This window comes from Ostrea edulis, chromosome 3, assembly GCF_947568905.1.
Source record: "Ostrea edulis chromosome 3, xbOstEdul1.1, whole genome shotgun sequence".
Lineage (NCBI taxonomy): Eukaryota > Metazoa > Mollusca > Bivalvia > Ostreida > Ostreidae > Ostrea > Ostrea edulis.
In genome coordinates this window covers 37,193,720-37,337,898 of record NC_079166.1, presented here as the reverse complement: position 1 = coordinate 37,337,898, position 144,179 = coordinate 37,193,720, and the positions used below count along the sequence as shown (strand labels likewise).

The following is a 144,179-nucleotide window of genomic DNA, read 5'->3' as shown; positions in this document are numbered from 1 at the left end:
ATTTTTCGGGGGGGGGGGGGGGGGGGGGGGGGGGGGGGGGGGGGGCAGCTACCGGATTTTAAAATTACCAATTCTGCTGGAAATTTATCAATTTCTTATATCGTATAGTGTGCGTTTAATAGGGAGAGAGAGGGGGGACTTGTCATATAATACATGGGGCCAATAGTCAAAACCTCTACCTTACAATCGTCCCACTCACTACTTTAAAAAAAATAATAATAGGTGGGGGGGGGGGGGGGGGGGGGGGGGGTCATTCATTATATTGGGTTTTTTTCCCACTACGCTGGCATGCACCGTCATTTTTAAAAAATAAAGTAAAGCCGTCGTATTTCAACATTTTTGACGATTAATATTAACTTGGATTTTTTTTACTTTAAAGTTTCACATTTTTTTAAAAATATTTTAATCGAAAAAGGGGGGGGGGGTGTAGTCATTTCATACACCACAGTGTCAATACTCAAAACTTCAAGCATGGGGGTATACCACAACATATTGCTGCATATTAAATACAAATGTGCATATATATAAAAAGTGTATGCTACACAGAAATTTCTGTGGTTGCCAGACCCGTGGCGACTTTGATTGCCTCAATACCTGGTAGGCTTTAAGAGTTCTCGAACTGAAGGCAGTCTCTGATTATGTCCAGTCTGAAGGACAACAGGCCTATTAATATGTAAACAGAAATGTTGTTATAATGAATTAGATGGGTTAGATTGCAATATGTAGGTTCGTCATTGAAGATGGTTTTCTGTTGGTTTGAAGTATTTCTAAATTTAGTTCTAAGTTTCTCTGACTTGCCTCCATGGTAAAAGTAAAGAAACTCTTCTTTTTTGTGCTGATTATTATGGCTATATATTGTACAACACAATATAATGGAACTTCTAACTGTTGAATCTCTCCAATTTGTATCAATAGCCTCCATTTTGTATCAATAGCCTGCTGTATGTGCTGTTCACAACTTGTTTATTATGTTTTCATGCTTTCTCGCTTCACCACAATTGACACGTATGACGTCACATACTAATGGCGCGAAAATCTCTAGCGAGAATATGCATATCTGTCTTTTTGCACTTTCAATACAAAATAATCACTAAAGCACGCTTTATATCGAAAAAATAACACTAGCACAATTCAAAACACCACATTTTCATATGAATTTACAAGCAATAAAAATCGTGGTAAAAACCCTTTAACGCACCAAATGTAGCAAAGGAAAGGAGAAAATTTGGGCTGGACCAGAAATTGAACATGGGACCCCTGTATTACATGTACTTAGTAAGATGCTCTCACCATTGAGCTATCCAGACCATATCCAGTTGTAATAGCCCTAACATCTACTGTTACAGTAACAGAAGTAATTCCCGTATTATAGCACTTGTTAGGGCCCAACCATATGTCAGGTGCCCTGTAGGAATCACTGTGTCTCTGTCCATCTGTCAGCACTTTCTCCGTCTTAAAAATAAAACATTCAAAAGAATTATGAGACCTTAATTTTTAACATCAATGAGGTAATACACTTTGTATGTCATGCTTACCTTCAAAGTATTCATTGCGAGGTCCTTTGTGACTTGTTAGTTTGGTATCGACACCAATTCTTATTGCAAATCATGCATTTGCCAAATTATATGCATTTGAACATTTTTAAACTTCTTTTTGATAACTACAATTTGGTAAAGAGCATCGTTAGGACATGGGTGACCTAAATTTTAGATTGAAGGACTCCTGTACCCCTGAGGCCTGAGGGGTGAGTCAAAAACTGCCAAAAATTTATAAATTTCAAAAATCTTTAAAAGAAAAACTAATATTTTAATGCATAGGGATGTAGAACAGCTAGGAATGCCTCTACCAAAATTGTAAATTTCATGATCCCGTAGATAGAGGTTCTGACTTTAGGGCAGAGCCAAACTTGCTATACAGAGTGTACGTATATGCGTAAACTTAAAAACAGTTATAAAAAATCTTTTTATTGCTATACTAAATTGAAACTAAATAGGAGTAGGTACTAGTCCTTTACCAAAATGGTGAATTTCATGATCCCAAGGGGTATCGGGAATTTATATCGAGATGGTGTCAAAATTACTATAATTGTGATTATTGTCTTTATCATTTGAAAGAGTATTTTAAATTTGCTGATATGCTATAAAAACTAAAAATGCATATTTAGGAAAAGCAGGAAAGAATGTACTAAAATTGTGAATTTCATAACCCCAGGGTTTTGTCTTTACTGACAGGTCCAACAAATTAGTTATATCATGTTAATGTTACCTATATTACGTAAGTCTTTCATCAACATTGCACTTTCAGGGGGCATTTTAAAAGATTTAACAATACATTTTATATACGAGCAGCTGAATATATTAATTTATCATAGCAGCTGAATATATTAGAATTTAACTTGGCTTTTTTTTTAGCCCTTGGGGTGTGCGATACTTTATACTAATACTCCTCGGGTGACCGAAGTTTAAAATTCGTTATGCGAGAATATACAATTTTACAGTGTGGAATAAACTTTGTGGGAGAGATATTACAGCAATTTGTTTACGAATTTCCAGGAACCGCCTAAATAGCCATCATTTTCTGTATGGCGCAATCTGACTGGCTGATAGTTCTCATGAATATTCCAAGCAAAAGGTCCTGTGGACATGACTCCCTATGGGGTTATGTCAGATCCTATTGTAGCGATTGTGAGCGTATTCTAGGATCTGATTTTAATTAGATTGGACAGATCACGGACAATGGGTGATAGAAAAAGCTCACTTGAGCTTTCAGCTCAGGTGAGCTAAAAACTAAGGTCTTATAATTCTTTTAAAAGCTTAAGATCGAGAAAGTCCTGACGGATGGACAGAGAGACAGTGATTCCTACAGGGCACCTGCCAAATGTTTGGACCCTAACAAGTGATATATTATGGGGATTACTTCTGTAGAAGTTAGGGCTATAACGATTGGATATTTGCTTGGATAGCTCAGTGGTAAAATCACCTGACTAGTAATACAGGGTTCCCAAGTTCAATTTCCAGTCTACCCCAAATTGTTCTTTCCTGTTACGGCCATTTATTGTTGTACATACCCTTCACTTTTCATCCATTTCAAATTTTTTTGGTGTAGCATACCTCCTTATAATAGCAAAACACTGTAAACAGAATACAGACCAAACTATTGGAGTTAGGATCTTACAACCAACTTGGTACAGATGAAATGAGAGGAAGATGCATATTGTTTCTCAAGGTCAAAGGTCAAGGTTGTAGTACCACTTAATAGTAAAACTTTGTAGGCTAAATCCAGACCAAACTATTGGGGCTAGGACCATCAAACTTGGTTCACATACTCCTTATTCTAAGTGGAGGATGCCGTTTGTTATTCAAAGTCGTAGGTCAAAGGTCAAGGTTGTAGTATTACTTAGTAGGAAAACCTTGTAGGCAGGATACAGATAAATGAACTGTTAGGGCTAGGACCATCAAACTTAGTTTTACACACACCTTATGCCAAGCAGAGGATGCCTAGTGTTTCTGGAGGTCAAAGGTCAAGATTGTTAGTATCACTTAGTAGAAAAACTTGGTTTAGTTTTCCAGATTTTTTCTGCTATGCATATAAGTATTGCCCTAAGATTTTATCATAACCTCCCTCTCGGAGAAATGCATCATCTTTTCACATTTCAACTTAATTCACCATGACCTACTTTAGGGCTAAATGTAGGTCAAATAGTTTTCTGGACTTTTTCTCACCATGGATACAGACTTTGCACTGAAGGTCTAACTGGTGTATGTTGTACCATTTGTGGTTCTCTTGTTTAGCTTGTTAGGAATTTCACACCAATCAATTTCTTCCAATTTTCCTCTAGCTGCCCCATTTTAAAAATAATGTTACTTGCCCGCAGGTGTTTCTACTGTCACTTAGATTCATCTGATCTTGCATCTGTCATAAATCATTGTACATCGGAGCATCTACTAAAACACCTAAATACAGAGTATGTCTTGTAAATGATACTACAGGGAAAGTATATGGTACCAAACAAAGACACCTATTGGTGTCATGCCAAATATAAATGATAACTTGCCATGATTAGTCATATTAAGATACAAACATCCACAAGTAGAGCAGATTCAAGTTTGTTCAAATCATGGACTGTCATATTAAGATACAAACATCCACAAGTAGAGCAGATTCAAGTTTGTTCAAATCATGGACTCAGATTGTAGGATGGGGCCTTAATAGGGGATCATAGTTTTACTTAGTCATATATGTAGGAAATTGTCTTCTCAAGAGCAGCAGTTCGATGATTAGTCAATTGATATGCAAGCATCATCATGTAGTGTAGATTCCAATTTATTCAAATCATGGCCCTAGAGGGCAAGATGAGACCACAATAGAGAATTAATTTTGCAATATGTGAGGAAATTAATCTGCATCATTGATTCTTGTAGTTGTGCAAAATTAACATTTTGTATGGTCATTTATTTGTGGCCATTCTTTGACACTAGTACATCAATATGTTTCTTGTTTTTACATGTATATATTTGAGTATCATTTTCTATTAAACCAATAGTTGTAAAACTCACCGCCATACAATCTTGCGTTTCTGTTTCATGATACATGTAACATTGGCATAAAACAGGACACAGGTGTGCAAGTTGACACTTGCAGGGGTATCTCAATGTCAGGTCATTTTTTCTATTTAGTGGGTGGTAGTAAATGATGAAAATTTAAAAAAAAAAAGCATATAGTCTATTATTGTTTTATATTGTTTCCCATTTAAACAAACATTACCCAGAAATATACTTATGTATTCATTTTACTTGAGTTAATTTGTTTCCTTTATCAATACATGTACATGTAATTTATATACGGTTTTACCAGGAAATCACAATTATTAATATACAAATGCAATTGTAATCCGTCATGCCAAATAGTTGACCAAAGACAAAATGAATGGTCGTTCATAATTTCAAAATTTGATACTCAGTCTTACGAATGTGTTTATAATGGTAGTTTTTGTTCAGTTCAACAATTTACGGGCAAAATTTTGAATACACATGCACATCATTTCTTCTCATCAAACGCAATAATCATTTGAAAGGTAATGCACTATATGAATGACAAACAGAAAAACTGCTATATTGTAAACAGTGGCCTGATTTCTTGGCCATTGTCAGGTAGTGTACAACCTCATTTCAATAAAATGTTATAATTTTAAAGTTATAAGGTTCAAACTTCGCAGAACAGCCCCGGATCATTCCATATCTCATTCTGATATATTAGACAGTTTTCAACTTATTACTTTCTTTCAAGATCTGTGTCATCACAAAACATGTTCAACCAAAATATAAAAGCTTTTTTGTGTTTATCCACATGTTTGTACAACATATCAGTAACTGTTGATAAATTATTATGAAAAGTCATAACGTGACTTCTATAATCACAGAAAAAAATTAAGAACATCAAAAACATATTTTTCATCGAAGTTCTTCATGAAATGATTAATATGGGCCTAGTATTATAAGTATGAATATCATACACTGAACACCTAGTACATATGCTGATCATGTTGTAAATTACCAATCAACTTCTTGGCTTGCCGGAAAGGTCCGAGAATGAGCGATTAGGTTGTAGACAGGTCTAAGCGTCTATTATAGTATTGTAATGTCTCGTTCTGGGTGCTTCGTTCTAGAACTTTCCATAAGGCTGATTCAAGACTAAAATCACGAATTTAAGAAACGAACAGGCATACTTTATTTATTAAAAAATAATTGAAACTTATTTCTTCTATAATATCAAAATCAAGCATCAATAAACAATGGATTTACTTCATATTGTATTATATAAGTTGTCATCAAACAGAGAGAAAAAAGAAACTGGCTTAGATCCGCCAAAGTGTGTCTGCCACTGTACTCTCCTTTTTGCTATTTCAGGGTAGTTTATCGAAAATGAAAGTAGGTTTTTAATTAGATTTACAACATTAACTAATGAAGTAAGTAAGATTCTATTATAGATTGCAGACTTCACCTCACATATGGAACAATATTAAAGGTGCAAGCAGTAACTCTGGAGCAGGCGTTTCAGGGTTTATTGGAAAAAAATTGTGAATTCAATTTTATAAATATAGATACATGTATTGAGAAATAAAAGCCATTCAAACAAAATGTATGTAAATATTAAGTTTCAAGAGGAATGCTGCTGTCTAAATCCACCACTGATGTTTAATTTCACTGCTGATATTTGATTTTCTTTACTTGTTTGTTAATACATTGAGCAACAAACAGATTGTTGGTTGTATCTTTACACAGTCCCCAGGGTTCACTCAGTCCACAGACTATGTAACGGAGGAACTGTCCATCCTGGTCTATGATGTGGACACAGTCATTGTTACCATCAGCTGTAAGGATGTGACTCTGACTGTCTGTGGTGATTCCTCGTGGACAGAATAATTGATTCTTTGGAACAGGAGTATGTCCAGTGTACCTGAATCTCAGTCTCCCTGCCTGATTGACCACCACTACTGCTTTAGCTCCCCAGTCAGCCACACAGATATCCAGGTTCCTGTTCTCACTGATGTATTTAATGCTAAAACGACCAGATGAATAGAGAGGTTTACTTTGATCATTAAACTGAATGGTTTGTTTCTTTGTTGAGCCAGAGTAACGAACAACTTTTGATTGTTTACAATCATCACTGTCCATGATAACCAGGAGACCATCAGAGGAGGTACTGCAGACACAACGAGGATTCCATTTCTTTAATCTGATCACGGTCTGTATCTCTTCATTCTTCACAATGTTCACAGTTCTATCTCTGTAATCAGCATAAACCAGATCCCCACTGTTTGTCACAGCTATGTCTGTTGGAGTGTTTCCTGACTTGGTTCTCATTGACTTGAGTAGTGATCCCTGATTGATGCTGAAGAGTTTCATGGTGCTGTCTTCTCCACTTGTCCAGATTTCTTCATCACTCAGACAGGCCACATTGTCAAGACAATATTCATAACCAGTGTGTATGGTGGTGACAGTCTGTGGTTCATCAAGCAGCTGTTTGATGACAGGAGAGGATGCAGCTTCTGGGGATTTCTGTGTTGTCTTTACACTGTAACCATGTTCTTCTGATCGGACAGAAATCGGTGATAAAGTTCCAAACAGCTTACATAATTTTCCTTGAATTCTTCCTGGGGTGAATTTAGGTAAAGAGGGCAGAATTTTCTGTGGAAGATTTTTGTATTCATCTACATTAGACATAAAGCTAAATACTGTTGACGTGTCATTAGAATCCAAAGCAACATCCATTGAATTAATTTCATCGTTGATTTCAGAGATTTTCTTGTTGACTTCATCCAGATGTTTCTGTAGAGTGTGTAACTGTGTGGTTTTCATCTCCTCCACTTCAGCTTTCAGTTTCTGGACGAGTTTGTCAATTTCTCTGTGGCAGTCCTCTCCATGTTTTGTTATGGCTGTTGAGAGATCTCCACATTTCTTTTCTAACTGACTCATTCTGTTTTGTACATCAGATACAATGTCCTGGTAGGTTGGATTTATTGTTTCATTTAACTCATTTTTCTCCTTGGCGATCTTTTCTTTCTTCTCCTCCAATACTTGCATTGTTTTCAATAATTTATGACCTAAATGTTGATTGGATGCCAGACAGGTACTGCAGACAGGAATGTGACACTGATTACAGTACATTTCACATCGTTCTTTGTCATGAGAGGTACATCCAGGGTAGAGGGGGTTGGATTTTCGAAATTGAAACGTGACAAGTTCATGTTTTCTGGATACATCTGATATCATGTGTTCTCCCACGCAGGCCTTACACAGGTTGATGAGGCACGTATCACAGTACATCTGTACCAGGGCAGTCTCACACAGGTCACATCGCATCACGTCCTGGGCACTGGTACGGGGGTCCATCATCAGATCTGCTTGTGGCCCTTTGTATGAATAAACAACAATGTTTACATACAACATCAGTATTTAAACAAAAGAAAACAAAGGGGCCTCTAGTACACAAGAAATCATGATCAGGACATTCTTCAGCTTCATTTTCTTTCACAGAGAACATTACTAGTTGTATAGTTAATCGATATGTATAAGCTTTTTATCATTGATTTCCAGTGATTCTGTTTTTAAGGTATCTTAGGATAAGGATTGATTTTATAAAACTGTACTTCACTTATCTTGCAACATATACAACAGAGGCTATATTTACATATTTCTCTGCATATAACATGAAACAAGAAAAATCAGATTATTACCGTAATGGCGGCTGTCCTCCCTGGCAACTTTGTGCTTTAATTGATCACGTCACATAGTTGCCTGTATATTCTATACATGTCAGGTTCTGTCAGGTGTTTATTCTTCCTGGTCAATATTTAACTGGGGATTTAAATTGTATATGGAAAGTTTGAGTTGCTTTGCTTTAGACATAAGATTATACAATTTTTATAGTTTATTAACAAAGTCCAACAGTAAATTCAAGAAATATATGAAGTTCAGATTTTTGGACTGAATGGGGTGCATGTTCCTAAAAATGTATACAGGATTTATATACATGTATTAGCTAGCAAAGAGGAGACTACTCTGTTTACTTTGCTGCAATATTTGATTGGCAGAGAAGCTGCAAGTACTGCTGTCCTTGAATTCAAACACCCACTCCTAAAAAAAGAATGATTGTCAAAGTTGACAGTTGCCTGATTTGATGGTGATCAGAATTAGAAATTTTAATGAAAACATATACTTATTAGACAGTCTGTATTTGAAAATAGACACTTGTCCGGTTTTACAAGAAAATGAATTGACCTTGAGGATAAGTTAACTGTAGAATAAAAGTAGTAAAACTGCTCTTAATTTAAGGACATAACTCTTTAGATTAAACATGTGGGGTGGGGGAGCCTAGCTGTTATGTTTCATGGAAGTGTAATATAGGAAAAGAGAAAATTGATGATTTGACTGGAAATTGAACCTGGGACCCCTGCATTACTAGTCAGGTACTCTAACCACTGAGCTTTGCAGGGCAATATCCATATGGCCTTAACTACTACATTTCCTCTCTCCTTAAATTTTCCTCACCCTTGAAGACACACGACCTAGATTCTTTTTGCCCCTTGCAGGATTTTCATCTGAAGTCCAAGGGTGGTCAATGGCACGAAGTGTAATGTAGGAAAGGAGCAAACTTTGGTCTGGATCTGAAATTGAACATGGACCCCTTTATAATAAAGTCAGCTAGGTGCTCTCACCAATGAGCTATCCAGGCCGATATCCAGTCGTTGTAGCTCTAACTTCTACAGAAGCAATCCCCATAATATAGCACTTGTTAGGGCCCAACCATATGGCAGATGCCCTGTAGGAATCACTGTCTCTCTGTCCATCCATCAGCACTTTCTCAGTCTTAAAGAAAAAACATTTTAAAGAATAATGAGACCTTAGTTTTTAGCTCACCTGAACCGAAGGTTCAAGTGAGCTATTCTGATCACATTTTGTCCGGCGTCCGTCTGTCTGTCTGTCCGTCTGTCTGTAAACTTTTCACATTTTCGACTTCTTCTCCAGAACCACTGGGCCAATTTCAACCTAACTTGGCCAAAAGCATCCTTGGGTGAAGGGCTTTCAAGTTTGTTCAAATGAAGGGCCATGTCCCTTTCAAAGGGGAGATAATCACAAAAATGCAAAAATAGGGTGGGGTCATTTAAAAATCTTCTTCTCAAGAACCACTGGGCCAAAAGAGCTGAAATTTACCTGAAAGCTTCCTGACATATTGCAGATTCAAGTTTGTTCAAATCATGGCCCCCAGTGGTAGGATGGGGCCACAAGGGGGGATCAAAGTTTTACATACAAATATATAGGGAAAAACTTTAAAAATCTTCTTCTCAAGAACCACTAAGCCAGAAAAGCTGAGATTTACATGAAAGCTTCCTGACATAATGCAGATTCAAGTTTGTTCAAATCATGGGCCCCTGGGGTTGGATGGGGCCACAATAGGGGATCAAAGTTTTACATACAAATATATAGGAAAAATCTTCTTCTCAAGAACCACTGAGCCAGAAAAGCTGATTTTTACATGAAAACTTTCTGACATAGTGCAGATTCAAGTTTGTTCAAATCAAGGCCCCCGGTGGTAGGATGGGGCCACAAGGGGGGATCAAAGTTTTACATACAAATATATAGGGAAAAACTTTAAAAATCTTCTTCTCAAGAACCACTTAGCCAGAAAAGCCGAGATTTACATGAAATCTTCCTGACATAATGCAGATTCAAGTTTGTTCAAATCATGGCCCCCGGGGATAAGATGGGGCCCCAAGGGGGGTATCAAAGTTTTACATACAAATATATAGGGAAAAACTTTAAAAATCTTCTTCTCAAGAACCACTAAGCCAGAAAAGCTGAGATTTACATGAAAGCTTCCTGACATAATGCAGATTCAAGTTTGTTCAAATCATGGGCTCCGGGGGTTGGATGGGGCCACAATAGGGGATCAAAGTTTCACATACAAATATATAGGAAAAATCTTCTTCTCAAGAACCACTGAGCCAGAAAAGCTGATTTTGACATGAAAACTTTCTGACATAGTGCAGATTCAAGTTTCTTCAAATCATGGGCTCCGGGGGTAGGATGGGGCCACAAGGGGGATCAAAGTTTTACATACAAATATATAGTTAAAATCTTTTTCTCAATAACCACTGAGTCAGAAAAGCTGATATTTACAAGAAAACTTTCTGACATAGTGCAGATTCAAGTTTGTTCAAATCATGGTCCCCGGGGGGTAGGATGGGGCCACAAGTGGGGGGGGGGGGTCAAAGTTTTACATACAAATATAGAAAAAAGCTTTAAAAGAACCATTGGACCAAAGAAGTTGACATTTACATGAAAGCTTTCTGACATAGTGTAGATTCAAGTTTGCAAAGGGTAGTTTGGGCCATAATAGGGACCAAGGTTTTACATGCAAATATATATGGAAAGTCTTCAGATATGGGACAAGGTGACTCAGGTGAGCGATGTGGTCCATGGGCCTCTTGTTAACATTATTGAGACAATAGCTCTTTGTATGTCATGCTTGCTTCCAAAGTAATCCTCGTGGGGTCCTTTGTAACTCGTTAGTTTTGTATCGACACCAATTCTTATTGCAATAGGTCAACGTCAATCGTCCGCCATGCAACACGGAAGAGTTCCGATAGTATATTTCATGTTAGTTTGTACTACGATTGGAGATACAGAATTTACTGAATGACAATTACTTTATATAAAGCATTTAAGCATAAGAATTAAAAGCAATAAAAAGAAAACTGTGTAATATTGAACCAGTGTATTTGAAGGCATTGTGAACTATCGGAACTCTTCTGTGTTGAAAAGGTAATATGAAATGGTGGTCATTTGCAATGGCTTCAAAAATAACTGACTTTATTTACTGTGGGATTTGCACTATGTAAAGGTGAGAAATGCATGTTTCATTGTGATAGGGAGTTAATAGGATGTCTAGGGCGAAAAGTTGAAGCAAACAAGAAATTCAGTTTAACCTATTATAATCACATCTAGTGGCTAAAGTTCAGGCAAGATTTCCCGAATCACTTTGTGTGACACTGGTCTGAGATTCGGAAGAGGCGTCACTCCAAATATCCAGCCTTGACGAATCTCGCTGAGATTACTCTGTCATATGAGTACTTATTTCAGGGGGATCCACTATTTAATATGAATACTTATTTCAGAGGGATTCACTATTTCATATGAAGACAGATCCCTGGATATTTCACCTGACTTGTGTGATTCACCCTTACACAGTACATATGAAAATTGAAGAACCCTGAAATATCTTACCTATGATTAAAGATACAATGGATATTTATCTGAGGGTAATTCACCCTATAGCATTAGAAATGACACGTACCTCTTTCATATGAACATCCCAGGGTAAATTTCTACCAGGTACATTATATGAACATCACAATGTAATTTTCACTACCCTGTGAACATCCTAGGGTACTCTCTATTATATGGACATGATTGGGGTATTTTTCTGTTTTGATTCATATGAACATTCCAGGATGATTTTCTCTTCATATGAAATCTCAGTTTAATTATATCTCTTTCATATGAGTATCCAGGTCAATTGTTTTCTATCATATGAAATCTCAGTTTAATTATATCTTTCATATGAGTATCCAGGTCAATTGTTTTCTATCATATGAAATTTCATAGTATTTTCTTAATCATACGAATATTCCAGGGTAATTCTCTTTCTTATGAACATCCTATGATATTTTTCTTAAATCTATGAACATTGCAGGGTAATTTATATTATAAATATCTCAGTAAATCTCATTTTCAAATGAGCACCTTGGAATCTGTGTAATTTTTTCTATCATATAAGCACTCATAGTAAGGTAATTCACTCCTTGATCTGACCCCATTATAGAAAACTGCATGTCCAGTTTTACAATGGACAGGATCCGTGTCTTTTAACATTTTATTTTCTATTTTATCAATCGCTTTCTTTTCTGTTCTTTTGTTGATAAATTTTAAGGTTATTTAATTTTACTGTATTGCAGAGGAAAGAAAACAGATCTTATTTAATGTAAGTAGAGGATTCTTGATGGAAGTTTTGTTTGCTGACAATGTGAAAGTATAAAACTCTTAATCCAATCATTATAACGGATAGGAAGTACTTAATGGGTGATATATGATTATGTCTTGTTATTAGAAAAATTATTAAATTGTAAGATATTAATAGCAGTCTGTGTGTGAAATCATGGATAAAAAATGAAAAATCCTTCTAGAACTTGATGCAGTTGATCCACAGATTGATAACATGGATATTCTATCAAATGAACATCAGATACCCTATCCAGATGATAAGATTTAATAAGAAATAGAATATAAAGCTGATATTTATTTATGTTTGAGTGTCGCATATCTATTTCTAATTTCCCTTTGTGATATTGTGCTATTCTATGCCTGAACATATTTATATTGTTACAGACATGCGGTGTAATATCTGAACATACCAAAAAAATGTGTGCCAAGTAAGTTTTTTATTTCAGACACTTCAAATTTTTTTCTTTCAAAAATCTTAATGTCCATAAAGACCATTTTTCTGTGTAACATTGTAATGACAATATTTAAAAAAAAAAAATTATATCACATACGGTAGAGAACATCTGATTTCATGGGATCTTCCACTTTAAGTGTACAGTATATTGCAATAATTGTTATGCTGAAAAATAAAAACATTATTAAGAACTGTCTTGTGAAGGTTCATTAATGTCTAAGAGCAGTACCATGATGCAAAATGTTTGTCTTTTGAAAAACACAATAAAACTAATTTCAGATCTCAGAAATGCCATCAACATACTGACGATCAGAGAATGAAAGTCCGCCAGTACCTGTTGGGCCAATCGTAAGAGTCTTCTTATACCACGATTATTGTAAACCACAGGGACTAAGCCCGTTTTGGGCCCGAACTCTGTGATACCATAAATATAGATTTATGGTATCACAGAGTTTGGGCCCAAAATGGGCTTAGCCCCTGTGTTGTAAACTATATAAATATACAGCCAGTAATGACAGTACAGTACAGTAATGACAGTACAGTAAACAATGACAATACAATAAATAATGGCGGTACAGTGAGTAATGACAGTACAGTAAACAATGACAGTGCAGTAAATAATGACAGTACAGTAATGACAGTACAGTAATGACAGTACAGTAAATAATGACAGTACAGTAATGACAATACAGTAAGTAATGACAGTACAGTAAATAATGACAGTACAGTAAGTAATGACAATACAGTAATGACAGTACAGTAAATAATGACAGTACAGTAAGTAATGACAATACAGTAAATAATGACAGTACAGTAATGACAGTACAGTAAATAATGACAGTACAGTAAGTAATGACAGTACAGTAAGTAATGACAGTACAGTAAATAATGACAGTGCAGTAAATAATGACAGTACAGTAATGACAGTACAGTAAATAATGACAGTACAGTGAGTAATGACAGTACAGTAAATAATGACAGTACAGTAATGACAGTACAGTAAGTAATGACAGTACAGTAATGACAGTACAGTAATGACAGTACAGTAAATAATGACAGTACAGTAATGACAGTACAGTAAGTAATGACAGTACAGTAAGTAATGACAGTACAGTAAATAATGACAGTACAGTAAGTAATGACAGTACAGTAATGACAGTACAGTAAATAATGACAGTACAGTAAACAATGACAGTGCAGTAAATAATGACAGTACAGTAAATAATGACAGTACAGTAAATAATGACAGTACAGTAAGTAATGACAGTACAGTAATGACAGTACAGTAAGTAATGACAGTACAGTAAATAATGACAGTACAGTAAGTAATGACAGTACAGTAAATAATGATAGTACAGTAAACAATGACAGTGCAGTAAATAATGATAGTACAGTAAACAATGACAGTGCAGTAAATAATGACAGTACAGTAAATAATGACAGTGCAGTGAGTAATGACAGTACAGTAATGACAGTACAGTAATGACAGTACAGTAAGTAATGACAATACAGTAAATAATGACAGTACAGTAAGTAATGACAGTACAGTAAGTAATGACAGTACAGTAAATAATGACAGTACAGTAAGTAATGACAGTACAGTAAATAATGACAGTACAGTAATGACAGTACAGTAAGTAATGACAGTACAGTAAATAATGACAGTGCAGTGAGTAATGACAATACAGTAATGACAGTACAGTAATGACAGTACAGTAAGTAATGACAGTACAGTAAATAATGACAGTACAGTAAGTAATGACAGTACAGTAAGTAATGACAGTACAGTAAATAATGACAGTACAGTAAGTAATGACAGTACAGTAAATAATGACAGTACAGTAATGACAGTACAGTAAATAATGACAGTACAGTAAATAATGACAGTACAGTAATGACAGTACAGTAAATAATGACAGTACAGTAAACAATGACAGTACAGTAAGTAATGACAGTACAGTAAATAATGACAGTATAGTAATGACAGTACAGTAAGTAATGACAGTACAGTAAGTAATGACAGTACAGTAAATAATGACAGTACAGTAAACAATGACAGTATAGTAATGACAGTACAGTAAATAATGACAGTACAGTAATGACAGTACAGTAAATAATGACAGTACAGTAAATAATGACAGTACAGTAATGACAGTACAGTAATGACAGTACAGTAAACAATGACAGTGCAGTAAATAATGACAGTACAGTAAATAATGACAGTACAGTAATGACAGTACAGTAAGTAATGACAGTACAGTAAGTAATGACAATACAGTAAATAATGACAGTACAGTAATGACAGTACAGTAAGTAATGACTGTACAGTAAATAATGACAGTACAGTAAATAATGACAGTACAGTAATGACAGTATAGTAAATAATGACAGTACAGTAATGACAGTACAGTAAATAATTACAGTACAGTAATGACAGTACAGTAATGACAGTACAGTAATGACAGTACAGTAAATAATGACAGTACAGTAAGTAATGACAGTACAGTAAATAATGATAGTACAGTAAACAATGACAGTGCAGTAAATAATGATAGTACAGTAAACAATGACAGTGCAGTAAATAATGACAGTACAGTAAATAATGACAGTGCAGTGAGTAATGACAGTACAGTAATGACAGTACAGTAATGACAGTACAGTAAGTAATGACAATACAGTAAATAATGACAGTACAGTAAGTAATGACAGTACAGTAAGTAATGACAGTACAGTAAATAATGACAGTACAGTAAGTAATGACAGTACAGTAAATAATGACAGTACAGTAATGACAGTACAGTAAGTAATGACAGTACAGTAAATAATGACAGTGCAGTGAGTAATGACAATACAGTAATGACAGTACAGTAATGACAGTACAGTAAGTAATGACAGTACAGTAAATAATGACAGTACAGTAAGTAATGACAGTACAGTAAGTAATGACAGTACAGTAAATAATGACAGTACAGTAAGTAATGACAGTACAGTAAATAATGACAGTACAGTAATGACAGTACAGTAAATAATGACAGTACAGTAAATAATGACAGTACAGTAATGACAGTACAGTAAATAATGACAGTACAGTAAACAATGACAGTACAGTAAGTAATGACAGTACAGTAAATAATGACAGTATAGTAATGACAGTACAGTAAGTAATGACAGTACAGTAAGTAATGACAGTACAGTAAATAATGACAGTACAGTAAACAATGACAGTATAGTAATGACAGTACAGTAAATAATGACAGTACAGTAATGACAGTACAGTAAATAATGACAGTACAGTAAGTAATGACAGTACAGTAATGACAGTACAGTAATGACAGTACAGTAAACAATGACAGTGCAGTAAATAATGACAGTACAGTAAATAATGACAGTACAGTAATGACAGTACAGTAAGTAATGACAGTACAGTAAGTAATGACAATACAGTAAATAATGACAGTACAGTAATGACAGTACAGTAAGTAATGACTGTACAGTAAATAATGACAGTACAGTAAATAATGACAGTACAGTAATGACAGTATAGTAAATAATGACAGTACAGTAATGACAGTACAGTAAATAATTACAGTACAGTAATGACAGTACAGTAATGACAGTACAGTAATGACAGTACAGTAAATAATGACAGTACAGTAAATAATGACAGTACAGTAATGACAGTGCAGTAAGTAATGACAGTACAGTAAGTAATGACAGTACAGTAAATAATGACAGTACAGTAAGTAATGACAATACAGTAAATAATGACAGTACAGTAAATAATGACAGTACAGTAAATAATGACAATACAGTAAATAATGACAGTACAGTAATGACAGTACAGTAAATAATGACAGTACAGTAAATAATGACAATACAGTAAATAATGACAGTACAGTAATGACAGTACAGTAAATAATGACAGTACAGTAAATAATGACAATACAGTAAGTAATGACAGTACAGTAAGTAATGACAGTACAATAAATAATGACAGTGCAGTAAATAATGACAGTACAGTAAGTAATGACAATACAGTAAATAATGACAGTACAGTAATGACAGTACAGTAAGTAATGACAGTACAGTAATGACAGTACAGTAATGACAATACAGTAAATAATGACAGTACAGTAAGTAATGACAGTACAGTAATGACAGTACAGTAAATAATGACAGTATAGTAATGACAGTACAGTAAATAATGACAGTACAGTAAGTAATGACAGTACAGTAAATAATGACAGTACAGTAAATAATGACAGTGCAGTAAGTAATGACAGTACAGTAAGTAATGCTTTGTTTGTTTGATATTCGTAGGATTGGTTAACTATATATCGTTAACCGATTGGTGACTGTATTATCTGCCATAATACTATCCATCTCATTGCGATCCAGCCTCACCCTCCAACACCTCCCAAATGCACCAACATAGTGAAGTTGAAGTGTGTTGTAGTAACATACATATGCTCCGTATGGGACGTATGGGTTGTCCCATGGTTTTAAAAATAAATAAATATAAATAAATAAGGACCATCGTGTACCAACACGTCTGATGACTGCGGTACTGTCTTTTGATGGCCGGACACATACATGTGGTCGTATGTCATAAATCATAATGAAATAAAGAAGTAACTTATATTTCACAAAACTAAATAAAAAGTAAGAAATTAATTATATTTTTTATTTATATGATAAATTTAATAATAATTTTTATTTAATTTATTCAATAAATTAGAATTTTAAAAAAAAAAATTAAGTAAATTAAAATTAAATAATTAAAATATTTTTTATTCATAATAAATTATATTTTTTATTTATATATTTAATTTATTCAATAAGTAAATTAAAATTTAAAATTTTTGTATAAGTAAATATAAAATTAAATATTGAAAATATATTTTTTAATTTATTTGGATTCTAATAGAAGGTAATAATTAGTAATCGCACGAGTCTCCGTCCTTCGCCCAAATAAATCAAGATACACCGAAATAAATATACCAGAATTATTACATAATTAGTAATATTAGTAACAGGTAATAGTAATAGGGATGTAGGTATGTATATACATGTGAAATAACTAAAATATATACAGAAAAGAATTAGGGTAGGGTCGCCAAAGAAAATTTTGATAATAGAGTGCTACTAGTTATTAGTTATTAATTATAAATTTTGCCATACAACAATTTTGAGATCGTCATTAGGCAAGAATTTGAGGTCGTCATCAGGTGCTACACCTCATACCCTGTACCATGTTTCTGTAGCTAGATCCAGCTTATAGCACGACATGGCTCCATAATTCTTATTCGATAGTATGTATTATGTGTATAAAACTGAAGATGCATAATGTAATAATTGGTGAGTTAGTAATGTTAAAATTGTATGACAGATAAAATATTAACCATAAGAAGTGGTATACTTAATTACAAAACATATAGATTTAATTAATTAATGAAAATACAGAGTAGATGCAAAATCACAAATCGCATACATCCAACAAGCTTACATATATTAAATATAATAGTATGTAGCAGGCCTGCATACATACAAACTGCGACATTGCATCTAAATGTTTGTCATAAAAAGAGAAGTTTACAAAATACATACGTATAATAACATACCTGAATTTTATGTATATTTGCATATACATGTACTTATAATATACCTGGATTTGATGTATAGCTGCATTTATACTTTAACATACATGTTTATATAAACTAAAACGATAAAAACGCAAAGTTTATATTCCTAATATTAATATGCTACGATATTTATATATGTAATTGTTTACATACTGATAAACATATAGATATACACGATAGAAAGCCCGAATTATATGCTTAGTTGTTTATATAAGTATAACACATGTAGTTGTTTATATATTAGTAAGCATATAAAAATTCAACAGTAGAATAATGATGCTTAGTGGTTTCCATACTTATAAACATGCGAAATTGTTTACATATTTGTAAACATGCATATAAACATACGAAATTGTTTACATATTTGTAAACATGCATGATAAAACCTTAGTTATACATATAAGTAAAACTTTTTACTCACCAACCGGAAGGAAACTTACGAATGATATTGGAAGCTATAAATCATGCAAATTGAAGATGGCGAATGAATAGATTAGTTACGTGGCAGCCGCTGTGAAGACGCTCATACAACGTAATTAGTGACGTAATTTGTGACATTGTGACGTTTCATCCACTGAAACCGCTCATACAACGAAATTTGTGTTATTGTGACGTTTCACCCGCTGAAACCACGGTACGATGGCCTATTATATCAATAATAAGCAAAACAGAAGGTTAAGTTAATGAATGCATTGAATATTGAATAAGCATAAATTATCAATGGAATTATAAGGACATGTAAATAATTAAGATTTTAATAGTAAAGTAATTTAACATAATGATATTTAGATTGGAAAAAAAATATTTATATTTAATTTAATAATAATTTTAAGATGTAAATAATATGTATAAATAACAGTAACTCAACTCGTTCAAAAGTACTGTCAAGAGTGTAGAGTAACTGTCGCTATTCGATGGACCACCTTGGAAGTAATGCTTTGTTTGTTTGATATTCGTAGGATTGGTTAACTATATATCGTTAACCGATTGGTGACTGTATTATCTGCCATAATACTATCCATCTCATTGCGATCCAGCCTCACCCTCCAACACCTCCCAAATGTACCAACATAGTGAAGTTGAAGTGTGTTGTAGTAACATACATATGCTCCGTATGGGACGTATGGGTTGTCCCATGGTTTAAAAATAAATAAATAAGGACCATCGTGTACCAACACGTCTGATGACTGCGGTACTGTCTTTTGATGGCCGGACACATACATGTGGTCGTATGTCATAAATCATAATGACAGTACAGTAATGACAGTACAGTAAATAATGACAGTACAGTAAATAATGACAGTACAGTAATGACAGTGCAGTAAATAATGACAGTACAGTAAGTAATGACAGTACAGTAAATAATGACAGTACAGTAAGGACAGTACAGTAAATAATGACAGTACAGTAAATAATGACAGTACAGTAAATAATGACAGTACAGTAAGTAATGACAGTACAGTAATGACAGTGCAGTAAATAATGACAGTACAGTAAATAATGACAGTACAGTAATGACAGTACAGTAAATAATGACAGTACAGTAAATAATGACAATACAGTAAGTAATGACAGTACAATAAATAATGACAGTGCAGTAAATAATGACAGTACAGTAAGTAATGACAATACAGTAAATAATGACAGTACAGTAAGTAATGACAGTACAGTAATGACAGTACAGTAATGACAGTACAGTAATGACAGTACAGTAATGACAGTACAGTAAGTGATGACAGTACAGTAAATAATGACAGTACAGTAAATAATGACAATACAGTAAATAATGACAGTACAGTAATGACAGTGCATTAAGTAATGACAGTACAGTAAATAATGACAGTACAGTAATGACAGTACAGTAAATAATGACAGTACAGTAAATAATGACAATACAGTAAATAATGACAGTACAGTAATGACAGTACAGTAAATAATGACAGTACAGTAAATAATGACAATACAGTAAGTAATGACAGTACAATAAATAATGACAGTGCAGTAAATAATGACAGTACAGTAAGTAATGACAATACAGTAAATAATGACAGTACAGTAAATAATGACAGTACAGTAAGTAATGACAGTACAGTAAATAATGACAGTACAGTAAGTAATGACAGTACAGTAAGTAATGACAGTACAGTAAGTAATGCCAGTATAGTAATGACAGTACAGTAAATAATGACAGTACAGTAATGACAGTACAGTAAGTGATGACAGTACAGTAAATAATGACAGTACAGTAAATAATGACAATACAGTAAATAATGACAGTACAGTAATGACAGTGCAGTAAGTAATGACAGTACAGTAAATAATGACAGTACAGTAAATAATGACAGTACAGTAAGTAATGACAGTACAGTAATGACAGTACAGTAAGTAATGACAGTACAGTAAGTAATGACAGTACAGTAATGACAGTACAGTAATGACAGTACAGTAAATAATGACAGTACAGTAAATAATGAGCATACGGAGCATATGTATGTTACTACAACACACTTCAACTTCACTATGTTGGTGCATTTGGGAGGTGTTGGAGGGTGAGGCTGGATCGCAATGAGATGGATAGTATTATGGCAGATAATACAGTCACCAATCGGTTAACGATATATAGTTAACCAATCCTACGAATATCAAACAAACAAAGTACAGTAAATAATGACAGTACAGTAAATAATGACAATACAGTAAGTAATGACAGTACAATAAATAATGACAGTGCAGTAAATAATGACAGTACAGTAAGTAATGACAATACAGTAAATAATGACAGTACAGTAAATAATGACAGTACAGTAAGTAATGACAGTACAGTAAATAATGACAGTACAGTAAGTAATGACAGTACAGTAAGTAATGACAGTACAGTAAGTAATGCCAGTATAGTAATGACAGTACAGTAAATAATGACAGTACAGTAATGACAGTACAGTAAGTGATGACAGTACAGTAAATAATGACAGTACAGTAAATAATGACAATACAGTAAATAATGACAGTGCAGTAAGTAATGACAGTACAGTAAATAATGACAGTACAGTAATGACAGTACAGTAAATAATGACAGTACAGTAAATAATGACAATACAGTAAATAATGACAGTACAGTAATGACAGTACAGTAAATAATGACAGTACAGTAAATAATGACAATACAGTAAGTAATGACAGTACAATAAATAATGACAGTGCAGTAAATAATGACAGTACAGTAAGTAATGACAATACAGTAAATAATGACAGTACAGTAAATAATGACAGTACAGTAAGTAATGACAGTACAGTAAATAATGACAGTACAGTAAATAATGACAGTGCAGTAAATAATGACAATACAGTAAATAATGACAGTACAGTAATGACAGTACAGTAAATAATGACAGTACAGTAAGTAATGACAGTACAGTAATGACAGTACAGTAAGTAATGACAGTACAGTAAGTAATGACAGTACAGTAAGTAATGCCAGTATAGTAATGACAGTACAGTAAATAATGACAGTACAGTAATGACAGTACAGTAAGTGATGACAGTACAGTAAATAATGACAGTACAGTAAATAATGACAATACAGTAAATAATGACAGTACAGTAATGACAGTGCAGTAAGTAATGACAGTACAGTAAGTAATGACAATACAGTAAATAATGACAGTACAGTAATGACAGTACAGTAAATAATGACAGTACAGTAAATAATGACAGTACAGTAAGTAATGACAGTACAGTAATGACAGTACAGTAAGTAATGACAGTACAGTAAATAATGACAGTACAGTAAGTAATGACAGTACAGTAATGACAGTACAGTAATGACAGTACAGTAAATAATGACAGTACAGTAAATAATGACAGTACAGTAAACAATGACAGTACAGTAAATAATGACAGTACAGTAAGTAATGACAGTACAGTAATGACAGTGCAGTAAGTAATGACAGTACAGTAAGTAATGACAGTACAGTAAATAATGACAGTACAGTAATGACAGTACAGTAAGTAATGACAATACAGTAAATAATGACAGTACAGTAAGTAATGACAGTACAGTAAATAATGACAGTACAGTAATGACAGTACAGTAAATAATGACAGTACAGTAATGACAGTGCAGTAAGTAATGACAGTACAGTAAGTAATGACAGTACAGTAAATAATGACAGTACAGTAAATAATGACAGTACAGTAATGACAGTACAGTAAATAATGACAGTACAGTAATGACAGTACAGTAAATAATGACAGTACAGTAAATAATGACAGTACAGTAAATAATGACAGTACAGTAAGTAATGACAGTACAGTAATGACAGTACAGTAAATAATGACAGTACAGTAAGTAATGACAATACAGTAAATAATGACAGTACAGTAAGTAATGACAGTACAGTAAATAATGACAGTACAGTAAGTAATGACAGTACAGTAATGACAGTACAGTAAATAATGACAGTACAGTAAGTAATGACAGTACAGTAAATAATGACAGTACATTGAGTAATGACAGTACAGTAAATAATGACAGTACAGTAAATAATGACAGTACAGTAAATAATGACAGTGCAGTAAGTAATGACAGTACAGTAAATAATGACAGTACAGTAAACAATGACAGTATAGTAATGACAGTACAGTAAGTAATGACAGTACAGTAAGTAATGACAGTACAGTAAATAATGACAGTACAGTAAGTAATGACAGTACAGTAATGACAGTACAGTAAATAATGACAGTGCAGTAAATAATGACAGTACAGTAAATAATGACAGTACAGTAATGACAGTACAGTAAATAATGACAGTACAGTGAGTAATGACAGTACATTAAGTAATCACAGTAATGACAATTTTGTACAATGACAGTTTGGTACATTATGTAATGACAGTTTGGTCAGTAAATAATTACAGTTTTGTATAATAAATAATAACATTTTGGTAGAGTGAGTAATTCAGTTTTGTATGATAAATAATAAGATATTATTTTGTCCAGGGTCATTGTTGAGGAGGATGCCACGATAGACATCGACAGCCTGGATGATGTAGATAGCAGCCAGTCACTGAGAGACAATCTTTGGGATGCTGGATCCACTGCCTCATCACCAGCAGATTCCACATCCACCAACAATAGTAAGTTACATTCCACATCCACCGTCAACAGTAAGTCATGTTCCACATCCACAACAGTAAGTCATGTTCCACATCCACAACAGTAAATCATGTTCCACATCCACAACAGTAAGTCATGTTCCACATTTACCAACATAAAGTCATGTTCCACATCCACCAGCAATAGTAAGTCATGTTCCACATCCACAACAGTAAATTATGTTTCACATCCACCAACAATACTAAGTCATGTTCCACATCCACCAACAAGAATCCCGTGGGGATCTGGGTTAGAGTAGGTCCTCAGTACCCCTTGCTTGTCGTAAGAGACGACTAAATGGGGCGGTCCTTCGGATGAGACCGCAAAAACTGAGGTCCGTGTCACAGCAGGTGTGGCATGATAAAGATCCCTCCCTGCTCAATGACCATAAGCGCCGAGCAAAGGCCTAAATTTTGCAGCCCTTCACCGGCAATGGTGACGTCTCCATATGAGTGAAATATTCTTGAAAGGGACGTTAAACAATATACACTTTATCAATCAATCCACCAACAATAGTAAGTCCTGCATAATTTTGTAAATTTAAAGTGAACTAGTTCTTCTCCATAAGTAAGAAATACAATGTAGTACTCTTAGTTGTACAACACTTCACATATTTGTGTCTTATTTGGCATATTTGTATTGTATGGGGTGAGGCTCATATATGATATACTGTAACAGTAGAACATACATAACAAAGCATCAAGAACTGTTGATTTTGCTCTGTTAGAAGAGTACCGAAACGTTTATTAATAAGAGTGTTATTTTTTTTACTAGCTTGCTAGCCCTGCCCAATATACCGAATGAACTATCTATTAAAGGCCAAAATTTAACTTATCAAATCCTTAACAAGAGGTTCAAGAATAAAGTAAGGGAAAAGAAAGATAACTCTGATAAATTGCACCTTTTAGAAACAAACAGACTCTAGATTTCAGACTGATACAATCTATCATTTTAGATATTTTATATCATGAATAAATGAGATCATTGATATGTTATATACATATTATTCAAAACAAATGAAACACAACAAACTGTATAATTACAATCTTATACTTTCAATCAATTTTACTGGACTTGAGGGAAATAAAAACCAACATCACGGAAACAGTAAACAAAACCAGACTGTGCAATGCTTAAAGTTGGAAAAGCAAAGTGTCAAGAACAAAAGATGATTTCGTTTTATCTGCATATGGAATGGCCTGTATCGATGCTTTCCGCAACATACTAGATTTATACTGGTATAATTAACACTCGCAACGATACCCATGATGCCCTAGTGACCTCAATATAGCGCTAGATATAACTGGAAAAGTCTTCACCCTATCAGCTGAATGAAACAATCTAAGGATTTTTCTCCAAAATGGCTAAAAATGAGCCTTTCGCCGTATACTCCTATTTCCGAAAAATCAAAGTAATTCATTATATCCATCTAGATACATGTATTGGTTAATTTTTTAGCTTCTTGGGTTAAAATTCACTTTGTGATATGCGTGAATTTATCGTAGCCAATTTTTCTGTATGAAATTGCTGGTACTTTTTCCCCAACTGTACACTAGTAGGATATAAGCAACATCTGTACACTGGATGTAAACAACATCTGTACACTGGATGTAAGCAACATCTGTACACTGGATGTAAGCAACATCTGTACCAAAAAGTCCTTGAAAATTGGAGTTGCATTTTTGGCAGCTGCATGCAGAACTGTAACAGTTGGAATATCCCTATTTTTTCCTTGAGAGCTACAGTCCCATAGCTTTGTTTTTAAAACCTAGGTAAACATTTACCGGATCTCTTTGCAGGTACAGGGTCCAAGAAGCGAGCAGGAACAAAGAGCTCTAAATCAAAGAAAAAGAAAAATAAATATGGCGGTGATTCCAGATCAAGTCCATTTGAATTTGACTGAGGACTGGAATTATTGAGAATTGTGATTGTGAGTGCAGTCGTCCAGATGTAACGTACGCCGAACTTGTGATCACGACTGTCTTCATCAAAGCACTGCTAAATAAGTGAAAAATACTTCTCTCAAGTTAACTGGCTTCAGTCTGGCAGAGTGTTTTGCCCGGGACTGTCTCATCAGACACTTTGTTGTTTTTTTATTTGTTATATTTTGAAATAAAACACTTGTTGTCCTAGATTTGCCTTTAGTTTATGATGTACACAAAAGTCATTTAAGTTACCTGTGATGCATCATGCTCGTCACTGTGTTCTTTTATGTTATGAATTTTAAATTATTTGTTTGATGTGCAGAAAAAGGTTGGAATGGAAATCATTCATGAACATCTAGGAAGAGGATAACACATATCCTGCAAACGAAATGGGGAGAGGGATGGGGGGAGGGGGGGATAAGAGTCAAGCTGATATTTATCAGAGAAAAATTAGAGGTTAATAATGTAGCAGTCGGACAGGTTTGATCGCTCAGTAGAACACCTGACTAGAGATTCAAGGGGCCCCGGTTCGAATCTCAGCCTCTGGAACTGACAAGTGAAAATGCCTGTCAGTGTTAAAGATTCTGGGTTAATGTATTTAGTAAGTGTGAAGACAATTAAGGAAGGAGGAATGTAGCGGTCAGACAGGTTCGATCACTGGTGGTCAGTCAGCGCAGTTAGTAAAGCACCTGACTAGAGATTCAGGGGGCCTGGGTTCGAATTCCGGTCTAGTCCATTGCATTTTCTCCCTTCCAATGGCCTTCCTGTTACAATACATTGTACAAGGGTGGCTTTTGACCTTGATTGAGGATATGAGAGCAAAGTAGTACTGTATACAGGATTATTTTCGCCCTGTGTTATCTTCACCTTTCTACATTTAATTTGTTGACAGTTTTGTTCCATTTTAAATTTGCCAAGACACAGTTGTGTTAAAGAGAGATATGAGGGAAAAAACAATTTCACCCAGTCACTGACAAAAAGGGTGAAAATAAAACGGGGTGCGAATATTTCCCTGTATACAGTATTACAAGAAGGGAGAAAATAGAAGAATAAATACTCTCCACTGTTCCAAAGGATATATGATAATTATACTTCACGTCAAGGTCATCATGAGAGGTTATATGAGTGTTTTTTCACGATAGTAGCTAGTCCAAGGTTATGAGGTTGTAGGATCAGTGGAAGAAGTTTTCACCGCATAAAACTTTTAAATGTCAAAAGATAATGCTTAAAACAAGGCCACATGGTTATGACATTATTGTGTGTTATGAAGTTTAATCAAAGTTATTTAGACATGGTAAAGGTTGCCTAGAGAATGGATATTTGTGTGGACTTTTTGTAACAAGAAGAATGCTGTGTTGGAAGGCTTCAAAGTGTATCAACAACAGAATGCAAGATCCAAAAGGATAGTTCTTACTATTCTAGTAGAAGACGTATGTCATTCTAACCAAGCTATTCCTTATTCAAAACTACATGTATATTTAGGTTATCGAAGAAAGGGGACGCGAAACTTCGTACGAATTAGTCAATGTACGATTTCTTCATGTATGGAACTCTTCAGTTTAAAACTAAGCGATAAAGTTATTATTTAAACACAATTTACTCGTATAGTTTGCTGTAAAACACAATTATTCAGCCACTGTTGCATTTTTCACCTTGATTTCAAATAAAAAGTTTGGGGAAAGATTATGAATGTTTATTTGTTGGCAAGATTTGCGAATAGATTATAAACCATGTTTATTGTTCTCGCTTAGACTAGTCTGTCAATTGCTAAGGAAACGCCGCCATATTGAATGTAAACTTCGAACGAATCTATCGGTAGTTTGTGTGATTTTAAAGTCTTCGAATGAATTCATAAATTAAAGGTAGGTATATATCATTTGAAATTATTTTTAATGACGTTATAGTATTCGAGAAGCACAAATTGATATCTTACATCGGGAATTTTAATGATGTGCACGGTCCCGGTCGGTGCCCGTCTGTCTGGTTGTACTTTTCAGTTATAAAATGTCTTTCAAAAGGGTTGTATACATCTGTTTTGTATTCAACTATAAATGTAGTAGCATAGAATTGTGGGTTTGCATATCCTGTGTGCTATGAAATTTTGTTCAATCATATCCACGATACAATTGGAGTTTGACAGTTCTGTTTGACAACAACTTGTATATTTTTTTTAGAAGGGTAGTGAAATATGGCGTCAAGAATGAGCAGAAGTTCCCATGGTGGGAAACCTTTTTCTGCCAACAGAACTCGCACAGAAACTGCGGGTAAAACTACAGCCGATGGCCAGAAGTACCCAGAAATCAAACAGAGAGGTTTCTACTCGGATATTATTGGGGTAGAAGCAAATGTCACAGTAAGTTCTTTGTTAATGTTATATGCAATACTAAATTGTATATGTATATATAGGTTGACATCACATGTACATATCAAATATACATACACATGTTTAAATATATGTATATGAACTGTTAGTATTTAGTTTATTATCATTATATATATTTCATATTGTGTAACATGATTGTATTTGCCAACATGCTTGGTGAATCAATAAATAAATTGATATTGTATTCAAATATATCTTTATATAGACAAGTTTGTATTTTGTGCACGTGTGTATTTTATGAATATACCTATTGAGTATACCTTGTGCAATGTACATTAACAAATTATCCAATGTTGGCGATGTTCCAGGATGCATTAGAGGGGCCTTTGGCAGATCAAGACACGCTATGGAATATTGCCAAAGAAAAACACACACCAAAAGGTTTGTCACATTTAATAAGATTGGATGGTGAAATAATTACGATCACAGCCATTAATTTTCAAAACTTAAACGAAGATTGATAGCAAAGAGCATATTTTTTATCCAACATTTGAGTCAGTCTATATAATTCTTTGCAGTACATATTTTGAAATATTTTCATTTCCAATCTTTTTCCCTTTGGTATCTCTACAATTGTAATGGTAGCCATATATCCCCATGAATGTGTTGCAGTTGTGAATAATGTGGATATGAATCTTGGTAAATGTAGTCACAGTTTATATTAAATATAGAATTTCCACATCGTATATATTAACAGCTAGAAATTTCCACATTTAAATTGAAGAAGAGTGTAAATTATATAAGAAATAAATTTCATTTTAATAGACATATCACTCACCATGAAGTATGCCGGCATGAAGCCTCGCAGTTCATATCTTCATGTATTTTTAAACCTGAAATTATTTCTTTAATAAGCATCATTCATTTATTTTTGTTAGTGTTTTGCGTAATAAACCTATGCTGAACATTTCAATGTATTTCATTTCTTGATAAAAGCATTGACTCTACAACTTGACCAAAAAACTTAGAGCAACAACACAAACTTGTATTCCTATTCTGCAAATTATTCTTTCGCTTGTGATCAAATGTGATTATTTACAATTACTCTAATATTTTTTTCTTTTAATGTCAAAGAGACTCACAATAGCTTGTACTTTTCTTTCACAGTTACTACTTTTGAAGAGAAAACACCCATATTAGATACCTTAAAAGGTCATGTGTATGGCCCCAGCACAGAAATCACAGCTATATCAGTAAGTGGGGTAGAAATCATCACAGCTTATATATTTTAAATCCACATTTGGTAACTACGTGTAGTTTGTTTTTGTGCAGTCTGATAATTCTGTTCTCTTTAATGCACCTTTAGGATTTCCCCATTGAAGCATCAGAACCCAAAGTGCAGCTCCCATTCTACACAAGGCCAGGGGATTGTCCCAGGAAAATTGAAACTGAGAGGTAAGGCTAAAACATTCTGGTAAATTAGAAATAATATATCGTATTAAATTTTAGGAATAAGAAAGGAATCTTAGAAAAAGAAGTTTCAAGATGATGTGCAATAGAGGGATAGGGATATGGATTTTTGTATTTGTGTAATACAGATTTGTGTAATCAAGGTCTCTCCTCTCTCTCTCTCTCTCTCTCTCTCTCTCTCTCTCTCTCTCTCTCTCTCTGTATATGCATTATTGTACTTTGAAAAATTTCAATTTTCAGGAGGAGACGATTGTATGAAACACTAGACCAGAAGTCCCTACTGAAGTCTGAGGGAATCAAAACAGACCAGCTAATGCCCAAAGAGAGCCAGTTTCCTGTCAAGTTAAATGTAGATCCTAATGACCCCGCCCCCTTTCCTCCATACCTACCTCTCCATTTGTTTGATAATGAAGAACATGACATCCGCACATCCACAGAGTGGATCCAGATGGGGCAGGTTAATGGACACAGGAAGCCAGTTCCAGGGTTAGCCTTATTGCCCACTAAGGACTCAGACAAAGAGTGTAAGTACAAAAACAGAAAACTTCTAAACAGTGTTCCTTGTCAGTGAATTTTTCTTAAATATGCATCTGAGAACTCAAGTGCAGTAGTTTGGTTGGTGTTGCTGTTTTAGTATTGGGTATTTTATTAGTATGTATTAAGTTTAGATCAGAAAATCCGATCAATAACATTGTACAGGCTATATGTCAATATATGATATGGATATATTGTTAAAAATGTATTTAAGCATTGAACAGAGGTAACTAACCCATTGCAAAAGATGAACTGGTGGTAATATGTAGTTATTTTAAAGTGGACCCAACAGATCCTAAGATTGTGTATGACTGGTTCGAGGTGGGAGTGCTGGACTACAGTGCTAATGACAAGTGCTACCTCGTCCAAAAGGTCAACAATCACGGCCGCGTGGTGGACGGGTCAGGAAATCCAGTCATCAATGGAGGCGTGCAGGCTGATGGTGAGGAGGTGTTTCAGAATTTTAGTTAAGAAGATACTAATAAAGTCCTAATTTTTACATGTTTCACTGGTCATAAAATGAAATGTTTACAAATGAAGGTTCACGGATAGAGCTTCCAGGCCAGTACTGGATTCCCAGAGTGAGACTGATGTTTAAGGGAGAGGATCCAAGAGTATTTACCAAGAGAGTGGTAGATGCGTTCAAGTTAAGGAAGGAAACAGAGGCCTTGATTCGGTACAATCTGTACGTGGACTGCATGCCAATGGAGGGTGTGGGAGAGCTGGATCAAGCTTCACTAAAGAGGATGATTGAGGCCTCCAGAGATGTCAGGGGACTCAAGAGAGATAAGCGGTAACATTCCAAAGAAAATCCTTCATCTGTCCCCCCCCCCCCCCCCCCCGAATTTCTTCGTGCATTTTCTTCATCCAAAATTTCTTTTTTTTCTGCAAATTTTTCTTCTACATATAGTTTTAAATTGATGTGTCAGTGATTGTGATGCAATTTTAATGTACCTAGTATATATATTATGTGACAACAATCATTGCCTTAATGTTCACGTGAAACTGATTGATTTTATTTATAGGGAACATGTGAGGGAAATTAAATTTACTCCATTGTATCTGTAGACTTTAGTTTGTTGTACTCAGTCAGCATTCCATTAATTTTTATTTTCAGACTGGATGATTATGTGCAGGTGTTGGAGAAGGAGATTAACATTGACTTCTGCCGATCGATGAACAGGATCATTTTTGACAAGACCGTAGAGTGTGATCCTTTCACTTTTGGTTTTGTTACACAACCTGAGGATAAAGAAATTGAGGTCCCTGAAAAAGGTAGAAATTAAACAGAGTTTTATATCATTATTTAAGTTATGTATTGTAATGACTGCAAATATATACCAGACACTTTTCCCAATATGTCCTAAAGTGACTGATTGACAGTTGCAGACATTTAAGTATGAGACCACCAGTGTGGTTAATGTTAAGTCGTTTGTTTCCAGGGTGTAATGTGGACATTACTGAGTACCCTTTTGACAGCCAGTATGACGACTTCACATTTAACTCGCTGTTGACCCGGGAGGAGAGTATTTCGGCCATTGGGATGGTGAGAACTGAGTGCAACAAGGTGGTTATCATGTCTCTGTTCCACATCCCAACCACCAAACCCATGAGGCTCGAGGAGTTCGAACAGACTCAGTCGCAGGCCACCTCACAGGTATGTGTATTAATTTACCTCATAGGTACATGTATCATTCATCTCAAAGGTTCATGTATTAATTCACCTCAGTCCGCAAGTATGTGTATCAGTTCACTTCACGCTACCACACAGATACCAGGGCTTGAAGCTAATTTTTAATGTCACCAGTCCAATTGGACTGATGGGGTATAATTTCAACCAGTCCGCAGAAAAATTCACCAGTCCAACAGAGCTTCCAGAAATAATTAAACATATTTCGTTAATGTTATTTAAATAAAATTTAACTCAATATGCCTCATACAATATTGTAATACTTAAATGTGGGATTTATATTTACGAATCAGATTTGTCTGATATCTACAGATCGAAGCATGCAAAATGTGTGTATAAAATTTCATAAATATATTTTTCAAAATTATGCTTTAGAAAATTAACCAGTCCCATTGGACTGACTAAAACAAATTTCAGTCAGTCCGCCAGGCTTTTAACCAGTCACAGGATACATGTATTGGTTCACCTCACAAATCTGTGTATTAGTTCAACTCAGGTTACCTTACAAATCTGTTTATAGGTTCCCCTTTCAAGTATGTATATAAGTTTGCCTCAGACCACCTTCACAGATAGGTGTATTGGCTCACTTTACAAGTATTAGTTCACCTCAGACCACCTTTGTACCAGTTTGTTTGTTTGTACCAGTTTACTTGGGAAGAAATCAAATATGTCAAATAGATATACTAGTATAGGTACTGATCAGTAGAGTGTACTACAACATCTAATTCTGCTGTATTAAACTTATCTCAGTAAATAGTGCTCTGTAATTATCATTTAGTGTCAATATAAGGTGTCAATATACATGTGTGTGGGTAATTCATTGGGTTGGGTTTTTTTTCAAAGCAAATCTATACTTTCTCAGATAAAGGAAGCTAGCTTCTATCCCAATTAGATCTTGATTATCACTATTATTGCTGAAACACAGAATACATGTAATCAAATTATTGGCAGCATCCAAAGGCTATGTTAGGATACACCAGATTTTCAGAATAGGATACTTATAGATATGCGTTTTTTTGCTGTAGGTTTCCTTGTTCCTGAAGGACAGTTGGATTAGCACCCTGAGGAATGCCATCAGAACCTCACTCCGAGATGTCGGAAAGGGCTGGTTCAACATCCATGAAAAGAACTTCCAGGTGTATGAAATTTCCAAACTGAAGAAGCTCATGGAAATGGTGAAATTCATCATGCAGGTGAGGATTAGAACTCTTGTGCCATATTGATTACCGTATATTGATTATTTATTGGTGTGTGACTTGTATATTCTACCAGCTTGGTCTGAAGAGTACAATTATGTATTTTAAAACTTTTTTAATATAGCATGCTCTTTGACATGTACAATTTAAAATCATCTAATTCTTTTAGGGTGGATAAAATGTGTGATTTTAACTGATTGGTAGTAAAAGTTAGACTGATACACAAGTCTTCATAACTAGTAAGTGAAGGCTCATGGGTACATATTGTGTTTCCCTAGGATTCCATGCGATACCTGATCCAGGATTCACTGGTCCACTTCACTCAGATGGTGTTAGATGCGAGCCATTCTACTCTGAAGCTGCCAGAGGACTTCACTTGGGGGAAAGACCTTATCAACAGCACCTATAAGTATGTCAATGCTCCTACTAAATGATGCCCATAAGTCTGTTAAGGCCTTTACTAAATAATGCCAATAAGTATGTCAAGACCTTTACTTAATAACACTTATAATTATGTCAAGGCCTTTACTGAATAACACCTGTAAGTATATCAAGGCCCCTACTAAATAATGCCCATAAGTATGTCAAGTCCTTTACTAAGTAACACCTATAAGTCTGTCAAGGCCTTTACTAAATAATACCCTTAAGTCTGACAAGACCTTTACTAAATAAAACCCTTAAGTATGTCAAGTCCTTTACTAGATAACACCTATAATTATGTCAAGGCCTTTGCTAGATAAAACCTATAATTATGTCAAGGCCTTTACTAAATAAACCTAAATACAAAAATGGCATAGAATGAAACAGAAATTGATTTTCTTTTGATTGCAAATGAATATGTGGTAATCAGATTGTTGTCAGTTTCTATGAACTTGTGTCCAGGGTCTTTAAAACCACATTACTGTCTTGCAGGCCCAAGAGAAATGCCCTGTTTCTGGTTGACCTAATGCTGGACAACCAGGGTGCCCACTACAGTACCAACGTGAACAGCTTTGAGACCATGCTGGTGGGACTGTTCGACAAGGCCATCGGCTCCACACAGAACGTACCACAGCTGGAGAAGGTAAGGCCATTTTGATGATCTATTGCTTATGCACTTGATTCAGCATCTTAAGCAATTTGATAACATTTTGGAGTACTTGGCGTCATCATGATTTAGTACTGTCAATGATACATTATGCCTATGTAGAATCAGGTTGGGGGGAGGGGGGCGGTTTTAGAGAAAATAATCATGTTTTAGAGAACATAATTTCATAATTTGAGGAGTGATTAACCCAGAATTAATGATTTTACAGTATCTATCTTGCATTGAGAACTCATGTCTGCACTAAATAAAGGCATAAAGAGATATAAATGTATGCTTGGTAAAGAATTTATATAGAAAGTACAATTGAATTATTGTTGAATGTGTCCCATTACAGTACATATTGGAGGATATCTTCTGGTCTGGCACACCCCTTCTAGAGTCGGTGGGAGCCCATGAGCCTCCAGTGGAGAAACTCCGCAAACAGATCATCGACGCCATTAACCAGGCGTTGATCCCGATGAAAGCCTACGCACGGGAGTATGAGACACATTTGGAACTGATGAACCTAGACATCAACAAATACATTGCGTAGGAAATTTTATTTAATGTATTCGAAGATCATGCTTTAATAAAACAATTTTGTATTTCATGAATTTTAAATGTTAAATTTTAGATGCAAATGTTTAGACAGAAAAACAAAGTTTAGATTTGAATAAGGTTAGCCATGATGTCTCTGTAACAGATTAGAGATTGAATCAAAATACATTCTGATATGATGATAAGGATCCTACAATGCTCTTCCAATTTATTCTTTAAATATAATGTTATTTTTTTTTATTCAGTGACTACGAGAAGAAGGAAGGAACAACAGCTGTGGAGGTTAAACAGGAAGTGGAGATGCACCTCAAGGAAAAGGACATCATTGAGGCAACCATCCCAAGTAACATTGTCATCGGGCCATTCTGGGTCAACACTGAGTCTGTCAAACAGACCCTGTCCAAAAAGAGGAAGAATCTCAGTAACGCCATGTTGGAACTACTGGCCAGGAAACTCCGAACACAGGCTGATGATGTAAGCTTTGTTTTCATTGGCTGTTTTGTATTGTTAGCTTATAATACACAGACTTATGTTATGAGCTTTAATTGCATTGGTTATATTTGTGCTTGGGTAACTGTACACAAGCTGATAATGTAAGATTTTTTTCCATTGACAATTTTTATTATTGGACTCTCTGAATACAGACTGATGATGTGATTTAGGGTCTTTGTGCATTGTTGTACATGGTTTACAGTTTTGGAATATAAATGTATTGAACTACTAGAAGAACAATTAACTTGACTTCTTCCACTTCATGATAAGCATTTACAGCATCAAAGTGCAAAAATATGTCTATAGCACTTTGCAAAATGTGAAATAGAATATACAGATGCTGTTATGAAAGTTTAGCGAGATATCTCAGAAGCTTGCAGAAAACATGTTGTCATTTTACTGAGTAGGAGTGGAAACAAGATAATCAGTGTAGATGTTTCCTTATTCTGTGACAGGCTTGTGAAGAATTTAAGGAGATAAACCGTAAGCTGTACAACAAACCAAACTGTGTGGAGGAATTGTCCGACATGAGAGAATGGATGAAGGGAATCCCCGAAAGGCTACAGGAACACCAGGTAATGTTACATCAGGATTATATTTAGATTGAGTGATTGAAGGGAATATCCCGAGTCTCTGGGAACACTACGCCAAGTTACATCACTGTTATATGTGTATTTACAATGTTATATATAAGTAGCAAAAATAAAAGTCTAAATCTTAAGTAAATACTACGTAATCAGTTAGGGCTATTCCAGAAATAAATACATGGGGGGGTCGGGAGGCACCTTTTGTATATACCAAGCACCCATAAAAAAAAATAAAAAATTACCCCATGACCCATGAAATTAATAAACTCATTTTACAATGACCCATTTAATAAAGAAAAAAAACAACTAACCAGACCCACCACAAAAATATTTTTAAAAATGAAAACGGTACAAATCTCGCTAGGTTTTCGGGACAAACATTCTAGTCAATGACGCGGTAATGCCTGTGCGACATTGTATCACAGTAGTTCTGAAGAAACGATGTCACATCAACAATCAAAGGCATCTATGGCGGGAATGTTGGAAAGATTTGGGAGTCCAAACGATGCTATTATCATGAAATGGGTATGGATATGTTTTTCCACGAATCGTTCGTCTTCTAATGGAGCCCGCGCCCGGAGGCCTCTATATCACCATCACACCGACTGATAAATATAACGCATCGGTACCCTCGTATAAATCAACTAAGGTTTGCCTATTTTTATTAGAAAACGGAATACCTATTGGTTTCAAAATATTCCCAAAATCGATGCACTGTAAACTGTAATAATCTACAGAACGGAGTTAGCCGCCATCACGTCCAAAGGGACCCTATTAAACGCGCCTCTAATTTGAAGAGTGCCGTAATGGAAAGTTATGCGCTGCAAAGAGCGACAACTCGAATAGTTCTATGTTACTTTCGATTTCGAAAGCAGCATTTCGAAAGCACGTTTTCAATTTTCCCTCCGACGTTTTGTAACCAACACGACAAGAGCGACAATAAAAATATTCTGAAAACTCAACACCCACGTAGCACAAAATAAAACAATAGAAACTACCCACTACCCATAATAAATATTTTATTAACAATCCCACCACGGACCAATTAAAATATGAAAAAATACGACCACCCACACAAAAAAATATCATTTGCCGCCCGACCCCCCCATTTGATCATTTCTGGAACAGCCCTTATCTTCAGGGCACCAAATTTTGCAATTTGAGAAAATATATGTTAATGAGCACTTGATTATGTGTTTAAAAAAAAAATGTCATTCATCTTGGTAGCTCAATTTATCCTGATCGAATAGGATTTAAAGCTGTCTGTATATACAGGTCTTCCACAAAAACAGCTGAAAAATTATACTCCTACATGAAATAGACTGTGCAGGATTGTGGACTCTGAAATGTTGGATGTTTGTACATATTTGATAAGTGTTTGAGAAGAATTAATGAGCTTAATGTTATCATCTTTGAACAGGAAAAAATTGACAAAGCTATGGATGACTATGAACTGATTGAAGAGTTCTACTACAATTTGTCTACAGATGACTTTAATGCCAAGTAAGACATTGAGATAATTTAAAATTTGAATGGTCTACCATGTTTAATTATACCATGGTTTCATTTTTGCTTTTTTTTCCCCTCCTCCTTCCCCTCTGTTTTGCTCTTTCACTTTTTTCTACCAGTATAGCTAGCTGGTCTTTGGTGATGAAACAAGCGTGACCCCCACATTTCTTTTGCCTAATAAAGCTGAACCAGTATTAATTTGGATTGTGATATTGCCTGTTTACAGATGGACAGCTATTGGCTGGCCCCACAAGATTGAGCGTCAGATGGAACAAACTTATGATCAACTTGACCAGGATGAGGAGAGATTCCGTAAATTACAGTCTTCTGACCAGGCTAACTTCAATGACCGACTGGACACTCTACAGGTTAGGGGGCATAAGTATATTGTTGTGGAAAACATACTACTGTTGATTTGGCAATTTATTTTTTTTTGATTTTTTTTTTTGTAGTTTTGTGAAATTACTAACATGCAAAAATGTAATTCTTAACAATATTTTTTTCCGCTTATGATATTATGTAAGTGCAATATCAGTGGGATTCTATCTAAATAAAGACATAGTTTTTCAGAAGTAGAGAAGTAGTTGTGAACTGTGACATTAACTGTTGTAGATGGTGGTGGCAGGTATGGCTGCCTACACAGATATCAGCAAGGCCCATGAAATTGCTAACGAGGTCAGGAGGGTAAATAAGCAGTTAAAGGAGGCTCAGGGTCTGGCCAGCACTTACAACAACCGAGAGAGACTGTTTGGTATGCCGGTCACCAATGTAAGTACTCGTCTATGTGACTTCGGAGCACAGTGACACGTCTTAACCCAGGCTGAGTCTTGTTTTTCAGGTGTTGCAGCTCGATTTCATTTTGAACTCGGATTCCTTTCCAAGGGTGCCTGGTTTTCTCAGCTGTTATGGCAGATGTAGATAATTGTCGCTTCAGTTAGACCTTGTTTTTAATTGCACATTGCTTTGTAGTCATTGAAATGTTAATCAATAGACATATTATTTGACCACAACGATAATCTTTTTTATAATACGTACGACTCAATGTTATAGAAAAAATATGATTATCAGAAGTACTACTGATACAAAATTTTTCATCTAAGTGTTTGCCATTATGGTCAGTTGGTTTCGAATTTAAAGGTACATCTGATGGGTGTTGTGAAATTGACGATGTATAAGATACTACACCCTACAATGTTCCTTTGATTTTAAAGTTTGTTATCTCCCTTAGTTGTTGAATAAATGTCTTAGGACTTAGTTTTGTGTTTTATATGAGCTTTAATTTAGCTTGAATTTCAGATTGTAGCAGGACCTATATATAGCTGCAATATACCAACATCAGATTTAATCACTATTTAACGTTATTTTTGCATTGTAGTCTGTATCTACTTACGTGAAAACTTAGTTTATGATTGTTTGATTGTTGTGTAATGTATTTTACATATTGAGCACTATATGTCGTAATTTTATAATAGCATAGTTACCAACTCACCCCAATAGAAGAGCAACACCCCATTTTGTTTTTCAAATCTGGTTATCTCCACAAGATCTCCCTCAACCACCCCCCACCCCTCTACACACACACATACACAATAAGTTCAGTGCAGTTTCCTTATACATGCATGTGAATTCTTTTATAAAATTCAATATCACCCACTTTTATTAGCTAAATCTACCCCCACTTAGAGTTATGAAAAGTTGGCAACTGTGTAATGATCATTTAGTTTAATGAAACTTAGTTTTACTTCTATTATACAGCATAGCGGGTTTTTTTCTGCAGGGTGATAGATTTGGCTTATTTTAGCAATTAAATAACTTTCCGACAAAATTTCACTCGTCATATATGTACTCGATGTGACTTCAGTATTTGCAAGAGATAAAATTCCTAGTCCGCCAAACTTTATTCCAATAAAATTGTTAACATATCTTTGAGCCAGCAAATTGCCAAATTTTAGACCCACAGAAAAACCCGCTATACAGTATTTAACCAAAATTAGCTTCATCCATGTTTACAAATATAAGTAAATTGTTGTTGTAGCAAAACATCGACTGAGCACCTGAAAAATAAATCAGTCCATGGGGTAAAATTTCTTTTAAATGAAGCATACCCTTCGAAATGTTTTATTTTTCATGTGGTTGGTCATTGAAAACAAATACTCACAAGATATCAACTGATATCTGATGGATTTTGGGATATTACATAAATGTTGTACTTATCTTCATCAAAATTCAAACAGCTTATTTCCTTAGTGAAGTCAATGACGCATTTTTTTTAAATCAGAGTAATGTTAAACCTGATATGTATTTTCAAAAGCTGCCAACTTTATCTTGTGAGAATTTACCCTAGACATGAGTCAGTGCCTTGTAGTGTGATGCATGCTGCAGTGTTGCATGACATTTTTAGCATGTATTTTGATTGGCTGTCAGCCTAGCAGAATGCACCATGTTTTCTAGATGTGATAGTTGCAGCCCCGCATTTGTCATTATAGTATGAAAAACTGTCCAGACTTGTGAAGGAATTTGAGCCATTCCGAAACTTGTGGATCACAGTTTCGGATTGGTTACGATGGCATGAGAGCTGGATGAATGATCCGCTGAACGCAATCAATGCAGAAGAGGTGGAGAAAAATGTCAGTGAAGCCTTCAAAACGATGCACAAATCCGTCCGATTCTTCCAGGAAATGCCAAGTGAGTGCAGTTTACAGTTTGCTGATTTTTTCAGAGAATTGTACTTTACCAAAGATGTGAATTTGTTAAACTTTAACCATGACTCGATAGTTATTTAGCAGGAACAATATTGGAGTCAGAAATGATTCACCATCATGTGGTATCACAGTCATGTCACTGAAAGAAAACATTGCAGTAAACTGGTAAGGTTAGGGATTTGATATCAGTCATTCTAAATATTTGATATCAATATGTGGTTGTGTTGTAGATGTCCAGCTGGTTGCCACAGAGATTAAGGGTCTGATTGAGGATTTCAAACCATACATCCCACTTATACAGGGTCTGAGGAACCCTGGAATGAGGAGCAGGCATTGGGATCAGGTGAGATAAGACTGTCCCAATCAGATTTTTAGTTATTGTTCAAATCCAGCTAGCCAGGTTTATTACTCCAGTCCAGCTAATTACACTTGTGCAAGGTCAGCCAATGCTATTAATGTGAGCATTATTTCAGTTTATGTTGTAATGAAAGTTTGTAATATTAGTGTTACAGTTCTAAGAATTTATAAAGGTGTTGTGTTTTTTCTAACAATAGCTGTCCAATGACATTGGTTTCCCTGTGAGGCCGAAGGCTAACTTGACCTTCAGTAAGTGTCTGGAGATGAAGCTAAACGACCACATGTCTACCATCACCAAAGTAGCAGAAGTGGCTGGCAAAGAATACTCCATAGAACAAGCCCTGGACAAGATGGAAAAAGAATGGGAGAACATTAAACTGGAGATCAAGCCGTACAAAGACACCGGGACATACATGATCAGAACGTCTGAGGACACCTCGCAGCTGCTGGACGATCACATCGTGATGACCCAGTCCATGTCCTTCTCACCGTACAAGAAGCCATTCGAGGACCGCATCAGCAGCTGGGAGAACAAGTTGAAGACAACACAAGACGTGCTGGATGAATGGATCATATGTCAAAGGTCATGGCTGTACCTGGAGCCGATCTTCTCATCGGAAGACATCAACAGACAACTGCCAGTGGAGAGCAAGAGATACCAGACCATGGAGAGGATCTGGAGGAAAATGATGAAGACTGCCAAGGATAATCCTCAGGTATAGGGTTAAACTTGTGTGGACAGTTACCGATAAAAACTGTCTAGTATTTGTGTTATCAGAAGTGAATTAGACCCCATTCTAAAAATCCTGGTTTGTATGGATTATATGTATTGTAGTTATATTGAATGGAGTAAAGGTATTGCATATTGAGTTCTCTTAAACATTGATTAGATGATGATCTGTTGTCAAGACAATCAAACATTTCTTGAATCACTCCTGCGCTCTTTGAAATCGTTCCTGTATTTTTATGATTCGCTCGTTTAGGTGATTTCCCTGTGCCCTGACAACAGACTGCTGGATAACCTGCGTGAGTGTAACAAGCTCCTGGAACAGGTACAGAAAGGGCTGTCTGAGTACCTGGAGACCAAGAGAAATGCTTTCCCACGGTTTTACTTCCTGTCAGACGATGAACTGCTCCAGATTCTCTCTCAGACCAAGGATCCCACTGCCGTACAACCACATCTCAGGAAGTGCTTCGAAAATGTTGCTATGGTAATTTTATGATTTGGTTTTAGTGTAGTTTAAATTTTTTAGTCATTTTTGGTGTTTTCATCTGAAAGTTCCTTATCTGAGACTTTTAAATTTTAAATCTCTTGTGAAGATTTTTATGTCGCATGTTCATTCATTTATCTATTGTTTTCTTAAGCTGTTTTGGAGTAATTGCATAGTTTTCACTGTCAAAGACAATCATTTATTGTCTCGTTAATATGAAGACTAATCACTTTTACTGATTTTATGAATCCTTTGACTGCTTAGTCTAAATCTTGTGTTGTTTTGTGGTTGTAGTTGAAGTTTGAGGAAGATCTTAAAATCACCAGGATGTACTCCGCGGAGGGAGAGGACGTGGCCTTTATGGAGACCCTGTACCCTACAGGGAATGTGGAGGACTGGATGTTGGAAATCGAGAGGTGCATGAAAGAGAGTTTGAGGATTATCATCAGGGACTCCCTGAAAGACTATAAAGAGGTAAAAATGAGAATCATTCACTGGATAATGAAAAGTCACACCATTAACGACTTAGGATTTAAGGGGGGTGGGGGGGTTCTCACATAGATTAAACGGGGCCAGAATGTGAGTTTATACCAAGCCCGTAGACTATAATTGGGAATAGGATAATTGAGTTTTAATAAAAGTAAAGAGTGCTTAAAAATTGTTTTTCAGGTTAAAAGAACTGAGTGGGTACTGAAATGGCCTGGTCAGGTCGTAATTGCCGGGTGCCAGACATATTGGACCTCAGAGGTGACAGAAGCCCTGGAAAACAACCGTTTAAAGGAAGGCTACGAGGTACTTCTGAGTCAGCTGGATGATTTACGTAATCTCGTCAGACTGGACTTAAAGAAGATAGAGAGAATGACCCTGTCTGCCCTCATTGTCATTGAGGTGCATGCCCGTGATGTGGTGGCCAAGATGGTAGAGGAGAATGTTTCTAATGCTAACGACTTTGAATGGATCAGTCAGCTGAGGTAAGGAACAAGGGCTGCTGCTTCTGCTATACTGAGAGATTTATTCATGCCTTCTGTAAACATGGAAATTTTCCTGCATTGTCAATGACATCAACTGATATGATGGGTGTTACATATGCAATGCTAATATTTTTGAGCAAGAAATTCAATTCAAAAAGCAACTAAACTTCATCTAAGTTACCACCACATTGAAATTTCCAGTTTAGAGTAAATACATAATATGTGTAGTCATTAAAGTGATAAGAGAATTTCTTTATTAGAAAATGTTTCACTGTTTGTCATTTTACTTAATGAACATTGTTTAAGTCTCAGAGTCTGAAGGTTATGTTGATTATGACACAGTTGTTGTGCAGTGAGCTGTAAGACAATCATTTTACTTAATGAACATTGTTTAAGTCTCAGAGTCTGAAGGTTATGTTGATTATGACACAGTTGTTGTGCAGTGAGCTGTAAGACAATCATTTTACTTAATGAACATTGTTTAAGTCTCAGAGTCTGAAGGTTATGTTGATTATGACACAGTTGTTGTGCAGTGAGCTGTAAGACAATCATTTTACTTAATGAACATTGTTTAAGTCTCAGAGTCTGAAGGTTATGTTGATTATGACACAGTTGTTGTGCAGTGAAGTGTAAGACAATAAACTAGAATTGCTATTGTAGATACTATTGGAAGGAGGAGAACCTGTTTATCCGAGCAGTAAATGCTGAGTTTAGTTACGGATATGAGTACCTCGGGAACACACTACGTCTCGTCATCACCCCACTGACTGACAGGTGCGTGCAGTAGAACCTCGTTAATCAGTAAAATCTCGTTAATCAGTAAAATCTCGTTGATCAGTAGAACCTCATTAACCAGTAGAACCTCGTTAATTAGTAGAACCTCATTAACCAGTAGAACCTCGTTAACCAGTAGAACCTCATTAACCAGTAGAACCTCATTAATCAGTTGAACCTCTATAATCAGTTGAACCTCATTAATCAGTTGAACCTTATTAGACAGTTGAACCTCGTGAATTATTTAAACCTCATTAATTAGTTGAACCTCGTTAATTAATTGAACCTTGTTAATCTGCACACTTTTGTTCCAAGCAGAATTGGCTGTATAGAATAGGCCATCAGATGATTGAATCATATCTATTAGAGAAATAACAATTAATGTGTACCAAACAAATATGATAAATGGTGTACAAAAATATCACCTTGAAGCTGATCGAAGCATCCAGATTATTAGTCTTCATATCTCTCAACATACTATATTCATTGCATTAATAAAATGATTTTCATGCAAGCAACCATGTATTTAAAAAGATTGGAATGAGCAAGATATCAAGGGCGTACATTTCTTAGTTTCACTCTTATGTTCTGACTTTGCAGATGCTACCTAACCTTGACTGGTGCACTTCACTTGAAGTTTGGAGGTGCCCCTGCTGGGCCAGCAGGCACAGGGAAAACAGAGACCACAAAGGTAAGCAATAGCAGGTCATATCATAAGAAAAGGTCAAGGTCAATTCTCTAATCATACAAAACAGGTCAAGGTTAATTGTCTTATTGTAACATATCAACTAATGAGGTAAATCTTGAACTAAATTAACTGAATCAAGAGCCCAAAAAAATCCAAGTAGACTAAACTTCAAATTTTTTTTCTTTAAATTTATAAGAAATTGTGTTTACAAAGATGAAATAGATAAAGAAAAATATCAGCCGATAGAAACTTGATTACCGTTACATTTGACTGAATACAGTTTTTTACTCTGTAGGATTTGGCCAAAGCAATGGCTATTCAGTGTGTGGTGTTTAACTGCTCAGATCAGCTGGACTTCATGGCCATGGGAAAATTCTTCAAAGGTTTAGCCAGGTACATCATGAATCAAATCACTGCAAACAGTTGGAAGATTTTACTGAAAATGATGAATGGAAAAGTCATTAGATTTACATCGGGATGGGTTGAATGATACATGTATATGTTGTAACTTTATGTATTGGATAGTTCACTTCTCACACAGTCACAGTTATCATTAATTCCTATCAATATTGTGCATACAGTAGATCACATCATGATGTTAGTGTCACAAAAGCTGATTTGGAGCCACATTATAAGTTCCACGTCACCCCCCGTACAGACATATTCAGTACTGCATATTTTGTGTTGTAAGTCTAACAATGTTAAGCTGATTTCAGTGCGGGAGCCTGGGCTTGCTTTGACGAGTTTAACCGCATCGACATTGAGGTGTTGTCTGTGGTTGCCCAACAGATCACAACCATCCAGAAGGCTCAACAACAGAGGGTAATTCCTCCTCTACGGAGTGGTCTCCCCTAGAATTATCTATCTACCTAGTTCTAGCTATAGGTTGTAGACCTGCTTGTCCTCCATCGTGTATCCTCTCTTAACAGCCAACAAACCCTGCATTGCTGTGAACAGCCTTGTCAGTCTATCTCGTAATGGCAGTGATAACAGGACTGTCGTGTTGGTCTGGCTGTGAGGGTGGTTCAGGGTTTGATTCTAATATAACCTCTATCTAGGGATGTGGATTTCTTGTAGATGTAGCCAACTAGTAATGCTGTATTACCTATGTATCTTCTTCCAGATCTAGTAACTAGAACTTTTTTTTTTTCTTTCAGCCTCCTGTAGTACTTTTCACATAGTAGCATGTGGTCTAGCTATGTAAACTTTAAATGTCACTAGTTTTATTTTCACTGTACAAAAGATGCTTCCTTAGAGGGCTAATTGATATACTGTAGATTCCTGAATATACGCGAGGAATTTATTAGCAAGTAATTTAGCGGAAAGCACCACGTGTGAAATAAAACTACTTGCAATTTTTTTTATTTTGCTGAAATACGTGGAAGTTGAGTCCCCTCGTGAATTCATGTTCTCACGATTTGATGTCTACGAGTCATTTCACGATATTGAGTTCTGTCGTAAAATAAGGAATCTGCAGTATACTGTATATATACTTACATTAGTGAATTCGAAATTTAGTGCATTTATTGGCCAGGAACTAGTTGGCCCAAGTCACAATCATAATCTCTATGGTGCTGATCATAAATTAATGATAAGACAATGAACATGTATTCATACAGTAACAGTATTGTGTCATTGTCACAAATTTTTGGTAGGTAAAAAGCCCGGCATTAAAGGTTCAAAGTCAAGTGTATTTTGGATATGACCTTAAAAACAAAGATCTTGTGTCACAGTAGGCATTGGCACAATAAAGAAAACTCTCTCTGTTATGGCCTAAAGCACCATGCATAGGTTAAGTTTAAACTTTATTTATTTTATGACGATTAACAAACAAGTTCTATAACTTATATCAATGCCTCTCGTCGGTTCAGATTTTGGCTTGAAGGGGTCATCGAAGGTTAGGTTAAAACTTAAAGCAGATGATGTCCCTATCTGAGTGAAAAATTCTCAAATGGAACATAAAACAACACACAAATTAAATTGCTCCGATTTTGAGGAAGCATCCTTTGAATTTCCTACTGTGCTTTAGTTGTCCTGTCTGCCTTTGAGAAGATCCCTGGTACAGGCTGCTGAGGTCATGTGACTTCCATGTGCCAGGGAACTTGTCACTCACCTCCTTATCTCTTTCCCAAAGTTCTGGTGCATGGGCATGCTTTGATGAGTTCAACCGAATAAACATAGAGGTGCTGTCTGTAGTAGCCATGCAAATTATCACCATTCAGAAGGCTATGGATGCCAAGGTAACCCGGGCACAAGTCCTAACAAAGATTGAAGGAAGCTATAAATACGCATGCAGAAATAATTAACCTCAGAGTAATTGATAAAAGTAAATGAGATTACTGAAGTTAAAAGTTTGGTTGTAGATAATTAATGGCAAGATGATATCTAATACAATGCATGTGATTATTTGTTCGAATTATCATTTTATAGGTACTGCCTGCCTTTGAAATAATGATAGACGTATTTTAGGTAGTGAATTTTGTCTGATTTTGTGCTATTTTGTTCCCTGCTCTGATTATAACTGTGCTTCTGTAGGTGGATAGGTTTGTGTTTGAGGGTGTAGAGCTTGTTCTCAAACCTTCGTGTGCTGTCTTCATCACCATGAACCCAGGTTATGCTGGCAGGACTGAGCTTCCAGACAATCTCAAGGTAAGCACATAATCTGTTCAAAATATTCAATTAAATGGATTAGACAATGATGTCATATTAGACAGTTTTAACTGTGCTGTTGTCTTTATACTCCTGAAGCTTACTGATTTATAGTGACACTGTCTTAATTCTCTCCCTAGGCCCTGTTCCGACCTGTAGCTATGATGGTACCGGACTATGCTCTTATTGCTGAGATCAGTTTGTTCTCATTCGGTTTCTCCGATGCTCGTGTGCTGGCCAAGAAAATTGTCACCACCTTCAAGTTGTCATCAGAACAGCTCAGCTCTCAGGTAATACATGCAGACTGTCCTCCGAACAATTTATTATCTAGATAATTCATGCTGTCCTTTGACTAAATAATTTTCTAGGTCATTCATGCTGTCCTCCATACAATTCATTGTCTAGATAATTCATGCTGTCCTCAGAATAATTCATTTTCCAGGTATTAAACTCATTCAAACTATCACAACACCTTATCATCCACAAAAATCATTCAGGACTGTCCTCAAAAAGCTCAGTCCTGGTAATACATAGTCACATCCAGTGCTGCAGTATTAGACCATTGTCCATATTGTGTTGAATGCATAGTATACCAATGAACACTGTGGAGGTATTTAATATGGGACTGACAGTCCTTTGTACCCCTGTTAATGTGTTAAATTTTGTGTTGTGTGTAGGATCATTATGACTTTGGTATGAGAGCTGTGAAGTCTGTCATCTCAGCTGCCGGTAACCTCAAGAGGCAGTACCCAGACATGAACGAGGTAGGAAAACTTTGATCATCAGATAAATACGATAAAGTTTCTTACAGTCTGCCTGAAAAATACAGTAGTTGTATGATGAATTCTGGGTTTTTTTGTTACGATAGGAACTGATTGTACTGAGAGCCATCAGAGATGTCAATGTTCCCAAGTTCTTAGTGGAGGATCTCAAGTTATTCAGTGGCATTGTATCAGATTTGTTCCCCAACATCAAGTATGTATAACTGTTGTATGATATGGCCTTTAAAATCTTAAATTTCAGCAACATTATGACTTTTCACACTCATTTGAAATTTATATTTGTCGATCTATTTGCCCATGCTTGATATTCACTAAAACTAGATAAAGCACAAAGTCTGTGCCACCCTGTAGGATATTGAATTCTGGGTAATTCTTTAATTTCTTTTCACGTTGCTTCAGTGTCGACAGTGAGGAGTAAGTCTGTACATGTATTAACTCTCGATGTCGCTGTAGACATCAGATTAGTTGTTTATTTCTGGTGTGCATTCTTGGTTTTTTGTTTACGAGCCATTGATTTATGAATTTTGAGGTGTTGTAGAACCACTTTTGAACAAGTGCTTTTTATGTGTAGATAATCATAGAGATATATATCAGAAGAATTGTTGGTTTGTGACTAATTTTATGACCTTGAACTTATTTTTAGGGAGGAGGCTATCGACTATGGAGCTTTGGACACTTCACTTCGGAAAATGTGTGTCAAAGGAGGTCTGAAAGACGTGGAAGGTAATGAAGGGGGTGGGGACAAAAGGTTTGATACAGTACATTATCATATACATATGAATTACATTTGTACAATTGATCCTCTTGGTTTTGTTGTCATTGTCAAGGCTATTGTGGATTCATATCCTGAAACTTGTTAGGTCATGAATTGGTTGCTCATATATTTCTTTTCTAATGACCCGGCATTGTGAATTTATTGTGCTTCAAAATTTTTGTCTTTGACTGGGTGTCATGAAATTTTTCAAGAAAGACATATTTTTAAAGTTAAGGTCTATACTGAATTAATGGCTTTGGATCTTGGTAAATTTAAATGGTATCCATTTAATTGCTATCTTTGACAGTTCTCAAAGTATCCATATTTTCCATAATCTTAAGGGATTCTTAATGAAGCTTTTATAACAAATTTACTAAAACAATATGGGGAAATTATTTTTGAGTTTACAAAGTCATGAGATATATACACCTGCAATTTGCAAATGCAGTCAGTAAAACAGATGAATTAAGATTCAAAATACCAATTGAATATGAAGGTAGTGCTTTTAGTCACATTGTATAGATATTTAATGTCTGTAGAAGTTTTGGCCTGTCTATCTGTCTGTGGCAAAAAACTTTAGCCTTGGTCATATCTTATACCATAAGAGGTAGAGCTTTCATATTTAGTAAGTGTATTTCTTGTGGCAAGACCTTTCCATTGACACTAAAATATTTGACCTTGTGACATTAACATTGACCTTTGACCTGATCTGAGGACATCAGTGTTTCACAAACACATCTTGTTTTAGTTCTATTCATGTACAATGTTTATTAATCATTTTTAATTCCTTCAATAGGTTTTATCAACAAGTGTATCCAGTTGTTTGAGACGACTGTTGTCAGACACGGTCTTATGTTGGTCGGCCCAACTGGATCTGGCAAAACCAAGGTCAGTAAAATAGAATAGTGGTTTATCTGCAAAAAGTACACGTATTGGTCATCTTGGGCCAGCATTTTATTTTTTATTTGATGTTACTGTTTTTCAGTGCTATGATGTTCTGAAGAATGCTCAGACCTCACTGAAAGGGGAGATGTCACCAGCGGGGACAGAATTTGAAACGACCTTGACCTATGTCCTGAATCCTAAATCCATCACCATGGGTCAGCTCTACGGAGAGTTCGATCTGCTCACTCATGAATGGTTAGACTTTTACTGATTTCTTAAGCTGTTTTTTTTTATTTCAAAATTTATAAAACATTTCATATTAGATCTTGCTGTTATCTTTGAAACTTTTTAAAGATTGTTCTATAACCTTTTAAGGACTGACGGCATCCTGTCTACACTGATCCGTATTGGATCCGGAGCCACAGATCCAAAGAAGCGTTGGTATGTATTTGACGGCCCCGTGGATGCGGTCTGGATTGAGAACATGAACACTGTGTTGGACGACAACAAGAAGCTGTGTCTGAGTAGTGGAGAAATCATCAAACTGACTGAGGTAGGTAAAGAAGAGGGGTTATTATCAAACTGACTGAGGTAGGTAAAGAAGAGGGGTTATTATCAAACTGACTGAGGTAGGTAAAGAAGAGGGGTTATTATCAAACTGACTGAGGTAGGAAAAACGTGGTGATTGAGTAGAGGGGACATTATCAAACAGACTAAAATTTGGACCAAGGGAACAATCTGTACCATTTAATTTTCCTTGCACAAGTTTGAGAATTATATTTTAAAAATTTGTAGAGTGCAAGCAATGTTTTAATTGAAATCTTGAAAAATCAGACATTATACATGTATATTGAAAAACTGCATGCTTTAAATCGAAAATTTGACTTCATTTCCTAGCAGTTGGTAGATATTGTTACCTCTTTTGCAGCACATGACAATGATGTTTGAGGTCCAGGATTTAGCAGTAGCCTCCCCTGCCACTGTCAGTCGTTGTGGTATGGTATATCTTGAGCCTAGCTACATCGGCCTGCCACCATTTGTTGAGTGCTGGATCAGAAAGCTCCCAGATGCCATTTACCCTCACAAAGAGAAGCTGGAGGGTCTATTTGAGAAATTCATGGAGGTGGGTTTTCCGTCCAACTTAAGTTCCATCAGTATAGCAATATTTCACCTAATTTTAAATAATGGGCAAAAATTGTCAAACTGTGTTCACATAACATAAAATTTCATTTCTATATGTATATTCATAGTCTTACATTTGAGATAATATGCATGAGTCTGTGCTGTGAGAAGTGGCTGATTCTATTTTTAGCCTGCCATCAAATTTGTTCGTAAGGAAGTGAAGGAGATTGTCCCGACAGTGGATTGTAACCTCGTTTTCAGTCTCCTCAAACTCCTGGACTGTTTCTTCAAACCGTTTGTACCTCAGGAGGTAAGGACTGGTCTATTTCAGCCCCTGTGTGTTGACCCCCCGAGTGTGCTCCTCCATTCTAACCTTACCTTGTTTCTTGTGTGATCATTATAACCCTGCCTTTGATTAAGTATCACTTGATTTGGTTCATATTCTAACACTTAATGGGTAGTGCATTATAAAAATCATTATTAATATTGAGTGGTTTTTCTTCGTTTATGAATGCATTAATTTATGAATGTATTAATTATATATTTTTGTTTTCCTGAATCACTTACATTGTAGCTTTAAAGGATCTTCCATGTGGATTTTCTTTAAAATCATACTAATATTTATTAGTATATAAAGGTGAAAATGTGTATGAATCTGAAGTAAAATGTGTATTGGCATGTAAAGGGAAAAAATGTGTTTTGGCATGTAAAAGTAAACCGCATAATAGCATATGTGTAAAATGTAAATTGGTTTATTTGAATGTGAGCTACACATGGAAGGTTCCAGCTCTGTGGATTTATAATCAATTCATCGTACTTTAAATTTACGTAAAACAGCCTGAAAAAAGAAAATGGGTAAGCGATGCATGTGACCTGTACACGCATATATATGTATATCTCTTGTCTCTCTCACAGCAGCATGCAATGAAACACAAGGTATCTCAACCGTGACAATATCTAGGTCACGGTCTATCAGCTAGCGGGTCATGTGACAAGTCATAAAGTGGCATATGTATAGCCAGTCATACCATGCCAGTTTCATGCTCTAAATGAAAATGTAGACAACTGAAAATTTACATATTATTTAACATGGGGAAAGATTCATCTCGGGACCAAGAATAGATCAGTTGTATTAGAGCTTTCAAAGTACTCCCCGGTGTTTTGCAAAAATTAAATCATCTTGTAAATCTAAAAGAGACAGGAAGACCCTCATGGAAACAATTACCCACATCAATATTTGGATCTACAGATCAGATGCCCTGGAGTTTTAGAGTTTAAATGCCCATGCAAATCTGTTCATCTTTTGAAAAAGTCAGAAAGTTATGTACTAGTTAATCAAAATGTTTGGGGTTATTGCAGTCCTGCCCAACAGTCAGAAATAATGTCTGCATGTTATCGCATATCAATACAGCTTCTGACATCATTGTCTTACCATTTTATGTAACCTGTGTAGATGTACAAAGCACTGTAGCCAGCGTATTTTATATATGTAGCTATATGGATGTAATATTGCACAATTAGTATCCCCTCACAATTCATTGCGAGGGGGGGGGGGGTATATAGTAATGGGACTGTTTGTGTGTGGGTGAGTGTGTCTGCAAGTGTGTGTTAGCTTGTAGACACTCTACAGGCCACATTTTTTGCTCGATTTATCTGATACTTCGCAGTTAGCTTTGTTATCAAGAGAGAAAAAACCCTATTATTGGGATCCAAAGGTCAAGGTCACAGCAAAACTTCATTGAAAAGACTTGTAGACACTCGTTGCGAGGGGATATGCCCCGCCTTGCAGAGCTTTGTTTGCCTTTTTTTTAAGTCAGTAGACATCAAAAGTTGTCAGGTCTAGGTTTGGTTAGATCTCCAGGGTGCTTTAGCCCTCCGGCTCTAACCCTATATACTTAGACCTAACAACCTGTGGCATCTCCAAACAAAGAGAAGGCAATTGTTATTTTGTTATCCGGAAGAATTGTCCTCCTCCTGAATGTCCTTTACCCTCTGGTGAGAATTATTAGAACAAATGAAAGCATTTCTCAGCATGTGATGAATTTTCAATCCACAGAATCAAGTGTCTTATTCTGAAGGATAATTAATTCTGTAATTATACAGCCAGCCTAGTGTACCAATATATATACATGTAATCACAACAGAATTATCAGTGCACCTTTATCACCATATAATTTAGCTTGCTAGGATCACCTAAACATGTCAAAAAAAGACACTGTGATTTGTATCTTAATTTTCAGTTCCCTGTTTATAGATTTTGGGATTTTGTAATTGTTGGATACAAGAATTGTGACCTTCACCTTTTGGGAACTTATGGGGTCGAGGTCACTCTCTCCATTCTTGGCTAATGTAGACTGAAAAAGAAACTTGAATAGTGAATGGTACATGGTAGTATTTATGCATAATAATGTAGGAAATGAAATTTTAAAAAAAATGAAATTAGAGCAAATAAGATTTCAGCAATGGTAAAACTGACAACAACCTATCAGTATGTCATATGCAGTTATTGCAATTGAGATCAGACCCGGGGTGTGATAATCATTCATTTCTTGTACTTAATTGATACAAATAGTACCGAGTTTTACTTGGGATTTTACCAGTATATTTTGGTCTCACTTAGGTTGTACATTTGGGCGATGAGGATGAAGACGTAGTAAGACTGTGTAGATGGTTTATAGACTGTTTATAGTTACAGTTTGGAAGCTGCATGAAATTTGTTTACTTGTTCTATTTCAGATTTCTTTTTTCATATAATTCATTCATTCATCTTTTTTTTAATTTCAAATTAATTAGTTGATGATTAATTATTCAGGCATTTAATGTTGATTTATTCATGAGGTAGGCTGCCCTAAATAAATTATGTGTTTAATGTCACCTTCATGCATAGGTTTCGGTGAAATCACTGTTTGTTAAAAAAAAAAAAAAAAAAAAACAAATCTTTATATCTAAATTAATTATCAATTACAATGAAGTTTTTACTTTTAGCAAGGCTATTCATATCACATGGAGTCACAGTTGAAATTCATTCTAGGGAACTTTGAATTATCTAAATGACAAAGGCTCAATATTATATGCATGTGAATTGTTTTGAATTTCACTAAAATAGATGATTTTAATTGATAAATGATTTGTTGAAATTTTGGTTTCTTTATATCCCCCCTCCCCCATTGATTTTGTAGTTTAGTTAGAACTAACGTTAAACATAAAATTAATTGAAGGCAGCCTTAGTAATTGTGACTTACAGTAAAGAGGATACTTATTCAAAATATTCATGTAATGTGTATATATTGAAAGATCTTGACTCTTACTGTTTAGTATAGATGCCTTTTTTTCGTTAAATGATTGACTGAGTCTTTGTCTTCGTTGCCGACTATTTGAGAGACAAACACAAACCCTAGTTGTCATGTGACTTTTTGTTGTTATGATGTGTAGGGAGACAAGCCTATCCCCCAGACCCGCTTGGATCGAATTGTGGAGTTGATCGAGCCCTGGTTCTTTTTCTCCCTGACCTGGTCCATTGGTTGTACCGGAGACAACGACAGCTGGATCAAGTTCTCCACCTGGATCCGTGAACAGATGAAGAAAGAAGGGGTCAGTATGAAAATCACAAGTACTCATTTTTCAAAGTTCATTTGTGTGACTGGTCCATGTGGTAACAAATTTTTTGTGATGAAAAAATTGTGAATGGTCTCAAATTTTATAAAAAGGATAGTTAGGACATTGTAAACGTAGCAGAGTTAAGCAGGCATTCCAATGAACTTATGATTGATAATGTCAGAGCTGTACAACTCTGCTTGAAATTTGTGCAATAGCATCAAATCCCAGAAGTGAAAATTAAAACAATACTAGGAATAACATCAAATATTATTGTAGTAGGTAGAGGCTTCATTGCATGGTGGTGAACTGTATCTCTATTTTGTAGTGTGAGTTGCTGTTCCCTGATGAAGGTATTGTGTATGACTATCGTCTGGACGATGCGGGAATTAGCAACAGTGAGAACGACGAGAATCTGGAGGAGGAAACCGAGGTCAAAAAGGTAACTTCGCGCAACAATGATTAAACAAGGTTATTTCCAAATACTGCATTTGAAGAAAAGATTCGGCACTATAAATTTGGATGTTTTAGGTCGTATGGAGAAACTGGTTGTATGGGATGCCAGACTTTGCTATTCCATCAGACACCAAGTTCTCAGACATCATAGTGCCCACCATTGATACCATTCGCAGCTCTCATCTTCTGGAGATGCTCCTCAAAAACAAGAAAACGGTAACAAGTCATCATTTTGTGTGAGCACAATTTGCCTCAAGGTTTAGATATAATGCTGAAGAAAAGAATTCTATGCCGTACTTAGTTAAAACTTTGGATTTTATTTCTTGCATTACAGGTGATGTGTGTCGGACCAACTGGCACAGGTAAAACTCTGACCATTGCGGACAAACTGACCACTAAGATGCCGAAAGAATTTCTCCCAGAGTTCATCGTCTTCTCTGCCAAAACCAGTGCCAACCAAACGCAGGACCTTATTGATGGCAAACTGGACAAAAGGTTAAATCTAGATATTTTTACTCAAATTTACTTCTGCAAAATTGAATCAAATATCATAGATTGATATTGAATTTTGGTTCCAGAAGGCATAAGTCTTTTCTTAAAAAGTATTTTTACTAAAAAGTAAATGTACTGTATATTCTCTTATGAACTCCAGATTGTAACGATACTATGGTGTTAAACAGCAAATTGTTTGCACTTATCATATCAAATTTAAAATGTTTGTACACAGGCGAAAAGGAGTGTTTGGTCCACCGTTGGGTAAATACTTCATCTTCTTCATTGACGACCTGAACATGCCGGCCCTCGAGGTGTTCGGAGCCCAGCCTCCCATAGAACTCATCCGACAGTGGATGGACTTCAATGGCTGGTACGACAGAAAGGCCATAGGTCAGTATTAAAGGGCATGCTCAAAGTCTAGTATCAAAATTGTAAATACTGTCGATTCAGAATATTCATTAGGTTTTACTTTCACGAGGTTTGTGTTTTCAGTCATTTAACAAGAAAATGATTTCCACAAAACTGGTCTGATGAATATTAGTTGAAGAAAATATCAGGAGAACAAAATATGCATGGGGTTCCATCTTACTAAATCACATGAGAATGAAAGCCTTTGGAATATATAGAGTGCTTAACAAATTAAAAAAAAACTGCATCAACACTATATGAAGATTATGTCACAGGAAGCAGAGAGTCTTGTTTTAGCCGTGGAGTCAGTTATGGATTTCTGTAGTTAACTTGCACTGCTGTAACCTTTTGAATATGGTGTTCTTTGTTTAGGCGACTTCCGTAACTTGGTGGATGTCAATTTCTGCTGTGCTATGGGGCCCCCTGGGGGTGGCAGAAACCCCATCACTGCTCGTCTACAGAGACACTTCAACCTGCTGGCTTTCACAGAAATGGAGGACCCTAGCAAGAAAAAGATCTTTGGCACCATCCTTAAGTCCTGGATGCGTAAGTACCCAGTCACATTTGAAGTCAGGGTCATGCGAAACATATCAAGACCTGTGTGTATATGTCCTTGTTCATATTAGGTCCTATATGCATACACATCATGTCATACATTGGATACACCTTTGGTGACTATATTTCATGCAGATATATGGCATGTGTACTTATTTTTGTGTATTCAAAATTTAGCACAAATTGGAGTTCCAGCACTATCTGCATACTCATGAATTAGTGCTCTTATCTCAAACAATTAAAAAATAAATTTTATTTTTAAAAATACATGAAGGTTTTAACAGCGGCGCTACACGCCGGCATACTTCATGAAAAGTATGTATGTTGGCGTGGAGCATTACAGTTCATATCCTCATGTATCTTTAAAAATGAAGTTTATTTCTTATACATGTATTCAATTCTACTTTCATTTCTGTCGGAATGCTCAGCCATTAAAATAGATGTACTGTTTTTATCAAGATTCATATGTGCATTGTTTACGATGACAATGCATTCATGAAGAAATGGCTACCATTACAATATGTAAAGATATCAAAGGCAAAAACAATGGATACATTAAAGGTTAATTGATGGATAGTGAATTTTATATTTCAATGCGGCCACTCTTGATTTAAGACCAAAAGGGCTGAAATATAAATCCCATTAAAATAAGTAGACATATAACATTTGACAGCTGTGTTTATTTTTATGTTTCGTGATATTTTAGGGAGGGGGGGGGGTACTTTTTACAGTTATAAGTGCACTGCTGTATCATTAGTTCCAAAGTATACACAATTTTTTATAACATAAATGTAGCATAAATTCATTCCAACTAGTCTGTAACATTCAGCTGCACTGAAGATGCAGAATTAAATATTTCGCCCTTCTACACTTGTTGACGGTTTCACCCCATTTTAAATTCGCCCACACACAGTTTCGTTAAAAGAGGAATAATGGAGAGACTTAAATTTTTAAAGTCTTAAATTCACCCACTGATAACGAGGGTGAAAGGGACTAAATAAAACGGGGGTGAGTATTTCCCGTATACAGTATTTAAAGGTTTCATTACTGGATAGAAAACTGTACAATCTACCAACCACTGTATTATGTATCTATAAAGTAATGGCCCTTCTTCATTGGATTGTGTAATGGACTTCTTCAGACACCTTTATAGATTTATTGATATCTTGTTGTTTAGCTCCCACCTGTACAAAGTACACAGATAAGATGGTGGAGACCTGTATCCGTGTGTACAACATTATCATCACCCAGCTCCTCCCAACACCCGCCAAATCCCACTACACGTTTAACCTGCGAGATCTCTCCAAGGTCTTCCAGGGCATGTTGATGATGGACCAGGCCAAAGTAGAGGTAAGAAAGGCGGACAGGGATTTTATCGTGTATTCTGTACTGTAAATTTGTCGTAGCCATGTCGACTAACTCGGATTTCAATGTAGTAACAGTAATTTACCAGAGTAAAATATTAACAAGATTTTAAATAGATTGATAGAGCATTGATATTTGCTGTGTATTGAATATGAATATTTTAAGTGAAAAAAGTCCATCTAAAAGACAGATCTTTTTATAAAATATTAATAAACCATATCATATGATTTTTCCATTTCTAGACTGTCATAGTAAGTGTTATTGTTCATTTGTTTTGTTATTGTTGCTCTTTGTCGAGGACATTTTGTGAAATTTGTTTACCTTTGTTCCATTATTTATAAAGTTTGGACGAACAGAGGAGGAATTTGTAAGTGACCGGTTTTAGAGCTGAGTTTGACCTAGATATTCTATTCAGGCTCTCACTGTAGCATTGTAGACTTTACTTTGAATGATGGAGATATATAAAGCAATATGGAGAACAGCATTTTAGAAGTGCTCTATACTTGACTAGTTTTAGGTATAAGTTATGTTATTGTCTACTGTGTATTTCCTACATATTTTTGCAAGATCTATGTATAACACCTTTGTTGGAAAAGCAAGGGTGCATATATATAGTTTGCACTAAAGTTAGAAATGTACGATTTTATTCATTGTAGTCGACATTATAGCAATATATAGTGCTAAGTTCATGATCATATCAATATTGGTGCATTAAAGTCAACTCTCTCATTATTATTTTTAAATAATAATTTAAAATTTAAATTCATTGCTATCAAATTTTGTGGGCATCTTGTGGATTTGTGAAAAAATTCATCTTTATTGAAACGTTATTTGACAGAATTAAATCTACTCTCTATATTCTTCCTTTACATTTAGCAAGTTCTGTTTTACTTTGTTGAGTATTTGAACGACAGAAACAATGGAAATTGGTATATGTATTTAGCAGTAAATGATGAGACTCGCATTATAGTACATTGAATTTACAATACTGTATGTTTCTTATCTTAATAGCATGAAACACCTTCATATTCATATTCAGGGAATTAACGACGTGATGAAGCTGTGGTACCACGAGAGTTGTCGCGTGTTCCAGGATCGTCTGGTCAATGACGAAGATCGCAAGTGGTTCGATGACCTCATCAAAGCAAACATGAAATCCGAGTTCAACATTGAATTTGATGATGTGGTGCAACAGCAACCACTGATATTTGGAGATTTTATGTCCCAGGGAGGAGATCAGAAACCATATGTAGAAATTGCTGATCATGAGAAGGTATAATCACATTGATAGGTGTCAATTAAATGAAACTCAGTTATTTATATACAGTAAAACACACTTATAGCAAAGTGCTGAGGATGAACAAATTCAATTCATGATAAACATAATTCGTTATATCCAATCAGTTCATAATAATGTTTTAAAACTACAGGGAATAAAACCACTTCACTGTAAGTGTGAATTCATTATAAACATGTTCACTGTAACTGTGTTTTACTGTATTATTTTTAATCTGATTTATAAGTATTTTGGTTCAACAAGACAGATTCACTTAGTCTATGAAAGTAAAACAAGGTTGCTGCCTTTGAACAAACACAATATTATGGTAGGGTTGAGAAACAACAGAGGCTTACCAAGCCCTTTTGTTATATTTTACCTTTGAGCATATGATTTCAAATTAAGGTGTATGCATGATGTTTATTCTATTATGAAATTTCTATAATGTACACACTATATTAGATTGTTTTAGGTCAGAAAGGAGATTACAGAATAAATATTCATCTATACTCCCATGGTTTCATAAATTTCCTAGACATTGAATCGAAATTATAAAAAATAGCATTAAAAAAATATCAATGGCTTACAGAATTATGAACTGCTTGCTAAACCAAGAAAAAAAATTGATGTGGCATGAATAACAATGAAACTACAGTTTTAAGCGAGTTGGAGAAGTTTGATTGAATGATGAATACAGTTTGATGAATATGTTGCTGTTTGTAGATGGTGAAATTGCTGGACGAGTACTTAGAAGACTACAACCAGATAAACACGGCCCAGATGAGACTGGTGTTGTTTATGGATGCTGTGAAGCATGTGTCCCGCATCAGTCGTATCATTCGTCAGCCCCTGGGTAACGCCCTTCTCCTGGGGATGGGAGGCAGTGGACGACAGTCACTGACCAGACTGGCAGCTCATATGTAAGTGTTATTACTCGGGATCTCCAGGATGCTTACATTGTCTTATCTCTGAAAACTAATTATTGTATACAGCTCCAATTGATAATTTACACGGTTTCTTGTGTAAATCCATTTCCATGCCATGTTAAAATCTTGGTTTTTATGTACATTCTAAATCAAGGTAATAGTGAGGCTACATTCGCTGTAATTTTGGTCTATAATGGAAATAGCAAAAATAAAACTGCAGCAAAAATAAGGCTTTACACAGTAAATCACTGTATTGTAGGTAATCAAATGAAAATGTTGGAATTGTTAATTGATCATGATAAAAATCATATTGTTAAATACTCATTTTCACAGGAGTATATTTTTTTCTGGTTGGGGGGGGGGGGGGGGGGGGGGTGGACATGGCCCATAAATTCAATATACTTCACAAACAGAGGAAAAAGTGGCAAATCTTCAACATTGCACTGTTTTATCTAACCATCAAAATCTTCCCCTCAGAGATGAATTACTAAACAGTATTAAAGCAGGTGTGAAAAGATATATTTTTATTTTTTAGAAATGAGTATGACTGCTTCCAAGTTGAATTGTCTAAGAACTATGGCATAGCTGAGTGGAGAGAAGATCTGAAGACCACCATGATGAAGGCCGGGCTGGAGAACAAGCCCATGGTGTTCTTGTTCAGTGACACTCAGATCAAAGCTGAGTCGTTCCTTGAGGACTTGAACAATATTCTGAATGCTGGTGATGTGCCGAATATTTATGCGTTTGATGATCTGGAAAGTATTTACACTTCAATGAAGCCCATTTGTCAGGATATGGGATTACAACCTACCAAAACAAATCTGTTCTCATTGTATACAAAGAATGTCCGCAGCAACCTGCACACTGTCATAACTATGAGGTCAGTTTTATTGGTAGTCATATCACGTTATACTAAAAAATTCACAGCTCCAATCTGTCAAAAATCAAATTGTTAAACCTTGTCCATATTCTTTTAAACATATGTTGACTAAGTATGTTTTGTGATGTTACAGCCCCCTCGGAGAGATTTTCCGAGCCCGTTTGAGACAGTTCCCGGCCCTGGTCAACTGTTGTACCATTGACTGGTTCTCGGAATGGCCACCAGATGCTCTAAGGTCCGTGGCTCTGAGGTTCCTTATGGACATTCCAGAACTGGACACAACAGACCAAATAATGGAAGGCCTGGTGAGGGGGTTATGTTATCGCTTTGTCCTTTGATTGAGTTCAGATTTGGTATAGAAATTTGTTTCGTAGGATTGAAAATTAGCTGTAAACCAACTTTTATTTACATTCGAGAAATCGGCAAAAACCTCATCGTCATGAATATTTCTTGCTGCTAACCAGTCCTTAACTGTTTCACTTACATGTTGTATTTGTTAAAATTATCTTTGTCACAAAACTTAATCACCATGAAGCAGTTTATCACTGTTAAATATCGTAATAAAGTAATCACGAATAAAAACTTAGTTTACAATACTCTCAAGTGTTCCAAGTAATATACATTTTTGACAGGTTTTTATTCAGTGTGATGTCTTGATATGTCAAATTGCAAGAATTTGACATCACAGTTATACTCCATGACAACATATAAGTGATGTTATGCTAATCAATGATAAAATAGAAACGATAATACAATATTGTAGAATCACTTATTTTTGTGGTTTGAGGAAAAATAACAATATTTGTGTGATCTTGATTTCAAGGTTGTAGAGTTGTCATTTTTTGATTGTCGTTGACTTCTTTGTTCTTGCGGAGGAATTGAATTCATGGATATAACATCCATACCATGGAAACAACCGAAATTAATCCCCCATAGAAATTAATGATGTAGTATGATTACCGGTAGATATGCAAAAATTTCTTGAAATTAACAAGAAATCTACTTTTGAGATGTTAACATTTGATACAAGGAATTTGTCACTTGAACAATTGTTATTTTAAATTCCTTGACAGGTTGTGATGTGCCAGGAAATTCAAATCTCGGTATTCAACCACTCCCAGAAATTCCTTGCTGAACTTTCTCGTTACAATTACGTTACCCCCACAAGTTACCTGGAATTATTGGGGATCTTCTCCAAACTGGTGGGAATGAAGAAGACGGAGCTGAACACCGCCCGTAATCGCCTGAAGACCGGTCTGGACAAGCTACTGACCACTGCAGACGAAGTGTCCAAGCTATCCGCCGAGCTGGAAACCATGAAACCACTACTGGCAGAAGCTGTGAAGGAGTCGGTGGCCACGATGGAACAAATTTCCAAAGACACGGTGTGTAGATTCAGTTTCGCCAATTATCCCACCCATTATACCTATACCCCACAACACTGTTTCCCCAACAGAGCTACAACTAGCTGAAGATACAGAGAGCAATGAAAATAATGTAGATTTTATAATTTAACCTCTCTCCCATTACTTTCTTGTACCAAATCCCTAAAGACTTCCTGAAGATTTCCTTATTGTAACATCACACACATCATTATTAGAGGTGCATGGGACTACTAAGGGGAGTTAAATGTAATATATTATCTATGTGCAGGTGATTGCTAAGGAGACAATGGAGGTGGTAGAGAGAGAGGAATCCCAGGCTACAGTGAAGGCCAAGGAGACTCAGGCTATTGCTGACGACGCCCAACGAGACCTGAATGAAGCTCTGCCAGCTCTTGTAAGACACATCTTGCTGTACTAATGAAATCCGGATTAAATTCAGTTTCTTCCCATGTCAATGACCACATCACATTGATATCTGAGTTTATACTTTATATTGTGCTGCGAAATGTAGTAACCATAAAGGTGGTATTTAACTCAAGCCATTCATTAATCAATTTCTTTCAACAGGAAGAGGCTGTAGCTAGCTTGAAGTCTTTGAACAAGAATGATGTGGTAGAGGTGAGAGCGATGACCCGACCTCCAGCTGGTGTTAAGATGGTGATAGAGGCAGTGTGTATTATGAGGGAGATTAAACCAAAGAAGGTGGCTGGAGACAAGCCAGGAGAGAAAATTAACGACTACTGGGAACCTGGAAAAGCCCTGCTGATGGACCCGGGGAAATTCCTGGAAAGTTTATTCAAGTTTGACAAGGACAATATACCTGATGATGTCATTAAGAAGATCCAGCCTCTGATTGACAACCCAGACTTTACTCCCCCTGCTATTGCCAAGGTGGGTATAATCAAGTTGATCCCACAGGAACACAAAACAATACACCACAGTTACCAAGTGTTAATGAGCAATGTTTGTTGCATTGCATTTTATTGTTTTACTAATTTTCTGGGTAGGATATGTAAAATTTTGCGTTTTTTTCTTAAAATGATACTGGCATTTTTTTTTTATCTTTTTTTTTTTTTTTTAGTTGCCTCCATTGTTTTTGTGGTTGTATTCAACAAATTAAGAACATACAATAGCTTTCCACAAATCATGCACTGTAAATTACATTTTATTTGCAAGAACATGATTAAATATTACCTCATAATTTCACAATACTAGCCATTTACAAAAATTTAGTTCTCACAAATAAACTAAAAATGAATAGGGGAAAAAAATTCAACTGTAATAAATAATGATTTCCAAAAGTAATGTCATAATTGCATCCAAGTGAAAATAAGGTTTAGATCCTAGTGAAAATAAGGTCTTGCAAAATAAAAGCGATATACAATATTAATGAAAAGGTTTTTCTTGATAAATCCCCAAAATTGATCCCCATTGCAGTAAAATGTAACCATAGTACATTGTATTTTGTTAAGACGTTATGTTGTTTAATCTGTAGGTATCCAAGGCCTGTACCTCCATTTGCCTGTGGACCAGAGCTATGCATAAGTACCACTTTGTGGCTAGAGGTGTAGCCCCGAAGAGGGAGAGACTAGCCCAGGCTCAGGCGGACCTTGCCGAAACACAGGCAATTCTCGAGGCTGCCAAAATGAGGCTCCACGACGTGCAGGAAGGAATTGCTACACTGCAGGCTAAGTATGAGGACTGTGTCAGGAAGAAGGACGAGCTCGACCACAAATGTACCGAGTGTGAACAGAGGCTAGTCAGAGCTGACAAGGTGAGTTGCTTCTACACGTGGGATCAATAAGGAATATTTATTGAGTCCTTTCAGATATTTTACTAAATTCTTTATTAAAATCCTAGGTTTTGATGAGGCATCTTGTGTATATTTCAGTTAATTGGTGGGCTTGCGGATGAAAAGGACAGATGGAAGGAGTCTGTAGAGAAGTTAGAATCGATCATCAACAATTATATCGGGGACGTACTCGTCACAGCAGGGTACATTGCCTACCTCGGACCCTTCACAGTGAGTTTGTGTTGCCTACTCTAATACTCTAGATCAGTGTTTATGCATGAGACTTATTTACAAGTAATTTTGCAAAATAGGAATCTCATGAAAATTTGCTTCTATGCAAAATAACTGCTTATGTATGAATTTACAAGGTCAATCTATATGTAAAATAAAGCATAACGATAATTCCTTGATCAACAGTAGGTGAATTTGTAGTGTATTGAAAATGTGGAAATGAAGATGAAAGATATGAATGGGAGCGCCAGCTATTTGATAACTATTCTAGAAAAAAAGTGTCTGATTTTCCTATGGTAGCTTTATTGAGATTAATTAACTGAATCATAGCTAATTGGTGATGCTCTTAATGAGTCTGTAAAATAGAAAATTCAGTGTGTTGTTTTAATTAAATTACATGCATAAGGGTGTTATCCACAATGCCAATATGTTTAGTATACACATATTTAAATGCAGTTCATAAATGGAGATAATTAATAAAAACGTTTTTTCACTGATATTTTATATGGCAAATTCCCATTTTTACAGAGCTTACAACCAATGTGTACATATGCTTCAGACTAATAACTATGTTTTTCCTCCAGGGGAAGTATCGGTCTGACATGCAGGAGGAGTGGGTCAGGAAACTGGACGAGAATAAGGTCCCCCGAACCAGTGAGCCAACCCTAATTGCAACATTGTCTGACCCAGTCAAGGTCCGCAGCTGGCAGATTGCAGGGCTTCCCAAGGACAATCTGTCTGTAGAAAATGGCGTCATCGTCAAGTACTCTCGAAGATGGCCTCTATTCATCGATCCCCAGGGTCAGGCCAACAGATGGGTCAAGAACATGGTGGGTGTTCTGTATATTGTTTAAGACTTGGATCTGTACAAATATCTTTCATATATATCCATCAATCTTATCAATTTCATGAATGTTTAAGCAGTTTAATGTACATTTGAGCTCACCTGAGCGATAACTCAGTCAGTTTATTGCCCAGGGCCCATGCAGTTGCACAAAAGTTAGCTAAGCTTAACTGACAGTTTATGTCTAGTTTACGCTATATGAATTTAAGAGTTAGTGACAATTTAACTATTAGTTAAAGTGAACTAACCTTTGTGCAACTTGGTCCATGGGTTAGTGTGCAGTAGTCAAGGGCTTTCACATATACTAAAAGTAAGGGTGTAGTCTCAGATGCAAGGGAGATAAGCAAAAAAAAACAACAACATAAACCCTCCAAATTAGTAGTACATGTAGCTACTAAATAATCTTCCTAAGAAATTCTGTTTAGATTTAAACCATACTTTCATGTAAGGAACACATGATGTAAATTTAGATATGCTCAAGGCTCTGAGTAAAAGGTGAAGCCTCAAGGTCACTTCATAATTGAGTAAAGCTGCCATAATTTTCAGATACATTTTCATGGAATATATCTTCTGTAGTATAAGAAGTATGGCTTTCATGTTTCATTTGTATATTCCTTGTTACAAGGCCTTTCTTTGTACATGGCTACTATTGACATTGCGACCTTGACATTAAAAAAACCTCAACTTTTTACTGATAACGTGCATTCACTTGCAAGACCAGGTAGTTATGTATTAGCAGGGGAAAAAAAAAAAAAGAACTTGAACATGCTGTTACCATTAACTTTACCTTGAACTTACAGGAACGCGACGCTGGTCTAGACGTCATTAAACTGTCAGACAAGGACTTCCTGCGAAGCTTGGAGAACGCCGTCAGATTTGGTAAACCTTGTCTGCTGGAGAATATTGGAACGGAATTGGATCCTGCTCTGGAACCAATTCTTCTAAAGCAGGTCTATATTTTATACAGTTTTCTACCTAGTAATGAGTGTCTGTAGAAATTTCCATGTGTCAGATTTGCAAATTAATACAATAATTCTTTACATAGGTATTTATTTTTGGGATGTTAATTGATATATTTTGCCCAAAAATGCAATGCTAAGCAACTTATTTACACAAAGTTCTCTCTCGTAAGTTTAATGGTACATGTATTTACAATGTATCTCTGCTTGAAAATTCCATTTATACCTTTTTTGCTCAACTGTGTATTTCACCTAAAATTAGAACACATAGGGTGATCAACTTACCATTAATGATGAATTATTATCACTATGATCATGCTTATACAATTTATTTGTATTGTTCTGTATTTTATTTCAGACCTTCAAACAACAAGGCAGTATGGTGATTAAATTGGGTGATGCCATCATTCCTTACCACGACGACTTCAAGTTTTACATCACCACCAAACTCCCCAACCCTCACTACACACCCGAAGTCTCCACCAAGGTCACCCTGGTTAACTTCACCCTGTCTCCAAGGTAACCTAAAGTAAACAAATGTTTGGGCTGCCCAAATTCGATGGAGTCTGATAATCTGTAAAAGTGCAGTCTTCTCATTCTAACGAATTGACATCAATTGTTTTCTTAATATCCCAAACTTTAATCTAATAATCATTTTGAGAAAGGAGAATACCTTGAAAATTCAAATATTGTAATCATGTTCCTGAAAAGGAAGATCAGGGACATATGTGTTTGTCTGTCTGTAAACTTTCAGCTTTTGTCTTAGTTTTTAAACTAGACATGATAAAGACCTCATTCCTGGTGTATTGAAAAGCTAAGATCAAATTTTATGAAAAATAAATGACAAGGTCAAATACACAATTTTTGAGATAGCTCTTCTACAATGGAGGTACATTCAGTATTCTATTGAATGCTTTTGTGGGTACAAGATGTACATGTGGACTGGTTTAAATAGCTGACAATAAAAGTTATAAAAGCATGGATTTTGTTTATATCAGCCTCAGCTGGTATAAAAATTAAGCCATTGCATTAATTAAGAAATTATTCATTTCCCCCTTGAAATGATTAATACTTTTAAAAAAGAAAGAAATTTTTGTTTGAGCTATTTTATTCTCAAATACTCATAAACTTACTAAATTTGTGTTTTCCAGCAGTTTGGGTGTTTGCTTTACAGCTTGTAATCATCTTTTAAGCAATATACGAAGGCAGCAATAAGCATCTGTACCAATCGCATGTGTACGAAAATATATTTTGCGTCTCACCAAATGTTAGAGTTCAGCAAAGGGAAACAATAAAAGAGTGACTCAGAAATTGTGTATTGACTCACTTAGGTTTTGCCATAGTGGACATAGGGTTTCAAAACATTTCTTATTGATAAACTTGTTATCTTATGCCCTGGGTTTGTTATTACTGACGCTGTTTTGGTTTCTCCAGTGGTTTGGAGGACCAGATGTTGGGTATCGTGGTGGCTGAGGAGCGACCAGACTTGGAGGAGGCCAAAAATCAGCTGATTGTCAGTAATGCCAAGATGAAGCAGGAGCTGAAGGAGATTGAGGACAAAATCCTGGAGAGACTAAGCTCCTCTGAGGGCAGCCCTGTGGATGACCTTGACCTCATTGCTGTTCTGGAGGCTTCCAAGATTAAGTCGCAGGAAATCAAGGTAAATTTCTCCGTTCCAAGGAGTTGTTCTCAAATCTAGGTCAGGCGATATTGATGATTCACGTTAAATCTCTCAGTTCCTATCAAAGGTTCATTAATGTACATGTAGGTAGGTAATAATGTGATACATTTCAATATGTACTTAGATATATCTTTTATCTTTTGGCATCTAGATACATGTACCTATCCATGAATTAAAAAAATGTATTTTTACAAATGAATAGGAGCTCTTTAGAAACCATATAATTATAGAGTTTTAAGTGAATGCATCATATAAAATTTTCAATTGGTTTTGTGTTTAACTAAATTTCCTCTGCGTTTACCCAGGCGAAAGTGACGGTGGCCGAGCAGACAGAACGAGACATTGACGTGACCCGCAGTCAGTACATTCCCGTGGCCATCAACACCCAGATTCTCTTCTTCTGTGTCGCCGACATGGCAAGCATCGACCCTATGTACCAGTACTCCTTGGAGTGGTTCGTCACCATCTTCCTCAGTGGCATCGCTCATGCCGAGAGAGCAGGTACCGTGAATTAGCGGGAAATTTACATACATGTTTTTATTTTTAAGTATTCAAACTGCTTTACAACATAAAATCAAATCAAAATTCAATAGCAAATGTATTTTTTTTGGTATCAGTAGCAATTTTAAATGTTTTGAAGATGTATGAAATCTTTAAGTGTAGGATATATATATTTTTATAAAATACGTTCAACTGAGTTATCATCATTTATTTTATTTTTTATCAGAGGCAAACAATATCAAGCAGAGAGTGATTAACATCAATAACTTCTTTACATTCGGTCTGTACTGTAATGTTTGCCGATCTTTGTTTGAGAAACACAAGCTTCTTTTTGCCTTCCTGTTGTGCTCCAGGATCAAGCAACACAATGGAGAAATTGACATGGTCAGTTCCACCTCTTTAAGCATATAAATAGCTTTATCATAGATTTTACCATGGTCATGTGGTGTACAGAATTCTGTATGCATACAGAGAAAATTGTCTAATGCAAAAAATATATTTGAATTATATAACATTATGAACATTTTGGATTACACAACATCAGAGTTAGACAAGTTGTACTGTACATTCTCAGACCTTCATTTTGCAAGACAATGAGGTCACAGAAATTGACTGGGCAAGCAAAAATTTAAAGATGCACAGTACATGTATATTACTTGTGTGTTAGGCATTTCTCCAGTGCTGTGTATGTCTGCTGTGGTTACTAAGTTTACCAATATTGTTAATTTTGCATGCCTTGACATATTTTTGGGATTTATTTCTTGTGATTGGTGTTTCAGGATGAATGGCGTTTCCTGTTGGCGGGTGGTACCACTAAACCGAAGGAAATCCCCAACCCATGTGAGGAGTGGGTGTCGATTCGGTCCTGGAATGACATCCTCACCACTGCTGCCCTGCCAAAGTTCGCCACCTTCCCCGAGGAATTTAAGAACCATGCTGAGGGCTTCAAGAAGATATTTGACAGTGCTGACCCTCATCGGGAGGATCTGCCCGGAAAATGGAATACGGAATTAGACTCCTTCCAGAAGTTAATCGTCCTTAAGTGTCTGCGACCGGATAAAGTGACCAATGCCATGCAGGACTATGTGGCTAATAATCTAGGTCAGAGGTTCATCGAACCTCAGACTGCGGACTTGCATCTGGTGTTCAAGGACTCCTCCCCCACCACCCCCCTCATCTTTGTCCTGTCCCAAGGAACTGACCCGGCTAACGATCTGTACAAGTTTGCTGATGAGATGAGGTTCTCCAAGAAACTGACCGCCATCTCTCTTGGACAGGGTCAGGTATGGATTTTTATGGATCAATTACTGCCAATATGATTTTAATAGTGGGTGAAAAATATCTCTGAGATTTGTGTATTTGTTGTTGTGAATCAGTTTCTTTGTATATAATGTATAAATAGTTAGCTGACTTGCAAATATTACTCCTTGTAAACACCCTCCTCATCAGCTATTTGTGAATAAAAATAGCGGTGAGTAAATGTTGGATTAATGTGCACTATTTTGTCTTTTATATTATTGCAAATATACTGCTTTTGAATGGCCGCTTAATATCCTCAGTCAGGTCAAATAATGATTATTGATTTACTTACTGTTAAGTCCTTATATTACATGATAATTTATTCTTTGAAGTTGTCACTGTGTGGCAAATGGCAAACATTTGAAATTGTGATTCCATGCATCAAGTTAAGATACTGGTAGTTCATAGAACAATTGCTTTGATTGCTGTCTTTTTTACTTATGACTGGATTAATTGTGTTCTGTCAGGGACCTCGTGCTGAGGCGATGATGCGCAGTGCCATGGAACGAGGAAAGTGGGTGTTCTTCCAGAACTGTCACTTGGCGCCAAGCTGGATGCCAAGCCTGGAGAGACTGATTGAGCAGATTGATCCGGATAAGGTAAAACCACAATAAACTATCGAAGCATTGTGAAATTATACATAATATTTGTCAGAAATATACCAAAATGCATTTTTGTTTAATTGATTCACAACTTTGAAGAAATTGTTGAAAAGTTATAGATGAAAGTTAATTTTGGTAGAATAACGCAAGGTAGTGACATATTGATTATTACTGATGTACATGTACTAGTTATTACTGATTATTACTGATGTACATGTACTATTTATTACTGATGTTGTGTAGGTCCATCGTGACTTCCGCCTGTGGCTGACCAGTATGCCTAGCGATAAGTTCCCGGTCTACATCCTACAGAATGGCTCCAAGATGACCGTGGAACCCCCAAGGGGTCTAAAAGCCAACCTCCTGAAATCCTACTCAGGATTTACTGATGACTTCCTGAACTCGTGTGGAGATAAGGTACTATTTTGTGTTGCACTCGAGCAAGTAACATGTAAAATTGAAATACATCAAAATACAAAAAATCATAATATTAAAGTTACAGTATATAAAGTTAAGTAAAGAATGATTTATCTAACATTAGAACTGCTAGAATTACCTTTTTAACAATTGATGTGAGTGAGAATAATTTACATCAGACTAATTGCTGTGTTAATTTAATCAGCTGAAATCTCCTCGGGTAAGCTCATGGTACAATGTAGAGGGTAGACAATATGGCCGACACTGCTCTCTGAAGTCAGCTCAGATTTATCAGCAGGAGCTCTAACAAGAGACAATGAACCACCCAAATCTGTCAAAGCTAGTATTGTAGGAAAATAATGATAGGTAATATTCAGAGACCTTTATGAAATCTTTACCTGTTACAGTAAACTCTGATATAGCGAATTTCTGCGGACACTCTGTAAAAATTCGCTATAAGCGTAATTCGCTGTATGTTTATAGCGAATTCATAATTAAAATATAACGAATTTGTTATAAAACTGATTTGTTCTACATGTATATCAGTTGCATAAGAAAGCAGCAATCAATATACTTGAGTTTATATTGTCTCTAAGAAAAATTTAGCCTATGTATTTTCGAGAAGAAATATTGTTGTACAAGATATATACACACTGATTTATATATGATAATTTATCTTTAGGGATTATTAAGTCACGCAAGAACATATCGAAAGAAAAATTTGAACAAAATTTCGTAATAAGCGATTGTTAAAATTCATGAGTTTAAAATGGGAAAAAAAATCGTTATACAAGGTGATTTTTACGTTAATTTTTAATTCAAGGGGAATATGAATTTACTTCGTTATATCCGTAAATTCGCTATATCCGTGTTCGTTATAAACACAGATTTTTATATAGAAAATATAAAGAATTTGCCGGGGAAATTGATTTCACTTCGCTATAGCCGTGATTTCGCTATATCCGTGTTCGCTATATTCGAGTTTTACTGTATATGTTTCTGTAATCATGATTGACTTATCAATGGTTCATTGTCTTTTGAAAAGAAGCTGTCAAGTTGTTACATTTGTAGCTGAGTTGCAATTTAATGTCAGCCCTTAATGTGAAGGATGGACAGATAGTCCTTCAGTTACGTTTCATTCCTGGGCAATTTTTCTCATACAATTTAAGCTCAAAATTTCAAATGCCACATCCTCATGATCAAAGGATGTTTCCTATTGTTTTATAACAGTCAACAAATTTGTAAGATATATATGGTTTTAGTCTTCAAGATTGTGAGATTTTTACACAGGCCTGATCATTGATGAAGTGAATTAGCAAATATCACTGGGGAAAATCTCAAAAAGTACCAATCAGATTTGCAACTTGGCTCACTGCATTACCGATGCTCATATATCACTCATTTCTTTGATACAGAAAATAGCATCTAGACATCTTATCACATATAGGTGTATATCAATTCCTCACTTCTCTATTGGCATGTTGAAATGTGCACTGACTGTATGTAATGCACTTTGATAGCACATGATATACATGATACCTTTATGAAATATTGCATGTCAAATATCAGTAGTTAACCATACACTGTGAAGGTGTTTATATATATATATATATATACTTTTTGCATGGCATCTGATATTTGCTGTAAATTGTAATATTTACATGTATATTCAGTTTGTCACACTTTATAGAATTATTACACTTAGTGTAGATATGTTCTGTTTAATCATGTTTAGTACCAGTATTTTTCTTCTTTTTTTAAGGTAAAAAATAATTTGTAACAAGTTATTTATATTATTAATAACACAATAGATTGAAATGTGAGGTCAATTTTCCATATATTCAGGAATGGCAAGTATTTGTATTGAGTAATTTTTCATATTTTATATTTAACGAAATCGTCCCCTTATCTGCATCCTATTTCTTTAAACTTTGCATCTTTTATTTGACAAAATCGTATCCCTAGTATACATCATATTTCTTTAAATTGTTCGAAATTGATAGAAATTTAAATTTAGAAGTATTTGAAAGCAAAAAAAATTCAAAGAGATATTATATTGTCATCTGCATTCTGTGGGATTTGAAAGATATGTAAACTTTGAATTGGCATGATCATTGAATGAAATCTTTGTTATCTATCTCCTTTAATTAACCTAACTAATGCTCCCCCTTCTGTTTTAATTGTCACTGTGTGTTTTCTTGTTATGCATGAGCATTACGTTCTGTTGGCTGCCTATGGACCTATGTAATGAGCTTGACCTCTGACCCTTTGCCATCTGCATTACAGACCATGGAGTTTAAGTATCTGCTGCTGTCCCTGTGTTTCTTCCACGGCATTTCCATTGAGAGGAGGAAATTTGGAGCTCTCGGATTTAACATTCCATACGAGTTCACAGACGGCGACCTTAGAATCTGTGTCAGTCAGCTGAAAATGTTCCTGATGGAGTACAAGGAAATCCCATTCAAGGTCAGTGTTTTAGATATCAATGTCATTCAAGGTCAGTGTTCATATTTGCAAGATGAATTATGTTGGAGATCAAGGTTTGATTTCTGTATGCCTCCAAGATCAAAGGTTGAAGCATATTGTTTTGGTCTGTCTTTCTTTCTCTCATTTTATCTGTCTTTCTTTCTCTCATTTTATCTGTCTATCAACAACTCAAACCTTGGCTACAAGTTTTGAACCATAACAGACAGAGACCTCATAAAAGCTGGGCATTGATTGTCTATGGGGTTACTGGTTCAAATTCAGGGTCTATGACAATGGAAAAGACTTTTTGGTTGTCATTTGATCACTCTAACCACTTTTTCTATGCGACCTTGTCTATTTCAGGTGTTGGTGTACACAGCAGGCCACATTAACTACGGAGGGCGTGTCACAGATGACTGGGATCGTCGCTGCATGATGAGCATCCTCAACGACTTCTACCAACCCAAAATTCTGGATGATGACTACAAATACTCAGAATCGGGCATTTACAAGCAAATCCCATCATCCAATGACCATAATGTAATTACGTGATGCATCTCTGAGCATGCTCAGTAGACTGTTGCCTCAGGCAACAGATCTTTTTCATGCCTATTTTCTTTAGATGTATCACAGTTAACTTATGGACATTAGGAATGCGAGATGAGCGAGATTGTTGTTTGTGTGTTTTGTTGAAGTTAACTGTGTGTTGTGGTCTCTTACTTTAAAGATGAGTAACCATTTATACTAACTGCTTCATAAGTACAGTTGAACCTTGTTATCTCAAACACTAATAGCTCGAATACCATGGATATGTTGAAGTAATTCAGAAGTACCAACCACTTATTCTCTAAGTATTTTACCCTCAATATTTTGAATCGTCAGATATCTCAAAGTTTTTTCTTAGTCCCATCAAGTTCAAGATAAAAAGGTTTGACTGTATTGCTAATACTCTTACTGTGTGTAGTTGCTGTGTGTGAGATTGGTTCAGATGTGAAGTGTTTTGTGATGTGCTGTGTTGTGATTGAACAAGAAGTAGGGGGGGGGGGGGTGTGTGTGGATATTGTGACAGAAATTTCACACAATATTACTATCTTACTTTGGAGTAGAATACTGTATACAGCCTCATTGTACATTACAGATTCATTTTCATCATAGGTCTATACATTTAAATCAAAACTTTTGTGAATGTAACTTAGCCATACATGGACTGTGAATATGTGCCTGGATAGCTCAGTAAATAGAGCACCTGACTAGTAATGCAGGGGTCCTGGGTTTGATTTCCTGTCCAGGTGTAACTGTCTCCTTTCCTGTCACATTAACACTTCTATAGAATCTGTGGACACAAAACCATGAAGTTAAAACTTCTTGGAAACAGTTTTAGACAAGAATCCCTGAATACAATCACGAGGGAATGTATAGCTGTATGCAATATTCATATATTAAAGCTCACAAATTGATTTATCTTTTTTGGTATTAAATCAAACTTTATGCAAGGTTGTTTACTGAAAAATATGAAAGACATGAAATTCTGTCGTAATATTCCCACAGATGAATGGAATGTGTATATTTGCTACATCTTAGATATCTGCTTTGAATTAACAATTCAGCTAATGTGCTCAAAACTCACTAACATAACTTTGCTTATTAGTAGTGCCATTAACATACCTTTGCTCCAAGTAATCAACTGTAAATTTGTAAGCAATGACAAATTTCTGAAGCCAAAACATGAGTTCATATAACTGATTACTTGGAGTACTGGCATGGCATCTTCTGTAACATCTTAATCTGGTCCCCATTTATCTGGTCCTCATCAGTGGACTGAAGGACAGACACCATCTCCTTAGTCAACAGCATAGACTCTGTACTCTGTAGTTCTGAACATATCACTGTAGCAAGCTCTAATCTACCGTATTTTGCCGAATATAATACGCAGTGGTGTTTAATACGCACCCCCCACTTTGAGCCTAAAAGTTGGTGAAAAAACGCACTTCGGGTGTATAATACGCAGCAAAAATTTAGACCAAGCGGTAATCTTTATTTTATACTTGGTGTTAATTTTCACTTAATATTTTTGCAGAAATAATGAATTCTAAACAACGCACAATAATTTGCAAACTTTTTGAGATGAGGTCTACATCGCGGTAATCTTCAATGAGAATCTTCAGGGAAATATCAACCCGGACAAGCCTGTTCATTTCAGCAAAGCACGAGATTTTGTAGCATTAAAGTCTTAACTGACTCGATATTTCCTTTGTTGAAACTTAAAATCAATCAAATAGCCGATGTTATAAAAATAAAATTAAACAATTAAACTATCGCTTATTTTACTGTTATCAACACACCATGGTAGGTACAAAGATTCAAATTATCAACTCCTCGTTAACTACGATGACTATTAAAATGTGTGAAAAAAAATTTGTTAGGTATTTCTTTACCCGGAGGGGGTATCTAACAAAAGCAGTGTACACAACAATGGCTTCGTAAAACACACGCTTTTACGCAAGAATAGTTATTTCAAAGATTCAAATAAGTATTTCATTAAAAATTAGGCCTATTCATAAAACTTACAGTAAACAAACTTTTAGCAAGTGACAAAATTATTTTCCAACAATTTTAGCACGTGTCAAGGCATTATTGTGTACACATGCTTTCAATAATGGCGGCATGCGATGTAATGAATAGTCAGATCCAATGCAATTTGATTGGCTGTTTGTTTCATGATAATTGAATTATTTAGATATTGTAAGTATATATATCACATTTTCTGCAATTTTACGTTTCTGTAGTAATTTTCTTGAGGTCGAATTTTCTACTTAATAAATAGGTGAACGTGAAAAGGCGTACAGTATCCGAAGCCTTGGTCTTTGAGTGAAATATTACACTACTTAATCGCCGAGTTTCATCTTGAAAAAAAGGTCAAAAACCTGTTGTGGTATATAATACGCACCCCTTTCTGGCACAAAAATATTCTCTAAAAAAAAGTGCGTATTATATTCGGCAAAATACGGTACCTATACTCCTCATAGAAGCATAGATCTTTTTATACTCCACATAGAAGTGTAGATACTTTTGATACTCCACATGGAAGCATAGTTATTTTAATACTCCACATGGAAGCATAGATCATTATTTAAAAATACTCTACTTGGAAGCATTAATCATTTGATACTCCAGACAGAAGAATAGATCATTTAATACTCCATATGGAAGCATAGATATTTTGACACTCCTTGTGGAAGCTTAGATTTCTTGGATACTTCACGTGGAAGCATAGATTTTTTGATACTCCACATGGAAATGCAAATACTTCTAATTCTGACATGAATTATAACTACACTGCCCTAGCTGTCAGCAAGAATCAAAAGAACTAAGTAGTTCTCAATCAGAAAACTGAATACTTCTCACTTTGTTCCTATATCCATGCTTACACTGTAGCTTTCATTTTACTATTACTGTAAATTTAGTGCTAGATCTCATTCTTCCTCTTTTATATGGCTTAAAAGTCTGGAAAATTTATTCAGATATATTGTATCACATCATCGCAAACCATGGCCAATATCAATATGCGGACTCCAGACTGTGGCTTGAGACGATGATTGTATCATTAAATTTGATTATGCTAAACCCTTTCTGCTTGTTAAGCATGGGTATACTTATCACTGCCATTACGCATACACTGTTAAGTAAACCTATTTCAACTTCACAGAGTTCCGTATTCTAGGTATATTTTTTTTACTCTTCTTCTTTGTATATAGATTTTTTCATCTTTTCATTTAGCTTTGACAAATCTTACATTTTATTGAAATGTTTCTTGAGTCGGATAAAAGTTTAGTGTTTTTTGGACGAGTAGTGAGTGAAGAGTCTACGTCCTTGACATAATGAGGTGGTCATTTATCAGACCTTCTGTACATTGATCTGACTGACCACTTCAATTCAAGTTGTTTGTGTGGTGTGTTTGAGTATGCATTGGTTAAATGGATCGCACTGAAAAAAAAGTACACTGCCAAAGTAGAAAATTTTGCATTGACAATCATTCTGTTAAAAGTTGTTTCACATTTTCAAATATTCTATTATGTTTCTAGATAAAGTGAGGTTTAAAAATACTTCATGGATTCTAGATAAAATTATACATGTATTTCATAACTCTTTATTTCAAGTACTGTGTGTAATAGAAAAAATAAATGTTTTATTTTAGAATGCACATACATGTGTATATGATAAGGTTTTTGTCAATGCTGTGCTGTTTGCATTATCAGGGCTACATGTCCTATATCAAGAGCCTTCCAATCAACGACACACCAGAGATATTCGCCCTACACGAAAATGCCAACATCACGTTCGCTCAGAATGAGACGAATACCATGTTAACTGCCCTGTTGTTGCTGCAGCCGAAAACATCTTCAGGTGGTGGCAAATCGAGAGAGGAGGTAGGCAAGAGTTTTGTGAAGTATTGGAAGAAATGCAGTGTTTTATGTTGTGGATTACAATGTGCTTGCATTTCATCAATGTTCCTTGTAAAGCATCTAAATTGTAGTTACGTTTCTTATGTAGCCATAAGTTAGGCTGACGAAAAATTTACAGTATACATGCACAGTGTATATACTTCAAAAGTTACCCATGTCATATCCTATTGTCATTATACTGAAACTCGCTGATTTTGATGATGTAGGTGATGGAAGAGACAGCGAAAGGTATTTTGGAGAAAGTCCCCAAACCTCTCCCTCTGGATCCCATTAATGAGAAGTACCCTGTTATGTACGAACAGTCTATGAACACTGTGCTGGTACAGGAGGTCATCAGGCAAGTATCTGAAGGTCAAGCACCGTGTAATTTATCCAATCACCATCACGCCTCCAAAGTGGAATTCATGTGCACTGTCATCTCCATATCTCACCAGGCCTCCATATCTCACCTCCATATCTCACCAGGCCTCCATATCTCACCTCCATATCTCACCAGGCCAATGGGAGTTGATAAAGTAAATAATTATTGTCCTCTTATTGTCGTCCAAGATATATGTATACAGGACTTTGGTTCTCGCATTGATTTGCTTTAGTTCTGTCAGACAGTGGGATGTTTTGCGCTTGTGCGTTTGTAAAACATGTAAGTACATGTAGAACCTTTCCACTATTTTAACTTAATACGTTGATGGGTTGACAAATAAGTGTAATGGCTGCAACTGGGTTTTTATTTTGGAACATAGAAATTTGATGTCGCATCTATATACACAAAGATCACATGGTACACAAAATGTACAACAGCTGATACATAGAGTAGTTTTATGTACATGAACAGAGACAATTCAGAATTTTGAAATAATTTTTATTGCAATTAATTATACTACCCTATTTTTATGGCATCTGCTGAATTGAAGTTCGTTACAACTGACCACACAGAGCTGGTTGTCAGACCTATCTTGTGTAATCATGGCTCCTGATCCTAATGTATTGGTTATGTTAACGTGTGATGTACCATATTTTCCAAATATAATGCACTCTTTTTTCTGTAGAATTTTATTTTGTGAGAAGGGGATAGGTATCATATAACACTATAGGTTTTTGACTCTCGTATATATTTTGTTCAGGTGATTTCGTCATACCACAATATTATTTGACCCCACAGACTTGGCCTTGTATATAGATATGCATTTTTCGTTGGTCACCTGTATTAGGCCCTATTATATATTAAGAAAGCTAAAGTAAATCTCTAGAAAATTATTGCAGGAATGTAAAATTGTAGAAAATGTGATACTTATAATCTGTAAATAATTAAATGATTATGAAAGAGCCAAATGGGATTCACTAGACCTGTATAATCCTCAGTTCATTATACGCTGCCAGTCAAAGATATTTACACCTAGAGATGTTTACAAAAAGCCTTGCCTATATATGCTAAAAATTAAAACAAACAAAGCAAGTTTGGAAAATGATTTACCACTAAAAAGTTTCTTTATTGTAATTAAGGTTTATGAGTAGCATTTATAGGAAGTGTTAAAGTGAGAACTTAAAATAACTTCTGATATTTTTCAGCAAAATAAGTTCTGTGATATTCTGGGACACCCTGTATATATATTTACATCTCTTACACTGCCCTTGTGTACCCATGATTATATATCACACTATTGTATACATCATTTTTCGCAGATTTGGTAATGTGTTAAATAGGCCTATTTTGATTTAATTTTTAATACATGGCTGAGCTATTTAGGCTAATTAATTGTAAGTTTGAAAAAAAATCAAATCTAATTACCTTTAATGCAACAAAATTTCGTGCTTTGTTTAAATTAACATTATTTCCAAGGCGATATTAACCAAAGATTACCATGATGTATGTCAAAATTACTGTTGGCTAAAAAATTTGCTGCGCGGTTTGCAAATTCATCTGCTTTGTAGACTATTTACATTATTTCCTTGAAATGGTCTGACATTAAAAATTACCACAATGTTTAATGTTAAAAAACACTGCTTGATCCAAATTTTTCCTGTGTATTATAAACACGAACTACATCCCCCCCCCCCCCCCAATTTTCAGGCCCAAATAAGGGTGCTTATTAAACACAAATGCGGATTCAACAAAATTGGGTATAAAGGTATTTTGACCTTTGTACCCGGAAAAACAGATGGCAGATGGTAATAGGAAAATTTGGCCTTATAACAGGTTCTTCAGTGTGTATTGAAATCTGTTTTACACATTTCGATGGCAGTATGCTGGGGTGGTGATATACCTAGGGAACAATGTGTTCGACTGATATTCAATTTGTATCATTATTATATTGTACATGTCAGTTCGCTGAAGACAGTCCTTCCATCCCGGCGTTTTTACAAATTTGACATGTTGCCCATTGTATTTGTAGGTACAATCGTTTGCTGGGTACAGTCCACCAGTCCCTACAGGATCTACTGAAGGCCCTAAAAGGTCTGGTAGTCATGTCCCAGGAACTGGAGAACATGGCCAACAGTCTCTTTATCAATGCCGTGCCCAGTATGTGGTCAGGAAAGGTAATGTCATGTCCCACTATCGTAACATCTCAATGTTTCAACAACATCAACGTCCTGTATAAGTCTAAAGAGATGACACAGAGTATGACTTTCTTATTTTGTAGGCGTACCCCTCCCTGAAGCCCTTGGCAGCCTGGGTGGTGGATCTAGGGGCACGTATGAAATTTATTGTGGACTGGATCGATAATGGCATGCCATCTGTAAGTAATCTGAACCAGTATTGTTCAATATGGTACATGTATTTTACTTGTCTGCTGGTTTAAGGACAATATGCATTGCTGACTGTGGATTCTGTTTTAGGTATACTGGATTTCTGGGTTCTTCTTCCCACAAGCTTTCTTGACAGGAACTCTGCAGAATTTTGCAAGGAAGAAGGTCATATCCATCGATACCATCTCTTGGGACTTCAAGGTAAAGTCTTATTCAGAAGCATGTTGTAAGGGTTATGCCCCTTTAATTAGAGCACAGGAGGAATAATGTATTGTCACAATTGGTATGTCATTGATGCAAATGAAATCAGAAACATGTTCCTTGTCCTTTTAAATTCATCTGGTCTGGTTAGCTCCTCTCTGATCAAGACATTACATTGACAATCTGTAGACCTGAGGGGAGGGGGAGAGGATACTTTTTTTTCTTAATCATTAAAATTTTTTGTTACATGAGGCAAGATTTTTTAAATTTCCAATTCTATAGCATTATTACGTAGATCTGATATTTTTAATAATGGCAATTTTAATCTGTGAAATACCTCCTTAAGGAGGAATGACATATCTTCACTCACTCATTTTTTTTTTAATGGAAGTACACCACAGATGCAAAAATAAACTCAGAAATATATTCTTTATCCTTTAGAATTATTCACCTGTCTGGATACATGTAGCTCAGTGAATATGGGGATTGTGTTAGTAGTCTGTAGATTGTGTGTGTATCACAATACTTTTATTTTCTTATTTTGCACAAAATTTGTAAATTAAAAAAAAAAAAAAAAATCCATTATAACACATCTTTTAAAGTCTCAATTTTGATTTATTGTATTATTCTCCCTTAAGTTGATATTTCATCATTTCAAGTATATCTTATTCAAAAAGAATTCACTGGTGCATAGAAATTGTTTAGTACTAAGATATATTTTTTGGTTTCATGAAATACATGTACATGACAGGAAAATTTTGAATACAAATTCTGGGAACAGAACAAAGATAGACACAACAAAGATTAATTGATGTGATGAAATTTTCCTGGAACTGAGGTATCTCAGGCGAAGCATTTCCACCCTGACCCAGTGAACTGTTAATGCACAGGGACAATTCATGTTGGTGTCCACTAAATGCTGCTTTCTAGGAAGACAATAGACATTTGAAAATCTACGACATTTCCATGAAAATTCCCCTATTACAAATAATCATTTTATTATCTATGATATTCCCTGGGGAAATATTTTCCATAATGTAGATAATATCTATTGAATAGTATTTCAATTCAGTGATATTTGTGTCTAGATTAAAAAGGGGGGAAAATCTCTCGGATATTTGACATTTCTCTCACAATTTCTCTCCTAAGACTTGTGTGGGAGCTGCACGTGTTCTCCTGACTACCAGGATGTGGCCTACACCTTGTTCCTTATCTGTGGTGGCCATTTCTCTCAGGGAAAGTCACTATAACTTGTATATTACAACATGTCCTGGTGACCCTCATATCTTAGTCCACAAGAGTCAGTTGTGTCTCAGACCCTATCAAGGTGCTAGCTGGGCCCAAGCAGACATGTCCACATTTCCTTATCACTCATTTATATATATGTATGAATTGAGAGACGAGTTCATGAAAAAGTATGCATACAAATTTGTTCTAATTTTAATGTAACAGTTTTTTAAGCATAGAAAACTAATTAAGTTTTCAGTTTTATTCTGCTTGTAAGACACATACAGCACCTTGATATACTGCGAGTCTACCTGTGTAAATACTGTTAGATTGCATTAATCTTTTGAAATTGTCAAAGTCAGCCATAATCAAATTCTCCTGTACAGGTGTCTGGTCTGTAGAAGAGGTAGTTGTTTTTGTATTAATTACTGGAGGAGGCCACTTATCATTGTGTCAGTCCTCCAGGCCTGGGGCTGTCTGTAATTACCATGTCACCTCAGGTGACTCTGATACAACAAATTATCAGGAAGTCAGCTTGCACTTCTTTCCTCTTTATCCATATCAACATTTCAAAAGTTTGAATTTATTGGCACAACTGTTACCTTGTTTTCAAATGTTTCGTGCATGCTTTGATTTCAAAGTGGTATCAAAAACAAGATTGATAATATACATTGAAGTATACATAATGATATTCAGTTGTTCAGATAAGCTAGAAATCATGCAACTGAATATGGATTCTTCAAGCTGTTGCACATGACATATGAAAAACTTATTGCTAGCATTTTTTTATATTGTTTAGTAGACAATAAAGGAGAATATAGGTATTGTCTTTACTGCCAAATCTTTCTTCATGTATTCATGAATAAAATATTGTTTGAATAATGGATGATTTCTTCTTTTTTTTTTTTTTTTTTTTTTTTTTTTAAAGAAACTCTTGATTTAAATAGATTTCAGGAGTCAGAATTCTCTAATATTGGGGTTGAGAACAGTAGGCCTCTTCTGTTTTCCTCTAAATGGAAGTGTGTCTTTTTTTTTTATGAACATAATCAAAATGATTAAGTTAAAACTTCACATATTTGAAATATCTATTATTTTATTCTATTGCCTTCACCATGTTGTAATTCAGCCTAAATTATGAACATCTTTACTAACTAGCATGTGAGACATCAATTGGACTCCTGCATTTTGCTTTCCAGTGCATAAAACTTTAAATTCATTTGAATAATTGTGCACATGTTTTGCAGATTTAATTCTTTATAGAGTCAGGACCATAGTATGATTGGTCATTAAATGTATCATTATATTCAAATCAAAAGTTAACAAAAACCAGGATAATAAATTATAAAAAGTTTTTCTTTTTGAAATTTTTTTTAAAGCTCTGTGGGTTTATTAAAAAAATCTATGAGATAGTCTGTCTTCCTTAACTATATCTACCTCTCTCTCTCTCTCTCTCTCTCATGAAAAGTATACTGGCATGAAGCATATTGTGGTTCATACTCTCCTGTATTTTGAAAAATGAAATCTATTTTTTTCTTTATATTTTTCTTTGGAATCCCCAGCCATTAAAATAGTCATTCTATATTTATCAAGATTTACATGCACATTGTTCACATTCATGAGGAAATGACAAAATTGGTAAAGGTATCAAAGGCGAAAACATGATGCAACATAAGGATTGGTGTAGTTTGCAGGAGTCTGCTAGCACTACAACATGTGTCGCCTTTACGAGGACTGGATTGTTGATCAGCCATATTCAATACTCCCATCGGTTTGTTTAGTCGGATATCGGAGCAGCTGATACCCTATCCTGCCTGTACTAATGGTGACATATGTCCCCTACTGTATGGCCAGCCTCTGTCCCATATTGAATTTCTGTCAACCAGTGACTTTCATACATCATAGTTCACTACAAATTGTCTCCGTCATTCATATTAGATTCTCATTGATTTCAGTTAATGAGGTTAAATTTAGTAAAGGCTTTAACAAAGGAATTGAAAACCATGCCTGAAAATTTTATATTTTGAAAAACAGCAGTATCCTCTCTACACGCACTGTAAAATATTGTCGATATTTTGATTAGAACAATGAAGTGTCGCACTGTACTATTGTATGATTTTGTACTATCCCAAATAGCAATTTACCATGAATAGAAAACATGTTGTTTATGAGATATATCTTAAACACGCTTCATGTTTTATCATTTCAACAGATCCTCACAGTGAGTTCAACAGATAATGGACTATATATGGCATTGTAACTTATCAGAATATTAGTCCAGTGTTGGGATTATCAATTACTATAAACATTCTGCATATCTCTCTCACTCACTCTCTCTCTCTCTCTCTCTCTCTCTCTCTAGAAGATATAATCTTTATGAATAGTACAGTACCTTTGCATGCATTGCTGTACATGACTTGTTAATATGATGTAGGGTATTTATCAATGTGCATAGATTCATGAGAAACCTTATTCTATCAGTACTAATTCATATGTGTTTAAGTCCTTATAATTATGTGCATAAAAATATAGGTTTTTACAGACATTGGACTTTTATATGTCCTTTGTACCAATGGTGCCCCAAACTGTAGATTATGAATTTTGATTAGAGGTGAAAGGCTAGAGTATATTATACTTTGGAAGGAATATTGCTTCACTCTTTTTCTTTTGTCATCATATATTACTGTATATGTGGAAAATTTTATGTGTGCAATTTTACACTAGTAATAGAGAGCACACAATTATATTCATAGTGTAGAGATATTTATAAATAGTTTACAGAGAAAAAATTCAATTCTTGTGTAGATTGTAGATGTATATTTTAATGACATGCATACTATGTTCATTAAGATTCATATGTGTATTGTTTAAAACTGTGACAAATTCATGCAGAAATGGCCATCATTACAATTGGTAATGATATCAAAGACAAAAACATTGGAAATCATATGATAATAGCAAAATGAAATTTCACTCTAAATTGGTTCTTTGTCACCGATATATTTCCACACACTATAACATTTTTCATTAAAGTAAATCACTGAATTGAGTAAAATAATAAAAAAATCATGTCTTGGATTACATAGAAAATCAAGCCTTGGGCTAGTCAAATTATTTTGCATACAGACATTTTTAAAATGCATATATGTTTTAAAATTTAATGAAAAACAGTTATAATTACCAGACACAACACAGACTATGGTTAGTTACATGTGAAATTGATAGCCTGCTATAGACTAGAGGAAAGAAGGAGGGGGTAGCTTACCGGAAAATAATTATTTCTGTATTTGATATGGGATCGTGGACGGTTATTGTTTTAACTTTCATCTTTATCTCTGTACAGGTGTTGAGAGAATCGCTGTCTGAACTGTCCAAACAACCTGCGGATGGCTGTTATATCAGAGGTCTGTTCCTGGAGGGGGCTCGCTGGGACCCCATCAAACAGATGCTGGCCGAGTCCCGACCCAAAGAGCTGTATGTGGATGTCCCCGTCATCTGGCTCATCCCCACAGCCAACAGAAAGAACCCGGACAAGGGGATCTACGAGTGCCCCGTCTACAAGACACTGACCAGAGCAGGTAATAGCCCTGTACTTATAACTGTGTCCAACTTAACCTTACAGTCAAAACACTTACTTCAGAAAAAAGGGATAGGTATCAAATCTGAAAGCTTGGTTAGAGAAGTGTTTAATATATAGGTCCTCACAACTGTGTTTGCTGGGTAGATACTGTAAGCTCAAAACTCGTTTGAATTGGGTGATCTGGTCTGTTTTTTGTCCGAGTACACTCATAGACAAGAATCGAGCGAGATAATCTGTTGAGTTTCTAATCTGGGAACTTTCATTACAAAAGGAAGGGCTTTGGTAGTCTGAGTTTCTAGTATGAGTGCATTCATAGACAAGGATTGAATGACATAGGATTACGAGTTTCTTGTCTGAGTACACTCACAGTCAAGGATGGTCAGTTAGATAGTCTTGTGAGTTTCAAGTATAACTGAACTCATAGAAAGATTGAATAACATAGGAGAGTGAGTTTCGTATCAGAGTACACTCACAGTCAAGGTTTGTCAATGTAAATCTGCTACAAGAGTGAAGATCTGAAACATGTACAATCTATGTTCATAATGTTTTTGACAGTCATACTATGACAAATTCCAGCATGAAATATATATAAATGACGGATTCAGAAATAGAATAGTGCTTTTTATCACAATACATATATTGTCGTTTAAATGTCCATACATCTGGCACATAAGATGGAAGGAAATTTATGTCAAGAAGATTAATTATAAATGCAAATTGTTAGTTACTGTGTATGCGAAATTTGAATAAAAATTTCCTCTATCAAAGCCATGCAATATGTGGTATTTCCCTGGTGCAAATATAAAAAAAATTCCGCATTTTGAGATGTTTATGTTTTAGACAATTGATCACCGGTACTTATCTGTTCACCTGAATCTTCACGGAAGTCATTTTTAAAGATTTCAATGCATCCTTCCCTTCATTTTGATGTTTCTGTATAACCAGGATTTGTAATGTGACATCTAGTAGAAGTTAATTTGTTGTGAACCAAATCACCTTGACAAAACAATAAATAAACAAAGGTTATGTCCTGGTCTGAAGCTCTGACATCACAATTCAGGAGACTGTTTTTAAAAGTTACAGTTCAGTGACCCTGAAAGCCATCTATGACATCAGTGAATTGATCAGACGCATCATATAAAAACGCTTCAGTGGAGGTCGGGTTATTTTCAATGTCAACATTGATATTTCTGTTTTATAATGCCGTGCATTATATTTTGTAAATACATTTACATGTATACTACAAGGTCATTCATTTTATGCGACAGAGTTTAAATTTGTCAACTGTAGAAAAACTAGCATTTGTTTGAAAAGAAGTTGTGTAGAGATTGAAGAGACCACTGCTTACAGAAGTGAACTTGTAGTAAAAATTCTTAATTATTATGTAATAATAGGACACACTTGATAAATGAAAGAGTTATGGAATGAGATGATGGTTAAACCAGCTTTTTCAAACTTCATATAGTTTACAAAAAATAAAACTGGTGACATTTTGAGGTTGTAAATGACACAGGTCATCAAATATTGATGGTAATTTTCAAATTGTGCATTTAATATTGATGACTAGAGAAAATCATATAATGTACTGTAATTCTATTTCTCCCCAGGTACATTGTCCACCACTGGTCACTCCACAAACTTTGTGTTTGCCGTTGAGCTTCCAACCGACCAGCTTCAGAAACACTGGATCAAGCGGGGTGTGGCCATGCTGTGTGCCCTTAACTATTAATCATAACATAGCCCAGACAAACTGTCAGTGTAGGACCCAGACCGTGACTCTTGTGTGTATGTTTGTGTGTGGTGTGACATGACATTTTGGGGATGTAGAATTTCAGGATTTGGGGGGACACATCCTGTTTTAAAGGATCCACATCCTTGAGGTTCTTCTGTGGTATCTTGTCAGCTTTCCCCACAATCAACGTTGTCCCACAGAATCTGTGATACAAGAGTACAACCGTACACATTCTTGAATTTCAAATCATACCGTCCATTTCTTTATTTAATTGTTGGTATTTACAGAAGATTATTTTTCTATGATACATATATTTATTGTGTGATTTATAATTTTACTATTTTTAACGAACAGTTGAATACGAACTGTTCAGTCTGGCATTGATAATGGCATGTGTTACATTTGAAATAGCTTTACAATGTAAAGATTGTGAGTGAATGTTGTTAGATGACTTTATTGTTCAATATATAAGCCTATAGTTTTCTTTACTATAGTGTTACGTCCAATTCTAAGCAGCTGAAAGAGAGTATGTGGATCAAATGTGAACCAAAATATTGATTTCTAGTACATAATATAGATACCATATGGTGCCTTGTAGGGCATGGAAATAGTCCTCTTTTCTCTGTAACCCATGTGCTTTTAAATCCAGAACAATCAATTTCTGTAACAGCTTAATTTAAATACCTTCTGAGCAAACATTTTTAGAGAATATACAGACAGAAATTATTCTATGTTTACAGCTGTTAAATTTATTGGTTAATAAAATATTTTGTTTAAATTTAAACATGTGTTTTGTTAAATTGGAGTACCAGTACATCTGATTGATACATAATGTATATAATGGCAATGGAAGCTGACCCGCAGGCCCCTCAAACATCTGGGTACCCTTGATATGTATCTATCATACAAATCAAAGATACCCACATGTTTGGAGGGCCCGTGGGCTGGGTATTGAGTTCCGTGGAATTCTGTCCTACTAGTCCTTTTTGTAGTGGGGGTGGGGGCAAGGGGTTCAGAGGGAATTCAATCCTACTAGCAGTGGTCCACTCTGTGGTGTTGAGGGTTTAATAGAATTCCGCCCTGCTAGCCCACATTATGGGGTCATTCCGATACAATCTTTGTGGAGATTTATCCTGCTGATCCATTTTGTGGAGGTCACTGATGGAATTCTATCCTGCTAGTCCACATTTTGGAGGTGAATTTGGGATTTTCCCTGCTAATCCACTTTGTGGAGGTGAATTTGGGATTTTTTTTCCTGCTAGTCCACTTTGTGGAGGTGAATTTGGGATTTTTTCCTGCTAGTCCACTTTGTGGAAGTCAATCTTATGGAATATTCTCTAGAGTCCACTTTACAGTAGGGTATACAGATAAAATTCTCTTGTCTGAGCCACATCTGTGGTCTGATGGATGACCTGTACAAGTATATAGACTGGTACTGGATGTACTTCTGCCAATCTGGAGCAGGGAAATTTCTGCAACATCTATGGAAAGCCTCCATATTGTGTTTCTCAGTTACCTTCAGTCTGTTGGCAGCAAAAACAGCTATCTGATGCATATAAAAACTTGACGAAGCAAGTCATGGGCAAAAAAAGTTTTGAAGATGAATATTGGGTAGGAGATTCAAAAATTCTGAAAGGAAAAGATTTTAGATGGCTGAGTCCCAAAGTAAAGAAATGGGAGGGGGGAGTGCTTGAATTAATTTTAGTGAAAAGGATTATGTATGTTTACAGCCTTTCTGGACCCACAAAGCTGTAAAGGAAGACCAAATCTTTCAATTTTATTTCATAAAAGAGGGTGTGCCCAATGCAGTTTCACATAATGTGTTTCTGATGTTTACAGTCATCAGGAGTTCTGAATTCGAAGCATTTAGAGTGATGCAATTTCTCTATATTAATCAACTTTAGTTAAAATACTGATTCTTGTAAACATTGTTCTCTCAGAAACACAGAGTGCAGCTTTGGACAAACATAATTGTTCTATCATATGTATATCTGTACTGGAAAGATAAATTTATGGTATGAATATTCATTATGTCCAAACCAGTGCTCAATGTTTTCTGTAAGAAAACACTCAACAATTGGTGTAAAATATATAGCAATTTGTGTCAAAATATTGAAACTAGGTCTAGTGACAAAATAATATGTTAATTGGGGTCTATAACATTTTGATCAAATTCAGAATAACAATCGAGTTGCATTGGGATTCTTCCATAAAACTTAAGTTTTAAATAAAGGATGGGCAAATAGAGCCGTGTCATATGCAGTCCTTTAAGTAAAGTAATAAAACAGAAATTCAACAGATCTGCATCAGAAAGGGTACACCACCCATTCCTCCATACGCAGATCTGGGAAGGGGGGGGGGGGGCGAAATGCCTGTCCCTCAGGAAATTTGCAAAGTGTATATACCGTCATGATTTATCAACAATACTGGGTTCTTACATGTGTGGACTAATTAATGAGGACAGAATCAGATTACAAAACTAATCATCATGAAATAATTATGTACAGACATTTATATCTGTGGTACAAACTGTTCTCAAAGGAATGTGTATATACTGGAATGATTTGTTCGATATCCTTTCATTTACAATTACATAATTACTGGTGATTGGTGTAACAATTTTATTCATTCACCTTTCACTATTCTGCCAAAAGCAACCTTCTAGACGATGTAATCCTTTGACTGCTGGTATTGATTGATTGTTAGATGTTTTCCACCACACTCAACAATTTTTCAGTTATCTGGTCGCGCCCAGTTTTTATTGGTGGAAGAGAGAACCCAGATACAATGTAACCGACCTTCCGATAGTAAACTGGGAAACTTTCTCCCTTACCAGCGGTGTATGTTAATTAACTTTGGTAGAGTTTTGAATGGCAGTACTTCGTCCATCATAAGAAATTGACTGAAGAAAAATTATACAATCATTCGATCATCAGGCAGGGAAACTGAAGAATATTTCAATTAAGTCACTGGCTAATTCTGCCCCTCCCCATTTTTATTTTTGTTTATTTATTTATTTTTTTATTTTGTTAGCTTCCTTATTCATTTTCTGCCTTTTTTCATAAAAAGAGGTTGCAAAAATTCTAACACGTACACCCCCCCCCCTTCTGGAAAATAAAATTCTGAATCCGCGCATGCAGGCCTACATTCCTGGAGCCTGGAGGGCCTTAACTGTTACATTTCCTCCTATAATTTAAGGCAAGAAATTTAAATCTACTAGGCACTTTAAGTTTAACGATTCAAAGTGAACTCATTTTCCACTTGGGGAAAAAATAATAATGCTGATTTACAAAATATCCGTGTAGATCTACTCTCCAACATTTTGACATGCTTAAGCTCCGTGATTTTCCTGTCACTGACAGTGTCAGATCAGATAAAGGCCCTAATAAATATTCATGATCTTATAGGAAAGACCCCCCAAAATTGCAAAATCCAAAAACATGATCGCGACTTAAAATTCTGTGCGGGTGTATTCTGAAAGCCGAAAAGCAACAAAATAGACGGGTATTTTTATTAACTATCTGATTGGTTAGGAGTGTAAATGACGTCAAAAGCGTACTATCTGGTACAACATGTTTATATTCATTCGCGAGGGGAGACCCAATATGTTGTGAACGACGATGTCAGAATTTGTTTTAAATATGTTATTGTTAACACAAGCTTTTAATTGATAAGACAATTTCTTAACACATATTGATGCATCTATTAAATTCACATTGATATTCGGATGAATTACTTGTTTTATGAATACGTAAACTTTTGTGCGGATTACTATTGTATTGGCGTTATTCGGTCAGAGTGTTTCACGGAGTGAAACAGACAAGATTGCGAGAAAAACGGAGAGAACGGATTTTACGGACTGACCCCTTGGAAAACGACTTATCCCTCGAGGCGAACCCTCCCGGGACATCTGACCATGGACATTCTTTACGATAGTGACCACAAACTTGGCGATATGGAAGATTCACCTATGGGAGAAATTCTTGATCACGAAAACTTTCAAAACCCAACTTCATTGGTCAGTACAAAAATATATTTTCTTGGAATATGCCATGTAAATGCGATTAGAAGTTTATCATTTCATGATATATTTCTTGGATACATGTGTGTGTCCAAACAATATCAATATTTATCGAGAGAGAATGATGAAAATATGTGTTTGTTGGAAAACATATGTTGCGGTTGAAGCATGAATTTGGTGTGGGTAACGCCCATTTTACGCCCGTATCGTGTGTATTCGGGGTGTAGAATGTCAAAAATCAGTCGAAAAGAAGTGGGGGTCTCATGAATATTTGGTAAAACAATTCCAGAAAGATACCGAAAATATGCAGCGACCTCAACGAGGTTTTCAACGAGGCATAACGTGGTGTACTTTTACATACCGCAAGTCTGTTGAAACGAGCTTGAAATTTGGCGTGTATTACGCCATGGACCTGAGATTAATAAAACTAATTAAATAAAAGTATAAAGATTTTTTTCCTCGGAGGGAAATGGCTTTCTTTAACATTGCCTTGCTTTCATATCGGAGTAATGCAAAGTGCATGTTTTTGGGAGTTTTCTAAAGCTGTACAGAGCATATCAACAACATCAATATTTTGACAGATTAACAATGTTTATGTGCCCTGGGGAGGGGATATTGTGGGACATAAAAGTACTAACATGTAGATTAAACATGTTGAGAAGTGATGTAATGTTTTAAGAAAGTGATTGATAGAGATCTTTGCTTGAGATATTGTGGGTCCATTGCTTTATGCAGGGTCTAATATGATGATCATACTGTGGTGTGTGTATTGTGAATGTCCATTGTAGATTCTCTTTGGACAATGGACTTTGTACAAAGTTCGATTTGACATCTAAAACATGAAGTGTGTCTGAACAAATTAGAGATATGACTTTTGATTTATAGTATGAAAGTAAAGTTTCAGAATAAACAGCTGTCCAGTATTAGCTGTTCATTTTTTTTTTAACAATACATAGTATTTTCACCCATTTATCACATTGGACACCCAATTGATTATGAATGGCATGAACAGCTAATTACATATATATAATTTACCACAATCCCAGGGTCAATCTTGTGGAATTGTGTGATTTGATGACCTGAAACACTGGCTACTACACGTGACAGATTAACTGTATCTCAATCCATATTGCAGCATTTGTCTACCTTTGCTCTGATTACAAAAATTATCTCCCATATGGCATTTTGGGATTTAATTTTATGATATTCTATACACAGTTCGGTGTTAAGATGACCAAACGTAATCATGAATTCAGTGGCTGTGACCAGCTGATTGAAGATTGCATCCAATTGGACCAGAAGGTACTCAGGCCTGGCAGGGGGGATTTCTTTTTACTAACTGTTGTACTAATAGCAGGACTTTGTAGAACTTAGAAAATCTCTCCTTGGTAAAGGATGCTGGTAAAGGGAATGAATTTTATTCTCTCATGTAGTATCACTTTTTGCCAGTAAAAGTTCAAATCCTCTGTTGTGCATGTGATCAAGAGTGCATAAATGATGAATTCACTTACATAAATGACTAGAATTTATTAATTGATGGTATGGTAATATATTCAGTTTGACGTTTATTTGTTGGGGTAATGAGCGAGGTTCTTAGTACTGAATTACTAAACATAACAGGCAATGATTTTATATAAAAACAAAGATCAAAAGCTAGCGGGGGTTCTCTAAATTAACAAAGGAAACAGAGTGAAAACAATTTTGTATGATATTTTGAACTTGCCACCTTTCTAGGGGACATTTCTCAGATGGCCGAGGCCAAGATAAATTTTGTGTTTTCTATTCTAGCCTTTGAAATATATTAAAGGAAAACATTTTATTTTATCAAAACTTTTACTATCAAGTTAAATTATGAACTCGCCTTGCAAAATGAGGAGGAGGAGTTTATTGAAATAGATTTTGCCCATGATTTCAATACTAGTAAGTAGTAAAATAGATTTTGAAAAGCATACAAATATATTCTAAACAACAACCATTAATATTGAGAACAGCAAATCAAATCATATTCAATAAAAACAACTGCATTTGGCTAAGCCAGAGAAAGATTTTAAGTTTGCAATGCTTTGGCCAATCCACTGGTTGGTTATAGGCACATACACCACATCTATGAATCTTTCTATGTTTTTACGGTTTTTGATTTGGTTTCACACTTCTAATCGGACGTAATATATAATTCATGATCAGTGTTTTGGGTATTTCATTATCCCGGTAGAAGATAACGGGCGGTCGAAGCTTAGGACTCGATCCAATTTTGCTTTTATTTCTATTTTATATTTTATGGACCCATCTTCAAATTTGTACCTACTTTTATGCTTGAAATGGTCATGGTTTCACCAACTGAGTCTTCTGTCTATATGTTGAATTGATTTTTTTAAAACTTTGCCCCATAAATAAACAATGGTCTGTAAATCTGATAAAATTTACAGCAGGAAGGTAAATTTATAAATTAAAAACATCTGTCAAGAAATCATCGTGCATACATGTATGAAGATGTATTATTGATAATCAATGAATTAGTAGGTAAAAAAAACTATAGTATTTCCCTTTTCACCAGGTATATCCTTTGGTAATGCATTTTATCAACCTAGATCCGGGTTAGAATAGATCCTCAGTGCCCCTTGCTTGTCATAGGAGGCAACTAAATGGGGTGGTCCTTCAGATGAAGTAAAAAAACAAAAAACCCAGAGGCCCTTTGTCACTGCAAGAGTGGCACAATAAAGACCCCTCCCTGCTCAAAAGCTGTAAGCGCTGAGCATAGGCCTAAATTCTGCAGCCCTTCACCGGTAATGGTGATGTCTCCACATGAGTGAAATATTCTAGAGAGAGACATTAAACAATATACAAATACAAAACCAACAGCGTACAACACTATGCCAGTTAAGGTAAAAAAAAAAAATAGTGAAAGAGACCAAATTAATACAGTCTACATGTAAATGTCGAAATATTTTTATTTGTATTTCACATCTCAATATAGTCCTAGCTCATATTTAAACGCAAATTTCGAAATTCATTGTATTTTAAATTTTCCATCGAAGCTTTGTTAAAATCTATCTTAAATCAGCAATAAACTTGTGTAACATAAATTCGTGAGTGGACAATCTATAAAAAGATTTAAACTTCACTGTGGGAAACTTAGCATTGTAATTCTAATGTTTATGATCATTGTGACGTGTCTATAGATTTAAAAAAAAAAAAAAAAATTCAAAAGTGCCTAAGATAAATGGACTGCGTGATGTTGTGATGTCACAAACGAATATTTTGGATTTAATCTATTGTCTTCAATTCGGGTCAATATCCATATAGTAAATGATATATATATATATATATATATATATATATATATATATATATATATATATATATATATATATAATAGTATGTACATGCAGTAACTAATGTGATGGGCATTGAACTAGTCAGGTCTTTGATGACCATCAGGAAACATTAAGCTAATGAAGAGAAAAGATTAGGGATTCTGTACTTGGAGATCTCAAGTAGAATCCTGGATTCATGAAACTATTTTACATATTAGATATTGTAGCTATAGGGTATAAAGAAGTTCCTCCCACATGATAATATTTATTGGAAGGATTAAATCAATTGAAAACAAGTTTAATCCTGCCAAAAGAGTACTGCATTTTTTCCACCTGATTGAACATTTCATTTCTTCACATGATTGAACAAGTTCATCCTGAGAGAGAGAGAAAGAGATTGAGGTTACTACATCCATTAAGATTGTAAACAAAAACTATTTGTGAGTTTGAGTGTCTAGTATCTACAATCTCAGATCAGCTGATAATGCAAGGAAAACCGTTTTTTATCTCGGTAATTCCTTCCCTTAATTCAAAAAGTTTCACGTACATTTTATTGCTTGTTTGAATATAGACTAAGTACAGATCTGTTTAAATCAACACACATTATGTGAGTTTTTATACTACTCCCTAAAACTAAAGATAGGTAAATGAAGAGATAACTTTGGCAGTCGCTGAACTTTATCAGGGGGATGTTCAACTTAAGTGAGGTTAAATATTTAACATGTTCACCTTTTTGATATTGTGGTTAATGACTACCTGTTTCTGGACGTTGAATGTCCAGAGTCTGCCTCTGACATAGTTATGTAAACACACTCAAACGAGGAGCGCGACACACTAAGGTTTGATGGGTAGGCCTACAAGTAAAATTAGTAGCTGATGGATGTAAACAAATATCATAGATTACAGTCGCAGAAACGTTTACCTCTAAGGCATTGTGCAGAAAATGTATGTATGTACAATTTAGTAATCAAAAGATGGGTGTGTGTATGTATGTATGTATATATATATATATCTATGTGTGTGTGTGTGTATATATATATATATATATATATATATATAATATATATATTATAGGTAAGTATATATAGGTAAAAAGAAAAGAAAAAAAGTAACATGGAGATGTTTAGTAAAGCTTTAGCCCTTTCATTTCAAATCTTTGAAAATTTGAAATGAAAGTGCTAAAGCTTTACTAAACATCTTCGTGTTCCTTTTATTAATTTTTTTTTTATTTTTTTACCTATACTTTTACTGATCATTGCGAAAAATGATTATTATCTATATGTATATAATTCTATATATGTGAAAATTAAAAGAGTTCAGAAATGTTTTGTTGCATTTGAAGTTGAGATTGCTTGAACATCATTCTCCTACCATGTTGTTAAGCCACTAGTAGACTGATTCTATTATACTAGACACTTAAATACTTATTGGGGTACTGTAGACATCAAAGTCGGGGGAATAATGTCTTATATTTGTGTCAAGGAGGGTGAGTCTCTATGTATAATTATGTATCAGAGTAAGACAGATTAAACACAGTCAGGTGCTCTATCAAATGACCCATTAAGCCACTGGTGATCAAATTCGACTGTCTACATTGCCATATATAGCTGGGTTTTTCTAGCAAATAGGTATACAACTAGTTTTAGTGGAATATATTTTTGCGGACATGGAGTACCGAAGCATAAAAATTGATAGGCAGTATAGTGTTAATAATTTATCTGAAAAACAATAATGGTGGTCAGAAACAACTGACAAAAAAAACGGTGGATAAAAAATACTTACCTCCCAAGCTGATGATTGCTACATGAATTCTTGACAAAAGAACAACTGCTATACAAATTAATCTCCCTTGAGAAAATCTGTATTACAATTGCAGACATAACATGTGAGTGCAAATTTAGCTATTAAGAATTTGGCGGCATGATACCAAATTGCTAAAAATTAAGCCATAATTTTCACCCCATTGAAAAAACCTGCTATATGGTATTCCCTCCTTAGTTAAGGGTCTTAGTCCCCAAAAATGTCAGTTTCAAGGGTTGGTCCATTGACCAAACATAAATGCAACAGGCAAGGCAGGGATTTGAACCTGAGCCTTCTGATTCTCTAGTTAGGTGCTCTACCAATTGAGCTATCTGGTTACTGGTGATCAAACCTGGCTGACTTCCACATAAATTTTGATATATATATATGTGTGAATGCATGGTGTGTTGCGTGAGAGTGAAAACCTGTTGGTTCAAGTTGATGGTGTGTGTGTATAAACCTGTTATCATGAAGGAGGTGGGAGACAGTCATGTGTCAGGCAGACCCTGAGGGACACTGATAACACCTGATAAAACAGTCACCTGGCTGTGTCAATGCATACATAAGCGCCCCCCCCCCCCCCTTTCCCTTTCCCCCTCCCATCCCTACTCTAACACTTGACTTGATTTGGCCTTGTTCCCAAGTAGACTTGAAATCTAAAGTTCCTTGTTTTTAATTGCTAACTGTGATATTTGTGGGAACTGGTAATTTTTGCCCAGACAAACATTTTCAGTAAACCACAAAAACATAAAAGTTTGTGCACTGCGATCCATTACAAATCTTGTTTGTTTTGTTCCGATTAAGAAAAAAATTGCAGGGAAAAGTTACAGAGTATGTCAACTTGGAACATGTTGAAATAAGAGCATCATGATTGTTGATGAGAAATTGAACACAAGGTTTTTTTGAAGTGTTTTGCTGAGTCATGCAGCCAGCACATGGCCTTGTCTAGGTTGAATTTGCAGAGGCCACTGACATTGAGATACTGATCTGTTAAAACAGAGGCAATTACCAAATCCTAAAATGAAGCTTGGTGTTTACTCAAATTTCAATTACAATTATTTCTAATTAGGAAAGCTATCAACATAAAAAATGTCAAGGTACTTGAAACTTGATCATTTATGTACAAAGTTTTCATCATGCCCAGATGTTATACATGTACTGGTTTTTCATATATACAAGCTGCTTATGAATTCTAGACTATTTGAATATGGTCACCTTTTCTCCCCATGCGCAATATGTGTTGATTATTCAAGATGGCTATTTGATCCTTTGTTAAAAAGGTTGCCATGGCGATAATCAATTGCTACATCACTTCTGCTGATGTGGCAAGTGATGAAAAAACATGGCTGACATCCAGTATGGAAGTTTAAAAAGTTTGAGACATTTCATGATGCAATATTTGTGTTTTCCCTGAGTGATTCGGGGCTGATTTTTGGAGTCATGGTGGGGACTGCCATTTACTCTGGAGACTTTTTGTCTCCAATGGACCTTTTATCTTCAGAAATCCAGAATTTCTTGGTAATTATGTCACTTTCAGAAATTGTTGAATACTGCCCTAAAAGTCATTTGATGTGCATGTCTGCATATAATTGGTTTGTCACAAGTTTTCACGGGACTATGTACATACTTAGGGACAAAACTTGAATTCATGAAATTGTATACCTAGTCTAAATGTCCAGAATTTTAGGGGTTTTTGTTTGGTTTTTTTTTTTTTTTTAAGTACATGTATATGACTGAAAGCCAATAGTTTTTTGGGTTTTTTTTAGAGTTTCATTTGTATTATTATAGAAGAAGAACTATATGATTGTTATTCTGTATAAATTTTCCAACTTGTGCTATAATCCGATAATGTCTGTGAGTGGATGTTATACTGTTACATTCATCAGTGTTGTCAGTGCAGAAATCAATTGAACACGGCAAAACAGTGTACATGTATAATAATAATTATTGTAATTTGCAGTGGTGTAAATTAACATTATTAGGAAAGAGAAGGACAATAAGTAAATTATACACACACATATACAAATGCAAATAATATATGCAAAATGTCTTTTTTAAAGTACAATATGGAAGTCATAAATTTAAACATAAGTATTATGGTTTCACGGTCCACAAAGTTACTAAAGATAAAGAAGCCAAAATTTTCTTCCCTAAAAATAATAATTTAAGCTCAAAATTTCTTGGGTCCTCTTTTGTCTATAACTGTAGAAGAAGATAGATGCACTTAATGAGGTAAGTGAGGATATACTGAACATGCTGAATGGAATCATTGTCCTTCCTCTCGGCTAACCCATCAATTTTTTATAGATATTGATGTTTTTGCTCAATTTTGTGATATGAATGACGACACTAGGACCGAGGCCCCAAGATTGTGTATGGTCCTGAATCAATACAGGTATAAAGCAATTTGGAAAAGGCTAACACAACAGCCGGTTCATGTTGTATTTTAAATACTTCAGTTGGGCTGGTTTATTGTGGTTATTACTATAGAATGGTCAAAAGGGATTTTGACCAAGGGGTGAAAAGATTACAAAATCAATTATGATTGAAAGGCTTTCTGATATCATTTGTCTACAGTTCAAATTCATAATGCTGGGTAGGTTTAAATTTTAAGGGTAATCTCTTATTTTGTATAACTGTACGAAAGTGGCACAAATCTAATGCAGAAGCTACGTGTATGTGCAAGAATATGCAAAGCCTCTTGACAATACATTGCAATTACCCATGCATTCCTGTATCAGTATACACATATTGATTAAGGAAAACCTTTAAATATGCTAAGAACTATAAATATTTCTGTGCAGTTTTAGATATTTTAGATATTCTATGAACAAACTGTCTAATGTTTCAGAGCAGTTCAAGTAATCCATACAAGCATAAGATGTAAAAGTAAACTATTGCACCAAATAAAATTAGTACATATTTTCAATACAATATTTAGCTCTGAAGAAGGAAAGAATGGGGTGTGGATGTGTGTGGTGGTTAATAAGACTCTATAATGGCAATATTACATGGCATTGTGTTATTTTTTTTGTAGAGCTCAGATGGCTACATGGACAATGACTGGCTGGATAGTTTATTTGAGGATCCGGTTCTCAACGACAAAATGATAACGGACGCTGTACAGCCACCCCGGATCCATTCAGAACACAGTTACTCCATTAATGACAACAGCGTTCCATCGTCTCCACTCGGAATAGGAAAACTGGAAGGTAAGGGAGTCGTCATGACATACAAAAATGTGTCAAACTCCGAAAAATATCGCATGGCTCAATCTACATGTAAACCGTGATGGGAACTCCTCCCACACTTTTACCATGAATAGGCAGGTCCATTAAATTCTTTGCTATGAAAAGAAAATAGGTGGTATATGATTAGATCTACCTGTAAAAGTGTAAGATATTTAGTGAAAGAGACAGACTGGGTGTAGGTATCATAAAGTAGTGAATTACAGAATGAATTATGCATCATTTAGATACAACACACACACAAATATACACAGAGGTCATGAACTCTATACATTGAAAGAAAAAAATACTGCAGTAGATGAAATAACATAGCTTCTTCATAGTGTAATTTTATCAGGATATCTTTTTTAATGAGATCATTCATGGGGTATTAAAAGGTCATCAGCCTTTATTGTTTGTTGCCAATGAATCTCCTGATTAGAGGAGTATCATGTCAGGATACTAATATTAAGCAGAAAAAGGAGCTTATCATTATGTAGAAAAATGGAGTATGTTTTGAGAGATAGGGCTGTATTATTTGGAAATGTATATATACATTGATCTGAAGACTGTCCTGATGTCGGACATGGTAGTGAATAAATCAGCAGGGAATAATTGATGTTTTGCCAACAGGTTGTTTATTAATTAGATTTAACGAGACCTATACAACTTAACACGTACTCCATGACTGGGAAGGATATGTGTTTCTACTGTCCTGCTACCATTTTCGGTACAAAGATAAGATAAAATATATATATCAACATAGACTGTCCTAAATATTACAAAGAATTTTGTACCCGATGGACCCCAAAACAGCAACATGGTACAAGATAAATTTGGCATGTTTGACAGTGTATTGAACTGCTGGTATCTCCAGATAAGTGTGTATTAAAGATCTCCAAAATCCTGGAGCCCCAAATAGAACAGGATCTACCCCAGGTGGTAATTTGACCTTCAGTAGACATACAACTGTTGATTACATGTACAGTTGGTATACTTATGTAGTTGTGGAGGGGATTGGGAGGAATTAATTGGTTTATTAAGTTCAAAGTGGTTAGGCACAATGTACTCAGTCTTTGAGGGAATTCATATACAGGGGTAAAGCGGTCTCTGTAAATATTGGGGTTTTCCATTACACACATACAGTATCAATGTTTATATCCTGGAAGGATAAAAATTATCTGCAGTGCTCAGCAAAGTTTACAACATGCATACATTTATATTTAGTAAATGTTATCAGTATGATTCACTAGAATTAAAAGTACATGATACAGAACTGTGTAAATACCTAGATTGCAGATATTGACATGCTAGATTTGTAAATTCTTTTTGATTTAATAACAAATTTAACTTTTTACTATATCGGGGATTTATGTTGAATTGTTAATATGATCATCAGTTAATAACAATACAACTGATACTTCAATTACAGATTTGGACTGTGAATTCTTTGGAAGCAATCAAGCCTTAGACCTTACCAACAAAACAACCCCACTTTTAACACAAGAACCAGTAATGAAAACCGAAATGGAAGCGGTGGACCCCATGCTTACCACTGTCACAACCATGACAACCAGGACACTGACCATGACTAAACAGCCAACCATTATTCTGGCCGCCACACCCTCACAGCTTCATCCACAGCATTCAGTGTCATCACCCATCGTTACCATAAAAACGGAACCTGTGGACCATTTTTCAGATGCAATGGAGCAAACAGGTTGGATGCAGATATTGCATGATATGATATGATGCAATTCATTCCAAATTTGGGCCCAAACGAGCATAACACTCAACATATATGATTCAAATCACAAGACAATACGGGACTGAGTTCTAGTACACAAATATGATGTAATGTTATATACACAAATATAATGTTCTTATAAGCAATACTCATCATGGATATTGGGTTGTCATGTTGATTGTATACAAAACTCTTTAATTTGCGTAGAAGAAATATCCAGGTTAAAGCACCCTTACATGCAAAAATTTGTCATCACAAGCCAGTCATAGGGTGTAGATGTTCACTTACTTGCAAATATTACTTAGCAATCAAAAACAACAAAAGCTTGAGTGTCAGAAAAAAAGATGGTTATACATTTAAAGTTAGATATATGGGCGATTTTCTACAAGGGTGTAGAAAGGAAATTTCATTTGGGGTACAGTTTACATATCAATTTATATGGATAGCTTTTAACAAATTGCTGATAGTTAAAGTTCATGCTTCAGAGAGCCATCCATGTGAGAAGAAATTTAATATTTTATGTGAAATAACCAGTATCTGGCCTTGCTTCCAATCTTTAGACTCTTTCTTCCATTCACTGAAACTAACACACCAGAGTAGTGATGAAAGTGAATGGACCAAAGGATCTGTGTATACCTAGATTGCCTTCTTCCAATTTTAATGTGTCTGTCTTTGTAAAGTTGTTCATTTGAAAAAGATTTGTAAAATATAGATTTGTTTTTGCCCGACTTGTAACATCCCCCAAAACAAAGAGAAATTGGCATTGATTGTGACATGGGACAGTCTATCATTGTCATTTTCACACGGTATCAGTATAATACACTTATTGTTCCAGCTGACACATTATGTATGCAATTCATTTGCTGGCAGTTCTTCGGATTATGTTAATTACAAGTCCAATTTACATATGCTTAGGTTTTCTGAAGAGTTGAATACCTTTTTATGCACTAATTAATACATAGGATAATCAATTTTAAAGTACAAATTAGCTTGTTAATTTTGCTAAGAGCCTTGGACACTTGGTCATTCAGTGTGGAGATGTGTCTCAGTTGTACATGGCATTAAGATGTCATTCTTGTTTAGCACTTGAAAAAATGTGAAGTAGGTACATGAATTTACAAAAATACAATGAATGTATACAGCATTTGTTTCATAGCTATAGAATCGGAAATTATTCACGTTGCCCTGCAGTGATGAATTCCATGTCAAAAATCCTGAACTTGCATCATATACTTGGGGAATGGGTTCACTGAGTTGAAAAATTGTGCTAAAAGTGTCAACTCGGACTGTGTATTAAAAACACACTGTAATATGATTATAGTTTCATCTTTGAATAGAACTTTGTACCTACATTTGTACAGTGTTTTGATAAATATTGCATAGATGCTATTTTTGATAGGTCATGAAACCTTAGGTTCCCATTACATACAGTTCGTGGAATAGATTTCTTCACTGAATCACATCATATCAGATGTATAACAGTTCATAGAATAGATTTCTTCACTGAATCACATCATATCAGATGTATAAACTTGTCATTTGTAAATGTCAGTGATTGATAAACATCACTTGAGTAAATAAAATGAGTATCAATGAATCTTATACAGTAAATAGATGTCAATTTATTGATGAAATTATTTATCTTTATTTTAACAACGATTATTTTTATCACCTGTATATTCCTTGGGCACCTGCTGCCCTTGTGGGACACCTGTTCTGATATATATTTTTGTTTCTGTTGCAGTAAATGTTGACAGCCTGATCATGCCCCCAACACCCCCCAGTAGTGCCTCCAGTGATAGCGAGGGGGGACAAAGTCCACAGCCATCAGCGCCCTCTAGTCCAATACGACAACTGCCACTCTCACGTCATTCACATTCTCCCACATCAAACAGCAAATCATTCTCACAGCCATTGTTCACCAGTCCGGTAAGTTACCTCCCTTGACCGGAACTCACCAACTTAATGACATGACGTAATGAACTACAAATGAGGCTTATCTAATTTGTTTAAGAAATGAAGAAACACTGTCTTTGATTTTTTTATAAAGAAAAATATAGAGTTTTGTGTTTACTGTAAGAAACAAATAGTAATTTATGTTCCTTTAGTTCATTTGATAAGTGATAATTTTCTTGTTCCAGATTCCTCAATCAGGCATCCTTATTTTATCTGAAGAGGAGAAGCGGACTCTCATCTCTGAAGGTTATCCCATACCAAATAAACTTCCCCTCACTAAACAGGAGGAGAAAAACCTGAAGAAGATACGTAGGAAAATTAAAAACAAGGTACAAAATAGACTGTCATTGTTTTGATAGAAATCCTTTCGCTTTTATGAACTGGATCTATAGGGAAAACCTGAAAAAGATATACGAGAAAATTGTGAACTGGATTTATTGGATAAAACTTGAAAAGAATTAAGAATTGAGCAAGGTTATTTGGTACAAACAACTGTCTTAATGTTATTAATTACCCCTACCCCTCACTTAACATGAGAAACGAGAGAAAAAAAACCTGAGGTGAAAAACAATACTAATATTCAAAATGAAATATATATATATCAAATATGCACTTCAAGGAAATATAAATCTTAAGATAAACTGAAGTTGCAGTTTGTTATGTTGCCAGTCAGCTGTAGGAAGTGAATAATTTTCGTTTGGATTAGATTTCTGGCCTTTCTTTCCTAGTCTAGAGAGATTGTGTGTAGTCCCTAAGGGAAGTAAATCTGAACACACCAGATTATGTTGTGATAAATATAGAGGCCAGTGCTATGTAACAGGATAATGTTTTCCGTGTAATTAAACTAATAATGGGTTTTTTTACTTGCAGATCTCTGCACAGGAAAGTAGACGAAAGAAGAAGGAATACTTAGAAGCTCTAGAAAAACGGTTGGTTTTCATCAAGTGTATTGAGTAGTTAGTCTGTATGAGAAATGATTATTATTAAACTCGTATTAACAAGGGTGAATTTATTCTGACAGATCCTTTACTATAGAATATGATACATCATAAATGAAATCATAATCATTATTACATTATTAAAAATTATACTCTAACAAGTTCACCTTCATTGATGTACCAGATGAATTTAAAATGTATGCATTTTTTGTTGCAGTGTGGAAGCTTTTTCTCAAGAGAACAATGATCTGAAAAAGAAGGTAGATTCTCTGGAAAACAACAACAGGTCATTGCTGGGCCAGCTACAGAAACTTCAGGCCCTGGTTGGCAAAGTCTCAAGACATGGTGGGACTACGACACAAACGGGAACAGTGCTAATGGTAAGTGAATTCAAGGTGGAAGTATTTTAGAGGGGTGTACAGAACCTTCAGTACCAAGTGGGCAAAGTATTTTAACATCAGGTGGGTCTGGGGAAGCTGTGATGCAAATGGGAACAGTGCTATTGGTGATTGAATTAGGAGGAGGAAGAGGGGGGGGGGGGGATGGTTGGTGAGGGCTACAGAACCTTCAGGTCCTGATGGGCAAGGATGGAGGACACTCGTTAACTATGACACAGATGGGAGCTGTGAAAAGTGTTCATTACTTAGATGGACAAAGTCTCCTCCTGATCAGTGGGACACCACACCACAAACTGTACTAATGGTTAGTGACGGAGAATCAAACCCTCACGATCAAAGTTTCTCAACAAAGGTGGAGGTGGGGTTTGTGCATATAGCTAATACAATATGAGGTGCCATGATCAGGCTTTTACACTCGGGCTAGATTTAGACAAAGGATATAAACATAGTAGTTTTGTAACATGAATGTTGTTCTTGTAGGTGTTGGTGTTATGCTTTGCTGTGTTTCTGGGAAGTTGGTCTCCATCTTCGTTTAACATCGGCTATTCATCAGGCTCCGCATCTATGGACAGAATGTCAGTCTTTGCTAATCCCCGCCTCCTACAGCCCGGGATAAAGATGGGGCCATCAATACAGGATGCTAAAGTGGACACCTACTCCACCCCATCCAGTAAGTATGTGTGATTTATTCCTATTTATGTTCTGGGCTGTTCATTGGTGGAGAGACGGAGGTTAAAGGTGGTCAGCATGTGGTATTTCTCCTATCTCCCCCTCACTCAGCAACAATAAAGTGTAAGCAGCACATTCCCTATGCATGCCTTTTGTGTTGAAATTTTTGTTTGGTGTAGAGTGCAATGAATTTTATTTGGGAGTGTCTTTTTCGGGATAATTTAAAACGTTTTGATTCAGAAAGTGACTGAACTTTCAGTAATTATGATCAGTTGTTATTTTAAAGTTTGAGGTTTAGTAGGTTTTTCATGATTTTATTTTTAGTGAAATCTCGAGTTCTGTTGTCCCTGCGCGAGGAGGAAGACTTGACGTGGTATCAACCATACGGACCACTCACTCCACGAAGTCAGCAAGAATTCTTGGATCCTGAGAAGGACAGCACAGAAACAAATCAAAGGGACACAAATCCAACAGAACCTGTGGTAGTGGGACGTCTGGAAGTGGTCACCGTAGATCAGCGATTCCAAAATTCCAACTGCTCCTCGAGAAAACATGCAGACATCCACCCGGAAATAGCCAGTCCTATTGGCCACGGGAATCTGTTTGTAGAAAAATCAGTGGACACAGAAACAGCCTGAAGCTGTCGCAGCATTACATAACATGTGAAATCGAACCTTTTAAGTGCTGCCATTTCTGTACCAGACGAATACTTTGGGAACTTTATTATCCATTAGGTTGTTCTCGATTTTTTCATTTCATTTTTTTTTTTTTGAGAGAGATTTAGTCTGTCTCTTTTTTTCACCCCTTTTTTAAAAATCTTTTTTTACTTTCACTTTTCTCTTTTTACGTTACAGAGAGGTTTTTGTAGAAGGACCAGGTACTCATTATTAGCACTGTAAATATGACATCACTATTTTCCCCATGTGTGCAAGAGTATGTGTGTTAAGGGAGGCAACTCTTGCTATATCATTTTTGGGCATGTTCTCGGCTTTCGAGTTACCTTTCATGACTGCAGGGATGCGCGTCAAGGTGCTTGTTAATTGTTATTGAGATATATTTATTGATAAACATTGATTGTTAATTATGCTTTATTAAATCTCATTTAAGTTATTGCATTATATGCATCAAAGGTTTTGTGATAATTGGCAAAGATAATACAAAAATGGGGATTTTTGAAAGGTGATTGTAAAATACAATGTATTGCTTAGCTTTCAAACTTGAAAGTTGTAATTTATGAATTTGTTAGAGAAGTGTTTTTGATTTTTTTTTCAGTTGTTATATCTTGTGCATAATTAATTTTGTTATGCAAAAAAATTTCTGAATCATAAACACAGAGTTCACATCTATTTTTGTAATGTAAAACAGTATTAAAAGACAAAAATTGTAATTGAACATATCCAATGCATTTATGAATTAACCATGTAGTGTTACAAGCTTACTGAAATTTACATATGCATGAAATGTATATTTGTTTCCTTTTTATTCGGATATTTTACAATGATATGAGATGCATTCATATAGAAAATGGGTGGCCAATTGTATTCAATGATCACTGGTATCAATTTTATTTATGTCTTGTTTTTCTTTAAACTTTTATCATAATTTTTAATGACCCTAGTCATTGATTGTATATAGAATATTTATTGTTGGTTTTGACAAGATCTCCATATCGGTTACAAAAATGAATTCTGGCCCCATTACATAAGTTCATTTTGAAAGTTGTCAACCTTACTAGTATCATATTCTATTTCTTGTCAAAACTGACAGTGGATGTGACAGAACCCCACTGTCAAATATCTGGTTGTGGGTTCAGCCAAATATCATTACTTCGAGCAAAAAGACGTTCTAGACTAGCTCTTCACTATGCCAGGGGTAGGTAACTCCTGTGTGTTGGGAAGAGATCTTTGGGCATAATCTATGTATATAAAATGCAAACATGTCATGCAATACAATATAAAATCACATATATCAATAAAAATATATAAAGAGCATTGAAGAATGTTTTAGTGTGGGGTTTTTTTTGGTCAGAAAAGGTAGTATAAAGGATAGCATTTGAATCTAAAATGAGTAAAATTTAAGCAGAACATAGTTTTTGAGGAGCAAAGCTGAGGTGACAGCAGCAACAAAATATGAAATGAAAAGCAAAGAGGTTTCGGATTTGAAAATTGTAATTTGTGTGAATGAAAAATGGGAAGATTCATACTGTGTAGAAAGTGACAGTTATCAGTTTATCACTTCCTCTGAAACTTGTGAAATGTGTAAACCTGTACATGGATATTCTATAGTATTGATAAGAATGCCAATTCTGTACTTTGATCCACTATAGATCGATAAAGTAAGCTACTAGTGCCTGCCTACTAGTCAGAGAAATTGGCTATTTATCAACCAGAAAAGTTGGTTGCTAGATCCACAGGCACTTGTTTCGTACATGGGCCCCCTCCTATGAAGGAGAGGGCCCCATATATGAAACAAGTGCCTGTGGCTAGATCGCTAGTACCCAGCATCTTATCATCCAGCTAGCTACCAATAAATGGCTGCTTGAGGAGGTAGGGATTTTCGTGGCTTGGACGTACAGTGTACTGCTAATCCATTTATGAAAAATAGTAATCCATTCTTATCAACAAAAGCGTTATTCTTGACATCCATTTTCATGAAATGAAAAGGAAGGTTTACCAAACACCCCAGGTATTTCTGGATATCATGACGTATTTAGTTATCTACTTTGATTTGAAATATGAAAACCATCCAAGGGTTATCGTGAATAAAAGCAGTAGCTGGCAATACATTTCCTATACTCGCAAAAGGCAAAGACCGCTAGGTCAGATAAATCTCGCTAATACCAGATAAAGTGAATAACCTCACCAGATACTTCTACTTTTATGATTGGAATTTTAAAAATAAACAAAACCCACACACAACAAAAAGTAATTGTATGAATAACAAATAGCCAAGTTTCATGGGGTGGGGGGTGAAGTGCATATACTGTAATCGAACAGGGAGATAGATGGCTGTTGTATCAGAATATACTGATTATTTCCAGATACCACGATCTATCTCGTCAGAGATTTACTGTATGATAATTGAAAATAAACCCTCGTCACGAATAAAGCAAGTAGCTGGGTATTTTCTTTCAGGAAGACCCTCAATATGCTCTTGTTATCAGGAATTGCAAGCCATTTCCAGATATCGTCAATTATATTATCAGCTACTTATACTTTGACAGGCATATGAAATTTTTTTTAAAAGCATCCTCTTGAAATCTAACAAGTAGTTGTGTATTTAAAGAAAGGATGGAGATTCAATGGTCGTCGCCGGAAGGTAAGAGTGAATTCAAAGTAGCTCTGCATTTGTAAAATAGTATTTATATATTACTTGAGTATTCTGGTTTTGGTATGTAAATCACAGGCGAATCCAGGAATTTGTGAAGGGGGGGGGGGGGGGGTGGGTCTAAAACTTGATCTTTTAGCCTCTTTTCAAGATCTCCACCCCACCCCATTTACACCTTTTGCTTGTGTACATAACATCTTGGGGAGATATTGGGACAATTTGAAAATGCTTTGTGTTATTTACTACTTGTTTCCCATTGATCGTTATACTCAGAATAATAATTTTAAACAAGCTAATTTTAAGCTTACTCCCAATATGCTGGGGCCGGCTAGACCCTCCGAAGCTCTGTGGTAACTGGTGCAAAATCCTGCATTCTGAGGATTTCCTGGCACTTCTTTTTCACTTTTGAATTGTCTGCTTCTTAAACAAAACTTTTATGTTACGTATACTTTTTAAGAATCATTCAGTGACACTTGTATCTGACGAAAATATCGTAAATATATATGTCAGTGTTTCGTCTTATTTATCGTAGAATTAAATGATATACTGGCGTTGATAAATTTGAATGATACAATTACATGCAAGTATCCACCTTTCATATCATTTCGACTCAAAGCCTCGTTAAAATTGAATAACTTAATTTTTTGGTCCGCAAAAGGGGGACCCCTCTCTGGATCCGCCCTTGTAATGTGTCATAAGTCACTGAGCATTAGTGAACTGAAGTGATTGCATATAAACTTGTACATGTACAAGATATTCAGTATTTTCGTGTTGAGCTCACAGGCACGTGACACTTGACCCCACACTCCCTATATTTGATCCAGTATAACTGTGGAATATATAATATAATATCAGTGGCGGATTTAATGCCCCCCCCCCCCATAAATTTTCAAATTTAAGGTAAATCGTGGTATCTTATTTAGAAAAATGATATTAAACATATTAAACGATAAAAGAAGCAATAATTTGTTCCACTCCCGGAGAAATAGATGACAAAGCCTTTTGATTTCTTGAATTACTCTATTGGGAGAACTTTTAAAGTTTTTCCAAAAGCCCTTAAGATTTGCGTCATTTTACTAATTTCACCTTATTAAAAATGATAGAAAATAGTACCAATGACTTAAATAGGGGACATATTTCAAGCCTTATAAAATCTGTAAAATCCAGGAGCTTCCGGGAGCTTTGCCTCCCTGGCCCCCACCAGGGCTTCGCCCCAGACCCCTGTCTCACAAAGTGCATGGCGCCCCCAGTAACCGCAATTCCTGGATCCGCCCCTGAATATAGTATATCCACTAATTTCCAGGAAATATTTCTTATCAGTTTCGTTTTGCACATGAAAAACGGGGTATCAGAGGGGGGTCAGGTGCCTGTGGTTGGGCTGTGTCCGCTGTGGGTGACTGGGTATAACTCAGTCGCAGTAATTGTGTTTTGTAACCGGGAGGTCGTGAGTTCGAGCCCCGCTCGTTTCATGGCTGCGTCAAACCTGAGACGTAAATGTAGGTAGTGATTGCTCCTTCGCCAAACTCTCGGCAATCACAGGTCTTCGGATTTGACGTTCAAAACAGAGCTCCCTGGTGTCGCTGCCAGCGTTGGCACGTTAAAGAACCCTCACAGCTACTGCCGTAAGCGCTAAACATAGTAACTTCACCTACAACTAAAAACGTCTCAATATGAGTGAAAAATATCAAAAGGACGTGAAACCAACAACCAGTCAGTGATGACATGACATGTACTATATCCGTTAAATTTCTCGTTCAACAGGACACCAAAATGCTTTATGTTAATGTTTTCCGGTCCTGTAATGGAGGAAATTGAAATAATTTTTTTTACAGCTCTGATAGTATGTCACCGAATCTGATCGAGCTCACTGAAGCTTTAAATACTTAGTGACAAACAATCCGCAAAGGAAGAGGTAGATACGATCTTAACCAAGAGTACATTCAAGATTTCATCTCTGAAAGCCTACTGAACAAGATTGATGGTCTTACTATAGAAACTGAATAGCTTAAAACACAGATCGATGACTTGAACAATTATCTAGAAGAACTTGCTTAAAGTTTGCGGTTAGAGCAAAAATTGTATTGCATATTGGTACCTGTAAATTCCTCTCCACTGTTCTGTAAGGGACAACATTTTTAATTTATTTTTTGTCTACAAATGAAGGAACATGTATTGATCTTTCACTGACTATATATAACAATGTTACAAGATTTGAAAATGTGTTAGCTAAAACGCCAAGATGTATAATACTTATTTCCCCGTAGAGGCTTAAAATTACTCCGAATTATCCTAAGCAACATATACATGCAAGTGTAAGGTGATGTAATTAAACAAATAAAATGAGTCTATTTCTACAGTTTAATTCATGTTGTTAGTATTCAGTTCAGACAATATAAAAGAAGTAAACAGACAAGGTTTACATCAACTTTTAAAGAATGTATTGACAAGTATATACCTCCTAAGGTACTAAAATAATAATAATGATGATGATTGGTTTTATATAGCGCTTTTTTCAGCTGTTCAAAGCGCTTTACAATACATTATTACCCCGGCAGACCTTATATCAATCTAGAACTTTCTCACCTTCCTGAGAAGCATACAGTGCAAGCTGTCGTTACAGGCGCTAGAGCACTAACATTCTAACAATATCTTCCACTGTCTGCAGCCAGGTACCCCTTTTACACTTGGGTGGAGTGAGGAAATTCATGTAAAGTGCCTTTCTCAAGGACACAATGTCGGTCCTGCCGCGGCCAGGACTCGAACCCAGTACGTTTCGGTCGAGAGTCTGACGGCCTAACCACTAGGCCACCGACTAAAGGTTCGTCTCTCTGATCAACCTTTTGTTAGTGTTTTAATACCCATAGATAGAAGTGTGCAATCCACAGCATTCATTATAAAACTAAGAAAAGTAAATATCCCCTACATTGGTCAAAACATTATAATGAAGTTCTGTAAAAGCTTTCTTGTTACAGAAATCTACAAAAGGCTCCTGAACTCGTGACTCATACATGTAGCTATTTCACTCCCGTTGCTTTCTGTTCTTCTTTCTCTCCTCCTCTCTCCATTCTAATCTTATAATGATATTTAGTGATTGTCATTTCATATCATATAGATGAATTAAATTAAAAATTTCAAAATGCCAAGTATCATATTCCTATACATGTATAACATAAAATGTTTTTACTATCTTGACCTTTGTATGGGTTGGGTATTCAGAGACATTTCTTTTAATTATGTAAGTACGTTGGCTGGTTTTGGACAGGTAGAAGAGATATCTGGGTTTAGGACAGGTGGAAGAATTTTTTTTAAAGCTAGCACTACGTGTACAAACGTATATACACTGCAAATATGTTTTTGGCTTTCTATTCAATAAGTTGAAGTAAAAAAGAAAAGAAAAACAAACAGAAAATGCAGTCCGATTTTACCGGTATGTGAATCCATGAAAAATGCAAACTCTTGAATAGATTCAGAGCTTTTCGTGTTGAAACATACATGTATCTCCATGTCTAGATGGAAATAAAAAAAACTTGTGCAAGGAAAAAGAAAACTGTACAGGAAAGCATCACAATGTAGTCTCTGACAGTGTAAAATATTCGAACGAATTCTGGAAAATAGTCAAAAAGATACGAGCATACCAGTTACCAAATAACAGAAGACAAGTCTCGACATCGCCGTCAGAGTGGACAGTTACCAAATAACAGAAGACAAGTCTCGACATCGCCACCAGAGTGGACAACCAGTTACCAAATAACAGAAGACAAGTCTCGACATCGCCACCAGAGTGGACAACCAGTTACCAAATAACAGAAGACAAGTCTCGACATCGCCACCAGAGTGGACAGTTACCAAATAACAGAAGACAAGTCTCGACATCACCATCAGAGTGGACAGCCAGTTACCAGAAACAGAAGACAAGTCTCGACATCACCACCAGAGTGTACAGCCAAATAACAGAAGGCAAGTCTCGTCGACATCGCCACCAGAGTGTACAGCCAGTTACCAGAAACAGAAGACAAGTCTCGACATCGCCGTCAGAGTGTACAGACTACTTAGTATTTCCAGAAGCTACTAAATCCTGAAACTTTAAAGGGGCATGGACACGGTTGAGCTGAAAATTTTATTTTTCCATATTTATTGTTTACAGTGCTTAACTAACGTATTTCTAATGGTCAACCAAAATTTAAATACCAGTTTTTGAGTTACAAGTGAGATACAGCAATCACAATTCTTTGTTATGTAAACAAGGCTCGTGCCATGCTTTTGTTTAAATATAGATTGTTTGATAGAAAATAGCATGTTTAAAACAAAATGAGATGTGCAAAACACTAGAAAGTATTAAATTGTGTCCAGAATTAATTTGCAAATTGAAAAATCTGCTTTAAACGAACTTTTTCTGGTATATTTAACTCATATGTAAACTATAGCTCATATGTAAACAAAAGCAGTGCCTTGTTTACATAACAATGAATTGTGAGCTATGTATTTTCCATGAACTTAGACAAATGATATTCAAATTTTTTATGAACATTAGAAATACCTTAGCGAAGTCTTTTAAACATTGAAAATAGAAAAATAAAATTTGAAAAATTTCCAGCTCAAATCATGTCCATGGCCCTTTGAACACCAATGATAACAAGTTCAGGAATTCTTATTACGACGTACACAGAACTGTGACAGGTCGGAAACAGAGGATGACAATTAATGATATACTAAACTCTGAAATTACACAAGAAGAGAAAAAAGACACAGTTAAACATGTATACCGAAGGAAGAACAAAAGTCCAGTCATGGATGAATACCAGATGAGTTCTATAAATAATTCTATAATCTCTCCTTACAAAGCACCTAGGATGTCCTATGTAAGCTGTTTAATACTATGTTTGAAACTGGGTATTTCCCAGATCCATGGACTTAAAGTATAATTATACCTCTACTTAAAAAATAAGTCCGTGCTGAACAAAAGATTGACTATGTGGGCTGAAAACCTCCACATGATACCAGGGGAATAGTCTGGATTTAGAGAAGGTTACTCGATCATAGATAAAATATTTACTCTTCAGAGTACTATACAAAAATACATTAGAAAAAAATATAAAGAAGTATATTGTGAATTTATTGATTTCTCCAAAGCCTTTTTAAAAATAGACATAAGCTGTTCTACACCCCTATACAAAGAGGAATACATGGGAGAATGATAAATATTGTAAAATATATATCAAAGTGTACAGAGCTGTATCAAAGTTGGATCTAAAGCGAAAAACTTCTCGTGTGAAACTGGTGTTAGACAAGGATGCATATTAAGTCCATGGCTCTATGTGTATTAGTGAACTCATAACTGTCTTTCATAACACAGGGGAACGGGGCAAATATCAATCTCAAGTGAATTACCTGAGATATCAGCGTTATTTTTCGCGGATAATCTTTTAATATCAAACACTGTGAGAGGCCTACAGACAAAATTGCATATTCTCCAGGAGTTCTCTGTCAATAGGGATCTGACAATAAACATGGAGAAATCAAAGGTTGTTGTTTTAAACAAGGAGGCGCTATAGCGGCAAATGAGCGTTGAACCCTCAATGGAAATCGGCTGGATGCGCAGTCTTACTATATATACCTTGGTGTCCTTTTTTCGTACCGACTTCTGTGGTCCCAGTGTTGCAAGTCTCTCTCACAGCAAGCACGAAAAGCAAGGAATTTAATTAAACTTAGCTTAAAAATAGTGGGTAACCGTGAACCTTCAGTCTGTTTCAAACTCTTTGACAGTGTAGTACTCCCTATCCCTAGTTACAGAGCCAAAATATGGGGTCTAGAGGTCAAGGAAAAAATCGAAGCAGTACACAATGACTTTTGCAAATGAGTATTAGGTGTGGTTGGTTGGTTTTATACTGTTTAACGTCCCTTTCGAGATTTTCTCACTCATATGGAGATACATGTATCACCATTGTCGGTGAAGGGCTGCAAAATTTAGGCCTATGTTATTAGAGAAGGGTGGGCTCTTTATCGTGCCACACCTGCTGTGACCTCGGTTTTTGCAGTTTCATCTTGCCCACACCTAATACCGTTGCGTGAGGAGATGGGTTAGAGTAGGTCCTCAGTACCCCTTGTTTGTCGTAAGAGGCGATTAAATGGGGCGGTCCTTAAGAAAGCAACCAATATTATGGTAAGAAGTGAATGTGGGAGATTGCCTCTACACTAAGTATATGTCTAAGCCAGTGACACACTGGATTAGATTAAGAGATTGGAACCATGGAAACTTCCCCGCCAATGCTTGGAGCAATATCAGTGTGAACAGTGGGCGCTTAACGTCATGTATAAAAATCTGTACTTTATAGATATGGATTTGGCGAAGTGTGGATATATAATGATCCAATTATGTTGATATCTTCCTTCAAATGTTTAAAGAAAGGGTAAGTGATAGTGCTTACCAAACTGGAAGTGATCAAACTCCTAATTCGCCTAAATGTTCATTTTATGTGTTGCTCAAAAAATATTCTGTGGACATTATTTATCTTGCCTTGATTACCATCGCAAACATATCATGTCTTCAATCAGATGTTCTCTTCATATCGTTCTCATTAAAGAAGGTAGGCATATGGATCTAAATAGATCAGAAAGGTTTGTACAACTTTGTAATTGTAAATCTGCTGTGAATGAAATGCATTTTATACTGGAGTGCCCAATATTGTATGACTTGAAGAAAGACTTCCAAACAAACGTTTTCCTTACAACATGTACATTGCAAAATAAAGAAGCGTATATCGGATACTGTATCCAAAGGTGGTTTAATTGTAACGATGTTGGCAAACTTAAAAAACTGGCAATAAGAACAAAAATGTTGTCAATACAAGGACTATTTTAACTTTATATATTGTGGAGTATATTAGTTCACAATGCATATGCTGAAATATATACATGTACATTTATATGTTCACATCACTATTTGTCTATACACTAATGTTTTATGTACCATTAAAATGCCCATTTGTACAATATGCAATGACCATTTACGTATAGTACCAATAGAAATTTCTATCGATCTATTTGACGTGGTATTCTCAAAATGGATTTTTAAAAATTTCATCATGAATGGTTTAAATCCATGATCACGAGTAATAAATTCCACCTGTAAAGGCTTGCAGATTCTCAGAAACAATACTGAAAATGGAGTCTCCAGGGAGGTTAAATTTACGCAACCAACTCACAACCAACTGTATCGACTGACATAGAATCAGAAGAGTCTGAATATGACCCCGACTTTCCACCGACTGACATAGAATCAGAAGAGTTTGAATATGACCCCGACTTTCCACCGACTGACATAGAATCAGAAGAGTTTGAATATGACCCCGACTTTCCACCGACTGACATAGAATCAGAAGAGTTTGAATATGACCCCGACTTTCCACCGACTGATATAGAATCAGAAGAGTTTAAATATGACCCCGACTTTCCACCGACTGACATAGAATCAGAAGAGTTTGAATATGACCCCGACTTTCCACCGACTGACATAGAATCAGAAGAGTTTGAATATGACCCCGACTTTCCACCGACTGATATAGAACTGCAAGTAGAGGGCAGAAGTATTCACTTGAACAAAGCTGTGCTGAAATCTCACTCCCCCGTGTTGCGTGCAATGCTGGAATCGGATTTCAAGGAGAAAGACGCCAACCATCTCGTGCTGGAGGGGAAGAAGTATGAAGATTTCATAGAATTTCTTCAGGCCTTCTACCCTAACACAAGCCACAGTGTTACAGGTAAGTGTATTTTGTTTAATCAAAATTTACATTGATTATATTACATTGACGGTGTGTATTCTGCTAAATATGTGGCTAAGTGCACAATGGTAGTCTTTCGTATTTCGCTTTCCGGATATTTAGGGTCCCAACTTCTATATTATATCGCTTAGTTTTGGTGACGTAATACGATGCTTGGAGCGTGGGTACCATAAACCTTGTTCACTACTCACTATCCTACTTTAAGCTTCAAGGTTGATGGTGCGATTGATAGCCTCGATTTCTTTCTTTCGGTCATAGATCTGATAGCAGTGTAGGCTAGATATAAGTCATTGACTCCGTCATAGGACGCGACATTGGAAGTGATGTTCTCACTCATTATGAGATCTGGTACAACTTTGCCAACAGCTAAATCGTTGCCTAGCAACAAGGAATCGCCTTGAACAGGAAACAGTACGTCGATTACCTATTATAACTGGTCCAGTAATTAAATCTGATTCCAGATTACGCCTAGTTCAACACCTTGTAATAAAACTGATCCACCAGTAGGAGTCTGCTCAGACAAAGGCAACACATTCTCCAACAACAAAGTCTGTGAAGCACCAGTATCTCTCAAAATCTGAAAAGGTTTAACTTCACTTGAGCCGTTGAGTGGGGGAAAAAAATCCTGGGAACAAAAAGGGTTTATAATCCTCCGCAGAATTCAGAAAACTGGACTTTGAACCCTGAACATCAGGAGCGTCGACATGAATGAAAATGTAAATAACAACAATGTTTGTCTTTTCCTTTTAAATTTGATTGCATGGTTTAGTAGCCCAATGGGTTATCATGTCGACTGGTGAATTGCAGATCGCGAATTCGAGACCAGCAGGAGTTTTCAATTTTTTTTCGGACTATTTTCTATACTAATTTTTTTAAAAAACTAAATGAAGTAAATTTGAAAGTTTTTGATTTCGAATTATTATTGTATATATCCACCATTTTCCACATCAAATTTCTCTGGTGTAGCATTCCTCCTTAAGCTCAAAATATTCACTAATCAGATACACTTTTTTCTTACAATAAGTACAAGTAGGAAACGATCCTACACTATTAAACCTTCAGAACCTCCCGACCTTAGATCGGACGTAGTGCCAATGTGGGGTAGAGACTAGGGACTTGAGGGAAGGGAAGACTGAAATTTTAAAGCATTCTTTTTATCTAAGATTGAACTTTTCAATAAACTATTAGTTTGAGATTTTGCCAAAAAGTTCTCCTTATGATAGAGAGCAAGTATCTGAAATAACTGCGGTTTCAAGGGTTCATATCTTCTAAATGTGTTCTCAAATCTTGATAACACACTCCATAAACTCTTCTACTATGATGGATTGACGGAAGTTTCTGAAATTTGTATTAATCCTATTAGATCTCAACCAACAATCAAATAAATTTTCTTTTTCTCTTGCAAATACAATGTATGTTTGATTGTCAAATTAAATGTTTTGTATTTTCTGAACTTTTATCTGTACCCATCCGACACCATCTTCGTTAGCCAAGGATATGACGCTCCACGGTGTGAAATGAGAAACACTGTGCATGGAGCGTCACCCTTGGCTAGCGAAGATCTATCTTTTATCTATTCTCTTTAGAGAAGTTTAAAGGCATAGCCTTCATCGACTTCTCTTCGCAAGCATTCATATTTTGATTCTGGAAAACGTGTAAATGCCGGAGTCGGTGACGGTTTATGCTTCGACCGACGTTTCGACTCAGATGTGCCTGGATTTACGCAATAGACAACTTGTTTTCAAACATTTAGCAGTAATGCACAAAACTGTCACAAGGAAATCAACGCTTACTTGCTTTTAATCCATTTTCAACATGTCCCCTGTCCCGGGTTTACGTTAACTGGTCTTGGGAGCTGTCACAATAGGGGACCAGTTAAGAGAAAGCAGCTGACGTAAACAGAGTTGTGATTTAAACCCAAAGAATATCTTTTATCTAAAAAATGACATCACAATATTTTGCAAGAAGAACTCACCCCCCCCCCCCCAAATTTGTAGTATTAATTATGAGTTATCTATAACTGCAGCGCTTTGAAACTGAAGTCAATTTGACGTTTTAGCCCTTTATAAAAATTTTGTCTGGAAGACAATATATTAAACTGGTACCCCGCTGATTGGAGGCTACAGATGCGAAGTCAACAGGATACCAGTTTAGGCAAATGAGAACAGGGAATTATTCTGTAATTACTATCGTATCCAATGTGTTTGTAAACATTCCGAAGAACTTTTCGTGATTTTCTAATTATGATCGTTTTCGCCACCTTTTCGGAACATGCAAAATTTCACCAATATCTTAGACCCTATTCCTTTAAGATCTAAACTCTCAGCTATGGCCAGCACCGAGTATACATCAGCCGCTATACGCCAATGAAACGAAAGTTAACCATACATGCCGTGACCATTTCAAATTTTCTGCATCTTTCTCAAATAGAGGGAAATATTTGTCAACTGATTTTTTCTTGAAAGTTTTAAACTAACTTGATATTTTTCATATATGGCAAGAAATAAGGACTCCATTTTTAGGCGATACTTTTAATTTGTACCTAAGGTTACATGCTCTATATATCTTTAGTACAAAAGTTACAAAAAGGGTACAATACAAATCGTATATGGAAAATGAATGTAAGAATTACATAAGGTACAGTGGGTACATTCAGTTGAAGTTGGATGCAACTGATTGGTCAAGACGATAAAATGCCCACACCTTCGATTACTGGTTATGACTAGATGGTATCCCTCAAAAGCAGGTGACCCACGAGTTACTTGCCCCTGATCATAGATAGAAAGATAAGTCGTACGCCCAACAATTTTCTTTGCCTTCTTTATCGTAAACACATTTCTTTACGAAATTATTCGACGTACGACTTATCTTTCTATCTATGATCAGGGGCAAGTAACTCGTGGGTCACCTGCTTTTGAGGGATACCATCTAGTCATAACCTTACTTGTACCCCTTGCTATCTGAACAACCAGTTACAATTGATTCTATCATTTCTGCATTGTGTGCAGCATCTTTAATATTTAGATGAATTTAATACCATAATGGGTCAGTTCATCTACATGTAATATTTTTAGCGGCTCCATATAGATATTAAGCTATTAGCCGTGTTTCGAGTTCCTCCGGGACACCCGGGATTTTTCGTATTTAGCCACGCCGGTCACGTGATATGAGCAAAATGTTCCACTGGGGTACTTCCGGTTAATTTTGTTTACACTGGTAACAAAATTGTTTTTGACAAAATATAGATTTTGTGGCACAAACTGTCGCAAATCAGATAAAGGATAGCAAGGGATATATATTTACTTGGGAAGATGTCAAAGTTTACCTTTTCCCAAACCCGGGAAAAGCGTTCACGCAGAGGAAACGATGGCGTCATTTGTGTAGAAAACCACGAGCAGCCGAAATTGAGTGCGATTATTACATTCCGTGAAAGCTGAACCAACAAAGAAACATCATTGTTCTAGCCAGTTTCCTTATATTAACTTTTAGGAAAACCAAGAGGTTTGTACTGACTCTTAAAAATGTAATATAGACTGTGCAAAATCTTGTCAATCTTAAGAATAGGTATACTTGTACCCTCATCCACATCTGAGCAGTGTATGTATTTTACAACGGTGTTCATGTGACATTAAATAGAGAATTTCAATTATGAACTTATGGTTCAGGCTCATAAAAATTACGAAGCAATTTCACAAGGGAGTGAGAGGGGGGGGGGGGGGGGGGGGGGGGGGGGGTATATATATCTGCCAATTAAATGAAATATGAGAACACCAGATAATATATCCCTACGGATCTATACTAGAATTTTCATGATGATTTATTCAAGCTCCATACCGATGGTTCATTCACTGCAAAATTTTGAATTATATCAAAGAACATTGATCTTTTCTCCAACTTTTAATACCAATCAAGCACAGGCAATATGCATCGCTTGGGGTACTCTTTAATAGTAAATTCGAACACAAGTGATGCATATTGCCTGTGCAATCAAGGTACTTTGCATGTACATGTACATCAGATATGTACATTTCCACTCAAACCACTTATATACAAGAATGGAACCAGCTGAACATGAGCCAGGTTATATATTATGTATTTGCTCTCCTACCCCTTTGATTCAGTACTGTGTAAGGAAATATACTATTGAGTATATATATATTTTAAAAAGAATAACAAAGAACAACAATTTTCATTCATATTTCATTCAACATATATATACACAGGTTGATAACAATGGCTGATCTGCATATAATGACTGCTAGTTATTGGCTGGTATGCAGTGAAAGGGAGCTAAAAAGGAGTAAAAAGTTCATATCAGCCAGGTGAGAATTAATTTCTTCTTTTTTGTGTGTTATACATATGTAATTCTTTTCTTTTGCTGCTTCAAATCTTGTGTATTTGAAAATTTCAGTCTAATATTTTGGCAATGTTATAGGTAGTGTGGCTTAAATAAACCAGTGTTAAGGAATATCCAGTAATGGCATGACATCATGAGAGTTTGGCATACCGACATTCAGATGATTAATGATGAAACTGAAGACCTCAAGTGAAAGGCATGGAAAATGATCCTGTTCCCATATACCTGAAAAAGAGGAGGGATGCCACAATATTGATAATAGACTTTTGTCAATTTGAGAAGCAAAGATGTAAAAAAAAAAAAAAAAAAAAAAAAAAAAAAAAAAAAAATAATAATAATAATAATAATGCTGAAATTATAATTCATGTATTTGTTAAAAATACTGTTCACTGTACATACATGTATATTTTTTTAAAACTTATTTTTAAATACATGAAGTAATTCATATTAAAACTGTGAATGTATGAGTTTTCATGATTTTATTTATATTTAAGTCAATTCACCTTTTTCAAACTTTTGATGCATATGACGGATTTCCTCTGCATTGCTATATCTATCAGGCCCAGCACAATCTCTATATTTAGCTATATAGTTTTATAAAGCTATTTCAAACAGCTTCATTAAGCTAGTTTCGACTAAATTTCTTAAGTGCAATGACACATAACAATATACATGTACTTTGAACTAACCACAACACTATTTTAGGTATAGATCATATGTCATTTTAAGAATTTTCATGAAAAGAGAATTCTTTTGTATTGATAACTGTCCACTACCTTGTGTGTGTCGAAGCTTTGATAAGTATATGATGACTTTACAATGTGGAATCTGTAACAACTTAATAATCCTAAACATTTGACAATTTTGAATCAAAATTCTTCCTAATTTACATAGTTTAAGAAGCTTTTTTTGTTTACAGTGTGTTGTTTCAAGTACAAGGATGAAATATTTTCACTTAGAAATTCAATTTTTATGCTTTAAAAATATATTTGATAGAAGATTTGAAATAGTTATATCAAGCAATTTCAATTAGCTTTACAAAGCTATATAGCTTGATTAGCATATTTATATAGCTAAGTATACTAGAGATTGTGCTGGACCAGTCTATGAGCACATAATTGAAATTATGTTGCTGAAAGGAATAATATTACCTTAATCATGATCAGATATATATTTTGTTCAGTGATATAAATATGAGCAGTAATCACAAATACCTACTGGATTGTGAAAAGTCAATAAAATGACTACAACAATAAATAGTCATGCTAAAAATTCTTCCAATTACATGAGTATATCATTAAAAGTCGAACTCCAAAGACTTAATCTGTAACACAAGTATTAGTTGATAAATAATTATTTTCAAATTAGACAGCATATTGACTATACCCAAGTAGATAATTTTATCCTCGCCCACATATGGCTATATCATTGCACTTAGAAACCCAGTCTAATTCAATCTAAACTAGCTTTAAATAATAAAGCCATTTCAAATACCTATAATATTATAGCTAATTTATTACTTTTCACTGTGTATTGTCATTATCTAAATTTTATATCAATAATTATCAGGTCCAGTCCAAAGACTATTTCTACCTATGTAGCTACTTATAGCTACCTAGGTATTTAAACCTACTCCAGGTAGCTATTTTTACCTACGTTTTCCTTTATTTGCATTTCATGGCCAAACGCAGGAACGGCGCAACATGGTGTGTACCAAATTTCTTGATTCACATATACTGACATTGAATACCACAAAAATATTGGACAAAAAATGATTACTTTCAAATTTGCATCAATAACTGCACCCACTTCCATTCTCTAGGAACTTAGGATCAAAGATACATGATAAGAAGTCTAGAATGTTTTACAAATCTTTATTAATTTTAAAGTTAACATTCATGCACTCTTACATTAAAAGTTTTTGAGTCGATTTTTCATGCAATTTCCTCTACATTTTCCACCCTCGTAAAGTATATAAATTTACACTCCGAATTTTGTCATGCACATGCACAACATGATACATAAAACGACTGACCTGTTTAAAAGATGTGCCTTAATTATTATTTATTTATATCTTTAAAACCATGTAAAAGTAGCTACTTTAAGTAGCTTTAAATACCTAGGTAGCTATTAATAGCTACGTAGGTAGAAATAGTCTTTGGAATGGACCTGGTTATATATGTTACATGTTTATGCCCATTTTGGCCCTGATTTGGTAACGTAAATTCTATTTCACATAGGCCCTAGACTGTACTGGACCCGAGTGGACCTAATGCCTGCTTTATGAAGCAGTGCACATTGTGTTTTGTATATATATATAAAATGTCGTCATAATTTTCATTTTACCTGTTTGACAGGTTTCAGTGAGTCTAATACGTTCTTTTCCTTTACCCCTCCGGTTACTAGACAGCTGGGCCTTGTGTGAGTTACACGACATGCATCGTCTTCTTCTGTTCTTGACGAAGTCTTTCGTTGTATTTCGTAGATCAATAGTAGCTTATCAAACGCTCATAAACAAATATGTACCGCATACACCCCAAACTATTAAATGTGTATTTCAATTTCATGATGATCGACAAAATTAAGCCTAGGCCTAATACACGAAGTGTCGACTGTTGGTAAACAAACAACGATAAACCGGAAGTAACCCTGTGGAACATTTTTGACGCGGCGTGACTAAACACAGAATAAACACTGTGTTCCGGAGTAACTCGAAACACGGCTGTATCAAGATAGCAATTTGCTACTGGAATACAAATAAACTCAAACTGTTTAACGGTTATTTACCTTGTTTGGCCTTAAAGTTTTTCTTCCAAAGCTTTGCAGAGTTCACAACGGTTTTTCGTAAAAGGCACCATGCCTTCGTCAACAACTTTCATGCAGAAAAACATACAAGTTCTCGTTAGCAACCTTGACTATTAAAACACAGATATTGCATGCTGTATTCGGCGTGTTTACAGCGAATCCTATTCACAAACTAAACAGTGTCCAGGATGGAAGCTTATTTCAAACTCGGCACATGGTAATAATGCAAGGTGAAGATAACGAACAGTGATCAATCTCATAACTCCTATAAGCAATACAAAATAGATAGCTGGGCAAACACGGACCCCTGTACACACCAGAGGTGGGATCAGGTGCCTAGGAGGAGTAAGCATCCCCTGTTGACCAGTCACACCCGCCTTGAGCCCCATATCCTGATCAGGTAAACGGAGTTATCCGTAGTCAAAATCAGTGTGCCAAGAACGGCTTAACGATCGGTATGAAACACGTCAGACAGCATTTGACCCATTGCGAAGTTGTATTAACGAACTAGATCGTTATAACGACCAGAGAATTTGCGAAATGCTGACTTCAATCGAGACTGTTGAAATCCCTGTACCATCAACTTGTTTGTCAGTAGCTTACCTCGATTTAAAAACTGACCATACGCAGAACAAGCTAATAAACAGAGATTTGACATGAAACATTAATGAAAACTAGAAGCGTGTTTCAATAAAGAAAAAATCTAGATGGAAAACGTAATACGAAAAAAAATGTGTTCGGGAAGGAGTCGAACCCGTTCGTTTTAAAAATAGAAAACATCTTTACATATAAGAGTCGACGACCTTATCCACTGAAACACGCAGTAGACCATATATAACTAAGGAAAATTAATGTACAGGTGAAGTTGAAAATAATACCAGTGAAGTCGTTTCGATTTTTTAAATTTACAACAACAACAAAAAATGCCCTAGTGAGACAAAATTTCAAAGCGACAGTTTTTTAGAGGAAAACTCGAAGAACATGTTCATGCTAAATTTATTTTGTTTCGCGGAGGCAGTTTTTCTGAAATTCGGGGATACCCCTCCATTTTAACGCTAAAAATCATATAAATCGTTTATTTCTTGATTTAAACTCGAAATATTTTGGCTAATTTTGTCAATACACGTCTTTTAAACTTATTTCCAAAAATTATTGAATCAAAACATACGTTCCAATTAGTTTTATCAATATATTTGAATAACTTAAATTCGATCTTTCATGGTGGGGCCACAATAGAAGATCAAAGTTTTACTAACAAATATATAGGGAAAATCATTAAACATCTGATGAAGAATTAATGGGTCAGAAAAGGTGACATTTAAAAGAAAGCTTCATGATATAAAGTTTATTCAAGTTTGTTAAAATCATGGCCCCCAGGGGTACTAGCGGGGCGACATTAGAGGATTAAAGTTTTGCATGCGAATGTGTGGGGAAAATCTTAAAAATCTTCTCAAGAACCACTGAGCCAGAAAAGTTGACATTTACATGAAAACTTCCTGACATAGTGCAGATTCAAGTTGGTCCAAATCATATCCCCCGAGGGTAGGGTGGGGTCATAATAGGGGATCACTGTTTTACATACAAATATATAAGGAACATCTTTAAACCACTGGGTCAGAAAAGTTCAAATTTACATGAAATAAATACATAAATCCAAGTTTGGCAATACAATTAGGTCCCCAGGATTAGGGTGTGGCCACAATGAGGATCAAAGTGTTATATGCTGGTATTTAGGAGATTAACTCCTCAGCTTTTGAGCACAACTGCGCAGGATGTTACAACTAAGTACTGGTTCAATCTTATCCCATTAGTGCAAACATATTCCACCTCTATTTATTAGTGAGCTCTATCTACTTGAAAAAAGTTGTCAATTCAAATTTTGAAAGGGTTTTGCAGGGACTATATTTTGTGGCGCAAGGATTTATTATTTCAAAAGTTCTAAATCTGTGTGATACTACATTTTCTGTTTTATCTAATATATGTTCTATTTTCATACTCCTATACGTGCATTTCGGTTTTATAATTTATGATACATGTAGTTCAGACTTGGAACTAGTTCAAATGTTGTATTTTCCGAACAGAACCGTTTCAATTTTTATGTTTAAATTAATTTACTCGAAATTTTGTATAAAAATTCAGTATTTTCGCCTATAATTTGAAAATTTGGTCTCGAACCCCCCACTAATTTTTTTGAGTTCTATTTCAAATTTTAAGACAAGATTTTGAAAATTAAGTGCAATTTTAGAAATTGACATTACTCCTACTATGTCCATTTAAACTCTCAAATTTAATATCATGAATTTTTTCGTATATTAAAGGACACAACGCATGTTTCTAAACTTTTTCATTTTTTCAGCAAAATTAACTCTTTTTATGCCTAAAACTACTTTAAATGTGTTTTAAATGAAATATTTTGCGTAGTTTTCGAGTTTGAAAGCGATGAAATTCAAATCTTGCGATATGCATATTTTCTTTCGCTAGTTTACGTGCCATTTTGTGTGACGTCATATGCGCCCTCGGGTTTGAAAACATCTATTAGCCATTTCATAAACAGATTAGATTTAATCGACAAAAAACCAATTGTCACGTTAACGGCTTGTAAATAATAATGCATTAAGATGTTTTGTGCCGTGCTCGGGTGTACTAGTTGTCGGTAGAAAGGATTTAGACTGAGTATTTTTCAATTTTTCGAAGGAAGGTACGAGAAAAAAGACGTGGATAATTTTTTTGTTGGAGCAAGAACTTTACCTTAAAAAACACACCCAGTCACCTTTTCAAACATCGCTTGGACAGAGACCCTTATAAACTGCGAGAAAATGGATACATCGAAGCTATAAGCACTGGTAGGCCTATAGCATACATTCTGTTTTGCTCTTCAAATTCAATACACACTCGGATCAACTGACCTTCACCTTGTAACAACATATATCGACGATACAATGTAACTTCTACCAACTGGTAGATTTACAACAACAAAAAAATAAAGATACAAAATAATTGAACTTTTAATTATACAAATAATAGAATATTGTATTTCCTAACTTTAAATTGAATTATAGAATTATTTCTTTATTGAACTCGTAGCATCTTGAGTGCGTCAGGAGGCTATAACGCCGTGCTCCCACTTCGTACTTCCTAAAGACGTGCAGATCACAATTCAAAAATAGTAATAAGATTGCTTTATCAAAATAAAATAATGTGATTACCACTTTAAATTTGAATATTTTTATTGATTTGTGTGTGTGTTGTCTTTTTCTTTCTTTCCGAAATGCACGCGTGACAATAGCTTGGCATAGGGCCTAGTTGTCAACAATTTAACGTATCATAATTTGTCTAATACAAAAATAAATAATGATTGCACTGTTTATTTTAGAAAAACAGCGCCAATTACAGATGTATAAAGAAATAACATCCCCAAACAGTTTGTAGACAGCGACCCAGATAAACATTATTTACTCACAATATTGCCAATTTCATACACGCTTTACTCGCTATATTTGGGTATTTACATCGTTATATGTGTGCACTGGTGGCGAACACATATAAAACTCGGACAATTTATCAACATCGATTTAAATGTTGCCCATGGTAAATTAATTAGGCCCCTAAAAGTTGAGTTTTTAATAATATCTCGCAGTACTTTCACAATCCGAAGGGCGCATGTGACGTCACTGTACCACGTGACTACCTACCTAATTAACTTGACTTTTTTAAATCGGGGCTTAGATTTAAGTCTGTATTGTGGTTAATTATCGCAAAATTTCGGCGAATGAACTATTAGAATTAATTACTATAAGCATAAAGAAGACAAAATGCATGTAATATTGTATACTTTGAAAACATGAGATATGTCCTTTAAGTTCAAAAAGGTAATTATTTATTTCCATTACTAGTTAAAAACTGTTTTAACCATAGTGTTAGAGGACATGCTTATGTAACTATTTTATGTAATGATTGATTTGTGTTGCTTATGTTGTATTGACATCAACAGACAAATCAAGTTTAATTGAATAGATTTTAAGTGCATGCAAAAAGGTAATGTTTAGAACACTGTAGCTCAATAACAGGCGTTGCAACCCAGTTTTTCTTTTTAATTTCCTAATTCTCCTTCAATGTAGAAATCAAAAATACACTTCTAAAAAAAATTGACATAAATCCAGATCTCACATCCGTACCCCTTTAAGCTAGGGTTTCATATTTTGTATATACATTTTTAACGGAAAGACCCATGTGACGTAATGGTGTGTAATTTTGTGACCTTGACCTGAAAGTTTGACTTCTTTTTTTTTTTTTTTTTTTTATAAAAGTATGACCTACACAATATGTCCTGAACTATTTAAAGCAGATCTTTCATATCTTGTATATATGTTTCATTTCATTTCACGATCTTTGACTTTGTGACCTTGAACTCGGAGTTTGACTACCTTTAAAAGAAAACGACTTGACTTCAATATTCAATCAACAACATCGTCATTCACTTCTTTTTAAATCTATGCATGCATTTTATCAAAACTTTGACTTATGGGGTAAAAAAAATATATACTTCAAATTGATGTAAACCTTCTGCCACCGTCAAGTAGTCAAATATTTTTCTTTTCACTAAAGTCAAGCTAACGGACAAAGATCGGTAAGGTTGTCTACTAGTAACCAGCTACTAGTAACTCGCTATTTAAAAAGAGAAAAAAAATGGCTACTAGTAGCCAGCTACTTGAACCAGGAAAAGTTAGCTACTAGAAGCCAGCTACTAAAAGTAAGAAGTGTTAGCTACTCGTAGCGAGGTACTAGAAGATAAAAAAAAAAAGAAGATAATTACTGATAACCAGCTGCCAGATAATACTGGGTTTGTAAATTATAATCCATCAGGTTTATTGCTAAAGACGACGAGGACTCATATGAAATTTCATGCTCAATTTTCCCCAATTACATGCTGTAACTTTTCAATGCAAAATACGAATAAACTTTTCCAGCTGAGTGTTTCTTTTGAAATTGATACGGATTGAATTCAAACCTTAATTCATTTGATATACCATCCATTCTGAGATATCAGCTACTTTTACAATTTCATTCGAGTTACTCTGACATTTCAACATTTGTTTGAATACCGTAAGGAACTTTGTGTTAGGTATCTGACGAATTTACGACTATACATATGACAAGAAGTGATATAGGGTGTCTTGATATGCCACCATTTTGATTAGAGGTACAGTGAAATTTCATGATCTATGTGAATACTTAAGGAACTATGTGTTAATATTAGATATTTAACTAACTTACAACGATACGTTAGGCGAGTAGTGATATTGGGTATCTTGATATGTCATAAATGTTCAAATATCACGCTTAAGGAAGTCAGCTACTTATACCGATTGATTCAAGGCAGCCTGAAATTTCGAAGTTTTGTGTGAATACCTGAGAGGTATCTCTGTATTAGACATCCGACTCATTTACGACCATACATATCACAAGGAATGATATTAGGTATCTTGATATGCTATCAATTTTCAGAAATGGCGCTTAAGGAATTTGATTCGAGGTACAATAACATTTCAACAATTGCTCGAATACCTTAGGAATTCTGTTATTAGATATCTGACTAATTTCCGACCATACATATAATTAGAAGTGATATCAAGCATCTTGATATGCAAAAAATATTCAGATATTACGCTTAAGCTTGATATGCTATCAATTTTCAGAAATGGCGCTTAAGGAATTTGATTCGAGGTACAATAACATTTCAACAATTGCTCGAATACCTTAGGAATTCTGTTTTTAGATATCTGACTAATTTCCGACCATACATATGATTAGAAGTGATATTAAGCATCTTGATATGCAAAAAATATTCAGATATTACGCTTAAGGAAATCAGCTACTTATACCTATGATTCCAGGTACACAGATATTTTTATGTCTGCGTGAATACCATAAGGAAGTCGGTGATTATAGTAAATATCTAGCAAATTTACGATGATACATATGGCAAGGCGTGATATTTATCGGTATCTTGATATGCCATCAATTTTCAGATACCACTCTTAAGGAAGTCAGCTACTTGTACCTTTTGAATCCAGGTAACCTTAAATTTCAAGTTTTTCGTAAATATCGTAAGTAAAACTGTGTTTGTTTTACGACTATGCATATGGCAAGAACTGATATAGGGTGTCTTGATATGCCACCATTACCATTAGAGGTACAATGAAATTTCATAATCTATGTGAATACCTTAAGGAACTGTGTTTAAATTAGATAGTTAACTAACTTACAACGATGCGTATGGAGAGTAGTGATATTGGGTATTTTGATGTGTCATAAATTTCAGATATCACGCTTTAGGAAGTCAGTTATTGATTCAAGATAACCTGAAATTTCAAGTTTTTCGTAAATATCTTAGGGAAAACTGTGTTTGTGTTAGATATCTGACTACTTTATAACTATCCACATGAAGAGGAGTGAAATCGGGTATCTTGATATGCCATCGATTTTCAGATATCACCCTTTAGGAAGTCAGCTATTTAAAGCTTTTGAATAAAGGTAACATGAAATTGCAATATTTGCATGAATGCCTCAAGGGATTTTGTGTTTGATTTAGATATCTGACTAATTTGCCATCGTACAAATGACAAGAAGTGATAGTAGGTATCTCAATATGCCATCAATTTTCAGATATCACTCTTAAGGAAGTCAGCTACTTATACTTTTTGAATCCAGGTAACCTGAAATATCAAGTTTTTCGTAAATATTTTAAGAAAATTTGTGTTTGTATTAAATATCTGAATAATTTACAACTATCCATATGAAGAGGAGTGATATCGGGTATCTTGATATGCCATCAATTTTCAGATATCACGCTTTAGGAAATCAGTTACTTATACCTTTTGTATTAAGGTAACCCGAAATTTTAATATTTGCTTGAATATCTTAAAAGATTCTGTGTTCATATTAGATATCTGACTAAACCATTGCACATATAGCAGGCAGTATCTTGATATGCCATTGATTTTCAGATATCACGCTTAAGAAAGTCAGCTACTTATACCTTTTGATTTCAAGTAATTTGAAATTGGAACATTTGTCGTAAATATCTTAAGGAAGTCTGTGTTTGTATTGGATATCTGACTAATTTACCATTGCACATTTGACAACGATTGATATTAGATATCCTAATATGCCATTAATTTTCAGATATCACGCTTAAGGAAATCAGCTACTTATACCTTTTGATTCAAAGTATCCTGATATTTCAAGTTTTTCGTAATTATTTTTGGGAACTCTGTGTTTGTGTTAGATATCTGACTACTTTACAACTATCCATATGAAGAGGAGTGATATCGGGTATCTTGAGGTGCTATCAATTTTCAGATATCACTCTTAAGGAAGTCAACTACTTATACCTTTTGCTTTCAAGTAGATGTAATTTGAAATTTCATGTTTGTCGTAAATAGCTGAAGGAACTCTGTTTGAATTAGATATCTGAATAATTTACAACTATCCATGTGAAGAGGAGTGATATCGGGTATCTTGATATGCCATCAATTTTCAGATATCACGCTTTAGGAAATCAGTTACGTATGGCTTTTGATTCAAGATAACCTGAAATTTCAATATTTGCATGAATACCTATGGGGATTTTGTGTTTATATTAGATACATTGTATCTGACTAATTTACCATTGCACATATGGCAAGGAGTGATATTAGGTATCTTTATATGCCATCAATTTTCAAATATCACGCTTGAGAAAGTCAGTTACTTATATCTATTTATTCAAAGTACATTGAGATTTCAATATATTGCTTAAGTGAAATATGTGTTTATATCAGATATCTGACGAATGTAACATAACAATACGACAAGGAGTTATATTGAATATCTTGATATACCATCGATTTTCATATCTCACGCGTAATGAAATAAAATATTTATTCTTATCAAATGAAGATACACTGTACCCGAACATTTCTTTTCTCTGAAAACCTAAAGGAACTACGTTCTTGTATTATTCATGCCTCCATGCTAAAGCTAGCAGTCACTAACCAGCAGTGGCTAAGGAAAATAATCAAAGAACTGATAGTACTCAAAGAAAAATATGGAATTTACAACCTGTTTTAAAGGAATATTTGAATTAGGTTCATGTTTGAATTTAAAAACAAGAGGCCCATTTGCCACATCATTTATCTAGGCAGCAGTTCCTAGAAATTAATAAGCTTGAGCAAAAATATCATTATACAAGTAGCTTGGTTCAGAAAAAAACTTTTCAAAGGTAACAACTAAATATTCATTAATTATCAAACTTAACTGAACTGGGCTACAAATTCATCAAATAGCATATGCACCTGCAGACAGGTATGACCTTTCATATTAACAAATTTCATCTAAGAATGCTTTTTGCCATTTACTTTGGTTTCCTTCACATGTAAAACTTTGATCCCCTATTGTGGCCTCAACTTAACCCCAGGGGTCATGATGTTTACAAACACAAATATCTACTTCGTATGGAAGTTTTCATGTAAATTTCAGCTTTTCTGGGTCAGTGGTTTTTGAGAACATTTTTAAATGACCCCACTAAAAGTTTTTGTATTTTTATGATTATCTTCCCTTTGAAGGGGAAATGGCCCTTCATTTGAACAAACCTGAATCCCCTTCACCTAAGGATGATTTGTATAAGGTTTGATTGAAATTGGCCCAGTGGTTCTGGAGAAGAAGCTATTCCTATATATCAGCATGTAAGATTTTGAACCCAGGTGGCCCCACCCTACCCTCAGGGGCCAGGGTCTGAACAAATTTGAAATCTACTATATACATGTACCAGGAAGCTTTCACTTAATCTCCACTCTTATTTTATGGCCGGGTGGTTCTTGAGAACAAGATTTTAAAAAGATTTTCCCTATATGTTCACATGTAAAACTTTGATCCACCATCCTGGCCCCAACATACTCTCAAGAGTCATGCTTTTGACAAACTTGAATGGCCACTATGTCAGGAAGCTTTCATGTAAATTTCAGCTTTTGTGGCCCAGTGTTCTTTAGAAGATTTTTAAATGACCCCATCCCATTTTTGCATTTTTGTGATTGTCTCCCCTTTGAAGCGGTATGGTTCTTTATTTAAACAAATATGAATGTCCTTTGCCCAAGGATGCCTTTTGCCAAGTTTGGTTGAAATTGGTCCAGTGGTTCTGGAGAAGAAGATAAAAATGTGAAAAGTTTACTACAACGACGACGACGAGGGACAACTGAAAGTTTTTATCAGAAAAGCTCCCTTGAATTGAGCCTTCGGCTGAATTCAATTGATATCAGTGATTTTTACTGAAAACTGGATCTTTTTGAGCAATAAATGTTGTCAATGTACATGAAAATAAGATGCATATTAATAATTTAGCAAACCAGAATATCATGATCTTAGGCATTAAGTACCATGGATGAATTTATATAAGGAAAGCTACATGATGTGGGATCTTTCATGATTTCAAAATTGACCATATTATCATCTTCCAATCCTTTTAAAACTATATTGTATCAAATAAAACTTTTTATATACATTAGCCTACTCGTTGAATGATTAGTTTTAGCTTCTAACAAAAGGAATCAACCAAAGAAATCTTTCAAGAAAGGACTGTAAAAAAATGTTCAATAATAAAACAAACACTAGTACTTCCTCTATAATAACTAGGAAGAAATTTTAAGAAAGTAGGTCAGTGTCATCAAAGACTACGGTTTAGCTCAACTGAACTTCTGCGTTATGCATCAAATATTTGATACAGGAGTTTCTTGGCGGGCTCCTTGACACTAATGTTTCAGGACAATACAGAATGAATATTAGGGCGAGGTAGGGGATCCATAGGGCTCTCAATCCCGTTTTCACTTTGAGTCTTGTTGGATCAAGGAGGTCGGGACAGATTTCGAGTCCCTATTTCTACTCTGTCTTGGGACAAATTACCTGCTAGTTTATGTAGGAAAGCGGTCTATGAAAAGCGATATTGTTGTTTCACTCGCATGAATTTTGACATTTTTATCAATTAGCAAACATGTACCTGCTATCAACGTCTGCAATTTTCCTTAAACAGCATTATCAAAATTTCACAAAAACTGGTTATAATGATATGATAGTATTCATAGCAATTTTATAAAACTGTTTCTTCAAAAAAATGCACAACATATTTGTGAAAAATAAAAGAAATCTGTTGCATAATGGACTTGATAAATAATTTAATGAAAACAGAGTTATTGCCCTTGGATTCCATATTTTGAAACAGATAATTGATTATTTGTATATAACTAAGACTTTTGAAATATTTTATGGTTAACAAGATTTATTAAAATAACATTTGTTAAAGATTCTAACAAAATTTATATTTCTGTCATGTAAGAATCTTATTAAATCATTGACATTGCAAAATCTTATGACGTCACATAAGGGTGGAAGTACGTTAAGGGAATGATTAGGATGAATATCTGTAGTAAGGTGTAAAACAAAAAGTATGGGGAAAATATAGTTTAAAAACTTTTCATAAATCCATATCCTTAAATTAAGTTTGTAATAATCCCCATGTAGCATATATTGAACCAATTAGAACATTATATGTTGTACAGAATCACACATACTACAGTAACCTTTAACACAAGGATTAAAACCATGCATGAACAATTCCAACCAGACACAACCAAGCACATTACCAGATGCAGAAAAACAGCTAGACCATGCCTTTGCTTTGTGTCTGTTCCCAAAATTTCAGGCATGATGGTACATGTATCTGTTTGCCAACTCGTGTATTCCTAATTCACACTCGTTGCTACCTTACATTTTGGAGCTGTAAACATGCATTCTAAATTTGTTCTCAAGGAAGAACCTGTGGTTACTTTAAAATTTACATGTGTATACTATATCTTGACTGTAAAAAAAAAACTACATATATTTTTACTCTTATGAAATGAACAATCTCATTAAATCAGACTTCTTAGATCCGCGCCGTATACTCGGCGTAAGCGATTGTGAGCGTATCTTAGGATGTGATTTTAATTAGATTGATAAAATGAATAAAGAATTTATATTGCAATAATTAAAATGTTAGTTTGCTTTTTAATTTAGATTCTATTTAAACACTTCAATTTTGCTCACCCCAATTTTGCTTCCCCCCCCCCCCCCCCCCCCAAGCCACGGTGTTTAAAGAGACATTGGAATGTATATTGTTAATTCAGATTGACATTTTAATTTCCACCTCCCACACACACATGTATACCAGTGAAACTGCTTTCTCTGTGTGCATTACATGTTTGTTTTGGATTCGCTTTAATTAGCATACACAGAAATCAGACACAATCTAAAATACATGAGGATGCATTTACATTTGACTAACTTGTGGTTTTTGAACATTTTTTACCTCCTTATATTTGAACCCTTCTTGACCCTGGGTTTTTGGTGTAAGAAACTTAAATTATATTGAATAAAGAGGTATTTTGCATATTAATATGACATTATATCCCTGTTTCTTGGGGAAGATTTTCAAAAAAGCCCACAACCCCCCCCCCCCCCCGAAAAACCCTCGCAAATATTCCTGTGCAAGACTTGCAACCTTTATTATAGCCCAGTCCTGGGCCCAAGATCCATGGTGTGAAAAAAGTAGAATTTATGTTACATGTGGATGCTTGTGAATTAATTTGAAAAAGTGCACTTGAGAAAAAACTTCTATATACATTATTTCTAAGTAAATGGTTAAAAATGCTGACATATCACTTTGACACATTGCTTTCTTGTGGTTCTTCGAGATTTTACATGCTTACATCATACATGAAACTTTAATCCTTACACCAAAGGTCATAGTAAAAAGAAACCTGAATCTACACTAAATAAAGATGCCTGCTTATCAATTTCATATATTGTACCATAAAGGTTCTTGAGAAGAATTTAAAAAAAGGTTTCTATATAATCGTGTAAAATTTTGCCGCAACCTGGCATGCGCATTCATGGTTTGAATAATGCGGTGTATGTGGCATAAGCGGTGCTGCTACCATGGGATTCATGGCAGCAGCATCGCTATTGCCACATACACCGCATTATTCAAACCAGTCAGAGAGGCTTAGAGCACATCATCAGACAGAACCATCAAAGCATTAAAAAGGCAAGTCAAGATTTGGTAAACTTTACAAACGAAATTGAACATTTTCCGATTACTAACTCGTGAGCTACTGAAGCGGCTTGACCTCATAACTGTAATGATGTAGCAACAATGCCACTGATCCTCAACTCATTGTTCAGATGGGCTATAAAACAATACTGCAGTCTTGAATGATACTATTATGTAGTGATGGCATTGGCTTGCTGGTTTCAGGTCCATCAAGCACACGATACAACTGCATAAACAAGAGATCTATGGACCACATCGCTTACCTGAGCCACCTTGGGCCTGCTGTTCAAGGTCAACACCAAAGTATAACAATGTCTTGCCATAAAGAACCTATACACTGTACAAATATGAAAGCCCTACCTTAAATAATTCAGGAGATATCAAAGGAGTCAAGTTTTTCTTAAAGTAGGTCAAATTCAAAGATCAAACACCATTGTGTCACAATGTCTTACCATAAATAACCTCTATACAAAATATGAAGGCTCTAACTAAAATAGTTCTGATATACTTAATAGGTTATATTTTCTTAAAAGTGGGTCAAACTCAGAATTTAAGGTCAAAAGACATGACATGGAATGAAAGATCTTGCTATAAGGAATTTTTATACAAGATATAAAAGATCCACCTTAGATAGTTCAGGACATATTGCAAACATAAGATGACGAAAAAGGGAAACAAACAAAATTATAATTTGGATTATTTCAGATGTTTGCTAAATCAAACACAAGTTTGGTACCATGACGTGTTTCACTGCAATGGCATGTTGTTCTCTTCTGGTATTTTCAATAATCTGAACTCTGTTCATTCCACACATTGTAACCTCTCTCTCTCTCTCTCTCTCTCTCTCTCTCTCTCTCTCCACTTCACAGGGGCTGTATCATAACTCTCAATTCTCAGCAATAGACTGAACTCTGAACTAATGGGACCTGATAATCAGATAAATAAACCTGTGAAAACTTGTGGAATCATTCGTCATTTTACATTAAATGCTCACAAATTTATGTTGCTCTTTTTAGAAACCGCTAATGATACAATTACGCTTAATGATATAAACTACATTAAGAGGTTCAGTTGCAACGCTTAATGTTACAAATTATCGCATTAACGGTCTACAGGATAAACCGTTAATGATACAATCCTTCCTAATGAAACAGTTGTATCATTAAACGTTCCACTTGTAGTTTTGTTACGACGCTTAATGATACAACCACAAATTTGCAGTCCAAACCACTTATGATACAACAAATTGTATCATTAAGCGTCACAATAGCAACGCTTAATGATACTTTTTGAATTAAGATATATGTGAAATCTAATTTTGACTTTTAATTATTCTGTTGAGAATATCTTTTAAAGTCATTATAGTCATGTTGACAGTTATTTTTCCTTCTATACATGCACTTTTTCCAGTTGAATATGGCGTGTAAAACGTTGCACTATTATATTAATCTTGTTATTCATATTCGAAAACTTGTAATTTATATTCTAAAGCATATCATTCATATTCGAAAAATTGTTATTCATATTCGATAATTTTATCATTCATATTCAAAAACATGTTATTCTTATTCTAAAACGTGTTATTCATATTCAAAAACATGTCATTCTTATTCAATAAATTGAGTTGAGAATATCTTTTAAAGTCATTATAGTCATGTTGACAGTTATTTTTCCTTCTATACATGCACTTTTTCCAGTTGAATATGGCGTGTAAAACGTTGCACTATCATATTAATCTTGTTATTCATATTCGAAAACTTGTAATTTATATTCTAAAGCATATCATTCATATTCGAAAAATTGTTATTCATATTCGATAATTTTATCATTCATATTCAAAAACATGTTATTCTTATTCTAAAACGTGTTATTCATATTCAAAAACATGTCATTATTATTCAATAAATTGTTATTCATATTCTAAACTTTTCATTCATATTCAAAAACATGTGATTCATATTCGATAATCTCATTTATATTCAAAAACATGTGATTCATATTCGATAATCTTATTATTCATATTCGATAATCATATCATTCATATTCGATAATTATGTTGTTTATATTCGACAATCATGTCATTCATATTTGATAATCTTGCTATTCATATTCAAAAGCATGTAATTCATATTTGATAATTATGTCATTCTTATTCGATAATCTTTTTATTCTTATTCAATATAATTTGCCTCCTGGGTAATATGACGCAATTTGAGACGATTGTAAACTGAATTTTCATTGGTTTGAAAAGTGAAAGTAAGTAATGGCGGGAGTTGCTGCATATCAGACATCATTACATGCACTGATGTAGTTTATCTTGTAAGCATTGTTAGAAGTTTGCAGTTCTGTAATAAATCAATAGACATTAATTACCTAATAATGTGCTGCGTACACGTGGTCCAGATATGGTAACACCATAATCAACTTTCGTTTTCACATACATGTACCCAATGAGCAGAGACTTTACAAACAGATAATATTACCCACAATGCAAATTATTACCGTCTTCCTTGGAAGACGGTATATAGAGTTGAAGTGTTTTACAGTCTTCGGACTTTGCACTTCCTCTCTATTTTCATTGGTAGAAAGTGCATGAAGTGAAAATTTTCAATTATTTCATTGGTTGAAAAGCTCTTCAAGGCAAGAGAGATAATTTTCTGGTGTTCTAATTTTCGTATGACTTAACAATTTTTCAAGATTTTCAATCTTAAAAAAAAATCGACAAAACGAACAAAAGAATATGCAATTCATGAAATTGACACATTACTTTTTTAAAAGCAACTAATACAAAGCATTTCTATTATGGTTATTTCATTTACAGCAATGTTTTCATTTTTGCATACAAACAGAAAAACTCACCGTTTTTTGTTTTGATTGCTTGTGTTTTGGGAATTGTCTATTCGGTAGGGCTAATCCCTACAAAACAGTTTTAATGATACATGAAGAATTACATAAGAATAAATAAGGCCTGATTTCAAAATGAGGATCACTGTTTTTTTAAAGCATGCAAAAGAATAATCCATCCAACCGTTATTACAATTTAGGTAAACGAGTCTAATTTATGCATTTTCAAGGACTTCCAGAAGTATAGTTAATTATGTGTGATTGTTTCATATTTTTTCTTACATATCATAGAGTGACGTTTTTTCATGATTTAAATCAGAGACACAATGGTATTTATGTCTGTGAAGTAACGTTGAATCACAAGAATTTTTATTCAATTTAACTTACCCGGTAGAATTTTGATGAATTCACTCTTGATTGCTGATATATATTTTATGATATAATTTTTGGCAAAACTATTACTATATTCGCAGGTCTTTATCCTGGTTAATTTCTAAAGCAGTTGTACTGTACAATATGCAAGAATAATTTTTATGCAAATTTGAGCAATTTAAATCTTTTTAGATTGTTTTGTTTCATAACTTTGTTAAAAAATAAATATTTTGATATACACACTGAAAATCTCAGTTTCATTTGATATAGAGGCTTTAATCAGTGCTAATACAGGGAACAGTGATTTTGATTTCCAGTACATATACCCTTCATAAATACAAACTTTTACAATGGGAGTCAGGACACAGCTTTGTAGGCATGATGTCCGTGAGATTATTTATATTTTGCTCAATTCAATAATGAAGACAAGTGACATAATTCAACTTCGCTCTATAGAGTTGCTGCTAAAGACGGCAAGCTTTTTTAAAAAGCTTTGCTTGTATTGAATAAGAATTAAAAAATTATCGAATAAGAATGACATGACTATCGAATAAGAATGGCATGATTATCGAATAAGAATGGCATGATTATCGAATATGAATGACATGATTGTCGAATATAAATAACATAATTATCGAATATAAATGACATGATTATCGAATATGAATGATAGGATTATCGAATATGAATCACATGGTTTTGAATATGAATGAAACGTTTAGAATATGAATTACAACTTATTGAATAAGAATGACACGTTTTTGAATACGAATGATAAAATTATTGAATATGAATAACAACTTTTCGAATATGAATGTTATGTTTTAGAATATAAATTGCAAGTTTTCGAATATGAATAACAAGATTAGTATAATAGTGCAACGGTTTACACGCCATAGTTGAAAGTAAACTCTTCTTTTTTTAATTATCAAGAAGTGTCCATAGGAAAAAAATATGTTAGGAGGCGAATTTCTCCTATATAACGATTGGTAGACCGTTCTTGGCACATTGATTTTGACTACGTTTACCTGATCAGGATGTAGGGCTCACGGCGGGTGTGACCGGTCGACAGGGGGTGCTTACTCCTCCTAGGTACCTGATCCCACCTCTGGTGTGTCCAGGGGTCCGTATTTGCCCAACTATCTATTTTGTATTGCTTATAGGAGTTATGAGATTTATCACTGTTCGTTATCTTCACCTTTCATATAGAATGTAATTAACAAGAATCAGAGACAAAAGAACATATATAGTTATATATAGTGAGACTCCCCCCCCCCCCCGTAGTGAAACATCTCCCGAAATACTGGCTATATAGTGAGACTTCCCCCGTAGTGAAACATCTCCCGAAATACTGGCTATATAGTGAGACTTCCCCTCAGAAGATTGGCTGTATAGCGAGACCTCCCACCTGAAGACTGTCTATATAGCGAGACCCCTCCCCCCCGGAGGACTGGCTATATAGTGAGACTTCCCCTCAGAAGATTGGCTATATAGCGAGACCTCCCACCTGAAGACTGTCTATATAGCGAGATCCCTCCCCCGGAGGACTGGCTATATAGTGAGACTTCCCCTCAGAAGATTGGCTATATAGCGAGACCTCCCACCTGAAGACTGTCTATATAGCGAGACCCCTCCCCCCGGAGGACTGGCTATATAGTGAGACTTCCCCTCAGAAGATTGGCTATATAGTGATCCCTCTCCTGGGGACGTCTCACTATATAGCCAGAATTCCGGGGGGGGGGGGGGGTCTCTATAGCCAGTTTTCTCCGTTTATAGTCAAGCTTCCAATGAATATTTTCATATTTGAACTTTTCAATGACTCTTTTGATATCCATAGGACAGCATCAATTTGAAGTGTCATAATATAACTGATATGTATGTCCACAAGTTAATTAATCTGGTGTTCTATCATGGCGCGCAATCATGTTCAGTTTAAGAGGGGTGGGGGACGGGAGGGGGCCTGGACCAATCCTCATAGGCTATGGGTCTAAAGCTTTCAGTGTGTGCATGACTAAGCCCTGACGGGGACATGGAATGAAGCCTCTGATGTTATACAGTAGACTTCCCTCTGGAAAATCTAGTTTGTGCCTGGCGATTTAGTCTTCCTTACGGACAATTTAGGATAAAATAGGACCCAAAGGGATATTTACGACTTATAATAATGTTGAAAATTCAAAAGTTATTTTATATTCACTATTTGATTAATCGTCTATTATTCAAGCAATGATATTCTTCTCACCAGGAGGGGATCCAGGATTTCAAAGGAAGGGGGTCAGTAGGTCATTGGGCGAAGATAGTCCTAGTGGGGGTCAGGGGCGAAGTCCCCGGAAGCTCTCGGATTCTAGTGATTTTGTAAGGCAAGAATTAAGTCTTTTAGATAGACATTTTGACCATTTCATTTATAGTCATGCATGATTAATGATGAACGTAATAGAATTTATCTTAAAGACATTTTTAGAGGATCACGCGCTGGGTGCGTTCCAACCATAATTCCACAATTGCTCACCTCTCCCTTTTTAATTTTTTCTAGATCCTCTCCGAACAAACAAGTAAGTAAAACATGTATATGGATTTACAAACGTAGAATTTATTCTGTTAATTATCGCTATAATAAACTATAAGCTCTTATATGAAAACTTCATTTAAATACAATGTGTATGATATTCAAGTAAAGAGACAATTCTCACTCCATCCGCGTCATTCATTTACCAATATTAACGCATCATTATTATATGGAAACAGAGATTCTGAAACAAATGTATTGCCGGTATTATATAGTGAGATTTCCCCATACTGAGACCACTCCCCCCCCCCCCCCCCCCCCCCCCACCCCTCGGAAGACTGGCTATCAGACATCATCAGTTCAATTATTGCGCGCATCAATTGATGACAGCAATAATTGATTTGATGCGCATATCAATTCAATTGATGATAATTATTACGCGTATTAATTGAATTTACATGCGCATTAATTGGATTTTTGCTCTCTTCGTTTGAATTGTAGCACGCATCAAATGAATTGATATCTTCAAATGATTATAGATATTTTTAATCATCTTAATCTATATTAATTTGGCGCTGCATAGTCATTCCCCTTAGAGAGGTGGTTATATCCCTTAACCACTAGTAATGGATTTTCCCCTAAAATACACATACGTGGTTTAACTTCTTTTCTCAGTCGTTCAACTACTAAATTCAATGAGTTTATCAATGATCCTTTTTTTTAAAAAATAAAATGTATGTTCAAAGGAATTTAAACCGAAGTGTACTAATTTACTAAATATATCATCTATTGTTCATCTTTTCTATATTTACGTGGGGTAATGCTGTTAGTTAGCCAATTTTACAGGGTGGGTGGGGCTGCTTTATAGTCAGGTTTTCGAATGACAAATGGCTAGGGGAAAGGCTGTACAAGGAAACAGTGTATGGACAGACGAATACGTATACCATATCATATTTTTAATTAAGTTTCCTGTATACATGTATCAGCATCCCTGTTGTTGTCCCACCCTACACCCGGGGACCATGATTTGAACAAACTTGAATCTTCTTATATCAGGAAGCTTTCATGTTAAATTCCACTTTTCTAGCCCATCTAATGAATAGGAAGTGTTACAACAGAGAGAGTTAAGTTATCCTACTATTGAGGGTATATGTGTATATGTGTAAATTGAGGTTATAGTGTAATCTAACACCAAAGAGAAAAAATTAGGAGGAATCTTTTCTTGCTTTTACAGTAAACACTAAACATGTTCAAACTAGTCTAATCTAAATTTAAAGTGACTTTCATAGACGATACAAGAAATCTGAAGGTTTTAATGATACGCATGTACACAAATCAATGCAATTCAATAAAGAGAGAAAACGTGAAAAAATGCACAAAACATGTGGTTCATCAATACAGATAAAGGTAACTTTTCATTTAAAAATACTTAAGTATTCATTAAAAGTAAGTGTGCTTTAATTGCTGAAGGGGTAATTTTTTCTAGGTTACTCCCGGCCTTTAATCCATGTACATATATCTTACTTAATACGTGCATGCAAGGCACATTTCATACATCTTACTTCATACATGCATATAAGGGTGGTCTCTAGATAAAAAAAACCCTCATAAAACAAGAGGTCCATCGGTCACATCGCTAACCTGAGTGACCTTCGCCCTGCCGCTGTTCAGATGTTGTGAAAATTTTCAAAAGAATTTCTATTAATATTTATTGACCCCAACTTAGCCCCAAAGGATCAAACATAACTGAAAATGAATTCACATAACACGGATATGCCTCAACACTAATATGACTAACATGACCTTGATGTTTTGGTTAAGGTCACGAAGTCATACATGTACATCATGGTATGAAATGAAAGATCTTGCCATAAGAATGAAGTAGTAGGTCAAGGTCACAAGATCAAACGTGATTGTATCAAAAGGTCATGTCCTTAAGAATCTATATAAAAATATGAAAGCCCTACTTTGAATAGTTTCGAAGATATTTAATAGGTTTACATTTTCTAACAAGTAGGTTAAACTATAAAATTACAAGGTCAAAGTTCACAGTGTGAAATGACAGATTTTGCCATAAGAAATCTATATACACAATATGAAAGATCTACCTTAAATAGTTTAGGAAATATTGAATAGGTCAATTTCTTTATCAAAAGTAGGTCAAATATCCAGGTCAAGGTCACAAGATCACACACCATTGCATAACATAAAAGGTCTTGCTGTAAGAATGCATATACACAAAATATGAAAACCCTAGCTTACACAGTTCAAGAGATATTCTCAAAGATTTTTCCGATATACATGTAAATGTGTGTCAGAAAGCTTTCATGTAAATTTCATCGATTTTGGCCTAGTGGTTCTTGAAAAGATTTTTAAATGCCCCCACCCACCCTATGTTTGCCTTTTCGTGATTATTTTTCCTTTGAAAAGAGAATGGCCCTTCATTTAACCAAGCATGAATCCCCTTCACCCAAGAATGATTTGTACCAAGTTTGATTAAAATTGACCCAGTGGTTCTGGAGATTTTCCTATATATTAGCATGTAAAACTCTTATCCCCGATTGTGCCCCACCCTACCCCCAGAGACCATGAACTTGAATCTACTCTATATCCCGAAGCTTTCATGTAAATTTCCACTCTTATTGCACAGTGGTTTTTGAGAAGATTTTTAAATGACCCCTCCATATTTTTGCATTTTCTTGATTTTCTCCTCTTTCAAGGAGGAATGTTTCTTCATTTGAACAAACTTGAATAGCCTTTACCCAAGGATGACCTATGGCAATTTTTATTGCATTGGCCCAGTATTTATGTGGGGAAAGTCGAAAACATTCAAAGTTTACAGATGGACAGATCTGTCGTGTGTGCTTGATAATTAAAACATGTAGCAGATCCAACGGGGGAGGAGGATAGAGGTTAAAACACCCCACCCCATCCACCTTGGGATTTATGACTTTTAAATTTTTATTATTGCTATGTACACCAAAAACAGTTTGACTCCATGGAGGATTTGGTTTACCTGAAAAAAAGTTCAAACAAACACTGCATAAATGTTAAATTGCGACGCTTAATTAATCAGCGGTTTGGACTGCAAATTTGTGGTTGTATCATTTAGCGTCGTAACAACACTGCAAGTGGAACGCTTAATGATACAACTGTTTTGTTAGGAGGAATTGTGTCATTAACGGTTTATATTGTAGATCGTTAACGCGATAATTTGAAACATTAAGCGTTGCAACTGAACCTTTTAATGTAGTTTGTATTATTAACGGTTTCTTCAACCGCTTAATGTAGTTTGTATCATTAGTGGTTTCTACACTGCTGCCTTCACTGTGACTTGCTTAAGCTTTGACGACTTGTTTTGAACTGTATGCTCTCGACTGCCTCTACTTTCCGTTTTTCTACCGCCGCGGTGCTCTAGAGGTTAGAGCATTCGCCCTGTATGCGGAAGGCCGGGGTTCGAATCCCGGCTGCGACAGACCTAAGTTGTTAAAACAGGTAATGACAGTTCTATCACCAAACACTTGGTATCAGGTGTGAATGTCACGGGTCCTCGGATATTACCTTAAAAACAGAATTCTCATGTCACAGTAGGTATGGCATGCTAAAGAACACTCAATGCTCAATGGCCGTAATCGCCGAGCAAAGGCCTAAATTTGAAGCCCTTCACCGGTCTTGGTGACGTCTCCATCTGGGTAAAAAATTCTCGAGAGAGACGTTAAACAAGATACAATCAATCAATTAATCCTTATTTCTACTCACAATCTTTCCAAGTTACTAATTGTATGATAAAAATGCCCAAGTCTTGTCGCAAACCTTTCAAGTTTGTAAAACAGTGTAACACAGTACTGCCTTTAAACATAAAATTGT

General features: G+C 35.3%; 5 protein-coding genes and 1 long non-coding RNA gene across 15 annotated transcripts in view; 4 read left to right on the top strand and 2 right to left on the bottom strand.

The window, feature by feature from the left end:
• The window catches only part of LOC125673104 (ataxin-7-like protein 3), a 46,607-nt gene extending 20,662 nt beyond the window's left edge, over positions 1-25,945 (top strand). Inside the window, exons 8-12 of the mRNA XM_048909392.2 lie at positions 12,518-12,543; positions 12,948-12,991; positions 13,297-13,365; positions 23,658-23,794; positions 25,613-25,945. Of these exons, the coding sequence (XP_048765349.1) occupies positions 12,518-12,543; positions 12,948-12,991; positions 13,297-13,365; positions 23,658-23,794; positions 25,613-25,716 (380 nt within the window). The 3' untranslated portion in view covers positions 25,717-25,945. The remainder of the gene's footprint in view (positions 1-12,517; positions 12,544-12,947; positions 12,992-13,296; positions 13,366-23,657; positions 23,795-25,612) is intronic.
• Positions 6,047-8,271, bottom strand: LOC130053409 (uncharacterized). The gene is made up of 2 exons (XM_056160612.1): positions 8,237-8,271; positions 6,047-7,912 (listed from the first exon to the last, which is right to left on the bottom strand). Exon 2 carries the CDS (start codon positions 7,893-7,895, stop codon positions 6,201-6,203), a length of 1,695 nt encoding a protein of 564 aa, XP_056016587.1. The 5' UTR covers positions 7,896-7,912; positions 8,237-8,271; the 3' UTR covers positions 6,047-6,200.
• A 1,555-nt stretch (positions 25,946-27,500) lies between the features above and the next one.
• Positions 27,501-86,919, top strand: LOC125673105 (dynein axonemal heavy chain 1-like). Of its 6 annotated transcripts, none has more exons than XM_056160604.1 (75): positions 27,501-27,600; positions 27,913-28,091; positions 28,430-28,502; positions 29,229-29,314; positions 29,428-29,516; positions 29,772-30,055; positions 30,346-30,507; positions 30,606-30,858; positions 31,183-31,340; positions 31,508-31,722; positions 32,781-32,948; positions 33,230-33,360; positions 33,864-34,014; positions 34,373-34,566; positions 34,821-35,049; positions 35,523-35,642; positions 37,075-37,157; positions 37,390-37,531; positions 37,776-37,931; positions 39,650-39,848; positions 40,096-40,208; positions 40,420-40,938; positions 41,206-41,433; positions 41,728-41,907; positions 42,103-42,404; positions 43,065-43,178; positions 43,779-43,869; positions 44,162-44,259; positions 44,583-44,688; positions 46,402-46,515; positions 46,656-46,805; positions 47,193-47,279; positions 47,384-47,490; positions 47,697-47,711; positions 47,941-48,020; positions 48,848-48,939; positions 49,037-49,191; positions 49,312-49,489; positions 49,865-50,059; positions 50,249-50,368; positions 50,896-50,913; positions 53,491-53,649; positions 53,981-54,094; positions 54,184-54,324; positions 54,443-54,603; positions 54,836-54,993; positions 55,384-55,557; positions 56,744-56,916; positions 57,971-58,204; positions 58,931-59,127; positions 59,669-60,013; positions 60,147-60,318; positions 61,087-61,398; positions 61,667-61,792; positions 61,966-62,289; positions 62,894-63,172; positions 63,290-63,421; positions 64,006-64,251; positions 65,066-65,215; positions 65,583-65,743; positions 66,659-66,884; positions 67,211-67,406; positions 67,633-67,790; positions 68,186-68,689; positions 69,173-69,304; positions 69,551-69,724; positions 72,011-72,190; positions 72,554-72,730; positions 76,447-76,617; positions 76,860-76,990; positions 79,044-79,188; positions 79,293-79,388; positions 79,489-79,599; positions 84,167-84,401; positions 86,011-86,919. In XM_056160604.1, exons 2-75 carry the CDS (start codon positions 27,927-27,929, stop codon positions 86,130-86,132), a joined length of 12,636 nt encoding a protein of 4,211 aa, XP_056016579.1. In that variant the 5' UTR covers positions 27,501-27,600; positions 27,913-27,926; the 3' UTR covers positions 86,133-86,919. The 6 variants fall into 6 exon arrangements, with proteins under 6 accessions (XP_056016579.1, XP_056016580.1, XP_056016582.1 ...); XM_056160605.1 differs by lacking the exon at positions 44,583-44,688 and adding an exon at positions 46,001-46,106 and having other exon boundaries at positions 27,516-27,600; XM_056160607.1 differs by lacking the exon at positions 47,697-47,711 and having other exon boundaries at positions 27,516-27,600.
• LOC130053410 (uncharacterized) lies at positions 44,262-46,065 on the bottom strand. Its single transcript, XR_008801990.1, has 2 exons — positions 45,980-46,065; positions 44,262-44,302 (listed from the first exon to the last, which is right to left on the bottom strand). It is a non-coding gene; the product is annotated as an uncharacterized LOC130053410 (long non-coding RNA).
• Positions 86,920-89,546: 2,627 nt separating the features above from the next.
• Positions 89,547-106,211, top strand: LOC125674250 (cyclic AMP-responsive element-binding protein 3-like protein 2). 5 transcript variants are annotated; one of them, XM_048911360.2, is made up of 10 exons: positions 89,547-90,153; positions 91,375-91,458; positions 98,308-98,482; positions 99,930-100,217; positions 101,989-102,173; positions 102,386-102,529; positions 103,071-103,129; positions 103,356-103,518; positions 104,017-104,206; positions 104,530-106,211. In XM_048911360.2, exons 1-10 carry the CDS (start codon positions 90,052-90,054, stop codon positions 104,841-104,843), a joined length of 1,704 nt encoding a protein of 567 aa, XP_048767317.2. In that variant the 5' UTR covers positions 89,547-90,051; the 3' UTR covers positions 104,844-106,211. The 5 variants fall into 5 exon arrangements, with proteins under 5 accessions (XP_048767317.2, XP_056016577.1, XP_056016575.1 ...); XM_056160602.1 differs by having other exon boundaries at positions 104,017-104,210; XM_056160600.1 differs by lacking the exon at positions 91,375-91,458.
• Positions 106,212-108,865: 2,654 nt separating this feature from the next.
• On the top strand, positions 108,866-120,136 carry LOC130053545 (uncharacterized). The gene is made up of 5 exons (XM_056160885.1): positions 108,866-108,933; positions 111,260-111,489; positions 114,759-115,289; positions 119,534-119,632; positions 119,746-120,136. The coding sequence occupies exons 1-4, from the start codon at positions 108,866-108,868 to the stop codon at positions 119,536-119,538; spliced, it is 834 nt and encodes a 277-aa protein (XP_056016860.1). The 3' UTR covers positions 119,539-119,632; positions 119,746-120,136.
• The last annotated feature ends 24,043 nt before the right edge of the window (positions 120,137-144,179 follow it).

Coding starts and splice junctions, on each gene's coding strand:
- LOC130053409 (XM_056160612.1), bottom strand. CDS start 7,895: ATGATGGACCCCCGTACCAGTGCCCAGGACGTGATGCGATGTGACCTG.
- LOC125673105 (XM_056160604.1), top strand. CDS start 27,927: ATGGCGTCAAGAATGAGCAGAAGTTCCCATGGTGGGAAACCTTTTTCT. Junction 41,908..42,102: donor CCCTGAAAGACTATAAAGAG/GTAAAAATGAGA, acceptor ATTGTTTTTCAG/GTTAAAAGAACTGAGTGGGT. Junction 48,021..48,847: donor AGGTCTGAAAGACGTGGAAG/GTAATGAAGGGG, acceptor TTCCTTCAATAG/GTTTTATCAACAAGTGTATC.
- LOC125674250 (XM_048911360.2), top strand. CDS start 90,052: ATGGACATTCTTTACGATAGTGACCACAAACTTGGCGATATGGAAGAT. Junction 100,218..101,988: donor AGATGCAATGGAGCAAACAG/GTTGGATGCAGA, acceptor TTTCTGTTGCAG/TAAATGTTGACAGCCTGATC. Junction 103,519..104,016: donor AAACGGGAACAGTGCTAATG/GTAAGTGAATTC, acceptor TTGTTCTTGTAG/GTGTTGGTGTTATGCTTTGC.
- LOC130053545 (XM_056160885.1), top strand. CDS start 108,866: ATGAAAAACGGGGTATCAGAGGGGGGTCAGGTGCCTGTGGTTGGGCTG. Junction 108,934..111,259: donor TGTCCGCTGTGGGTGACTGG/GTATAACTCAGT, acceptor CATCGCCACCAG/AGTGGACAACCAGTTACCAA. Junction 111,490..114,758: donor GTACAGCCAAATAACAGAAG/GCAAGTCTCGTC, acceptor CGACTGACATAG/AATCAGAAGAGTCTGAATAT.